The sequence below is a fragment of the Pholcus phalangioides genome, unplaced genomic scaffold, assembly GCF_987345545.1.
Source record: "Pholcus phalangioides strain wild (caught in Gottingen) unplaced genomic scaffold, Ppha-v1.0 ptg000002l_1, whole genome shotgun sequence".
Classification (NCBI taxonomy): Eukaryota; Metazoa; Arthropoda; class Arachnida; order Araneae; family Pholcidae; genus Pholcus; species Pholcus phalangioides.
Genome location: NW_028301595.1, coordinates 833893 through 978071, shown reverse-complemented (window position 1 = coordinate 978071; position 144179 = coordinate 833893). Strand labels below are relative to the sequence as shown.

The 144179-nt window shown below is 37.5% G+C and overlaps 4 protein-coding genes across 5 annotated transcripts; 3 read left to right on the top strand and 1 right to left on the bottom strand.

The window, feature by feature from the left end:
* The first annotated feature begins 24350 nt into the window (after positions 1-24350).
* Positions 24351-51860, top strand: LOC149089033 (DGAT1/2-independent enzyme synthesizing storage lipids-like). Of its 2 annotated transcripts, XM_089236752.1 has the most exons (9): positions 24351-24613; positions 24745-25016; positions 27767-27938; positions 29485-29658; positions 33916-34109; positions 35959-36022; positions 46663-46738; positions 47696-47759; positions 51567-51860. In XM_089236752.1, the coding sequence occupies exons 2-9, from the start codon at positions 24846-24848 to the stop codon at positions 51675-51677; spliced, it is 1026 nt and encodes a 341-aa protein (XP_089092878.1). In that variant the 5' UTR covers positions 24351-24613; positions 24745-24845; the 3' UTR covers positions 51678-51860. The 2 variants fall into 2 exon arrangements, with proteins under 2 accessions (XP_089092878.1, XP_089092885.1); XM_089236759.1 differs by lacking the exon at positions 24745-25016 and having other exon boundaries at positions 24431-24613.
* A 9860-nt stretch (positions 51861-61720) lies between these two features.
* LOC149089032 (putative ATP-dependent RNA helicase DDX10) lies at positions 61721-108853 on the top strand. The gene is made up of 19 exons (XM_089236747.1): positions 61721-61862; positions 61987-62047; positions 67883-68013; positions 69465-69623; positions 71214-71334; positions 71470-71584; positions 72207-72303; positions 75553-75657; positions 77289-77451; positions 77606-77690; positions 77888-77989; positions 82409-82496; positions 87440-87540; positions 88798-89020; positions 97255-97401; positions 103390-103557; positions 105008-105085; positions 108232-108446; positions 108663-108853. Exons 1-19 carry the CDS (start codon positions 61734-61736, stop codon positions 108793-108795), a joined length of 2421 nt encoding a protein of 806 aa, XP_089092873.1. The 5' UTR covers positions 61721-61733; the 3' UTR covers positions 108796-108853.
* Positions 108854-115837: 6984 nt separating this feature from the next.
* On the top strand, positions 115838-123934 carry Bin1 (histone deacetylase complex subunit SAP18). Its single transcript, XM_089236738.1, has 3 exons — positions 115838-116037; positions 121525-121631; positions 123540-123934. The coding sequence occupies exons 1-3, from the start codon at positions 115960-115962 to the stop codon at positions 123835-123837; spliced, it is 483 nt and encodes a 160-aa protein (XP_089092864.1). The 5' UTR covers positions 115838-115959; the 3' UTR covers positions 123838-123934.
* Positions 123935-126181: 2247 nt separating this feature from the next.
* LOC149089030 (parkin coregulated gene protein-like) lies at positions 126182-134508 on the bottom strand. The gene is made up of 5 exons (XM_089239915.1): positions 134419-134508; positions 129798-129932; positions 129515-129686; positions 128276-128425; positions 126182-126342 (listed from the first exon to the last, which is right to left on the bottom strand). Exons 1-5 carry the CDS (start codon positions 134506-134508, stop codon positions 126182-126184), a joined length of 708 nt encoding a protein of 235 aa, XP_089096041.1.
* Positions 134509-144179: the final 9671 nt, after the last annotated feature.

Below are 144179 nucleotides of genomic sequence, written 5' to 3'. Positions count from 1 at the left end.
TCAGGAAGGGGAAGTCATGTGTAACTAACCTCCTTTGCTTCTATGATTACGTGACTAAGGCTTTGGGTAAGAGCAAAAATGTCGACGTTGTTTACCTTGATTTCCAGAAGGCATTCGATCGGGTCCAACATGGCAAACTCTTGAAGCGTTTACACGAGATTGGAATAGGGGGCAACTTGCTGAATTGGATAGAATCGTGGTTAAGAGACAGGTCGCAACGAGTTATGGTGAACGGGGAATTCTCTGGTTGGACAGACGTCACAAGTGGAGTTCCTCAGGGAAGTGTCCTTGGCCCCATACTTTTTTCACTTTTTATCGATAAACTCGATCAGGGTATCGATGGAATTACTAGCAAATTCGCAGATGATGTGAAGCTAATGAGGGTAATCGGGAATGAAAGCGATAGGGAGTTGCTCCAGACCAACTTAAACAAGATTGCAGCATGGGCAAATGAATGGAGCATGACGTTTAGCGTAGATAAGTGCATGGTCGCTCATTTTGGTTCGAACAACCCACGGTTCTCTTACGAGTTGAATGGTGTCACTATCCCGGATGCAACTAGAGTCACCGATTTGGGAATTCTCATTGACGAGCGACTTAAGTTTTCTGAACACTGTTCAGCGGTTGTCAAAAAATCGAATAGAATGCTTGGTCTAATTTTCAAAAAGGTCTCTTCGCGTTCTCCTAAAGTCATTCTTCCTCTTTTTCGAGGCTTAGTTCGTCCTGGACTGGAGTATGCTGTAAGGTTTTGGAGACCATACCTACAGAGGGACATAGACTTGGTTGAAGGGGTGCAGAGAAGAGCTACGCGTGTCCTTATTGGCACACAGGGCTTGAGTTATGAAGAAAGACTTCATTTTTTGAATATGTTTACATTGGATGAACGCAGGTGTCGAGGAGATATGATCGAAGTGTTCAAAATTTTCAATGGGATGGATAGGATGGACCATGAACTTTTAGTACACCGCCAATCGACTGCTTTTACAAGGGGACACCAGTATCGATTGGTGAGGGACAATGCAAGGTTATGGTGTCGCAGGGAATTTTTCTCCAATAGGGTTGTTAATAAATGGAATAGCTTACCCCCGGAGGTAGTAAATTGTAACACAATTGACACGTTTAAAAAGAAATACGATAAACATGTTGGGGTAAATCGATAAGCTATCCATTCTTAGAATAAGACAACCATAAGTAATCTTTATGGGCATCGTATAATATTTTATCATGTGTATATATTGTTTGTAATTTGTGTTAATTGCATTTTTAATTGGGTTGCTGTATTTTTGAAACATATGACAACCATATTTTTATGGGCATCTTTTTATCAGCCACCTCGTTGGGCATTTTGCCTGTTGTGGCGTTGTATTTGTATTTGTATTTGTATTTGTATTTGTATTTGTATTTGTATGTTGCGAGGAGTTGTATAGTTATTGAAATAAAAATTTTAACTTTTTATACGGACACCCTGTGCTCAAGAACTTAGTTACAGAATTGCCGCCCTGTCTCTCCTGATGCCAAAAAAAAAAAAAAAATGCCGCGTTTCTTAGTATAATATTCGCTGAGATATTGGAATTCGAAAAACGGGGGAAAGTTTGGGGGGGGGGCGACGGACAGCGTGAAAAAAAACGGCTTATCCCTGTAATCAACGCTGTTTTTTTCCCAGCTTGACTCCCTTTTTCAAATTCGAATATCTCAGCGAATATTGCACTTGGAAACATTGAGTTTTTTGGAAATTAGAGCACAGGGTACCGTATAAAAATTTAGACTTTTTTATTTTATGACACACTGTGTTTTCATTCTCAGAAGTCGTGCAGAGTGAATCTTGAACACATTTTGAGCATTTTTTATATTGAAACCCTACTTTTACAACGAACGGCTGATGAGACCGCATTAGGACTTACAGGACACCCTGTATATTGTTGTATCGGCTGGAATTAATAAGTGTAAAACAATTCATTGAACCTTTTCCCGAAATCTTGAAAAATGTTAGATGATGAGCTACAAAAACACACTCTCGTGCAATAATTATACAACAAATAACAATACTGTACAAAGTTTCGAGTTAATTTACAACTTAAGCAACAACATTAGATAACGTCCAGATAATGGGCCTTTGGAAAATTCTGCGGATTCCAGAATACCACTTTGCTTGAGGCCGTGATGTTTAGATGGCCCAGCATAGATCCCCACAAGAAAACTCTCGCCTAAGGGTCCGGAGATCAACCTTATTTATAAAAAAAAAAAATCACTATAAATTTACATTCAATAAGAAGAAATGATCTCACTCCTGGAGGGGAGGAGGTGCACGAGATGAAATTATGATCCAAAGGGAGTCATGGCTGAAAAAAAAAAAATTAAGAAACACTGACTTGGATAGCGAACTTCTGATGTAGGCCTACCGATTGCATGGACCATGATTTGTCGTTTCGTCCCTATCATTCGCGAGCTCAGCAAGTCACACTAAAATAATCGCGGTCTGGAATAATTATGGGTGGTGCAGCCTCTCAAAATCAAAGACCCTGGAGTTCCGAGTTCATGAATATTTACCGTTTCACCGATAATACGGGGTGGACAAAAAGTCCGTAGAAACTTAAAAAATGAATAAAAACCGAAAAATAACCGAAATAAAAAACGGTCTGGGGGAAAAAATAATTAAAAAAACAGCCGACCGATAGGTACGAGCGACTTCGGTGGAAATATGCAAATGAGACGGTTATAAGAACTTGCGCTCCTATTCCACAACTAGTTCTTCGTTATAAACCGTGTATGTGGACCTGCTGCACTCTGCAGTTGCTGGATTCGTGACTCGCCTGCCCTGTGGTGGTGGTGGTCATGTGGAACACATGCTGCTGAATTAAAAGATTTGGAGGCATTCTGTTTTTTCGTTATTTGCGTATCTTTTCTTTGACTTGTGTACGTAAGCGCCACCTATCGGCTGTATTTTAGTTATTTTTTTCCTGTCTTAAAATATTCCCATAACCTAGCGGTGCTAACCATGCAAACTGTTTTTTATTTCGGCAAAAGTTTGCAACTTTACTTGACTGTTAAATTTTTTTGGCTCTAATCGACAATTTTACTAGTCATTTACAATTCTTTTTGGCTATAATTGATAATTAGCAACTTTACTTGCGTCTGACAATGTTTTTGGTGAGGGACAGTTTGCGATGTCTCATCTGGATCCCGATTTCCCGCATTTTTATCGATGAAACATGATTAGCCTAGCCCTGTAGGAATAGATCATTATTGCCCATCAATATTGACCATCTTCTACTTGCATTCCTTTCGCGGGCCGGAGGTTAGGCACCCCTGCTATAGAGTGAGTGTTACATAATGAAAGAAAACAGACACGGCATTAAGAACGACAATTTATTATTGGATACAGCAGATAGACAACCTTGAAATAAAACAAGATCTCACTTTTATTCAAAAGTTTTCCTCAAAACAATTGCAGGAAAATGGATGCGAAACAAACAAAGACATCCTTTAATTCAGCAAACACGGATAAAAATCCAAATGAGAAAGTACAGTATTATAATTTAATGTTGTAAAGATGCATTTAGTTTTGATGTAAAGTCATCTCGTGACACTGGTGATAACTGAAACATCGATGACGCACACGGGACATTGGGAAACAAACATTTACGACATTTTCTTGGAATACTGTTATTTCTTTTTAGCGATTTACGAAGAAATGTAAACTTTCTTCTGCATTTTGTGAAGATAATTGACATTCTCTTGATAAACTTTTTTTCAGAAAGAATGGGAAAATGTCAAAGGAGAGCCATTAGTTGAGGAACATTAACCTGCTAACGATTACGTAACACAATCGTGTTACAACTACTTCTATCACATCTCGATACCAATCAGGAAATGAGAAAACAAAACTAGTAAACACTATGGTAGTAAAGAAAATAACACGTCTGTTGATGATACATTCGACAGAAAGCGAGATCATAATGGTAAACAGGTGACACTGCGCGTGTGAATTTTCAACGAAATGCTCCGAAGCAGTACATCTATCAGGCTTTCTCTTCAACTTATATATTCTGTGTCAGAGATTATTTTTCAATAGATATTTCAAATTTTGCCTTGGTTACCTATTTATATTTTCAATAAACCTTTTAAAATTCGTTATGGAGTTTGAGAATGTGAAAATTTCTTATTTTATACAAAAATTGCCACGTTTTTAAGACAAATAAATTACACTGGTCGAATGGTCGACGCGTTTCGGCTCTTCAATGGAGAGCCGTCATCAGGACCTCGTGGTCAGAACTCACACGAATGAAGAGTGATGTTTACGTCTGGTCGTCCGAAGAGTTCGCCTTTGTATTTGCTGCGTCCGAGTGGTCTTTGGATGCGAATTGGGGAGCCATCTGTTGTAAAGTGTTGAAAGTTTTTTCACGACTGAGGTTAATAAAGCCTGTCCAAGCTGACGAAATAGGTGGTGTGTTTCTTCCATCATTAACGAGGAAATTCTGGCATGTTCTGATGAAGTATCCCTCGAGAAAATTCAATTCCGAATTGTGTGTTGCTTTTTTAAAAACAAATGCTTTGTCAAAATCAAAATGATGTGAATGTTGCCAGCAGTGTTGGGCAATAGCCGAATTATCCGTCCGTCCCTTCTCAACATGCTTTCGGTGTTCGAGAACTCGAATATTTAGATTTCTTCTAGTTTGGCCAATATATCCATTTTCACAATTCTTGCATGGGATGAAGTAGATACCAGATTCTTTGGAGGGTGAGATAGGATCTTTCAGATGGGAAAAGGTGAGTATATTTGTTGGCTGGAATATTGTATGGAAGTCAAATTTCTTGAAGATAGAAGAGATCATGAAACTTGAAGAAACGAATGGAAGAACAACGGTATTAGAAAACTGTTTTGAGTCAGCTGGGAGCAGGTTCGTGGTGCATGTCTGGGTAATTTTTCTGAGGACCTTGTCGATGATAAAAGGTGAAAAACCCCGATTAGAAGCGATGTCACGAAGGATATTGAGTTCATTCTGGAGGGAGGCTGAATCACTGCAAAGTTTTAGTGCTCGATGAACAAAAGAAGAAAATGCCGAAAGTTTCTGATTGGGAGGATGAAAGGATTTTGCATGAGGTGGCATGGAGATAGCGAATGGCTGTACACAGATGTATGAAATTCAGTGTCTGTCTTTTTAATGAGCACGTCGAGAAAAGGCAGTATATTATTTTTTTCCATTTCATAGGTGAATTCAATATGTGGGTCAATAGAATTCATAAAATTGAATAACTCAGTGACATTGACATCAGTCTCATCAACTAAAGTGAATGTGTCATCAACATACCTGATCCAAAGTTTGAAGTGGTGGGTTTCCAAAAGTTTTGTTTCGAAAAAATCCATATATATGTCACAGGGGATAGGCGAGAGTGGGTTGCCCATGGCAAGACCTTCTGTTTGGCGGTAAAACTTTCCAAACACTGAAAAATAATTGTGCGATACACAAAGTTGGGTGAGTTGACATATTTCTTCGATTTCAATCGAGGAGAAGTGGAATTCTTGCAGACGTTGTTTCAGGAAAGAAATTGCACCGCTGATGGGAATGTTAGTAAACATGGATTTGATATCGAAGGAAATCATTGTAGCGTTATCATTGTTCGTTTCCATCATCCGCAGCATTCAACCAGATAACGCTACAATGATTTCCTTCGATATCAAATCTTCATTCCCATCAGCGGTGCAATTTCTTTCCTGAAACAACGTCTGCAAGAATTCCACTTCTCCTCGATTGAAATCGAAGAAATATGTCAACTCACCCAACTTTGTGTATCGCACAATTATTTTTCAGTGTTTGGAAAGTTTTACCGCCAAACAGAAGGTCTTGCCATGGGCAACCCACTCTCGCCTATCCCCTGTGACATATATATGGATTTTTTCGAAACAAAACTTTTGGAAACCCACCACTTCAAACTTTGGATCAGGTATGTTGATGACACATTCACTTTAGTTGATGAGACTGATGTCAATGTCACTGAGTTATTCAATTTTATGAATTCTATTGACCCACATATTGAATTCACCTATGAAATGGAAAAAAATAATATACTGCCTTTTCTCGACGTGCTCATTAAAAAGACAGACACTGAATTTCATACATCTGTGTACAGCCATTCGCTATCTCCATGCCACCTCATGCAAAATCCTTTCATCCTCCCAATCAGAAACTTTCGGCATTTTCTTCTTTTGTTCATCGAGCACTAAAACTTTGCAGTGATTCAGCCTCCCTCCAGAATGAACTCAATATCCTTCGTGACATCGCTTCTAATCGGGGTTTTTCACCTTTTATCATCGACAAGGTCCTCAGAAAAATGACCCAGACATGCACCACGAACCTGCTCCCAGCTGACTCAAAACAGTTTTCTAATACCGTTGTTCTTCCATTCGTTTCTTCAAGTTTCATGATCTCTTCTATCTTCAAGAAATTTGACTTCCATACAATATTCCAGCCAACAAATATACTCACCTTTTCCCATCTGAAAGATCCTGTCTCACCCTCCAAAGAATCTGGTATCTACTTCATCCCATGCAAGAATTGTGAAAATGGATATATTGGCCAAACTAGAAGAAATCTAAATATTCGAGTTCTCGAACACCGAAAGCATGTTGAGAAGGGATGGACGGATAATTCGGCTATTGCCCAACACTGCTGGCAACATTCACATCATTTTGATTTTGACAAAGCATTTGTTTTTAAAAAAGCAACACACAATTCGGAATTGAATTTTCTCGAGGGATACTTCATCAGAACATGCCAGAATTTCCTCGTTAATGATGGAAGAAACACACCACCTATTTCGTCAGCTTGGACAGGCTTTATTAACCTCAGTCGTGAAAAAACTTTCAACACTTTACAACAGATGGCTCCCCAATTCGCATCCAAAGACCACTCGGACGCAGCAAATACAAAGGCGAACTCTTCGGACGACCAGACGTAAACATCACTCTTCATTCGTGTGAGTTCTGACCACGAGGTCCTGATGACGGCTCTCCATTGAAGAGCCGAAACGCGTCGACCATTCGACCAGTGTAATTTATTTGTCTTAAAAACGTGGCAATTTTTGTATAAATTAAAACCAGGCAAAGTTACTCATTTTTTTGTGATAAAATTTCTTATGTTTATTTATTCTAAGGTCTGATAATTTTTTTCCGAATTTGTTACAAATGGTTGGTCCTAGGTAATTTATACTTTTTTGAACAACGTATTTATTTGTTTTTGGAGTTGAATACAAGAAGTTGTATCTATTTGAGGTTCTATCGTTATTAGTTTTGAGAAATAAATTATGGTTTTTTAGTCATAAAAATTATCATTTTATACACATAAATTTGCCTTAGATCAAGTATTAAAATTTCTGATTTCAGTAGATCTGGATTATTAAATGCCATTACCTTACGTTTTATGCGATTATAAATATTATTCAAGTTCTTGATGTTATCGTGACAGAAAGCGAGATCATAATGGTAAAATAGCTTACCCCACACTGTAATAGCGTAAGTTACTCTTGATTGGATCCAAGCATAGAAAATTGTTTTAAAGAGTTCCGGACTTACACAATGTTTCTTAATCTATATACAGCTACAATTTGTTTTCTTATCGTAATACAGACATTGTTAGAATGGCTATTCCATTTTAGGTCGTCTTGTATAACTACACCCCTAAATAACTATATTCTCTTACTCTTTCTATGTGACTGCAAGAACAGATTTGGGAGGGGTATTTACAAACGTGCAATCTTAGTGATATTGGAGTTTCTGTTTTAATATCTGTAATTTTTAGACAGATGAATTTTGTTTTTTCTACGTTTGGAAGTAATTTATTTTTTGCTAGCCATGTGTTAATCTGTCTAAGGTCATCTTCAACTTCAGTTATCAAATGAGAAATATTTTTACCTTGAACATATAATACGGTGTCATCCGCGAAAGACACTATTCTAACATGCAATTTTAGAAGGCATAATTCATTTATATATATCAGAAAAGGTGTGGGGCCAAGTACTGTTCACAGATGTATTCCTTTTTTTATTTCAAGGTAATCACTTTTTTCATTTTCTATATGGACTGCCTGTATTCGTCCATAACAGTACATCTCGAACCACCGCAATAATTCACCACGAATTCCAGCTCTCTCTCCATCTTATGTAATAACAGAGTTGGATCTACATTATCAAAAGCTCTTTTTAAGTCCATAAAAACTAATATTGAATAATTTTTGTTGTTGAAACTCTGGTTTAGGTATTCATTCACTTTTGCGATTGCCATTTCAGTGCTTTTTCCTGTTTGAAAACCGTATTGATTCTTAGCGAAGAAGTTTATACGTTTCAAGTAACTAATTAATTTTGTTTTCATACTTTTCTCAACTATTTTTGAAAAAACCGCGAGTGCTGAAATAGGTCTATAATTTGCTAAAAGGTTTTTATCACCTTTTTAAAAAATTGGGTACACGATAGAAACTTTGAGTTCGGGATAGAAAATTCCTTCGATTAGTGAAGTATTAATTAGGTATAGTAACAAGTCATTATGACATTTGGCTATGATTTTGACCATTTTTACTGTTATACCATCTTATCCCGTCGCTTTATGTTCATTTAGTTCAGATATTATCTCGTGTAAATCATTGTTTGCAATGCCAGATATAATCATTGAAGATATCGATGCATTGTTATCACAGTTTGAAGAAGCACCTATATTAGAATCCTCACTATCTAAGTTTCGATTTATAAAATCTGCATTAAAGTTTTCAGCCAATTGTTTGCGGTTTGTTGTATCTGGCAGGGTAATTTTCCTATTTTTACTCGTTATAGTTTGGTTTATAAATTGCCATTGTTTACGAATATCATTGTTACGATTTAAAAACTTTTTTCTGTAGTATTCGTTTTTCACTACCTTGATCTCCTATTTCAGAGCTTTTTCGAAATTTTTATGTTTCTTCATAATACTTAACATGGGGGTATTTTTTGTGTTTTTTGTAGAGTTTTTCTTTGATATTAATTTTATTTATTAAATGTTTGTTGATCCAATTTTTATTATTTTTCGTTTTATTGGTTTTTTTTTGTTTCCCATATGTTTTAATTCAACGTAATATCATGGAATCGTTTGTATTTATTACAAATATCATTATCTTCATATACGTTGTTAAGATTTATATTTACCACAAATTTTCCACAAATTTTTTGTAATTTATTATTGATTTATTTATTTTTTGGGTAGTTTTTATCTAATTTTTCTTAGAAATGTATCCCAAGATATTGGAAAGTGATCAGTTATTTTAGTATTATACACAATAAATGTTTGATAGGTATTCATTTTTGTTCTATAATAAACGTGATCTATAAAAGTGCCCCCATCTCTCGATTCTCTGGTAATTTGATTTATTAATGGGTTAAATCCGTTTATGCACATTGTATCTTTGTAGTAATTGAAATCGGTGTTATGAGCAAGAATATTTATATTACAGTATCCAATGATTAACATGTTACTTTTTTTTGTGAGGAAGGTATTCAATTCTCAGTTGAACTCGCTTATGGTGAACGGATGTGATCTATAGATCAACAAAATGTTCGTTTTATATTATCAATATACACATTTATGACTTCAGCCGTTTTGAATTTCACTAATTTTTCGATAGCACCAAGTTCATGTCTAACAAACATAATAACACCTCCAGATCTATTATAATCTCTAAATTTAACAAAATAATCATACAAAGCAAACATAATCATTTATATCATATGTGGATATTTCATCTTCCTGAGCCCATATCTCAGTGAGACAGATTACATCAATTTGTACTTCAAGCGATTTTAAAAATACCAGAAATCCATCAAAGTTTTTTCGGATGCTTCGAATATTTAAATTTAAAAATGTAATAACATCATCACCATTTCCCTCGTATTTCAATATTTGGAAAAATTTATAACTGTTTGCGGATCTATAAGTCGAATCAACAAATTTTATATTTTATTGTCTATTAGCACACAACTAAGACTTTCTCCATATACTCGGATCGCTGAAGAAGTGATAAACCATTGCAAAGAGATAAACACGCTGAGAAACATATTTTTGGGAACCATACTAAAAAAAACCATTCAAAAAGTCATTTTTGAAGCCAAGAAGCTCTTGCTGCTTCAGTTGGACAGTTTTGCTGGACAGTTTTCTTCTCTACAGTCAACCGTCGGTTTACGAACTTGAACCGTTCCTGAATTTCATTGGCAAACCGAAGCAATTCCCCTCCCATAGGAATCAATGTAAAATGAATTAATCCGTTCCTTGGACCCTAAAAATTTGTAGTGCAAATTTTTACAATAGCTCCTGTGCACAACAGTATAGGCGATTTACTACCTAGTGAGCTGTACCGGAAGTGTAACTGCGTGTGTACCTAACAAGTCTGAGTGCTGTTTGATTTTTCAGTGCTGCCATCTATATTTCAGAAGTGAAGTGAATGATGTGGTATGATTGAATTGCATTTTACTGTTTGTAGGTCTGATGCTCTCTGTGGCGAGACTTTTTAAAGGGAAGATCGGCTCGCACTCCCTCCTTAAAGTTGGGAATCACAGAAAACCAACTTCAGCCGACCAACACTACGGCGACGTTGGGGTTCGAACCCGGGTCCTCGCGATGCGAGTCCGTCACTATGACCATTCGACCACCATAACCGTATAATCTAACCGCGGAACTTTCCCAGATTACCTAAGTGATCCGTGACATAATTACACTTGAGCGATGCGTTGCATAGTTCTAGAGCATTTTAAGGATCCGTGAAACATTTAGAGATCACTAAAGTGACTCAGTAGGGGACTTATCAACGGGGAAAATGTTAGTTCAGGTGCCCAATAACTATCGAAAGGTTTTGCCCGCTTTTGGCGTGCCGAATAAGATGTCATTAAGAATGTTTCATATCTTCATAAAGGGTGGTTGATGACGTAAGCATCATCCAAACCCCCTCCCCCCACGGTCAGCAAATCGGAAACTCCCCCCATCGATTCCGACGTAATACTTGAATGACCCCTTACTTTGGAACGAGGTAAATATGTTCCTAGAAATGAAAAATTAAAATATTTCATTTTTTAATGAACACGGGTCCTTTTTTTTAAGACGGTTGTGTTAACTGGCATTCTTAATTGCCATTGCAGGACATTTGAATGAATTAAATAACAAACTTCAAAGGAACGATAAGCTAATGGCACACATATGCATGATGCATTGACAAGTTTTAGGTGTAAACTGGATTTGCTAAAAAGCCATTTAGAAGAGAATATTTTCAATTATTTTCCCCAATGCGTCAGCAGGTTGATCAATTGAAATCTTGGTCGTCACACAGGCAGGTAGAGTTAAATTAATTATCTGGTTTAAAGGAAGATAGACTAAATAGAAGACCTTTTTTTCTATTTTATACAAATACAAATACAAATACAACGCCACAACAGGCAAAATGCCCAACGAGGTGGCTGATAAAAAGATGCCCATAATTTTCACATTATATACAGTAAAACCTCGTTAAGTCGTCGTTTTTCTTCAGGCCTGTCCAGCTTTCATAGACAACAATGTTATTAAACCCTCGTTTACTCGTCGCTAATTTCTGTTAACTCGTCACCATGAAAAAGTTTGAGATAAAGGAACAGATAATTTCTATGTGCAGGGGGGAAGGGGGGGTGTTGCCCTCCCTTGCCCCTCCCCCTAAATGACGGGCCTGCCTCTTCTGCGTAAGCGTTTGAGTCCTATATATACGGGACAACCAGCAAGAGATAGAACACTAGAAAAAGACAGAGATCAGTAGTGATTTTTGCTTACAAATACAAATACAAATACAACGCCACAACAGGCAAAATGCCCAACGAGGCGGCTGATAAAAAGATGCCCATAAAAATATGGTTGTCATATGTTTCAAAAATACAGCAACCCAATTAAAAATGCAATTAACACAAATTACAAACAATATATACACATGATAAAATATTATACAATGCCCATAAAGAATACTTATGGTTGTCTTATTCTAAGAATGGATAGCTTCTCGATTTACCCCAACATGTTTATCGTATTTCTTTTTAAACGTGTCAATTGTGTTACAATTTACTACCTCCGGGGGTAAGCTATTCCATTTATTAACAACCCTATTGGAGAAAAATTCCCTGCGACACCATAACCTTGCATTGTCCCTCACCAATCGATACTGGTGTCCCCTTGTAAAAGCAGTCGATTGGCGGTGTACTAAAAGTTCATGGTCCATCCTATCCATCCCATTGAAAATTTTGAACACTTCGATCATATCTCCTCGACACCTGCGTTCATCCAATGTAAACATATTCAAAAAATGAAGTCTTTCTTCATAACTCAAGCCCTGTGTGCCAATAAGGACACGCGTAGCTCTTCTCTGCACCCCTTCAACCAAGTCTATGTCCCTCTGTAGGTATGGTCTCCAAAACCTTACAGCATACTCCAGTCCAGGACGAACTAAGCCTCGAAAAAGCGGAAGAATGACTTTAGGAGAACGCGAAGAGACCTTTTTGAAAATTAGACCAAGCATTCTATTCGATTTTTTGACAACCGCTGAACAGTGTTCAGAAAACTTAAGTCGCTCGTCAATGAGAATTCCCAAATCGGTGACTCTAGTTGCATCCGGGATAGTGACACCATTCAACTCGTAAGAGAACCGTGGGTTGTTCGAACCAAAATGAGCGACCATGCACTTATCTACGCTAAACGTCATGCTCCATTCATTTGCCCATGCTGCAATCTTGTTTAAGTTGGTCTGGAGCAACTCCCTATCGCTTTCATTCCCGATTACCCTCATTAGCTTCACATCATCTGCGAATTTGCTAGTAATTCCATCGATACCCTGATCGAGTTTATCGATAAAAAGTGAAAAAAGTATGGGGCCAAGGACACTTCCCTGAGGAACTCCACTTGTGACGTCTGTCCAACCAGAGAATTCCCCGTTCACCATAACTCGTTGCGACCTGTCTCTTAACCACGATTCTATCCAATTCAGCAAGTTGCCCCCTATTCCAATCTCGTGTAAACGCTTCAAGAGTTTGCCATGTTGGACCCGATCGAATGCCTTCTGGAAATCAAGGTAAACAACGTCGACATTTTTGCTCTTACCCAAAGCCTTAGTCACGTAATCATAGAAGCAAAGGAGGTTAGTTACACATGACTTCCCCTTCCTGAACCCATGCTGATTATCCGACAATACATTATTCTCGTCTATCCACTTCACAAACTGCCTTTTGATGATAATTTCCAAAATTTTCGAGAGGGAGCTCGTCAAACTCACTGGACGATAATTAGACACCACTTCTCTACTACCCTTCTTAAATATCGGAACAACGTTAGCCAGTTTCCAATCTCTCGGGACGATACCCTCAGCAACACTACTCCTGTATATCTGTGCGACTGGCCCCAACAATTCATTAGCACCTTCCCTGAGAACCCTGGGATAGATATCATCTGGTCCTGGTGCTTTGCTTGCACATACATTTCTTAGAAGATTTAGGACCTCCACGTCTTCCACTTGAATATCGTTGAGCGTTTTATTACCCCATGCAACACCCGTATATCGAATATCATTATCTCCATTAAAAACCGACGCGAAAAAGTCATTGAAAGCACTACACATGCCTACATTGCTCTCTACTTTTGAGCCTCCTATCGAGAGGGGGCCAACTGTCCCCTTACATCCATTATTGACGTATCGAAAAAATGATTTTGGGTCAGAGCCAATGTTATCTGCCAACCTAGATTCAACTTGCTTTTTACTATCCCTTATCGCTTTCTTCAACAGTCTTCTTTTATCAGTAAACAATGATAGGTCACCTCGTCCACTTTTATACTCTCTGAATGCTCTTTTCTTTTCAAGATAAAGGTTCCGCACGCTATCCGTGAACCATAGAGGGTGTGATGTACAAACACGCTTTTTTCGAACAAAGGGTATGACGTCGTGCAAAACAGAGGACAGCTTCGTACTAAATTCTTCCCATTGACTTACCACCCCTACTGATTCCAACCGGTCTTTGAAAACTTCCGCTAACCTTCTTCGCAAAACATCAAAGTTAGTTCTCCGAAAACAAGGAACTAATCGTTTGTTATCAACCTTACCCGAGGAAAAGTTACAGTGAAATCTGACGATACGATGATCACTGGAAGAAAACTCTTCCCCCACCGAAACATGTTCAACTAGATCCTCAGAACTAGTAAGAACTAAATCCAAAATAGCAGTACCCCTAGTGGCTTCTGATACATGCTGATACAAAAAATTTTCGAGCACCAACTTAAGAAAGTCTCTTTCATACTGATTTCCAGATGAAAGGTTCTCCCAATCAATACCCGGGTAATTGAAATCCCCTAGTATGAGAACCCTCTTTCGCTTACACATGTAGGAAATTTCATCATGCATTTTGGCGATATAGTTTTGATCCCTATTCGGTGGATTGTAACAAACCCCAACAATAAGCTTATGACGTCTTTTGTTCTCAAGTTCAACCCATATGGTTTCAATATCACTTCTCTGCACGTTACACTCTCTAGCCTTCAAACATGATTTCACGTATATCAACACTCCACCCCCTTTCCTATCAGATCTATTTCTCAAAAAAGTATCGTATCCGGAGATGTGTAAGAAAGATTCATCCCCATCGCTTGCCCAAGATTCTGTAATGGCTATAAGATCCAAGTCCTCCACAACTATCATAGTTTCTAAAAAATCTTTCTTGTTACCCAAGCTCCTGGCATTTATTAACACACATTTTAATTTGCCCGGTGGTTTGTTGTCAATCGAGAAGCCATCCAAGTCAGAGGTGGGTAATTCCCCGTCAGTACTGTTGTGATTATCATTAACTAACCCGCATTCCCGACTACGTGGTCTTGGAGTAAAAAACCTGACCTAAGACTATCGTAAACCTCCCAGACCCCTCTCTTATTTAGATGGATCCCATCCGAACGAAGCCACCTATCGGTAAATGCGGGAAGCTCCAAGAACGTGACCCCAAGTGAGGAGCAAATGTCCTTCAGGCCTATATTGAATTGGTGGATCCTACTCCTATATCCCCTACTACCCCTTGGCAGCACTGGAATCACTGCCACATCTGAACCCCCCTCCCTAGCGGATAATAGTAAATCCCGGTATTCTGACAGAGACTCACTAATATTCGCTCCTACCTGATTTGTTCCCACCCACAGAATCACCCGCAAGGGCAACTTTCGGCGATGAAAAACGTCTCGAACGTTGCCAATCTTCCCCCCAGGAAGACAACAGCGCTCGAAACCCCGAAAATCCCTACACACTCGGTTCCCAAGTTCCCTAACCATAGAATCGCCGATGATTAAACCCCTATCACTATCCCCCTCTACCTCATCCACGACCACCCATTCGCCCTCTAAAATGTCGTTGTTCTTGGAGATTGCTTCTTCATCAACAGGTGGCTTGACGACCAGAGGGTCCGTTATAACCGGACCCTCTAGCACCCTAACTTTTTCCCGTAAAGCTTCGACCTCGTGTTCCAGCCTTTTTCTATCCAAGCACCCTTTACAATTGAAACTATCAGCTACTATACCCCTAGACCAGGGAAACCTCCCGTCGCAAGCTCTACACAACACTAGTCGAGGTCGAGGCATACTAACACTATTGCTAAAGCTAGATAATAATAATAATACTTAACAATACGAAAATGAGAAACGTTAACTGGAAATTAAAATAATGTAAAATACATTACTATGCAAAATATACGTAAGAGATTATACGAAAAAGTTACGTAAAGTAGAATGCTCAGCACTAAATCACGAAGAATAAAATAAATATGTATATAAAGAATACAACACCCTCTAAAAAAAGTATTAAGCTACGAAGTACAATTTATACTTATTAGAATTAGCTACCTATCTCAAAACACTAACACTACAACAATAGGCCCAAATGGAAGGAAAACAACGTTATTGAGAGTACCCGGGAAAAGTATACACTGTTTGCTAACACTAACGTCCAAAACCTACGAACTTATATCAAAGAAGCGAGCGAACCTGGCGAAAAAACAACGAAAATGAAATGCGAACGAGAAAAATAAATATAAGTCGATCGAAAATACACAACGAAAATTTAAAAAAAAATGAGAGCAATATAAAAAAAAAAAAAAAAACCACTTATCTCACAATCCAACGTGCGCTAAAAAAAAAAGAAAATCACCGCAGAATATGACCCAACAATAAACAACACGCTAAGTAAAACTCACGAGAACGAAGAAAAACACAAAGAAAGACACAAAATGGCGCACTGGCGTGTCGGTGAGCGGAGCGCGATAATAGCACGTCCGTTCCCAACGACGGCGAAGACGATTGCTTACAATGCTTAATCACGAAAATCTTTACGAGATCTTTATGGGCGTCTTTTTTCAGCCAACTTGTTGAACATTTTGTCCGCTATGGCCTTTATATTTGTATCTCATCATCATTTGCCGCTGTGGTGGTCGAGTGGTTATAGTGCCGGACTCGTGATGCGAGGATCCGGGTTCGAACCCCACAGTGGTGGTCGGCTGAAGTTGGTTTTCTGTGGTTCCCAACTTCAAGGCGCAAATGCGAGCCGATCTCCCCGTTAAAAAGTCTCGCCACAGAGAGCAACAGTCCTACAACGGTAAATCATTCAACCATAACACTTCACTCATAGTTTGTAAAAACTGGGGGCAGATGACAGCACTACACATAACAAGCATTACACAGAAACAAACTTTACGTCAGGTTGCACTACACGTACACGCACATTCCCGCATGTACCGATTCGTTGGGGGGGGGGGTTACGCGGGGGGGGGGGGTGCATGTGTGGTGTAGCAGTAGTAGGTAGGGGCTCGGGGATCCATGATGTTCTTAAGTCAGCCGCCTCGTTGGGCAATTTGCCTGTTGTGGCGTTGTATTTGTATTTGTATGAGCATCTTCCCCCCCCCCCCCCGGGCCATGCCGGGTTGGCTTGGGCATTATGAGACGTGAATAAAAATTTCATCAATAATTTTTTCCAATAATTCAAATGGTGTGAAAAACTTTGTTCACAATTTATTTTGATAAATTTTCTACGAAGAAAAATATTAGCTTGAGTCCCGTGTGTACGGGACGACCAGCAACTTTCAGCCCCCCCCCCCCAATGTTTTCTTCATGGCGTCAACTAAAAACATTCAAAAGTTTCTTTAAATACACTTTTTTTCTTAGCCTAAACCTTTCATATGGAATCACAGTAAAACCTATCCATAACGATACTGTAAGGACCTAGAAAAGATATTGTTATAGACAGTAAGAGGTAGGCTGTATCTGGTAGCCCTATGCTAAAGCGGACATAAAATAATCGGTTTCGAGTGAAAGTAATTCTGATGTGATGATTGTGTGAAAATTTAGCTCACAACATGGCTGTGTTCTAACATTCCACTCACAGCTGTGGCGTGCGTCTGAAAAAAAGCTGAATGCCATTGCGCATCACCGACTAGACACCTTACTTATCAACTCCACTAGCTGTACCACGGCCGTAGTGAGAGGAAAGGATCTGAAGATGCGCTCCCTTCACGAAATATGAGAAAATGACTGAATGACACGGTCGCTTCTATTGTTCTACTACTTTGGTTCCCTCTCCTGAAAGAGAGTTCTGGCTGGCCACGGCCATGAGCTGTACTTTGTTGTGACCCTTAAACTTTCACATTAAAACCAGCACTTTTAACATCGATTTCAGTGAGGATCATTTTTTGGGTTACAATACGTCCCGTATTTTTAGGAATTTCCTCGTGATTTTTCCCTCGTCGGGGCCTCCTCCCGACTTTATCGTATAAAAATGTCCCGTTTTCTCACGTATTTTCAACGAAACGAACTGCTCAAGACAAGGAGCTCCCCAACCTAAAAACAGACAGAATAAAAAATGCATTTATGCCCTAAAACAGTGTTTCTCAAAATGCACGTCGCGGCTCCTAGGGGCGTCGTTAACCTTTGTCAGCAGCGTCGCGGTGAGCTGAAGATATTGATTTGTATGCCTATTTTATGCCTTGAAGTGGTTATTCTCAGTGCCGTCTTAACGCATGGGCCTACCCGGGCACCTCAGGAGAAGAGGGCCTCACAAAAATGAGATACGGTTGAAATTTTCTAGAGTAGGGCCTCAGAAAAACCATTTGGCCCGGGGGGGGGGGGCATGAAACTCTTAAGACGGCCCTGGTTATTCTACATGGGAAAATGTCTACCAAACTATTCTGGGGAGCCGTCGGTGATAAAAGATTGAGAACCACTGCCCTAGAAAAACTGAAAATGTGTCGTAATAACCTATAGGTTGAGCATATTTTCCTCGAGAAAAAAGCGGGTAATTACAGGAAATCGAACATCATTGTCAAAAATGATGCCGAAGGTACGCAAATAAAATTTCTAATACTTGTTGATACCACCGAACAATTTTGCCAATCATTGCCGAAACGATGTCTAAGGTAAGTAAAATTTGCAAGTTATTGATAAAATCGCCAATTGCGGGAAATGAAGCTAAGGGGAAAAAAATCCATCTTAATTTTCATGCTGAAATATCAAAAATAATGCTCCAAAATATGAAAATATGCCTGGAATTCTGGAGATCGTGGAAAATGCCCTAAAATTATTGAAAATCGTGAAAAAATCCTCTACTGCGTAAAAATAGCGAAATATGAAAAGTCATAGAAATCCTAGCGCTAATAATTAGCGATCATAAAAAAAAGAATATTCATCTCATATACAGCCTAACTCGACTATAATGAACACGGATACTACTTATCAGGGCCGCAACTTTGTCACCAGGGGCAGGCACGCATTTCGGCTTCCCCGTGATCCCGGGATTTTCGCGTTGCTTATCTATGCTATTTTGATTGCTTATAACGAACACCGATTTCAGCAAAGTACGCCTATAACGAATTTTCAAACATGGAATTGTCACGAATGTCTATTGTAATTTTATGTAAATCTTCTTATCTGTAAATTTACCTTTCTGTAAATGATAATGTTCGTTTTTTACTTGGGAGTAGGGCTGTTTTCGGTGCTGTAAAATCCAATTTTACTTGTTTTTTTTTACTTTTCTATTTTGTGTGCAGAAAATCTCATAAGGAAGAAAGGAATCGAAGTTATTTATTTCCCACAATCTAACCTCCAAACCCATTTGCCATTATCAAGCTGACGTCCGACAGCTGCGATGGGTTCATCATATATGAAGGCGTCTTAATCGTGTGCAAATAAATTTGGGGAAGTGCAAAAAAAAAAAAAAAACGCTACTCATTGCTTCAAAAATTGTAGTTCTATAATACTTCTGTTGGTTGAAAGCCAAAAAATGGTGGGGGAAGGAGAAGTGTGTTAGAGAGGAATAAAAAAAATTCCGGGTCACTTGAAGTTTGAAACTTTCTCCTCTCGAATGGTTCGAAAAAATTTCCCGTGTCCGTGCGACACAAGAAAAGCATGATGCTGATTTGGCAAAAATGATTTAAGCGCAAGCAAAACGATCAAAGCCCGCAAAAAATATCAAGTAAAAAATAAGAAGCAATGACGTTGATGCATATTTTTGTTGATGTTGTTGTTATGAGATTTTAAATGAATTTTTTTAATCTTTATTAAAAAATCATTTTAATCTTTTTCATTCTGAGATAGCTCAGATTACGGAAAAATGCGTATCGTGCATGTAAAATGTTTTATTTTGCCAAAGCATCATTTTTCGGTACGGATACAACGGCGTTCGCGTATAACGAAGAGTTTCGCTGTTTCTTCCGACTTCGTTATAAGCGGGTCCGACTGTATTTGCCATGTTTTCTTGGACGTTTCATTTTATGGAATTTAATTTTAATCCGCAGCAATTTTGCAATAACGCTTGATTTCCCGCGATTTTTCAGTAGTTTATGTTGTAGTTGGCAACTTTGCTCACCCCTTTACAGCATCATTTATGGCAGTGGTTTTCAACCTTTTTTTGTCCATGGCCCCCTTTGAACCATTTCTCATTCCTGTGGCCCCCTAGCGAACATGAATAATTTTCTACTCCCCCTTCCTTCTCCGCCCCCCCCCCCCCCCCGTTTTCTCATTAGAAGATAGTTATTCAAAAATTGTCTGAAGTATAAATATTTTTGAATTTAATTTTATTAATTTTTAATTTATGAAAATAAAGAAAAAGCAAAATAAACATAATAGAATACAGTAAAAATAGAATAAATCCCTTGGGGTCACAAAGGTTCTGTATCATCGTAATGTTACTTTTTGTGAAGTTTATTGTTTTGTGTTTTTCTCAGTTTTATTTGTATGTTTTATGTGTTGTGTCAGTCCAATTAAAAAAAAAATATTTTTAATCAATGTAAACTCTGCGCTTGAAGACCGCACAATATCATCAAGTTACTGTACTGGATGAAATTTGTATTATTTCCAAATTAGTTTTTTTTTTTTTGTGTAAAAGATTATGGTTTCATGGAGAAATGTCAGTTGTAGCTTCCAAAATACGCATTCTTATAATGATAAAAATCGCAAAAAATGGTAGCAAGCACAGTTCTGTTAATTTTATTCTCTTCGTGCGGATAAAAGTAGTAATGAAGGAGTAGCCACACAAATGAATCACAATTCAAAAGTTCAACCTTCCACATCGTTTTCAACAATAATACATGTATCAAGGATGTTGTAGCCCTATACTATGAACTTAAAAAAAAAAAAACTAAAATGCGTGTGAAAATTTTTTTAAATATTTGTTTGAACCATTCATTCCAGAGAAATCATGTACGCAGTGACAAAACTGTTCGTGTGAACATAATAATGATTCATTATCAGGATTTCAAGCCCATCGGAAAATATACAGTAAATAATCAGATTTTCAAATACGAAAATGATCAGTTTGGTGACTTCAATTTCGATACGGTGAAAATCTGATATTTCATTGGATGACAAGCTACCTTCAAGTGGCTTTTTGGTTCATAATGTGACCGCTCTCTCGCAGGCGAACGAAGCAACGTGCGTGTTGGCTTAAACACAACACAATATTTCACATAACAGTCCGTACTATATTTCATATACAGGGCGCATAGGTAACGGGGCATATGGCATTTTACTGGCGAACCATTGGTCCTAGAGGCATACTTCCAGTTGGAAAAAGTACCAGAATAATGTGTAGTACTCAGATATTTGATTCATGTTGCCAGGGGTTACAGAGTTATTAAAATAAAAATGTTCACTTTTTATGCGGACACCATGTGCCCCAAAACCCAATTGGAAAGCTGTTTCCTGGTCTCTGACAAAAAATTTCAACGTCTCTAAGTTCAAATTTTCACTGAGATATTCCAAGAAAGTTGGGAAAAAAACAGCATTAAATGAGGGGAAACCATTTTACCCGCATTGAATGCTGTTTTTTCCCAAATTTCTTCAAGTTTTTGAATTCGCATATCTCGGTGAATATTGCACTTAGAAACGTGAAATTATTTTAGTTGGCATCCGGAAAGACAGAGCAACAACTTCTTAATTGGGTTCTTTGGCACACGGGGACGGTATAAAGAGTTGGTTTTTTTTTTATTTTAGGGCTATACAATCCGGCTTTACAACATGAATGACATATCGGAGTTGGACACGTGATTTGGATACTTTTTCTAGTTGGGTATGTCTCTAAGATTAATGGCTCACCAGTAAAGTGCCATACGCCGTGTTACCCATGCAGCCTCCAAATACACGTAAAAAAATAGCTTGAGACGAAATACAGTCAACTCTCATTGTAACAAATACCATTACAACGGGAAAAATATCGTTTTAACGAAAACTTTTCTAATCCCTCGCATAGGTTTACATAGGAACAATATAAAAATCTGGAATTCCTTTGTAACGAAATTTCGTTATTACGAAGTGATTTCTCATGGAGTTCCGGTCTAATGGGGTTTGACCAAAGCGTATTAATAAAGGGTCTTTAATACGCTTTGGGTTTGACTGTATTTCCCCCAAAAAAATCTGACAGTAAAAATCTTTGCAGTAAAGTAATTGAACTTCGGCAATTTGATCTGAAAACAGCCCTTTTAATAATGATTATCCTTTTTACTTTTATAAATTTAGGAAGGAAACAAAAGGAAGAAAGGGTGGGGAGAAAAAGAAAAATGCCCAAGATGGGGTCGGTTGTGTGTAAGTGCCTTGAAATTCCACTTGTGCGCAAGGGGATTCGTGCCTCACTCTCAGTTTTATGACAAAATTTCACATGTATGAGATGTATGACTACGGGCACGAGATTAATCTCTATATACAGTATATAGCTTTCAATATTAAAATATTTCATTTATACGAAGAACAATTTCAATTATTTGACATTTTCATTTTGATTCGAACTCCAAATCTTTGGCATTTAGACATCATTTCCAACTATCAAATCCAAGCAGTTTTTGCAGATTGTGAAAACGCGTCGCTGAATTGGTTTTGCATGCGTATTATCAACACTAAAAACCATAAATTTTAGGTTGACAGATGCAAAGAGACGCATTGAGAGGGTTATGGACATTTCAAAGTGAAGACTTACGTGAGAATTTATTGCACTTTTTTTATAAATCAGCAGATGCAGTGAGTCTCTAATAAACTGATTTAAATTGCTTTAAATGTAGTCATACGCCTTTTCAGAATTTTTTTTCTAATGTCCACAACATTGTTCTTGCAGAATAGGAAAATTGCATTGAAATTATTTAGGATGCTGCAGGCCAGTAGTAGGGCAGTTAAAAGGAAGCATTACAGTATCGATTAAAAAAACTTTAAAGATGTGGTGTCAATCTTGGAGGAAGTCCCAATACAATACATGGCCCTTGTAATAGAGTACAGGGGTGGTGCTTGACCACGCGACCCATTGCCAATAAACCACTTGATCAATAAACACGGGGCACCGCTTGCTAAATCCGGGGTGAATGGGTAAAAAAATTCAATTTGCCAAAAAAAACCAAACTGTCGGCTCTGGAGAGGCGCAAAATCGGAAATGAAGGGCCGAAAAAATGTTTTGTCAGGAATTGTTTGGATAAATTGTGAGGGAGGGGCATGACCTTCCAAGGGTAGGGCTGACAGAGCTCCAGCTTGAGGCCCGGGACAAAATCCTTATAACTTTTCTTTTTTCACTCTATAAATTAACTGTAGAAGGGGCCCCGTGGAAAATCGGGCATGGGCCCTACGAAAGATTCCCTGACGCAGGAGGTAGGGGCTATGGAGGGAGCAATAGGTAGGAGGTGCAAAAAATAAGTCCCACACGGGTACAGATTTTGTCTCGAGCTGCCCAAATAGATTTCCATTCTTGTTTCTGGTATTACGATCAGAGGCCTTGTCTATTTTCTCATCGTTTCCGTTGTCGAGGTATAGTAGGACTCAAAAGCGTGATGTCGTGAATTTTTACTGTGTTAAATTTTGTTGTCTTAAGTAGTGTCTACGCTGCCGCCCGGGTGCGCCGCACCCCTTGCACCCTCGCTTAAGCCGCCCCTGTCCCAATACATTATCACAGCAATGTAGTTTTAAAAAAATTTAAATTTCGCGGGTATTTTTCCCCATGTATGATTTGATCTCTTGGAGTTCGTTGTAACTGAATTCGACTTTATTTCTTTTCAGCAGATTCAATGGATTGGCACCCCCTTTCAGAATTCATAAAAAAATACCCCAGAGCAATCATTCTCTATTCGATTTTTATAAATATATTCCCCATCAGACCACTCAGTGCTGGCTGAAGATAGCTTTGTGCTAAACTAGATGGCTATCCGTCTGTAATTGCATGAAGCAATTGTAAATGTAATTTTACAAGCTTTCATTTTTCACCCATCTACTTCTTGGATTGCATTTACTACCAGCACTCAAAAGAATATCAATGAATGGTCAACAAATCTTTGTCTGTTTTCTTTATGACAGCCCTCTTTGAATGAAAAGTCTGGACACACACAATTTTCTGTCTTTACAGTTATTCCATTTTGCTTAAACCTATTCTATAGTTTGTGTCAGGGCCTACTATCACCCCCAAGTCGTAAAACCACCGAGATTACATGAACCACTTTTTTTTTTATTTCCTTCTTCCTCATGTTAATGTTACTTGAATGGGGGAAAATTATGAAAAAGACATTCTATGCATTTTGTTTGAAATTAAATTTTTTTAGTCACTGAATAAAAAATTTAATGTCACAAATTTCTTCGTGGCCCCCGTATCAGTAGCCGGGGCTCCCCTTTTGCAAGAATTTCCTCCGTGGCCCCCCCTGGAATATCCTAGGGCCCCCGGTTGAGAACCACTGATTTATGGTGATAATTGACAATGTTCCGTATTTTACCGGTCCTAATGTCAGAAAATATGGTCAGCACAGAATCATCCCCTGCGGTATGTTATTTTTTTTACCAATGCAGCGCCACCTGCTGTACTGATAGTATGTGCAAGCAGTCTTAGTTATTTTTTGTATTTACATTGACTCGTCAAGGCCGTCAAGAGTCGGTTCAGATGAGTTTTTTTTTCTTCTTCTTGTGTTTACAAGCAAAAGTATAATGGATGTATTCGTGAGTGTAATAAGTAACCGCCTCGATTATGATGAATGTTAGAATACCGCAAGAAGAGGGAAAGGACATGTCACACAAGCAATTATCCGCCGAAGTATGAAAGAAAAGAAGAAACTTCTCATAATAACCGTAAGTTGCGAGGTTAAGATTCACTTTTTCCCTCCCCACTGCTTTTCTTCTCTTGCATGAACGCCATTCGATATTTTTCCCCGTTGTTCAGCCGGAAAACAATTGCGCTTTTTGTCCCTTTTCTTGACCAGGCGTTGCGAAAAGATGTTTGTTTCGGCCACGTGATGGGACAATATCGATGAGTCGTCCGTGAAGGTCTCTTTTTTGCGAAGGATGTCGTTGAAGAATATAGATGAGCGTCAGTGATAACAGTCATCATCATCCCACAATTATGGACTATTTATACCGATTCGCCGAGACCATCGGCAACTACACGTACGAGACATTAGGATTGGAGAACTTCGAGGAGTACGTCGACATTGAATATGTGTCGTGGTTGCTCAGGATTTTCATGCCTATATTTGTGAGTCCCTTTGTAACTTATACGAATTTAAAAATTATTTTTGTTTGTGTACGTGCGGCCGGATTTCGGCGGGCGCGATCGCACCGGACGGACCGCAAAACAGGATTTTAATATATATATATGTTACATATTACATCTTGACTGCTTAGTAAAATCGTAACTTGAAATTTTACAGATTCATAGATGCATCATAGGAAAAATATGTACCTTACACCTCATTGAACGACACACATGTAAACACAAACTCATGGCTAGAGGTGCGTCCTTGATTTTGATAGGACCCCCAACTAAAATTTTTAGGGGGGGGGGGTCTTTACAATATACGGACCCATCCTGGGGGAAAGGTTTTCTGTGCCCCCTACCAACAGACTTAAAATGCCAACCATCTCAATTTAGGGACTTACATGATGCATTGGAAATTTTCGTCTGGTACTTTGGAATCATTCAAGTATTACGTCAGCATCGATGGGTGATTTCCAATTTGCTGACTTTTGATGACAAGGGGAGGAGGGGGTTGGATGATGTTTACGTCATCAATCACTCTTTATGAAGATATGAAATATTCTTAATCGCATCTTATTCGGTGTGCCAAAAACTAAAAAAAAACCTTTCGATAGTTATTGGGCATCTGAATTAACATTCTACCTATTGATAAGTCTCCTACAGAGCCACTTTAATTATCTCTAAATGTTTCACGGACTCTTCAAGTGCTCTGAAAATGTTTTTGGGCCGCTTAAGTGCTCTAGAACTGTGCCACACGTCACTCAAGTGATCCGTAATTATGCCACGGATCACTTAAGTGATCTGGGAATGTTCCACGGGTAACTTGAATGATGTGGGATCGCTTAAGTACTCTAAAACTGTGCCACATGTCACTCAAGGAATCTCTAAATGTGCCAACAGATCGTTTAAGCATTCTGTAACTGTGTTGCGGCTTACTTAGGTGATCTTTGAATATGAAAGTGATCTTTGAGGCCTACTTCAGTGATTTGAAAATGTGCCACGGGCCAGTTAAATGCTCTGGAATTGTGCCACGGGTCATTTCAACAATTTGTAAATGTGCAGCCAAGTTCATTTTTACAAAATTAGGTTTGAGGGGTGCAAGCCACTTCAAATTAGGTTTGAGGGGCATTCAGGACCACATTTGGTCTGCGGGTCAAGGGTTTACCATGTATGGCTTAAAGGGTGGGTCGCAATGAATTTTTTAAAGAGAAATTTTGAGTTCTTACCCTTTAAATAGCATTGAAATTAACAGAAATCGATTATAATAACAAGGTATTTTCTTTCAAAATTATAATTTTTTTTTTTTAATGTTTTTTTTGCATTAAAAAAATAATTTTTCTTCCATCTGGAGGGGAAGCGCACGAGTTCCCTATGCCTCCTCCTGCATACGTTTCTGATCCCACCATTGTGCATTAGGAGGTAAGGGGCAGTTATGACAAAATTTTGCTGACGGGGGAGGGGGTCAAAAGTGGCTAAAAATTTGCTTGCGTAATACTTGATCTTCCCCTTAGTTTTATTGGCACTACCATGGGTCCCTTCTCCACAAGGATGGGGCTCAATATTCTTTTTTTTTTTGTTTTTCACACTATAAATTCACTATGTTGGGTGACAAAGATCCCAGCCTAAGGGTCTGGATGCAGGATGTTAGGGCCATGGATGCAGACCCCCCCCCCCACCCATGCATTTGTTCTACCTGATAGGCTCAGGCATTAAAACAGCCCTGCAAGCAGCCCCCCAATGCAGAAGTTTTTGCATTGTTCCACAACGAGCCCTTGACTGAGTCAATGTTCTGGGGTAAAAGTTCCCATAATAGAGTTTTCTATACTTGACTTAAAATTCTTCCAGATTTTGCTGCAACGTAAGTCACAGATTCCAACGTTCTGCTTTGGGGCATGCAGGATCCCCTCTCAGACAGGATTTTTGACAAACCTTCAAGCCAAAACTCCTAGAGCACCATCATGAACTAACTAACTTACAGTAGATCAGCGGTTCTTAGCCGGTGCTCCGCAGAGCCCCTGGGGCTCCGTGGCAACTCAAGGAAAATAAAATAAATAAGTAAATTTGATAGATAAAATGGAAAAAAAAGGCCTACAGGGTTCCGCCATAAAAATTATATACAAAAAGGGCTCCTTGAGTCAAACAGGGCTCCGATATAAAAATTATGTACTGAAAAGGGCTCAGCGAGTCAAAAAGGTTAAGAACTGCTACTGTAGATGAACAAAACAAAAATAAAAAGTTAACCCGGGGTCTATGGGCTAGACTAGTGGTCTTTAACCTTTCTAGAGTTTCAAGCACTGATTTTTGGTCAGTATCAGAAAAAGAGCGTCTTTTGGTAACTCTTGGCACATGCTTAAACTTAGACCAACATAATGCAGCTTGGATGGGACTGACTAATTAAGTTGTTAATCGAAGAGCTCACGAGAACTCTTGGGTGCTTTAGTGAGCAGCTCGCGAGAAACAGGTTGAAGATTTGACACTACTTGATGATGCCAACTGCTGGTGTTGGGAAAATATTGAGTGGATTGAACTCGTACTGACAACAGCCTTTTGCCCTGAAAACGTCTCTTCCAATACTAATCAGCTCACAAAATATTTATTTTGCAGTTCATCAATATTGATGGTACTAGCATTTGTAGCCGCATTTTGCACAATAATATATTCCATTCTTTGACTGTGAAATACTGTATTGACTGGTACTATTAAATGTTATTCTTCATTGGTTTTTATTTATTTTTTCTCGCCAACAGATAACGTTCTTGATACCCGCCGTGCTTATTATATTTTTCTTCTTTTCTGCATTGTTTGTCCGAGGATATCGCTACCGGTACAGGATCAGGGAAGCTTATCATCGTGATGTTTGGGATGGTGCTCGCCACACTTTGGCCACTGCATGGGATGCACTCGGCTGGCTTTGGCATGGTTTGTAGTTGAAGCATTTAATGAACGGTTCATTATCGTAACTAGCTATGCATAGATTAAGCAGATATTAGAATTTTCTGATTGCTCATAATTTTATTGTAACGATTAATGCAATCCTAATGGCTTTTTAGTTTGAAATATGGTGATGGAGACTTTTAAAGGAAAAAAATTCATTATATATATAGTGATATTTTTTGTTAGCTTCCAGGAATGGCTGCGGCTTCAAGCAATGTATTCTGTTGCTTTGTATGATAAGAAAACAAACTTTATTGCAACTTAATACATTCAAATGCGCAATCTCTATGCATGCTACTTTCCTACTCAATTCCTCAATCAATACTGCTCCTCTGTTACTATTCAAATCAAAGTTCTCAAACAGTCGCTCATTACTCATGCACAGTCACGATATGCCTCTCCCTTTTCAGCAGCTGCTCAACAGATTCCTACACTCTGAAATAACAATTTTCAAAGGACTGGCAAAAAAATATAAAAAAATTATATGGTTATAGATATGAAATCGAGTAAGCTACATTATTGCTATGTAGACCGAATTTGTATAGTAAAAATTGTATTGTGAATCTAGACCAGAGGTTGACAAATCGAAGAATATTTAGGTGCCAGTCCCTAATTTCTTGGAAGCCAAGCATGGTATTTTCCTCAAGAAAAATGGTCCTAAATATGTTTTCTTTTCCTTTTCCCATGTTAAAAGACAGCAAAATGAAATTGAAAAATTTTGTCACCCTTATATATAGGCTCAAATTTAACAACCACATTTAGAAAATTATAGGGACCAATATATCAATTTTCTAGTCGCCATGACAACTTAGCACCTGGAATTTGTCCAGCCCTGATCTAGACCAAACACACTATAACCCTGTTAAATCTGAACAAATCAACAGTGTATGGAAAGGAATAGAAGTAGTAACTTTTTTGCCCCACACATGTGCCTAGGGCTAATTTCATCATCATGAAATGGAAATCCCCCCCCCCCCCCCGTTCCGGCTGACCCAGTGGTTTGGCCATACAGAGGGAGTAAAAGCTTGGTACTCTGTAGATCAGACGCTCCTAATCCTGTCATTAGTAACTGACTAGGCAAATATGACTCAGTGAGTGCCTGGTGGGTATCCCCGTTACTTCCCCCCGTCTGCTCTTGAGTATTACATAGATTATATGCCATGAGGCAACACCAAACAGTAAATTTTAGAGCTAAAAATTGAAAGAAATTATTTTTACTTCAAATTTGTTCCTCCTGGCAAAAAATAGTTATTGGCCTTCCTTTGAGTATCATGAAAGTATAACAAAAGTATTTGCCTTTATGTAGTTCCATAAAAAAATTTCCTGATTGCATAAATACATTTATTGGCTCTGCATTCGATGAGGTTAAACTGAGTCTTGTCTTGTGGTGTTAGTGTTATAATTTCTGACCCTTTCTTCTCACTAGCTGTAACCTGCTGTCCATCAGAAGACTGGGATTGGTTTCCGTATTATCATTCGAACAAAAAATATATATATTAAAAGTATAATTTATTTTTTTATCTTTGCACAGGCTATGAGATGGTTGGCATCGAAAACATTCCTGATCCAAAGAAAGGAGGAGCTTTGTTAGTGTTTTATCATGGTGCAATTCCTATTGATTATTATTATATATTAGCCAAGACTATTCTAGTGAAGCGCCGATGTATACGTTCTGTTGGCGATCATTTTCTTTTTAAGATTCCAGGTAAGAGAAACAGATTTCATATTAACTCTTAAATGTTCAGCTATGAGATCTGTGAGATAGACTTACTCAAATATTAATTACTTTAAAACAGGGTACACCACACCAATTTAAATCAGCTTGATTTAAATATGGGGCCATTCAAGTATTACGTAAGCAGATTTTCAGTTATTTTTGACCCCCCCCCCCCCCCCCCCCCGTCAGCAAAATTTCGTCAGCAGCTTAGAATATTTCATATCTTCAAAAAGGGGTGGTTGATGACGTAAGCAACCTTCAAACTCCCCTCGTCATCAAAAGTCAGCAAATCTGAAACCGCTGCCCCACCTCGATTCTGACGTAATACTTGAATGACCCCTATCACTTGATTTTATAAACAAAATCATTGATGTAAATTGCAAAATTTAAATTTTGTTTTTCTTTTACATAACTTTAATGATGCAACTAGGGTCACCGATTTGGGAATTCTCATTGACGAGTGGCTTAGGTTTTGTGAACATTGTTCAGCGGTGGTCAAAAAAGCGAATAGAATGCTTGGTTTGATTTTCAAAAAGGTTTCTTCACGTTCTCCTAAAGTCATTTTTCGCTTTTTCAAGGCTTAGTTCGCCCTGGACTGGAGTATGCTGTAAGGTTTTGGAGACCATGCCTACAGAGTGACATAGACTTGGTTGAAGGGGTGTAAAGAGCTACGTGTGTCCTTATTGGCACACAGGCCTTGAGTTATGAAGAGACTTCATTTTTTGAATATGTTTATATTGGATAAATGCATGTGTCGAGGAGATATGATCAAAGTGTTCAAAATTTTCAGTGGGATGGACCATGAACTTTTAGTACACCGCCAATCGACTGCTTTTACAAGGGGACACCAGTATCGATTGGTGAGGGACAATGCAAGGTTATGGTGTCGCAGGGAATTTTTTTCTAATAGGATTGTTAATAAATGGAATAGCTTACCCCCGGAGGTAGTAAATTGTAATACAATTGACACGTTTAAAAAAGAAATAGAATAAACATGTTCGGGTAAATCGAGAACCTATCCATACTTAGAATAAGACAACCATAATATTCTTTATGGGCACTGTATCATGTGTATATATTGTTTATAATTTTTGTGGTTGTGTTTTTAATCGGGTTGCTGTATTTTTGAAATATATGACATCCATATTTGTTATGGGCATCATTTTCTCAGCTGCCTCGTTGGGCATTTTGCCTGTTGTGGCATTGTATTTGTGTATTGAAGTTGAAATAACTTTGTATGGTATGCATGTTATTGATATATGGTTAACTTCGTGGTTAAAAAAAGTATAGAAGATCTTTGTGGGTATAAATACAGACTTGAACTTAATCCCTAGATACAGTGCAGGAAAAAAGCTGTTCTATTTCTAGATTTTGTGCATGGGAAAAAAATTTGACAAAACTATAAGAAGTTAAACTTCAATAACTGCACCAAGTATTTTCTATGCATTACGATATGGCACTAGGGTTCCCCTGCTTTAAAAAAATAGAGGAACAACTTTATGCTTGAATTCTATGCCCTAATTACTGTTTCAAAATAATAATAGAGATGTTATACCAACATAAATATCATTGGGCTTTAGACATTTTACTTTTCATATTAAAATTTCGAGTTTATTTCTTTTACCAAAACTCATTAATCTGTGAAAGAATAAAAATGTGTAAACTATATTAAGCAACATCATTCAAGTCAGAAACACATCACAATAAATACATCTATCAATGGTGCAAGAAACAATCATGTAAATGGAATGCTTTTCATTTAGTTGATGCTGAATCACTCCATTGAGTGAATGGAGAAACCTGCACCATATTTGATACTAAGTGGCCACCACGCATTCACTTTGAAGGAGGGGGAGCCTTCACGAATAAAAGCACTTTTCTTTGTGCAACGTCCCTTATGGGAGTTGGTTGCCCGGTTCAAAATATCCAGTAATTGTAGTGGCAAACGACAAGTGGAAAATTATTACAAATAAACTTTCGCATGAAAATATTATTTATTAGGTTCGAATGTATAAGTTAGACAATTTTAACAATAGATTAATTCAACATAGAACCCTCTATTCGACATTGACAGAAAGATACGGTCTCACCGGTTTATGGTCATCAATAGTCAATCTTCTATGCTGATCGGACATCCGACGTTGATAGTCACTTCGGCGTAGTGTATCCCCGTAAGTATCAGTGGAGGTCTCTCGATTGAGAGCCGGATCGCTTCGATCAGCTCCAGGGGGTCTCTCGGTTGAGGGCCGGATCTATTCCAACAGTGGCCTCTCGGTTGAGGGCCGGACCACCTCGATCAGCTCCAGGGAGCTTCTCGTTTGAGGGCCGGATCTTCAAGATGTTACTTACTGCACGTAGCCTTGACAAGGCCAGCTGCTACGTTACTTTCCGTCTATCATCAGCGATGAAGTATTTCGACTATGAAGATAAATTAATGCTTTCGATTCCGGACCTGCCGGGAAACAAATTCAGATACTATAAACTATTTCATTTTAAATAACTATTAGCTTATTTTCCCAGCCTAAGACCAAATGATACGGTAGCAAGACAGAGAACCGTCCAACTAGAGGGCTTCAGTTGAATGAACAAAACAAAGGATGAGCGCAGAGTCAGACCTGTTACAACGTACGGCCGGTATTTAAAGGAAAAACTTCAGACCGCACGTGTCTAAACAAGCCAATCGGCTTCAAGGTCACCTTGCATGTGATTGTAGGTGGACATCATCGCGATCTGCCTTGATCGTCGCCATATGATCACCACTGCCGATGAATAGTAACAATATTTATGACAACAACAGATTTACGTGACGGCAACTACAGACTTTTATGCCAGGGGACCATCGGCACGTTACATTTGCAAGTTAATCTGTGTAGTTAATAAGGGCTCAGTGACCTTTCATGTGACATAAACACAGAGTTTTACTGTTCGTGTTTCATTAATGCTGAATTAAATTTGAGAGATTAGGTGAAAAAAGCAAGTAGGGGTGAGAAAATATGCATTTTTGATTAACAAAATTTGTTTCAATTAATAAGCAGTCAATCAAAAAAATCTGATTTAAATAAAAAAAATCATATTAAAAAAATATTTTCATACCTTGCTTTAAAGCTAGTTTCCCCAAACTTTTTGTTTTATCTCCTTCAATTTTTTTCATTAACCTTCTTTCTCAAGTCCACCCATATGATCCTATACTGAATCCATAGCTTCTACTGTCTCTTCCCCCAGACCACTTCATTGCCTCCTTGAGAAATACTGCTTTAAAGCATAGACATATCCAACCTGTTCTTGGGCATGTGAAGATGTTTAGTTTTTTCTCCTTGATTTTTTTTTCACAAGAGCCTCAAAGCATACTTATATGCTTTAAGTGATCAGCTGTCTTTAGCTGATCTGTTCGTTAACCATCTAAGCAACATTGACGACATATCTTGCCTCCTTAGAAATCTCTTATTTTAGCATTGGCAAGCCTAGATATATTGTGAAGGTGATTTTTTTTTTCAATGGAACATTTCTCCCTGTACCCACTTACTTTGAATCTGCTATAAATAAAAATTGATTGTACTTTATTGAAAAATATGACATTTTACAGGGAATTTAGTGATTTCTACTATGCCACTGAAAAGGGTTGAAAGATTAAATTTCATGTGGGTGAAAGAAGAGGAACTTGTATGTTTCTGTTACAATAAATTTAGTTTTGTGTATAATAAGCAGACCTGAATTTAGCCCGGCAATGCCGGTTTTGGCAATGTTTACAGGGCTTCCAGATAATGAATTCATATTGCCTGGTTGTATGTAAAAAAATGTTTAACATAATGATACATTTATTGTTATGTTAAACATTTTTTTTTTCGTGAAATCATTGTAATTAACACCAAGATTTAAAGAACCCCCCCCCCCCCCAATTTCCCTCTTGTCAGCGATTTTTTGCAATAAATTAGGAATTTTGCATAACAAACTATCAGAAGTTCCAGGAAGCATATTTGAAAAAAAAAAAAAGAGACTTTTGCTCTAGAATAGTCAAACAGCAAATGATGTCCCACAAAATATGGATAATATGGTCACCTTATGTATTACTTCTTATGTTAGTTCTTATTTTGGCCATAAAAAAATTGGCACTCAAAAGTATTTTTGCCGGATTTTTAAGAGGATTGAAGGATTCATTTGTAAGGATTTACAGGATTACAGGATTTTTACCCTCTGAAAATATACAGGTATGAATATGAATTGACTCGTTTTTAATTTGGTTTTTAGGATGGAACCTTCTCATGGATGTTTGTCATGTCTTCTCCGGTCAATTTCATTTGTGTGTGCAATATCTGAAAGAAGGTCATCTAGTTGCTGTGGCACCCGGTGGCGTATTGGAAGCGCAGTTTGGAGATGAATATTACAAGCTACTTTGGGGGAAAAGAATAGGATTCGCAAAAGTCGCCCATGAAGCGCAAGTAGTGAGTACTTCATAATATTTTCTTGCAACACCCCTGGTCAGAACTTTTTCTTTGAGATAGATTGATTTCCCATGCCTTGTTTGTATTTTTCATCAGGCCATGCTGTTCATAATAGAAAATATATTACAGTATGCCCTTGTAATCACATGGGTTACGTTCCAGGAGTCATAGTGAATACAGAAAATCTGCAAGTAACCGAAACCATAAGGATTTTTTTGTAGATCTCGCTTATTAAACATGATGAGAAGAGCAGAGTGAGACAGAGGTAGAAGGGAATGTAAAAACGGGTGCAGCGACTGTTGATGTTTTTTTAAAGAACATTATGATTTCTGTTTGCCGTTTTTTCTACATATGTTGGAGTGTGTTGACAAGGCTTCCTCTACAAATTATTCTACAAAGGGGCTGAATGATAGACGTTATGTTATGAAGCATGCATAGGACTTCCACACCATCAGCTTTGAACTCGACATCTGGGTGTCCAGTACCATTATCCAGTAGCAAAATAACTTTGAATGGCATGTCTTCACTATCAAGGTATCTCCTGACTTCCATAACAAAACACTGTTTAAACCAATCCAGGAAAAGTGTTTTTGTAGTCCAAGCCTTTTTATTCATTAAAAATGCTGGGAGCTTTGACTTATCCTTTCCATGCTCGTGGATTCAAAGATTTGAAAATAACGGATTTTATCATGTACCCATACACATTTGCACAAGACAATGTACTAAGACTATTTTTACTTGCCTTAAAACCAGGGCTCACTTTTTTTCTTTGGTGATAAATATTCTTTGCGGCATTTTATCCAAAGTAGCGCAGTTTCATCAGCGTTAAATACCTGAGGTGCACAACCCTTCTCTTCAATAAATTTTCTGCGAAGTCCTTGAAAATTTTCTAGCTACTTCTTGGTTGGCAGTCTTGATTGCGAGGGATTTTTACATTGGGTAATCTGAATCATTTCTTAAAACTATGAAACCAACCTTTAGTTGCATAAAATTCTACTGAAATAGATGTTTCACCGGCTCTTTTCTTTATGGAAGAATAAATCTTTGCATTTTCCGTCATAATCTTAGAATCAGATGGAATATGTTTTTTTTGTAGCAGTTCTACATCCACACAAGAAACCCCAGCATTTTTTGTTCACATTGTTCCAGACTCTTCCATGAAGCTGGGCTGGAAGAGATCTCGACAACGGGATAAGTCCAGTGGAAAAGTTCTGGCGTCCATTCATTCATGTACCAAAAACACGTGGATCCCGTAGGTAATGTAAAGTTTTTGCTGCCACAGATGCAGCTACAACCACAGCTGTTGGAATTTCAGATTCTTTTTTTCTTGATATATCTCGCAACAGATTTGTTGATTCTGTAATGGCAGGCCATAGCAGCGATTGACTTACTTTCGCCAAGCATAGTAAATATCTAATTTTTTTCTTATAAGGTTTTCACTTTTTTTTATCTTTTCGGCGGATTATCAGTAGAGCTAGAAAAAATGAGCCATCATGAACACACAATTCAAATTCTGTAAAGAAACCATGTGAATGTTGATTGCTGAGTGTTGCCAAAAGTGTTTTCCAATAAAGGAAAAAGGATTACAAGTACGAAAACCGTGTGAATACAAAGAGCCGACAGTATACTGTCTTTTTTTCACTCTGTGCCATACTTGTCAGAAAAGATTCTTATCCTTGTAGTTATAGTTCCAAGAATAGAAAAAATAATGAAGTTGAGATGTATATGCCAATTTAGCTGGGTCTGAATGCGCAAGTTTTTATGTTATCTGTTTGATAAATTATGAGATTGTCTGTCTTTTTTATGTGATCGCTCATGATTACTAGCTATAGTTTTAATTCTTTTTTAGCCGATCATTCCTATTTTCACACAAAACCTAAGAGAAGCTTTCCGGTCCATGCAACTTGGAAGAAGTAAATATAATTTCTGTTAAAAAATTTTTTATTGATGACTGCTGCTTATAAAACGCTGGGAAATCTTTTGCTATCGCACAAAGTTTTTCATCTGTGTTCAAATGTTTCGAGTTGTTGCTGTAAAATCCTTTGTTCAAGATTTCTGTTGGTCATAATCACTGCTTTAATAACGCATAAAATCATTAATCTCTGCTTAATAACACATAACTGTATCATCTCGACCTATTTCAGATGACTCAGTTGTGCTATTTTCTAAGAAGATCGTTTTTTTTGCCGCCTGAGGCAAATAATTTTTTGCCACCCTTTGCAAAGAGTTCTTTGTAAAGAGTTTTCTTTCTTTAAGTCTATTAACATAATGTTAACATTATATAGTGATTCCCTTAAAGGTGGGTTGCACTGATAATTTAGGACTTTAGTTCTCATACTTGTGCCACCCGTGGCTCTCTTGCCATGACGTTTATCTGCAGCTCCCCAAAAACCACTCAGAAGCACTAAATAATCAAACATCAATGTTAACAGCTCTCTGCAACGTCCTTAATTAAATTTGGTAACGTCCCTAGGGGCATATTTTGAGAAACAACACTGGTCTAATCCCATAGAAAAGACACAGACAATAACTAAACCAAAAGTTTAAGGTGTTCCTTGTTGGAGAGAAACTTGGCACTAATATAGTATTGTTGTTTCTGATGATATTTTCAGCTGTCAAATCACAATGGTGAAAACAAGCAAAATATAATATTTTTGAAGTATTGTGAAGACTGCAGCAGAAAATATGGCATAAAGCTAGTGGTTTTTTATGGCACCTTGCAAGAAGAGGGTGTCGCGACAGTTCAGTGTGAGACAATTTAATGAAACAACAATTCAGCACAGTGATTGTGTTTCGTAAATAAAAATTCCCTTCCCACTTTTTCCAAACTTAGAAATGGAAAAAGTATCCTCACATTGTAGAAACTCTTGTTTCATTGCAGATAGAGATGCACGTTCGAAATCTGTCAAAATGCTGAGGGGCTTGAATCCTGATTTCAGCTCCTTTTAAAGCTTGGTACACTTGGTACAGTGTAACAATCGGCTGTTCTATTTGCCATGAGGACATACACAAGTAGAAAAACTTGTCAGCATTTCACTGCATGAATGGTATACAGCTGTTGAAATAATTTTGGTGCAGATTTAAATGTCCCATCAGAAAACCAGTGTTTGCTATCTTTCAGAATATCCAATTTTTTCTCAGTTGAAAAAAAAAAATAAAAAAGCTACAATCTCTGCTATCATGAAGGAGAAACAGTTGCCTACAAGGGTGGTAGTGTAACTGTTTTCGATGAGAAGATCATCAAGAGTTTTGGATTTTTGTGAATTGCTGCAGCTATTCTTAAAAGTTTCTTTATTCTATAAAAGTTTTCTCTTAAAGTTCTTTTATTAAATTTGAAAATTCCAATCATTACGATTATCAGTTGCATTTGCTCGAATGTAACCTATGAGCTTTATTGGCTGGATTTTTCAAGTTTTATAAAAGGAATTGTGTATCAAACTTTTATAGTGTAATCCTGGCCTAACTCTGAACAGCTCTTTTACAGGAATTAATTTTTGGAAGTTGTGAATATGCTCCAACGGAGTTGATAATATTTCTGCAACTATGCCATGAGTAGATTGATGTGCTACACCGCTTTTTCTTTAAGCATATTCATAGCTTTCTTGCAGCCAATCATTTTAACAGTGAACATGAATGTGCTCCTTTACATGAATAACTTTGTCATTTATTGTATATGCTGTTCCAGGATATTTGTTCTGATGATGTATTGCACATTTCCAAATAACTTTTTCTCCACTGTCTTGTTCTTTTCTATAAACAAAATCATAATGAGTTAGCATTTTACATCCCTTTTCACTAATTAAAAATTCCGACGGCATTGTCACGAAACAAAGAACATCGAAGGTATGGCACAGGAAACTGGAGAAAAATGACAACATCCTACATTTGACTTGATGCACTAGAACAACCATGCAAATTAGACTAGTGCAGTGAACCAATAAGAAACCAGTTGGAGTTTCCTGTTGACTTTAGAACCTGCACTGCCATCTATTAGAACATTTAAAGATAATAAATGAGGTTTATAAATTATATTAATCTTTTTCCCCATGTGCTGGATTGTTGCTGCATTAAATTTTCTTGCGCTGAACTGTTGTAGATCCCAATAAGAATCTGTCAGATGATAAAGGTAGGCTGATCTGTAGTATGGGCTTGGCCAAAAGGGGCATTTGTCGTAAGATGGACAAAGAATCAAACTTGCTGAGGTATTCGGCCAAAAGGAAAGTCAACTGGTAAAATGTTTATAAAGAGTGAAAAGATTTTTTATAAAGAAGAGAAGGACCTAATTTCAGAAACCAGCTTCTGTAGAGATCTGAACCTAAAGAACCATATGCACTAAGGTTCCCCTCACATGCAATTCCAAACCTTCCTAAGGGATGGGTGCAACAGCAAAAGTCCGACCTATCTCTGGCGGCACTTTTTGGAAGTGAGGGAAAAGAAGTGTATTGAGATAAAATTGGGCATTGGAAAGGAAAGTGTTGAATAGCATTTCAAAAGTACGGAATATATTTGTGCTTATTTGCTCACTCTTGCTTTCCCCCCTCAATGATTTCAATGTGTAAAAATCTGCAAAAGTGAAAACACTGCCATTGCAAATCTAATTGTAAAAAAAAGTTGTGCCTCTGCGAACATGCCGCCAGGTTGCCTCATGCCTGGCATGGCCCTGGTTAGCATGATAGTTTTCAGAGTATTACAACTATAAGTATGACTCTTCAAAACCTGTTACAAGTTAGAGCCCAAAGAGCTTTGTGGTGTTTCTTTTTTTTGGCGTTCCAAGTTTGGGTTGTAACAATTATTCTGGAATTGTATAAAGATAATTGAAAATTTTTTTTAAATCTAAAATAGTTGCAAGCTGCCTAGATCACAGCTGAATTGGAATAAGTTCATGGGGACTCTGCACCATCATTAAAGGCCGTTTATTTTTGAATCAACGAATTCAAACAAGTTGCACATTCACCAAAAAAGAACATCCTGAGCTTCCTGTTTTAACCATTACCGTGGTAATCATTGATAAAGTCCATGGTATTGTCATTGAAGATCACAGATTAAAGTTGTTCAAGATAGTTGATACAAAAAGCATTTCAAAAGAAAATTAGTCTATTGGCTCATAACTCTGTGGTGATGCTAGTGCTGGTGGATGTGTCTGGTTGTTATTTCGGAAACATACAGTCATGACTCCTTTCTTTTTTAGTTATTTAATAGAAGAGAGAGAGATTTTTTACGACATGTTCGGTCGACAATTGGAGCCAGACTGAACTCCAATACAAGAACACACTAGATAATGCCTAGCTAGTGAGTGGCATAAAAAAATATAATAAAAATATAAAAATTGTACAAGACAAGTAGCGCCACAGTACTCCCCCACGAGTCTGAAGGACGGCATATGGCACAATGTACAAAATATGATAATATAGTTACGACGATATGACAATATAGTTACGACGATTTGACAATATAGTTACGGCAACTAATATGGCATGGACATGTGCAAAAAAAAATTTGTTCGAAAAATTGCAAAAAATACGCAATATGAAAATGTTTTCAAAAAGTAATGAAATATTCATATGCACAATTAATAGTCAAGCAAAAAATAAATTACAAATGATAAAAAAATTATTAAATGTATGTATATGCAAAAATGATTACTAGAATAGATAGACGTATATACATATAAGAAAAATGAAAATTTTGCAAAACATAATATTAATTCTCAAAAAATGTTGCAAAAAAACAATAATATTATTAATTTAAAAAAATATGCAAATAAGAATAATATCAAGGAATTCTTATACGAACCGTACGCCCTGATCGAGTTACATAAGGCTGTTTCGGTTCAGTGAACGGTGATTGCTCATTAAAAGTGCAATCAAGCAAAAATGCTGGTTTCAATCTGTCTATTGAGATTTTCGTTAGTTTGCCTTTCATGTTCACTGTATATACTTTTGGAGATCGTTCGATCACTTCATATGGCCCCAAATATGGTTGTTGAAGGGGCTTTCGTACGGTGTCCAGCCGCACGAACACATGGGAAGAAATAGCAAGTTCTTTATGAACGAAAACGTTGTGAGTCCCATGCCGTGAAGTTTGGATCGGACGTAAAGTGTTTATGTGATCTTGTAGAGCATGTAGAAATTCCGGCTGTGTTGGCTGAGGGTTGGAACTACGGAAGAATTCACCAGGTAGGCGCAATGGTGATCCGTAAACCATCTCGGCAGTAGAAGTGTTGATGTCCGGTTTGATGCTGGCTCGGATGGACAGAAGTATGGTAGGTAACACTTCAGTCCAACGTTCCGTGGCATGGCAGCATATGGCACCTTTGAGCTGCCGGTGGAACCTTTCAACGATGCCATTGGAGGACGGATGATACGCTGTCGTGCGTGTTTTCTGAGTTCCAAGAAAACGAACGAATGCGCGAAACAAATCACTTTTGAATTGTCTCCCTTGATCGGTGGTAACCGATTCTGGAACTCCGAATCTGCTGATCCAACCAGAGTAGAATGTCTCTACAACAGTTTCGGCTTTTTGGTTTTCCATCGGGAAAGCCTCTACCCACCTGGTGTATCGATCCACACAGGTAAGGCAGTAGGTGAAACCCAGAGAAGGAGGAAGAGGACCAACAATGTCGATGTTAATGTGTGAGAATCTGCATTGAGGCAAAGGGTATGCACCGATGGAAGATCGAGTGTGGCGATGCACTTTTGAGTGTTGGCACTCAATGCACGCCCTGGTCCATCGTGTGACATCCTTGCGTATTGAACTCCACACAAATCGTTGACGAATAAGGTCCACAGTTGATTTAACGCCTGGATGGGCGAGGTTATGAAGGACCGTGAACACGTGATATCAGTGGTACGTAGGGACGGATAATTCCAGTGCATAATTCACAAAAAAGTTCTGTACCCTGAGGACCGAATTTGATAGGCTTTATATCAAGTACCCCACCTGGTTGTCGGAGGGCCTGTAATTCAGCGTCTGTACTCTGTGAAGTAGCAATAGCTGCGTAATCAATCGAGTCAGGTAAATTAATTTCGGATAATTTGGAAAAAGCATCCGCTACAACATTTCGCTCACCCTGAATGTAACGAATGTCCATAGAAAATTGAGATACATATTCTAAATGACGACATTGTCTGGGAAAGCTGTTATCATTAACTTTGTGAAAAACATATGTTAGAGGCCTATGATCACTGTAGATCGTAAATGGTCTGCCTTCTAACATGTGTCTGAAATGTTTAATAGAACTATAAACAGCAAGCAACTCGCGATCATAAGTACTACAGTTCTTTTCAGTTGTTGTTAACTTTCGAGAAAAAAAATGAGAGTGGTTCGACGACACCATCGGAAGCTTGTTGTAAAACAGCTCCGAGAGCAAAATCTGATGCGTCGACTGTCAACGAAAGATGAGTATCTTGTTTAGGATGAGCCAAAAGCGTAGCGTTGGTAGTAGCATGTTTACACGTTTCGAAAGCAGCAATAGTTTCCCCCGACCAGGCGATGAGAGATTTATCTTTTTTCTTCTTTCCTTTGCATAAATCGTGTAAGGGAGCCTGGTCAGATGCTGCGTTTTTTAAGGAACAGTGGTAAAAGTTGAGAATTGCTAGAAATCTTTCATCAACCGTTTTGGTTGCGGATAATTACGAAGAATGTCAACTTTTTCTGGCAAAGGAGAAATGCTGTTGCTGTTAACCAAAAATCCTAAGAACTCTATCTCAGATTTCCCAAATATGCATTTATCAGGATTAAGAATTATACCAAAACTGTTTAAACGTTCAAAAACTAATTCTAGATCTTTAAGATGTTCTTCTTCTGTTGCTGATGCAACTAGTACGTCATCTAAATATGCATAACAGTTCAAGTCTCTTAAGACAATATCTATGAACCGTTGAAATGATTGTGCCGCATTAGACAATCCAAAACACATATATAAGTACTCATAAAGTCCGAATGGGGTAATAATAGCAGTTTTTTCAACAGACTCGGGATCTAAAGGTATCTGATGATAAGCCTTAACCAAGTCCAATTTTAAAAAAAATGTTTTTTTCCTGCAGACGGTATAGGATATCTGTCTGGACATGTTATAGAATTAAGTTTTCTGTAATCCCCACATAAACGGTATTCTCAATTTCGTTTAGGAACAATGTGTATCGGGCTTGCCCATGGACTTTTTGAAGGTCTGAGTATGCCCTGATCCATTAGCGTTTCAACTTCACGCTTTGCAATAGCAAGTTTTTCTGGAGAAAGTCTGCAGGCTTTGGTAAAGACAGGAGAACCTTTAGTGGTAATGCAATGTGTAATGCAGTGTTTTTTAGAAGTAGCCCCAAGCATAGAAGGATTCGTTAGATTAGGAAATTTAGATAAAATTTTCAAGTAGGGCGAATCTCCACTAATGGTCTTTAAGCCTAACATAGTGCAACTGGCATTGCTACATTTGATTGAAAGTGAAGTCAAACTTTCAATCAATAGACCATAATGTTCTAAAAAATCAGCACCTAATATCGGGCGATTAACATCAGCTATAACGAAGGACCATCTAAACAGTCTGCGTAACCCTAAATCCACTGATAAAAATTTGTATACCAATCTTTATCAGTGTATATTACTATACCATACGTAGACATTTTAGTATCATTAGCTGCGTATAGCGAAAAGTTTGTATCTGCGGCTTTATGTACCTGTGTATCTCGTGGGAAAACCGAAATGCTAGCGCCTGTGTCCACTAAAAAACCAGTACCGGATTTTCGATCATGAACAAAAAGGCGAACTAAACGCCGGCCATCACCTGCTTTCGCCAAAACAGATGGGCCAGTTAGTTTTCCGACCAATCACAGGGTTTAATGCATTTTGATGCTTTTCGACCGAATTTGAAATGGTACCAACAATAAGGTTTACGTTTGGGTGTACCATCACTACTAGACCTCTCTTTAGACCGAGAATTTGAACTAGCTCTTCCCTTCTTGATAACATTTTTCTCTCTATAACGGGATAAGCGGTCAACAGCAACGGTCAGAGTCGAAATTTGACTTTGAAGTGATTGTAAGCTGATGGTTTTGTTACGACTGACCTCAAAAATAGTCGGTGTGTGCCCAGTGACTTCGGTAATTTTATCTGCCATTTCTGCTAAATCCGGCAATGTATCCTTACTAACAGAAAGTATCTGCTGTGTATGGATAGGCAAACGTTGTAACCAAAGGGTTTTAAGCACTTCATCTGAAATTTTCTTGTCAGCTAATGTATGCATCTCATGCAACAACTGAGAAGGTCGCTTATCCCCAAGAGTGAGCTCTTGGAGTAGAACTCGTAAGCGGGAAGTTTCTGACAGTGAAAACTGTTGACAAATGTGTGTTTTTAACTGGTTGTAAGAATCATCTGTAACAGGAGCGCTGATCAAATCGCTAACATATGACAACACTTCGACATCTAGAGCTGTCACAACACAGTGAAATTGAGTTTTAGGATCAGCAATTCCGGCAATTTTAAAGTTCGATTTAATCTGAAGGAACCAAAGATCGACATCGGATTTCCAAATCGAAGGCTCGCGAAAAGAAACACGCAAAAGTTCTAATTCGGAAGACATACCTGTTTCTTCGGTAGCGTTCGGCATATCCAAAAAAAAAAGTTCAGCACAATCCAGGAAGAGAACTGAGGAGATGCCCCCTCAATCAGTCAGCAAACGCACCACACACAGGGCAAAAAATGCAGCAAGTCACATATTATGAAACGAGAAAGAGTAGTTTCGTCTGCGTGTTCGTGGCTGTCACACATCTGCTTTACGCGGGTCACCAATTCTGTGGTGACGCTAGTGCTGGTGGATGTGTCTGGTTGTTATTTCAGAAACATACAGTCATGACTCCTTTCTTTTTTAGTTATTTAATAGAAGAGAGAGAGATTTTTACGGCATGTTCGGTCGACAGTTGGAGCCAGACTGAACTCCAATACAAGAACACACTAGATAATGCCTAGCTAGTGAGTGGCATAAAAAATATAATAAAAATATAAAAATTGTACAAGACAAGTAGCGCCACAACTCTAAAGATTTAACGCTGAGGCTGAAACATGGATTCAGCACTATACACCAGAATCTAAGCCAGTGGGTCTTCAGCCTCTTGGACATTGTGACAAAATTTTCCAACAAAGCCTGCAGTCAACCGTGTTATTCTCAATTATTAAACAGAAGTTCCTCAAATTTATTGAACTTTTAATTATTCTAAATTTTTATTTCTTCGTTAAATTTGAGTTTTTATTTATTTTTGATAACTTCCTTTCATTAATTAGTTAATTATTTATTTTATTAAATGTGAAATTATTCCCAATAAATTTAAATTTTCATTAATTGAGAAATTCTTTTTTTCAAAAACTTTCAATTTCTTGAATTATTACCATTAGCAATTCTAAAATAATTTCTATCAGTAGTTCTGCAATTATTTCTTTCAGTAATTATGTAACTATTTTTTATTAATTATAAATTATCACCAATTAAGGAAATTATTTTAATAATTCTGAAATTTCTTTCATGAAAGTTTTTTCAGTATTTTTGTAAATTCTGTAATTATGATACCTTTTGGTTGTTGAATTTGGCCACCACATTCACTACACTGGCTTTTTTAATGAATCAAATGCATAGCATTTTACCATTGAATCTAGAACGTAGCTCACACTTATCACCTAAGTACAACGGGACAGATCTCAGTGGCACAGACCTCTTTAATCTTTTTTTTTAAAATTTATTTATAAGGTATCTATTTTCTAAAAATGGTCAGCAGGGCACAGCAAAAAGCTCAGAGGACCACGTTTGCTCCACGGCCATGGGTTGAAGACCCCTGGTCTAAGTAGTGAATGGAGCATGGTGAAATTGCATCAAACCGATTAAAGGCTGTTTTGTCTGCTGCAAATAGATGGCCACAATTTTTTAAGGGTTTTCAAGGCAACGCCTACGTAGACTACTTCCAGAAGAGTCAGACAATAATAAGAGAACATTATGCCATACATCTGGGAAATTTTAAAGAACAACTGCAAGGATGAAACGGCCGATATTGCTGCATAAATAAAGCCCCATTTCACTAGGACAATGCTCCATCTCACAGATCCGCCATTCAATGGTCAAATTATGTTTATTAGGCTTTGCACAAATCTCTCATCCACTGAATTCTACAGATTTAGTGCCATGTGACTTTTTCCTATTTTTAAACTTGAAAGTTTGACATGGCAGAGTTTTTTTTTTCACTACGTGAAGAGACAATCACAGCTATAACTACTTTGATGGGTTAGAGAAAATTTAGTTTTCTGATGAGATAAAGAAATTTGAAAATCATTGGAGAAAGTGTGTGGAGCTCGAAGGAGACAATGTTGAAAAATAAAACAGAATTTGTCAAAAAACAAATTGTCTAAAAATCACCAATCATCTTGGTAGTTTGATAAATTTCACTGCATTTATAACTTTTACCTGTGATTATGCATAATTCCCCAAATAAAATTGGTAATTTTGATAACTATGAGAAATCATCTCTCCCATACATGATATGTACGAAACATAATTGCCTAACAAAATTAAGACAATGAAAATACGTTTGAGAAAGATAAAACCTATGTGTCATTATCAGTCTTGTAATGTTTACTTTTTTCACTTGTATCAACATAAACTACCATATCAAGCATTACCTATCATATGTAACATCATAGAGAGAAGTTTATGCACAATTCCGTTAAATTTGAGTAATTTTATTGGCGATTTATCATACTTATCAATATGCCCTATTATTCATAATCACTAGTTAATGAGATAAATTGGTAATTTGCGAGCAAAATTTATCAAATGTACCAAAATGGTCAGTGATTATGCATGACAACTGGTGCATTGATGTACGCAAAGAAGAGGGGTTTAGGGTTCTAACCCCCACTCTCAAGCTGAGATTATAGTGTTATTTTGTCCGCCCGCCCCCCCTTCAGAAAATTCTGCGTATGCCTATGAACTGGTGTAATACATAATCATCGGATTTATCATATTTACCATAACATATATCACCATTTAGAAGCATGAATGTGAATATTTTCACTTTTTTTAATCAGCTGGTTGAATACCTTATTTTGCTATCAAAGTTTGCCTGAAATGTGAATATTTATCCCTATTGAAAACATATTACGAAACATTTAAGAAAATAACTTCCCATAGTGTAAACATTCAAACGTCCAGCATTCTTCTCCAAAGATATTGCATATTCATGCTTCTAGCATGGGGGAGGGGTGATATGTATTACAATCCTGGTAATAGGTTATGATATTATTCAGTCGAATTCTGAATTTTTAGGAAGGAAAATGCTGTTTACAACCAGGGATATTCATTATATGAAGTATGAAGCAGTTGTTTTGATTCCCCCCTACACTATTTGCATGAGTTTATAACTGATGTTTAAAACTTTGATAATTAATTTTGTGATGAATACATACCCTCATTTGATGAAATACTCATGATCTAAAAAACTGTTTCACTATCATACATTGTAGTCATGAAATACCAATTTCAATTAAACTATTTTTTTCTACAATGTGTTCTACTATTCAGGTTGGTTGCGAGAAATTTATGAAAGAACTAGGTGGCCTGTTGTTCCAATATATGGAGGATTTCCAGTGAAACTCAGGTATTGAATACTTTGTTTACCTTATATTTATGGATAACATCTTCACAATTGTACATGTTTGTTGAAAAAAATTGGGACTTGCTGGAGTAGTTCACGAAATGCTCAAGTTAAGAAGCCTAAGTTTCAATATGCTGAATCCTCTCTAGGATAGACCTTTGACTTTGTGTGTTTTTTCTTTTTTGTGGGGGGGGGGAGTGTTGTCACTTCTTACTAACTGGCTTGTAAACATGCTATGTGCAGTGTATTTTTTGGTGATAAAACGTCTCTTGTTATTGTCAAAATGTATCATGTCAAATGTGTGTATCATTGATTTTCACTACCCTTGATGCAATACAATCAATTGCATGCTGCTTTACTTGCTGGCGAATAAAATAGAAAACTTGTTCAGTGTAATTGAGCCCAAGGCTGGGTGCCCATTGGTTAGACTTAGAAAGGAGACACTTTCAGGCAAGGCACCCTCAGTTATATGATAGTAACATACATGAATTAGTCCCATCAGTTATGAGCAAAACGTCAAACAGCTAAGTTTCTATGGGTGAACTTGTGATTTGGGAGTTGGTGCGTAAGCAAGAGATAGGAAATAGTTTATTTTTGGTCCATCCAATGTAATAGAAAGCAGGAATAACAAAAAATAGGCTACAAAATTTGATTTTTGAGCTTAGAGTTAATCAAGAAAAGTATTGTATAATCACTGCTGGAAACATTTCAATAGATTTTACAAGGTAGAATAGCCAAAAAAAATTATAGAAGATGCTTATCTACTGCAGTGCAACTGTTTATCATTTTTCATCACTCACCATAGAATCTAAACATTTGATTGCTGTCAAACAGCTGTATTAAATGTATGATTTTTGCTTCTATTATTATTAACTCTCATGGCATTTCAATAAGAGTAATTTTTCTATACATGTTGATATTTTGTTTATTTATGTGAGGGAAATTTTGTAATATTTACAGAACTTATGTTGGAGAGCCCATTCCATATGATCCTGAGTTAACTCCAGAGCTTCTGGCTGATAAGGTGGGAAAATAAATCTGTTTCATTGTGTTCAGAATATTTGTTTCAGAGATTACTCATATACTTTCATGTTTTAACCATTGTCAGTCCAGTTAAAATTTAGATTCATTTTCCCGGACTCTTCACAAAGCAAAAATTAATGAAAGCAGCATAAATTTGGCATTTCATTTCTTTTGTGATTAATAAAATATGAACTAGCTTGTATTGCTTTCCATAAACTTAATTACTTTTCACAAAATTAATGACTATTTTCATAAAAATAATGAAAATGTTCACTAATACAGAGCCTTACAAAAAGTCTGGACAGGAAGTTATCTGAATGCTTTTGGTGCTTAAACTGTGGAAATAGTTGGAAATATACCTTTTTCTATGTGTTGGAAAATTGTTTTCTTATATCACAGAGCATTGAAAAGTAATTCGGCAGCATACCAAGTATGAGATGAGAGAGTTACGTCTTGTTGGACAATTTCATTTATTTCTTTTAGGCGAAGTGATAGCGCATCAAGAATTGTTTATGGAAATTTCGCCCTCAAGATTTCGTCCCTGATATGCCACCGGCCCTGATTGTGTGAGTGATGAAGTGAGTGAGTGACCAAGTGCATAATCATATGAGGAACCAAGTGAATGACCATATGTGACCAAGTGTGTGATTATATGAGTGATCAAGTTAGTGACCATATGAGTGATCAATTGCATGACTATGATTGAGTAAAATCATAATATAACAATATTATATAGATTATAATATACGATATAACTATTTTATACAGTCACTTACACAATCACTTACTCACTGTCACTCATAAATGCCAAAGGCAAAAGGTCTGGGGTGAGATTTCTGGGGACGAAATGTACCAGAGATGAAACTCCAGAGGCAAAATTCCTGGATCCCATCGAGAATCACTCCTTAGCGACTGAGCTTTCACATTTTGCTTCTCCTTCTGGAAGAGAATGGAATCGTCTAACATGATGTAGTAGTAGGAGGTGGAGGAGGTTGTGGTAGGAGGAAAATATACTCATCTATTCACTATGGGAGCAGGTTAAGGGTTACAGGAAATACTTATTGATTTTCCCGTCTCCACTCAACGAGAGCCCAATCACCCATAGAATGAAAAACGTTGAGGAAAAAGAAGTTATTTTTAGGCTATATCTTTGAATAACATTTGAGTAACTGCTTCATAATTGCAGCAGAGGAACCAGAAATCAGCCTTGTACCAGGAACCAGAAATGAATTTTTTAAATAATATAAGCGTCAGTTTGTTTTTTATATTATAATGGGAAACTAAAGTGCATTTTTGAATAATATTGTTATACAAAGATATGTTCTTTTCCTCAACTCAGCAGGAAAGGGATTTTTTGGATATTATGCTGAGCCAAACTTTTAAAAGTGAAGTTTGTAGTCTCCGCTCCGCAGAGAAAACCTCAGCCGTCTTGTAATCTGAGCAAGCACTCTAACCAATTCACCATAGACACAACTCTCTTTGCGTGATGCACAAGAGAGACATTGCAGCCTTCCCTTAACCTCAGCAATGGCTGACAGTACAGAGAGTGATTTTTCTCAGTCCACAACATATTTAAGGAAAAGACTCTTTAGAAATTATGCTCAGGCAAACTTCTCTTTGAAATTTTCTAAGTGTTTCAAAGGGTTTTTCTTGGTGTATTAGTTAGTGTGCTTACCCAGAATGCAAGAGGACTTGGTTTAATTTCCAGAGGAGACAACAGTTTTCTCCCTAAAAAGTTTGCCTCTGCATAGTATACAAAAGTCTAGAGATGAATGATTTTTTTTGTCAGCCCACGATATATCAAATAAAGAATTTTAATGCATATTATGGTTAGGTGAACTTAGTAAGAAAAGTTTGTTGTCTCCAATGGGTGAAAGCCAGGAATTCCAGGAGTGACTGACCTGGGTTAAAGCCCACACAGACATATTTGGCAATGAAATGGCAGACAAACTTGCCAAGGAGACCACAAAACTTCAGACTCAAAAGGATCACCTTTAGTCAAAGAGTTTGGTTCATTGGGTGCTTAGAGAGGACATGTTTCAGGTGTGGCAGACCAACCTGGTCCAGAATGCTGCCTTGGAAGATAAGAATTCTAGACAGCTCTCTGAAATTTTGACATTTGCAGAAGTTGATTTAATTCTTGGACCGTATTCTACATCTACTCCACAGTAAGACGTGAGCAGGCAAGACCTGTAGGAACAAGTGGTCGACATTCACGCTCAGAGGATTCATTTTATGAGCCAACAAGAGAGGTAGTACGGATACCTATTAAAAAGTATAACATATGGCCAAGATGACAAGCATCAGCTGTTTCATCCACTTCTGGCGAGTGTGAATGAAATAGAGGTGCAGACCATATAGATGGCAATTTATATCATTCCAGCATGATTGCTCATACTGGAAATCAATGAGGTTTGTATATTCTATAGGTTGGATAAATTCAATTCCAGATTCTATCATATATCAGACAAGATTATTGTGTGATTATCTGCATAAGGATAGTGGTATGATTACGGACTGGTTAACTGTGGATGATATTAATATTATTAATAATAATAATTATTATTATTATATTATATTAATTATATTAATTGATGATAATATTATGATATGATCATAACTTTTATTCCAGATTCCTTATTGTATATATGAAATGTTATTGTTATTTTCACATAAATTAATAAATTTCCAGATACACTCATCCTCTGGGAAAGCTTCAATATCTCTCTGAGAAGGGAAGCAGGGTGTGTCTGGTCAAATAGTTTAGAATGGTGAAATTTCACTAATTTTCCTAAAAATACTTCAACGGTATGTTGTCCTACTATCATAAATTTAAAACAAAAAATCAGCCGAGATATGTTTAGTTATATTTAGAAGGACCATCACTAGTCAAATTGACAGTTTCACAGCCATGCGCAGCAAATACTTTGTCCAATCATGGCATCAAATTTATACTAATATGGATATGCTCAATTCAACTAATCGAAAGCATCATTAATCAACTAATTAGAAAATAAAAAATACTAATATGGCCAAAAATGTAGTGATGCAGCCCGTTGGATCTTATCTGAAGGCTAGTAGAAATTGAGCTGGTGATGATTGTTTTTCTTCAATACCTGCTAAAATATTGAAGCAAAATAATACCTTGATAGGTATAATAATGAAATATATCAAAAAAAAAGTTCATGTGAAATTCATCAGGGACCTCATTTCATGAAACTGGTTTAGCATGTATACACATTAACTCGTTACATTTTGTGTTTTTTGGGTAAGAAAAGGAATATATATTCTTCTGTTACGTTCAGTGCATTGAAATGTTGAAATACATATTAATGCAATGAAGAACTTTTATAGGTAAGTATTATCCTCTTCAAACCTCAGCCAAAACTGACCATTAAATATTTTTTTGATTGATTTGTGTACATTGTACGTCAAAATGGTCTTTAGAAAAGAAAAATTTAAAAATAATTAATTAGATATGTGTAAGGGTACCTAAAGTCTTAACTTGAAAAAAGAAGAATTAAAAACCATTGTGTGAAAAATAAAGTACACATATGTCTGACTGGAGCAAAGAGGTTAAAAATAAAATTCAATTACTAAAGATCTTGGGTTCATTTCCCAGTGGAGACAACAGGCTTTTCTTCAGATGGAATGAACAAACTTGCCGAGGTGAACCCGCTGCATAATATCCAGAAAGTAACTTGATTTGGTACAAAAGTCTCTTTCCTAGATGATTTGCATTGTAGTTATATGAAACTTGTGTGATAAAATGGATCCTGAGGCTGATATATATATATTTTTTTTCTAGACTGCTAAAGCGATAGAAGCTATGATCATGAAATATCAGAAGATTCCCGGAAGTATTACAAGAGCTATGTTGGACAGAGTTTACGAGAAACCAAAACAGAAGGATGTATGAACCTTTTGTGGGCATTCTTTCTGAAATTAATGCAAGGCTGTGGCAAAGAAAAGTGGGAGCTTGTTTTCGATCAAGAAGCTTGCATTTTACCCAGGTGTGATATGTATATGTACGTATGTATATAAAATTTTTAATGCACGAAATAAGTTTGTCCATCATTAAAAATGATCGTTCCATTCTTGACCTCTTGTGCAAATTGCTTTGTTGTTGTGGTGTGGTATTATGTGTGTATGCAATATTTTTGTTTTTGATGTGGGGACGGGGGGGACTGGTCACATGCTTTTCCTTTTTAAGCTGGTGTTATTTCATTTTCTACTGGGGCTAAGTAGGGGGAAAAGAAGGCAAGTATAAGTTGGGGGACTTGAACTTTAAGACACCCTCCTTGCATATACCAATGGACAATAGATCACCGTTGTATTGGAGATTATATGTATATTTTCTTTTTCTATCCTGTACATCAATAAAAGGGGTCACTTCCATCTCAACTTGCTTACTTCACTTCCATCTCAATTTGCAAGTGAATCCCAGATCGACTGAGTAGTTTGACTGGTTCGACTCTCTTGCTATATATCATCTTTGCCAGCTGCTGTTTTTCATGGCTGCCATTAAAGGCTATCTGATACTCACTGGAAAAGGCCACTCAAAGTTGTCCTTGATCTCATCACCTTACCAAAACCCGCAGATCCTAATCCTACCAGGATGATTCCACCGATCTCCATATTGGATGCCGCTTCCTCCTCAGCACTTTGAAATATTCTATCCTTCATGTATGACTTCATTGGTTTCCGTCCGGATGCTTTTACTACCTGGACATGCCATAGCATCTTCAGATTGATCTTCTAAATGATTGGTTTCAAAGACGTGTTGGACTTCATCAAGATTGTGGTCCTGGGTAACTTTCACTGACTGATAAATATATTTTTGAAATTACCGATTGTTCATAGAAAAACTTTCTTTAACTAATCAGTTGTTTAATGGGTGATTAACATTTATTTAGTGTTGTAATAAATAGTGTGTTCGAAACTGTTTTTGTTTCCATTGGCAATCAACAACATACATTACAAAGTTTGATGGATAATATTCTCTCTCCAAGTAGTGAAATTTTCATCTGTGGATTATAAGCAAAAAGATACGGTAGCAGAATATGTTTTCATAGCATGTATATGTTTAGAGTCAAATCTGGGGGAAAAAGTTAATGGATTTTATACTCCAGGCACTTGGTTGGTAGGGGTGCCAAATTATATTAAACTGAAGAGCCAAAAAAACTGGTACAGGCATGCATATGCAAATAAAGAGATATGGAACCAATCAGAGTACAGCGCTGCGGTCGGCAACGCCCATATAACACAACAAGTGTCTGGCATAGTTGTTAGATCAGTTACTGCTGCTACAATGGCAGGTTATCGAGATTTAAGTGAGTTTGAACGTGGTGTTGTAGTCGCGCACGAGAGATGGGACATAGCATCTCCGAGGTAGCGATGAAATTTGGATTTTCACGTACGACCATTTCACGAGTGTACCATGAATATCGGGAATCCGGTAAAAAATTAAATCTACGACATCGCTGCTGCCAGAAAAAGATCATGCAAGTACGAGACCAACGACGACTGACGAGAATCATTAAACGTGACAGACGTGCAACCCTTCCGCAAATTGCTGCAGATTTCAATGCTGGGCCATCAACAAGTGTCAGCGTGCGAACCATTCAACGAAACATCATCGATATAGGCTTTCGGAGCCGAAGGCCCACTCGTGTATCCTTGATGACTGCATGACACAAAGCTTTACACCTTGCCTGGGCCCGACAACACCGACATTGGACTGGAAACACGTTGCCTGGTCTGACGAGTCTCGGTTCCAATTGCTTCGAGCTGATGGACGTGTATGGGTATGGAAACAACCTCATGAATCCATGGACCGTACATGTCAACAGGGGACTGTTCAAGCTGGTGGAGGCTCTGTGATGGTGTGGGGCGTGTGCAGTTGGCGTGATATGGGACCCCTGATACGTCTAGATAAGACTGACAGGTGACAGGTACGTAAGCATCCTGTCTGATCACCTGCACCCATTCATGTCCATTGTGCATTCCGACGGACTTGGACAATTTCAGCAGGACATTGCGACACCCCACACGTCCAGAATTGCTACAAAGTGGCTCCAGGAACACTCTTTTGACGTTAGACACTTTCGCTGGCCACCAAAATCCCCAGACATGAACATTATTGAACATATCTTGGATGCCTTGCAACGTGCTGTTCAGAAGAGATCTCCACCCACTCTTACTCTTACGGATTTATGGACAGCTCTGCAGGATTCATGGTGTCAATTACCTCCAGCACTACTTCAGACATTAGTCGAGTCCATGCCACGTCGTGTTGTGGCACTTCTGCGTGCTCGCGGGGGCCCTACACGATATTAGGCAGGTGTACCAGTTTTTTTGGCTCTTCAGTGTATATACAACAGGGCTGGACAAATTGTAAAGAAAAGTGCCAGAAACAATTTTTACTACCTGGAGAAAAAGGTCTAAAATCATGTTTCTTTTCATTTTCAGGGCATAGTGACCCTCTTTCTTGTTGGCAGATATGCTGCTGTGAATTCAAAACATTTTGTGCTGCTCTCATCCTGCAATTTAGTAACTAACTACACAAAGAAAATTTTAGTTACCATAGTGAAAAAAAGTTATCAAACCTATTTGCTCACCAGTAAGGTGTTAAGTGAGATGACTCGCTCCGATGGATATTTTATATTTCACAATAAGATTCTTTTTTTTTTGTATCCTGTGTATATAATATAAGTGTAAGATAACACATGAGATGGCATGGGCCCCCTCCAATTGCTTTTAAAATATACCTCTGTCCTAATATGTGTGCATTCATACGTCTCAACGAAACTTTTCTCCAACCCCATCTCGTCTGTAATCGCCAAAATATTTGTTAATCGTGACAGTACCCAATTGTCCGGGGGAAATATGCTGTAAAAATTTTGTATGTTATGTTTTTTTTTTTGACAGAAAATAAAGTGTTCCGGCCATGAAGCTGGACTGGAAGAGATCTTGGCAACGGGATAAGTCCAGTGGCAAAGTTCTGGCTTTCATTGAATCACCATGGTAACCTTGCACCTGGGATTTGCCCAGCCTTCGTATACAATATACAACTCTGCGTCCTGAACAGTGAGTAACCCCCGTCCCCAACACCATCTGTAGAAGGAGGCCTCCGCTTGAAGCTTGTGATGTCATTGAAGTTCATCTCACCTATAGCCATTGGATATAACAGGCCGACACATGCACCATCTTTACCCATTTTTGTAGCCAAGTGGTTTCTCTGAGGCCCCCTACCTGGTAAATTCTAGAAAACTTTTACCAGATCTCATTTTTGCGAGGCCCCTTTTTCTCTTGAAGCCCCTGGGCCATGCTCAGGTGGGCCCATGTGTTAAGACGGCACTGTGGGGTGTTAAAATGTCCTCTCACCCTGATTGACCTAGTATCTAGTTGCTGAGGTTCTCCCAAGTTATTAAACTAAATACACTAATCGCAAGGAGGAAAAAACTCAAAATTAATGGATAGTAATAAAATACAGACATACATTGTAGTATTTACATAACCCTAAGAACAACTTCTCAATTTATATAATAGTGAAAGAACTAAGTGAAATAAAAACAGTGGCGAGACAGCATGACCAGAGAAATAGATTGCTACAGCAGGGAGTCTCTCCACCAAGGGGTTATCGAACTAATCTCTTGGCGAGATATGCAAAAGAGGCAAAAGCATCAAGTGCTGCAGTTTGGATCCTAGTAATAAACTGCAGGTACTGGTCTAATTAGTCCTCGTTTGCATAAAATGACCATGGTGCAGCAAAAATGATCAAATGAAATAAAAACTCAGGACTTGACGAATCCCATGTTGCTATGGCAACTAGAAAATGCATATTGGCACCTAAACTTTTTCTGTATGTGATTGATAGGTTACAGTATATGGATGACAGAATTTTTTTGATTTCAATGTTGGTATGTATCCCAACACGGGAAAAAGCTTGTCCCATAAAAAGAACCGAGCACAACTCTGGTCTATGGCCATGGGCAATTTATTACTGATTGAGTTGTGCCAGAAGTATGTTTGGCGCACAGTCTCAAAACAAGAGTATGTCAGGGGTGGGAACTCAGCTCCAATTGCGCTGCTCTGCGCCAAAATTAACATCTTGCGCCATCCTGCTTCAATAGTGTATTTTGTTCTTATTTTTCTGCGCCAAATAGCCAAAATAACAAATTTTGCCTCAATATGCCCGGAATTTTGGAAAAGGACGCCAAAATTGTTTTTTCCTGCTTGCCGCGAAACGATTCTTTCCGAGAAGAGCGTGTTTTATTCCTCTGTACTTTTCAGCACCACATCCCCCTCCTCCCATTTTCCATAGTCGCGCTATCTCGTGACCTTGAATAAATAGGTGTCTCTGTTCGAGACTAGTTTGACTGCACTGCAAAGTCAACACCTAAAGCAGGTGGTGGTGGCAACTTAAGCAGCAGTCCCACGAGAGTGGGCTGGGGCACTCTTGGTGAGATAATTAAAGATAAAAGTCTTTGTTGAACATAACCGCAAAAACCACAGCCGGCGTGAAGCAATTCTAAAGGGCCCTACACACGTTCAGTTACGCCTGCACAGTTATACCTGTACAGGCATAACTGAACGGTTCGATGCATCGACACCATTCAGTTATACCTGTGCAGGCGAAGCTTTTGGAACCGTTTCTAGGCAATCTGTGGGGATATTTTCATTCTTCGATCTCTGTCTTCGCGGTCTTTTGATCACTTTGGATTTTTTCAGTCTATAAAGTTCGGAATTTTCTAGTATGATTTCCACAGATGATGCTTTGAGTGTAGTTGGATTGGTTATGGCACTGAAAGTTATTAACTCAAAAAAAAAGAAAAAAACGGGTAACGTGGTGCAAAGATTGGTTAAAAAAAAGGCAACAATATTCGCACGTTAAATTACAGGAATTGAGATTTGCACCAAAAGATTGGCATAATTTTCTCAGAATGGATCAAGATACCTACTCAAAGCTACTGACTTCGGTGACTCAATTAATAGTGTAATGAATATGCCATTATTCGAGCCATTTCTCCCCCCCCCCCCCAAAGGTGAGGCTGGGATCAGGATTTTGGTTTCAGAGCCCGAGACGATTCCCATCATTCTTTTTTTTTTACACGTTAAAAAATTCACTACAGTGGCGGCCCGGCAAAGAAAATAGCCTCTATGCCCTGCAGCGGGATGTGGGTGGGGAGGGGCACGGGGGAGACACCCAAGAGCCGCGACGCACACTTTGAGGGATACTGCTGTAATGGAAGATGTGTTGAATCTACATCATAAAGTACAATAATGTATTTTTTTCCTTCAAAATTTTGATGTTACTAAAACCTCTCATATTGACCGATCTTCATAACTTAAGTAAAAGGCACTACTGCCTAATGCTTATCAAGAATGCTATCCATATCTACAGTGATTATGACAATATAGGCGGTAAAAGATAAATTTTGGTATTACAGTCGACGCCCGATATAACGACCCTTCGTCCCGTCGAGAATGGACGTAGTGAGAGGGGGAGACTTGAGGGTGTGGTCGGGCTTCATTGGTGGGGTCGTTATATAAGTAAAACATATCATCGTAGTTCTAGGAAAACGTTTGGGACTTATCCTACCACTCGTTGTAATAGAATGATCGCTATAACATGAGGTTGTTGTAGAGAGCGTCGACTGTATCTGCAAAAACAAGCATCGTTTCTCCTCTGAATATACGGATAAGGGATACATGTTCCTTCAGCATCGTATGATAGCATTTTCTTCCCACGATAGCGTTGATTTAAAAAAAATAATTTTTTCAACTTGGAAAATTTTTATGGTAAAACTCACGTAGTGTTTTTCTTTGAAAGAAAACAATGCATTTTTCGCGTGACCTCTTAAGATTAATTCAAGTCAATTCGAAATTGACTTATGGTATGTATATTAATAGTATTACCTAATATATACATGATATAATTAGCCTATATTATCAATCGTATCTTTCTCAGAATTTTTCGATTGTTTTCTTACGTTTTTAACTAGCGTAATTTCATCTGAATTTTTTTCTTCCAACGTTTGAGCTGAAATTCGTTGCAATCTGGCGAGATGTGTTCAAAAAACAAATTCAATGAGATTTAAGAATTGCATGTAAAAGAAAATAATAAATTGCAGTGATTTTTGTCCTGTTGATGCTTTGCTTGTTTTCGGTCAAGAAAGGAGTGGGAATCCGGCGTTTGATATTGCAAACATTAATTGACTCGTATAAACACCTGTTTGATTTCTAAAGAGACTACATGTGAAAGAATACTAAAATAAACTGACGTTACCCTGGTCAACCTCCTCTTCTCTAAATAATCAATAAACAATTAATAGTCATAGCACATTATCTGAACACAGTTTGTGTGTTTCGGTGCATAATTTCGGCAAATTTATTGAAAAGAATGATTTCAGAAACAAAATTGCAAATTTTAACAATGGTCGAAATATTTCTAAAATTTTATTTCGATTTTTTTATTCGATATGAAATTGTAAGAAAATATCGTGAAAATTACACCATTAGAAAATTTTCTTCTAATTAAATGCAATCTTTCTCCAAAACAAGTTATTCAGTTATTATTGTTCTATTACATTATCAGTAAAAAAGAAGAGGGAAGAAAGTAGGGCGGTAGTAAAAAAGCGGGAAAAAATAACTGCGCAGTTATACCTGATGGCCCATACACACGGTCAGTTATACAGTACCTGCGCAGGCATAACTGTACATTTATACCGAATCGAAAAACCATTCCCTTCAGGTCGCCTGTGCAGTTCAACTGACGGCCCCTACACACACTCAGTTATGCCTGCACGGTTGGCCTGTACAGGCATAACTGCGCAGGTATAACTGAGCGTGTGTAGGGACCTTTACTTGTTCGGTTATTCACAAAGGAAGACGCTCGTTCCGCTGCCTTTGTAGTGAAAGCCATAAAAATTATTGCTGGCCCGAGACGACAGCGAATCCTGACAAAGACTTTTATTATCTCTAACTTTAATTATCTTACCAAGAGTGGCATTGAAGCTTTACGGTATTGGGAAAAAAGTTCGTGTGCTAAAAAACCGTGTGTGCTTTTCACTCTTTGCAAACACTACAGATATTTTTCGCATTTGAACGAAAATTTTCAGTCAAAAAATAATTTTTTATTTACCCTTCGCAACTCTACCCCAAGATAGATTTTATTTAAACCGCTACAAACATATCAAACCAATAATCCATCTGGTGTCTCGTTGAAAGAGTTGCCGGAAGATCGCGGATTTTTTTTCGAATCAATTTTTGAATTTTCCCGGCAAGTTCCTGCGCTCGACTTTGTTCCCGAAAATCGGATTGGGATAACTGCGACCCTTTATTTAAACTATCGGCAGGGCCGTATTTATATTTCTGTTGCCTGTGGGCTATACAAATTTTGCCGCCCCCTCCTATTTTAGTCTAACTTTTCATAATGCAGTCGGGTCTGGTGCCCCGGGTGCTGTACTAGAGGGGTCGCAAATTTCACTCTTTTAATCTCTCCTTCAACATTATGAGGGGGCGCCAAAATGCATGCTTGCCCCGGCTGACCAAGCATCTAGTTGCGGCCCTGCCTAGGCTGGAATCTTTCATAGGGCCCTTCTAGTTAATTTATAGAGTGAAAAAAGAAAAGTTATAAGGATTTAGTTCCGGGTCTTAAGTTGGAGCCCTGTCGCCCCTTCCCTTGGCAGGTCATGCCCTCATAATTTATCCAAGCAATTCGTAACAAAAAATTTGTTTCGTCCTTTCATTTCGGATTTAGCATCACTCTTGAGCGATGTGGCCGCAATGGGTCGCATGGCCAAGCGCCGCCCCTGTACTCTATTAAAAGGGGGCATGTATGCATTTTGGCTCCCTCACCCATGGCACCCACAAGAGCCCGGGGCAATTCTCATAATGTTTTGGCCTTTTCATGCTATCAATTAACTATAGAAGGGGCCGTGAAAAATTTGACTGGGGGGGGGGGCGCAAAAGATCCCAGCCTAAGGGGCCCACGCCCTCACTCAGAATGTATTCCACAATAGTGAAATGAAAGCAAAGGAAAAATTTGGCTTTTCACTTGTCCGGCCCCTGGAGTACTAGATACACCTTTGGAAAAAATTTCCTAATAAAAATTAGCCCGTTGGATATCATCTTTACAGGATAAGTGATAAGCTCACTAAGAGCATTTTCAAGAATTAAGTTATCTGGCATTATTAAAAATGATATAGTAATACCAGAACAAAAAAAAATTCTACTTCAAAAGCGGGACGTATGGTCACACATGTTTTTACCGGTAAACAATAATGTGCGGCTTTCTTCTGAAAAAGAAAAAAAATCAGGTTTATTTTTCTCCAGGTCTCCTTCACTGAAGCCCTATCAGCCTCCTGACAGGGTCGCCATTAGGGGTGGCACATGAGGCTTCGCACCCGGGTGGCAGGTAAGCTCGAGCCGCCAATAAAAGCACCTTTGTTTCAGAAGATTCTTTCTTATATGGCGGGCGTCGTTAAAATTAGAGGATATTTTTCCCCCTCGTATTCAGGAAACTTGCGTTGTAAAGTGTGTTCTGTCTTCACTTTCAAAGATCTGTCTTCACTTTCTGTTCTTTGTGGTCAGCTGGAAAACGCGGTGAGAATAACACTGTAAATAGGAAGGTTATACAATCATATTTTCTTACTTCTCAACGGCAGTCTGTGTGGAACAAACACAAAAAATAAAAACAAACAATATGGCTTAATAATTATATATTATTTACGATAAAAATTAAAAATGACACATGGCAATTCCACACGTTTACGAAACGTGAAGTAAAAAAAAAATGTTTTTCTCTCCTCTCTTTCTATACTTCAAAATTTGCCGCCCTGGGTTATAGTCCGCTCAGCCCCCCTGTAAATACACTACTGAATACTACGCCACAACAAGCAAAATGCCCAACGAGGTGGCTGAGAAAAAGGTGCCCATAACAGATATGGATGTCTATATTTCAAAAATACAGCAACCCAATTTTAAAAATGCAATTAAAAAAAATGTATAATATTTTATAATGTATATATAATGCCCATAAAGAATATACTTATGCTCGTCGTATTCGAAGTATGGATAGCTTTTCGATTTATCCCAACATGATAAGATTGCTAAGCAACATCACTGATCGAATCCATCATCCTAGACTGAAGTTAACTTTCCGGTAAATTTAAATAATTTATTGACGATTTATCATACTTACCAATACGAGCTGGTAATTACACATAATCACCGATAAATTTGAAAAATAAAATTTATTTAACTTATAAAAATGGTTGGTAACTAAGCATAATAGCCAGTTATTATGCAGTATAGCGGTTCTGTTTTAGTTGGGAAAAATTATTATAGTAGTGGGTTTTTTTTTGGCTGAAAAGTAGTCATCTGTTGCCCTCGCGGCCATCCTTCTTTCTCAGTTTCTAAATATAGTCAACATAGAAACAGCGTCAGGGTGTTTTGAGTATAGTGACGCCATCAGCTGTGAACAGAGGTAAATTAGTGGTTATAAGGTGGCACAAACGCGTGCCCTGATTTCCAAGTGTGATAACTAATAACCCCATCGAGCTTATATTACTCAAAGAAACTCGATGGATAACCCCGTTTATACGTATCAAAAGTGGTTATTTTCGTTGAGTAAAAATCAGTGGTATAGTGTCGCCATCTGTTGTATGAACGTCTAAGATCCGTTATTCAGGACTCGTGAACATGAGTCTTTATTTCACGGTTCCGGAATTTGGAACCAGTCGTTTTACAGAGTAAGAACTCAAAAAAGCTGCATCGAAAGTAATAAAAAACCCAAAATTTTTGTAAAAAGAGTTTCGTGACGTCAAAAATTACGAAAAAATCATTACATCCCAATGTCCAGCAATATACGAGTCATATGGCCACTCATCATTTGCTTTTTCACGTAAAGAAGTGACGTAAAGAAAAAATCTATCTACCTCATTAAAACTTTATGTTTACGAAAACAGGCATGGAGAAAATCGTGCGTCCCTCGATTTCCAGAAATAAAAATAAATCTGTGAAGATTTTCAAAGAAAAGAAAAAGAAGAGAGACATCTATATTCAACGAAGAGAAAAATTACGAGACCAGTATGACGAGGTAATAAAATAACCATATTTTTCCGTTTAATAATCAATAATTATAGCGGATATGAAAATAAAACAAATTTATAATCATTATGCAGCCTTGTATACTAATAATTGCCTTATTTTCCCTGGTGTAGATTGACACTTCAAAAATCGAGAAATTGGATCAATTTCCACTCACCGAAGAAACTGTCAAAGGTGAGAAATTGTTGATTTGAATTTAGTGTGTGTGTGCATGTTGGCTAAGATTCGTTAAGCGAGGTTGCCGCCAAATTGGCAATATCTGACTGAATTTTTTTTGTTCGCCAAACATCTTAAAAATTGTAAAAATTGGATATGGTCACCAAAAAGTAAAAAATAAATGCACAACATTCAAATATGCACTGTTGTATCACTGAACTTTGTGTCATTTCAATTTCATCTCCTGGGGTTGGGTTTTTAACAGGACATGGTAAAAACTAGGTATTTACCTTTAAATACCATCGTAAAAATGGTAAAAACCTGGTAAATACAATTTGCCCTTTGTTGATTTTTTAATTGATGATAATTAATATGTAGAGTAAGTGTTTTTAATTTACTAATAAAGATTAACATTTTTTTACCCTTAATAGGTCGTGGTGTCATTTTGACCCAAGCAAGTATTAATTGGGATTTTTACAGGACTTCATTCATCTATCAATTAATTCACTAAGTAATTTTTCAAATTTCTCTAATTATTTTCCCAAAACTGGTCTTTTATTAAGACACATTCAAAAGAAATGAAGGGATACGTGAATTTTGAAATGCTTTCAAAAATTACATATCAAGTTTTTTGAATGCAATTTTCATGATTAAAAAATGAACAGATATGAGATTGAAATATACTCACGGCTGTATTCACAGAGTTTAAACTACAATTGCAGGTTAAAGGATTAGAGATAGACACAGATTGGTAAAAGTTCTGAATTTAACCAATTCGTGTCAATCTCCAATCTTTTCACCTGTGATTGTAGTTTAAACTGTGTCAGTGAATACAGTCTTCAGAAAATAAAACTTACAAATTATAATAATATTTACTATATTTTCACAAGCACTAAAATTAGTCTTATTCTAAGTCAGAAACACAGTGCTTTCAAACAACACCATCACATTTGATCTGACAGATCCTGCGTATAGTTCACTAACAACATAAATTATATGTAATACTGATAACTTTTTTAAAAAATATTTCTGCTCCATTTCCATGTATCAGTACAAAAAAAAGATGGATAAAACCACTGGAATTATTACTGTTAGTCTGAAATTTTCAATGGGAATGGAAACAATGCTTTGAAGTTTTTTTTTCTTGCCAACCTGTTCAGTTACAAAATTGTGTAGAAAGCTTCATTATAATTAGTTTTTTACAGGAAAAATTTGATTGGTTAAAACCACCACCACACTATTCATACATCAATAGGGCAGGGCTTGACAAATCAAAAAAATCCGAGCCACAAACAAATATTTTAGGAACCAATGTAATTAATATTTTGTTTCAATTGTTGTAATGAATTAATGTTTATAAATAAAACATTGTAGTATACAAAAAAAGTAAGTTTTTCATCATGTTATTGTGCTCAAAACATTATCCAAAAGCATTCATATATGTTTTTGACGGTTTAAACCAGTTTTTAATACAAATACAACGCCACAACAGGCAAAATGCCTAACGAGGTGGCTGAGAAAAGATGCCCATAAAAATATGGATGTCATATTTTTCAAAAATACAGCAACCCAATTTAAAATGCAATTAACAAAAATGATTAACAATATATACACATGATAAAATATTATACAATGCCCATAAAGAATACTTATGGTTGTCTTATTCTAAGTATGGATAGCTTCTTGATTTACCCCAACATGTTTATCGTATTTCTTCTTGAACGTGTCAATTGTGTTACAATTTACTACCTCCGGGGGTAAGCTATTCCATTTATTAACAACCCTATTAGAGAAAAATTCCCTGCGACACCATAACCTTGCATTGTCCCTCACCAATCGATACTGGTGTCCCCTTGTAAAAGCAGTTGATTGGCGGTGTACTAAAAGTTCATGGTCCATCCTATCCATCCCATTGAAAATTTTGAACACTTCCATCATATCTCCTCGACACCTGCATTCATCCAATGTAAACATATACAAAAAATGAAGTCTCTCTTCATAACTCAAGCCCTGTGTGCCAATAAGGACACGCGTAGCTCTTCTCTGCACCCCTTCCACCAAGTCAATGTCCCTCTTTTGGTATGGTCTCCAAAACATTACAGCATACTCCAGTCCAGGACAAACTAAGCCTTGAAAAAGCAGAAGAATCACTTTAGGAGAACGCGAAGAGACCTTTTTGAAAATGAAACCGAGTATCCTATGCGCTTTTTTGACCACCGCTGAACAATGTTCAGAAAACCTAAGCCTTTCATCAATGAGAATTCCCAAATCGGTGACCCTAGTTGCATCCGGAATAGTGACACTATTCAACTTGTAAGAAAACCGTGGGTTGTTTGAACCAAAATGAGTGACCATGCATATCAACGCTAAACATCATGCTCCATTCATTTGCTTATTCTGCAATCCTGTTTAAGTTGGTCTGGAGCAACTCTGTATCTCATTGATTCCCAATTACCCCCCATTAGCTTCACATCATCTGCGAATTTGCTAGTAATCCCATCAATACCCTGATCGAGTTTATTGATAAAAAGTGAAAAAAGTATGGGACCAAGGACACTTCCTTGAGGAACTCCACTTGTGACGCCTGTCCATCCAGCCAGAGAATTCTCCGGTCACCATAACTCGTTGTGACCTATCTCTTAACCATGATTCTATCCAATTAATCAAGTTGCCTCCAATTCCAATCTCGTGTAAATGCTTCAAGAGTTGGACCATGTTGGACCCGATCGAATGCCTTCTGGAAATCAAGGTAAACAAAAAACTCTTAGCCAAAGCCTTAGTCACGTGATCATAGAAGACCTGATACGTGACATGACACCTGTCATGTCAAAAACAAGTTTAAAACTTAAAACAATTTTTGATGACAAAAACCCAACCCAATCTAATTTTAAAATAATTTTTTAAGGTTTTAATCTCAAAGTTTCTAAAATCTTCATAACCAAACTTTTAAAACCTCTCATCATGACCAAGAGAATATTCTCGAACTAAAAGTTGCCATTGGGGGGGGGGGGGGGGGAGGTGATTATGCCAAAAATTGCTTTGCTTTAAATGTTTTGGGTAATGAAAAAACATATTTATATTTCATAATGTAAACAAAATTAGTAAAAAAAAATTTCATTATTTAAAGAAAAATGAATATTCTTGATTATTCTCCAGTTTTTTTATCCAGGAGAATAATTACTCCAAGAATATTCTCTGGAGAATCAACACATCTGTAGGTGTATGATACCTCTGTTGACAGCACTGAGGAACTTGTTGCCTGCATTGCAGTGACGTCCTAGACATGCCCAGTATGTTCCATAGTGTTCGAAAGTCAATGGCCTCTGAGATATGAGACTTGCACTATAGCCTGTGAATGGCACTTTGAACACCTTTGACCTCAGTTTTTTCTCAATGCACATTTATTGTTGAAACGCTTGTTCACTTAGCGATGTCCTTTCACTTCCACTGGTGTTTTCTGTGTACCCTACTATCCCAGGAAAGCATTTCCTACCATGCATTGCTGTGTGATTCTGAGTCATTGAGGCGTATCCTACCCCCATCCTAGAAGTTTGTAAACCTGGTGCTGAGACTTTCTGTATTGGTACTTTAATAGGCATGCTAGTAAGAATATAATTTTAGTTTTCTGTGTTTGCACAACAGTGGCTTAAAATTATGCATTTTATTCAGAAGAATGAATGAGTAGATAAAATCTTTAAATAATGGCAGAGACTGGTATTTTTCTCTGAGGGTGGGTAAAAACCATCAATGGTAAATACCTTGTCAACCCTGTCATCATGTGGTGGTGGTGTTGCATATCCTTTGAAAACCAAACACACCCCGCTTCCCATCTCATTGAGATATCGAAGTTGTTTCATATTCTGCTCATTCGTGTTTCAGCACCTGTTTCCCCCCCCCCCTTTTTTTTACGATATTAAATTGCTTCTGTCTGGCCAAGACTTCACAACAACTTTAATCCCAGTGGAATTGGATTTTCATGGCACATTTTGTTTCACATTTTTGTGATTGTTTTTAAAATTAAGTTGTACCATTCGTTTAATTCTGGAGATATAAAGCATGTGTGGATGCCTGTTGGATTATTCCAAACTATAACCCGGATTATTCCTGCAGTGGAGAAAGGCGGATGAAAATAAAATAAAAAATAGGTGAGCAGTAAAATGCTCCTGTGTTATGTGTCGGGTTGCCACAAGAGTTGCAACCTGAGGTCTTGGCACCCATAAGGATAACTAAGCTGTTTTCACCCTGCTAATAAAAAGAAAAGGCACTAAAAAGATGAGGATAGCACGGTGGCTGGTGACACATTCTGGTCACTAACGAAAAACTTTCAAAGTGCCAAGGAAAACTAGTGATGGAAAAAAAAAACTTGAAAGTTTGACTGGCAAGTAGTGACTTTTGGTCATGATTGAACAGTCCTTTATTCGTTCTTGGTCACTCTTTTAGTCTTTCCCTGACCTAGTTTCTCTCTCTCTCTCTCTCTAGGTCACTCCAATGCTTACACACTCTTTTGGTCTCTTCCCATGCCAACACTATCTAAAGCAGAAGGCCTCTGAGTGAAGCTTGTGTTGGCACTGAAGGAGGTCATCTCACCTATGGATATACTACTAAGAAGAGTAAACATACATGAGTTGGCCTGCTATATCCAATGGGTATAGGTGAGATGTCCTTCGTTAGCGACGTCATGAGCTTTGCACAGAAGTGTTCTGCTGTAGATGGTGTTGCCTGTGCTCACACACTTTCTAGGTCATTCTTTTGGTTGCTCACTGATCTGATCATAGTCCATTTGGTTATTCACATACTTGCACACTTTTTTTGGGCACTCACATTGTTAAACACGCTCTAGGTCACTCATATGCATTTCCGGGGGGGGGGGGAAATATGGTTCAAAGGGGGCCACGGGCAAAAAATATGGTTCAAAGGGGGCCACGGGCAAAAAAAGGTTAAGAAACACTGCTCTAGGTCACTCTTTCCATCCCTCACATGCTTGAGCACTTTCTTGGTCATACTTTTGATCATTTGCTTTCTTGGTCATACTTTTTATCATTAACTAACTTGATTTCTTGCTCTTAGTGTCACTCCTATGATTGCATACTATCCAAGCCAACTTTTGATCACTCACCGATCTGGTCCCCCTTGCTGTCCAGGTAACTCACATGCCTGCACACGCTCTAGATCACTCTCCATGTTGCTTATCGAGCTTGTATCTTCCTCTCTAAGTCCATCTTTAGGTCACTCACATGCTTTCGCACAGATTTTTGTTGCTCAAAAACACACTGCTTGCACACACTCTAGGTCATTCACATGTTTTACACACTTTCGTGGTCACTTTTTTGCCACTTAGTTACTCGCTCTCTAGGCAGAGACAGATTTATGGTTTTACCGCCTGTGACCTATAACAGTTTTGTCACCCTTCTCCCATTCTACTAATTTTCTTGACCACCTATTCCTCAAATTTGCTGCAATGGGCTATAGTCCGCTAAGCCCCCCTAGTAAATACACCTCTGGGTAAGTGCATTGGGACTAGAGAATAATATCATTATTTAGGTAATCATAATATACGAGATTTTCACTGTATAACCATATGGACAAAAAATTGCTGTTTTTGTGTATAGGTAATTAGAAACTTAGTGTGCAAAAAAGGTAATCGTGTATGCCAGAGCCTTAAGTCCTTGACACAGCGCAGGCCACATTTGGAATTTTGATGAGGTCTGTGGGTTACAGTAGCACACTACTTAACAAATATTCGGACCTACAATGATGCTCAGAAGGGATCCTGTTTGTAAGTCAAGAGTAACTGTGTAGTGGAAAAAAAGTATTTTATGAGCCTCCGTGTAATGATCTGTATATATTTTTCAGGTTTACAAAAGTGTGGTTATGAAATCCCTACCGAGATACAGCTGGAAACTATAGGGCTTGCGTTGAAAGGTCATGATATCTTAGGTGCTGCTAAAACTGGTTCTGGAAAAACTTTGGCTTTTGTTGTGCCTGTAAGAAATCTTTGTATTTATGTTTTAATTAAAAATTTTTATGTTAGTATATAACTCACACTTTCTCCCTGCAAAATCAAACCTGTTTGTCTGGGTGCACATGGGAATCGATGTGCCCTGACAAGAACCAGAGAGTTAATGCCCTTGACAGCTGATCACTACCAGACTCCACACACTGCTAATCAGAGCTTGAGATTTCCAGTGAAACGAGATGGATCTCTCGAAACAGAGATGAGCTGTTACTGATGTGTGTGTGTGAACTCAGCTTTTAAATCTCTATCTAGAGCCCTCGCTCCAAAATGAGGGACCCTGAAAATATATCTTGAATCTGTCACTGAAGTAAGAATGAGAGGAAAACTTAACGTTTCTTTTGGATTGAAATTTTCAGTCTGGTCTTTTAATAAAAAGTATATTAACGTGTATCGTGCAGTGTAATTTTTTTTTTCTCTTCTTGGATGGCTGCATTTAATATACAAGAAAATATTGTAATTCATGGGTGTAAAAACTTGTGTAATTTGATCATTTCGAGAATTGTACCCAGTGGTCACCTTATTACAATGATTCCACTCATTTTTCTAATTCACATTTGGGCCCCTTATAAATAGTTAAACTCTTATATGGCCTGTGTCAGCTATCTTAGGTGATATAGATGGGTTGAAGTTGCAGTGGTGTAAGTCAATAATCCTCATTTTGAAAATAAAACCTTTTAGTAGCTACTTTACTTGTTAATACGGAATTCCTCGAAAGATAGGTTATATTTTGGAGATGATAATTATATACATGGAAGAAAATTCATCCCTGCCTCTACAGGGACTCAACCCCTGATCTTTCATTTGCTGGACTAGTGCTCTACTACCCCTAAGCTATGGAAAAAGAATATTTCTCCTTTGAGGCATATATATATGTTTAAAGGCTCTGTACATGGATGGCGGCAGCAATCAACTAATAGCGCGTGAATGACATGGGCCACCCGTTGGTGACATGCATGTAGAAATGTTCTCTCCACTTGTTAATACAAGATTCCTCGAAATACTGGTTATATTTTGGAGATGATGATAACAAGGAAGTAGTACGAGTCCCCATGGAGGCAGAGATGAATTTTCTTCCTGGTAATCATCTCCAATATATACCTGTCCATATATGGCCAGCAAGCAGAAAAGTTAGTTCAACTGTTGATGCAATCAAATTTTATTTTATCCAATAATATTTCAAATCTTTTATTTTGATCGGACAAGATACACGTTTTATGTAAATTCTGCATGCTGCTTAAAAAAAGTTTTGACTGTATAGTAGAGCATTGATCATTTGATCAAATTCAGACCAATGGTGGTTAAAAAAAAATTAGTATATTCACTAATTTATAATTCTGCTTGTATTTCAAAATCTAAATCATGAATGACTATCTTTTAAGTTAATTTCTAAATGTCTTTTATTCTACTGCATTCAACTAGATACTGGAACGTTTATTTTGCGAAGGCTGGTGCAAATCTGATGGACTTGGTGTGCTTGTGATTACACCTACCAGAGAGCTAGCTCTTCAAATATTTGAGGTCTGCCGGAATGTAGGTTCTTTTCACGACTTCACCATGGGATTGGTCATAGGTGGGAAGGTTGGTTGAGTTCTTTTCTAATGTGAAATAATAACGATTTATTTCAGTGTATTAAATAGAATTGTATTGTCCCACCCAAATAGTGTATCATGAGAACCGAGCACCCTAAAAACCATATCGGAAGATTACAGTGTAAATCTTTTTATCTTCCAAGTAATCATGTTTGCAGTAGTGGCTCGTGTATGAAAATTTGAAAAACAGTGTGCAAAAGAAACTGTTGCAGATGAGTCATTTTGAAGTGCTGCAAATTATTTTATTAGTCGGAATTTTGCTGGTGAAATTATATTTACAGTATGCTGGCATAACTTGAGAAAAATCATACTCAATATTATAACAATGTCCCAAGAATAATTAGTGCAGTAAATATAAGCACCAAAAAATTGTTGTTTTTCCAAAGTTGAAAAATGAAGTTCAAATCTCATGGTTATTACAATTTAAAAAAATCAACATTATATTAGTCACTTCTGATAGCAGCAAGACAACAGCAAATTAAAAAAGAAAAAGAAAAACCATTGCTGCGTGTGAATGACTATTCTTTTGGTCAGAATAGAAAAATTATAATAAATATTAACTCTACACTGATAGCAGATTTTATTTCAGTACGTTTCTTTTGTGATGTGACCTTAAAATTCATTGAGTTATTGTTAGTTTAATTGCATCAAATTATTAATTAGTCTCACTTGTGACATTAAACTACTGACCTAAAATTCTTTAGAGGCACACATGCTTTCAAGCTATTATAAGAAATTGTCCCTTCCCCATATTTCTGCCACTCGTGCTGCAAAGCAATAAATCATAAGTGAGGCTACATTTGCTAGTCGAAGTAACCTTAGCGTCTGATTTTGTCAGACATGCGCTATTGTCTATCCACTGAGCAACCTGTGGAGAAGCATCATGCTAGTCCTGATGAAGATCCCAGATCGGTGAGATCTTATAGGTAATTGCTAACTTTTCCTTTTTTCCACCAAGGACAGTGTCCGTTTTATGTCGGAATGTGCGCAAGGATTTATATATATATATATAAACTTTTATTCTAAACTCATACTGTCTATAATACCCGGCATTGCCCGGGTTTTCCTCATGCACTGGCAGACTGTACAGAAGTGGCAAACCATTATAAAGGCATATACATGTTTGAAATGCATTGTTAGGGAACCAGGTAATCAAAGAAAATATTCCAAAAGTCATTGTTGAGTCCCAGGAACCATTGTTGTCCAGCTCTGATGAAGTTTTAAAGTAGCCCATCATTCAAGTCGAACCCTGTTTAGTAAATATGTAAAATTTGTTGATGATCGGCTCAAAATTGTAGATTTGTATAGAGAAAATACACATACACAAAATCAATTTCGTATACAGTGAAACCACGCTACAACGATACTTGATATAACAATAAATCTCCCTATAACAATATTTTTTCAAGTCTTGTTTGTATATGGTTATACTTTAATATTAAACTCCTACCTCTTGATATAACGATCCCTCTACAGCAATATTTTTCTTAGTCTACAGAGTATCATTGTATCAAAGTTTCACTGTATATAGTTTTTTGTTGTTTATAGATTTTAGAACATAGTGGGTTTTAAATTTCAGAGCTTGAGAGAGGAAAGAAAAATTCTAAATCTGTATAATGTAGTCATCTGTACTCCAGGCCGTCTCCTTCAGCACATGGATGAGAACCCGCTTTTTGATGCCATGAATTTGCAAATGTTGGGTTTGTATCAGTTTTTAAATTTGATTTTGCGAAACAAATTCTGACAAATAGTATTCATATAAACAAGGCTTACACATGTTTTTTTTATTAGAAAAGCACTTTTACATGTCAAATAAATCTTTTCTTTTGCTGTAGTTCTAGATGAAGCTGACAGGATATTAGATTTAGGATTTCAGAAAGACATGAACTGCATCATCGAGAATTTGCCACTGGAAAGACAAACCTTATTGTTTTCTGCTACTCAGACAAAGTGAGTTATGTTTTTTTCTCTTGTAATTATGATCATCTAGTACATGGTCTCCCAAACTTTTTGTTCCGTCACCCCCTTCTTCAGAAATTTTTTCCTCTCATCGCCCCCCAACTTAAGTAAGCCCATAGGATCCTATGTTGAATAAGTAGGTTCTATCGCCCCCTTGGACCATTTCATCACCCACCAGGGGGCAATATTGCCCACTTTGGGAAACACTGATCTAGTATATGAATTAATTTCATTCACCTTTTAACGTCCAATGCTCCCAGTGTGAAAAAAGCATGTAGATTGATTAAAACTTATATATAATTTTTTATGTAACTAAAAAAATATAATTAAGAATTTTTTTTTTCATAAATTTCTCAGTTAATATCTCTAAACTGATAAATGAGAGGGAAATAAAAGGAAAAATAATGAAAATCTATCTGAATCTGCATTTAGTGTGTAAAAGATTTGAAATGATTTTTATTTTCCATAAAGTTCTATACTATTGCTGATAATTACAATTGCATTTCGTTGAATTTATCATTATTTTCTATGTTTTGTTGTTTGATTTCTTTAGTTTTTATTCTGCTCTTTGAGTGAAACTTATACATATATATTCAATTGTTTAACATTAAAGGTCTGTCAAAGATTTAGCGAGACTTAGTTTGAAAGATCCCATGTATGTATCTGTTCATGAACATGCTAAACATGCTACCCCTGAGTCACTGCAACAGGTATGATTTATAGGAGAAATAATATATTTACATGCTTTTCAAATATTTCATGTATATTCAAGATGTACTTTTTTGATTTCAACATTTTTGGTTGTAAATTGTAGAAAAACAGATTACGTGATGACAAATTGAGCATTTTCTTGAATTGACCGGGTCAGTTTAGGAGTGAAATGACATTTTAGTTATGATGTAGCATTGTGTATTGCAACAATCATTGCATCCCCAGTTTGTTTAATATCGCTAATAAGAATCACTTGCAGATGACATAAGGAAATACCAGAAATCTTTACTAGATCAATTTTTATTCCAACAATGAAATTCATAGAACATTTAAAATTTTCCATTTAAATTTCTTCCAGATTCAATATTTTAAAGCCTTTAGTGATAGTCTTAGAAAAATATCATAATTCTAAAATATCGCACCAACCAATGACAGTTCTTTCAGGAGTTTGAAAAGTAGCTCTCCTTCCTGCATTGACAGTTATGCTATGTCGGGGAAGTCAACGTTTAGTATTTAGCACTTCACTTTTTCATGCTGAATGGCACTTATGCTTTTCTGAGAATCTGCATTGAAATAATCCCATTAGAAGATACACACAACACAGTGTTGAAGTTAGATTATCCACATAATCGAAATCCTTTTCCATGTGTCTAATGACACATAGACCATGCAATCGGCACCAAGGTATGATGCAGAATTCACTCTGGAATTTGCCATCTCCACGGAGTGATCATCTCATACCAGATCTGTAGGGGGGTCTGATCTATGGATCTTCACAATTAAACCACCTGACATCAGGATGAATGAATAGCAAACTATTTTTGAGATTAGAGCATCATGAAATTGGGATACATCTGGTTTTAACTGGGAATAGATGCCCTAAGGCACTTTGGTTAACTGTGAATGAAAACTAAAAACAAGAGAGGTTTACAGCAGACCAGCAGTATAAACGAACAAAGTCCTGCTCCCATTGAACTGCCAGAGCCAATCATGGTAGAACAAGAAAATTTACGTAATTTTTCATTAGAATAAGCATTCAATGAAAACTAGAATTTTAAATTGAATTTTAGCAACAGATCAACCGCAATTGCCAACAAAGGAAACAATAAATGTTTATTATTTTAGAAATATTTTGAAATATGTTGACAAATTTCATTTAGAAACCATTATTTGGACCTTTTCTCCCAGTAGGTCTATGGGTAAATTACAATATCATCAGGGCCACAACTAAGAACAAAAACACACTGTCGCCTGGGACATAAATCCATTTCATTGCCTCCCTTCCCATAATTTCTACTGGAAAAGTGTAAACTCTGCACCCTTCCCAGTCCAGTGCCTGGGATACTTGCCTTTCTTAGTTACAGCCCTTATTAACATGCAATGAAATATATTTGATTCAGATTTTGCAGTTATCATCGACTAGTCAATTTATTTATTTGAATTAATAGTAAATTTATTGGAAATTAGACAAGCTTAAAAAAGAAATCCATGAAATCATTCCTGAGAAGAATGTTTTAGTTATGGGTAATATGTAGAAATGTCTATTTTCATTCTACCCTGTTGGGAAGAATGGAGCATGTAGTAATGGTTTTCATAATTTGCCTGTTCTGCTCCACTTTCCACTACCATATACAGTGAAAGTCTGTCATAAAAAAGTATGACTTATACAAATACAAGGCCTAACGAGGTGGCTGAAAAAAAGCTACCCATAACAAATATGGATGCCATATATTTCTAAAATACAGCAACCCAATTAAATGTGCAATGAAAAAAACTAAACACTATACAGGGTGTTCTGTTAATGGACAGACAAACTCAAAGGGTTGTTAGTAGGCATCAAGAGGAACAAAAATTGCAATGAAATATGGTGTCGCAAACCATGTTAAGAGGGTGAAAATTGTGAAAACGCACACAGGCTGTGAGTCCATAGGAGACGAAAGGTGGATGTCAGTTGATCACTGAATGTGTTCATGGGTTCGCTCACCATATATTGTATGATGCAGGCAGTGTCGCAAAACACGTGCACTGGGTAGGATCACACACTGCGGAGGATCTGAATTAGCACTATTGCAGTAGTAAGCATGTGTAGAAGTTAGTTGTCTGTTTCAATGAGTATCGTGATAGCTGACTACACGAACGAGGAATATGCTGATGTGCATCTGACTTACAGTCGAGCAGATGGCAATGGGTACTTAGCACAGTGGATGTACCAACAGCAATATCCGATGAGGCATTGTCCGCACCATACTACATTTGCCACAATCGATCGACTACTACGGGGGACCTTCCACCCAGCACGACGTGATGCATGAATACAACACAGTGTACATACTCCTCAAATGGAAGAAACCATGCTGCTACGGGTTTTTGGATTCCCCATCAACAAGTACACGAGCGGTTGCATCTGGACTCAGAGCCTGCATGAGTTTTTTTGCAATTTTCACCCTCTCAACATGGTTTGCGACACCATGTTCCATTGCAATTTTTGTTCCTTTTGATGTCTATTAACAACCCTCTGAGTTTGTCGTTCCATTAACAGAACACCCCATATATACATGATAAAATATAATACGCTGCCCATAAAAAATATATTTATGGTTAATGACAATCTCAATATAACAAGTGATTTTCAGGTGATTGTGAAAGCTAATGCTACAAAAAAAATCCACTTGTAAAAAGGAGTCATTATAATGAAAATTTTTCCTATGATCATGAGCTGTTGTTATAACAGACTTCTACTGTAATATATCATCATAGATTGTGTCTACAGGCGTGAAAGTTGCCTTAATGGATCTGGTTCTGTGAAGTTTTCAAAATTTCTGTTTCCAAAAAATTCCATTGTTCGCTTTGCTTCATTCTACATAAAATGACTCGTAAGTTTTCTAGAAGAGAAATAGAGGCATTTATGGAATGTGATTCTGAGGTGACATAAATCAATCAGGCTCTATAAAGACAGTAATGCCAGTGATTATGCAAAAATTCGGCTCACATTTCAGATTTGTTATGTTATTGAATGAATCCAGGCACTAAAACATTCGTTAGCCAAGGTAAACTATCGAAAAAAATCTTTGTTAGCTGAAAAATTCGTAAGCGAGGGTATCACTGTACTTATTTTCCAAAATGAATTTTGAATGTGTGTAACGAAAATCGCGCAGTTCATGGGAAATTTTGTAAAAAGCGTACTCATAAAATACCACCTTGAAAGGAAAAAATATATACATGAATTTTTTTGTTTCAATTACTTTTAGAGCTATTTGGTGTGTGAACTTCACAGAAAAATGGACTTTCTCTGGTCTTTCATCAAGAGCCACAAGAAACAGAAAATACTGATTTTCATGGCAAGTTGCAAGCAGGTAGAAAATCACAATCTTTTTAATGTGTATAAAAGTGACATCATTCAAAACTGTTTCACGTGGTCTAGATTTCTAAAAAATTAGTAATAAATCCCACATTTATATGAAGTTACGAAACTGAAAAGAAAACAAGTATAGATAGAGCATTGGAAAGGGAGGATAGCTTTTCCTTTCTTTTAATTTCTTACATACACTGTGTTTGTTAGAATCTAAATTATGTTCCCTTCAAAATCCACACTTGTTTATTTTGGCGTGCATTGAGATTAGTGAAAAAGATATGTATCACGAGTCTCTCAAATCAGGGCTTGACAAAAGGTGCAAAGTGCCATAGTGGCTAAAATTAAAAAAATTGACACTTAAATTATTCTGTATCTGATTATGAAATTGAAGTCTAATGACAGCAAATTTTATGCAGATGGAGAAGATAACTTCCTAGAATGTCCAGACCGTTCAGTTTAATGCTAAGAACCTCGCACCAAAAAACATGTGCACTAAAAACATCCAAGCACAGATTTTTTAAAACAAATTTTTTGCTTTGCTTCATTCTACATAAAATGACTCATAAGTTTTCTAGAAGAGAAATAGGGGCATTTGTGGAATGTGATTCTGTGGTGACGTAAATCAATCAGGCTGTATAAAGACAGTAATGTCAGTGATTATGCAAAAATCAGCTCTCATTGCAGATATATTATGTTATTGAATGAATCCAGTCACTAAAACATTCGTTAGCCAAGGTAAAAATATAAAAAAATCTTTGTTAGCTGAAAAATTCGTAAGCGAGGGTATCACTGTACTTGCTTTCTAAAATGAATTTTGAATGTGTGTAACAAAAATTTTCTTGCAGTTCATGGAAAATTTTGTTATCATCAATGATTGAGAAGTCAAAAAGAAATATTAAATACATCTTGCCTCATATGATATTGTTTTACTTAAAGAAAAACAGTGTTTTTTCCTTGAGTATTTACACGGGTATATTATTTATAGGATGAATTCCCAATTGCAGTATTATACAGTAAAATCTGAATTGCAAATGATTGCCTGACTACACATAGAGTGTGCATGCACTGTTCTATAATTTGATTTGCGGTGGTTGATTATCATAAAGAGTATTAGCATGTGCTTTTGTTATTTCAATAGATATTGTATTTCTTGGTTATTATTGACATTCTTGGTATTTTACTTGGTCACTAGCAACTTTTTTTTTATCAGTTGAAACACCACAGCTTTTGATCTTCATAATATTGTTTTTCTTTCTTTAAATATTGTCACCATAATTTGTTTAATGAAAATTCAATGCAACATCTTGCTGTATTTTTTCAAACACTTCTAATGATTCCCTCATTCATTTTGTAGAAAGTTGAAAAAATGAAAAGTTCTCACATGAAAAGTTGATGAGAGGCACCAAACTATATCAGTGCTGATAATTGTAAAAATTATTTTATACCAGTTTGTGGATCATAGTTCTGCTAATTGGCATGAAAATAATATTACACATTCTTTCTTAACTCGATTGTGTTAGTAGTTGTATTGTTTGATTAGTGTTAATTTTGATATTCCCATACAATGAATGGCATTTCACTGGATGTTTGCGACTGTTTGTTCTTTTCCTCCCCTTAAATTTTAAATGTTAGGTGAAGTATACTTTCGAGGCATTCTGTCGCATGAAACCAGGTGTGAGTCTCATGGCATTGTATGGTAGTTTGCATCAGTTAAGAAGGATGGAACGCTACAAAGACTTCTGCAATAAAAACTTCGTTGTGATGTTTGCCACAGACCTGGCAGCAAGAGGACTCGGTAAAATTTTTGATATTATTCTCATAATTATCCTGAAAAAGTAATTTATTTATATATAAAATTCATTTATATGTATTATTTATATAATGTTTTTTAAGCGATTTTCTATTTTGCGATCATGAAAATGTAATTCAGTTCATTAATTTCTGTGCAGATTTTCCAAATGTCAACTGGGTGGTCCAGCTGGATTGTCCCGAGGATACAAACACTTACATTCATAGAGCAGGAAGAACTGCAAGGTTTCAGAATTTTTACAGACTCACAAATATAATGTTGTTCATATTGTTGAATACTTTGATGCTGTTGTTATTTTTTTTAGTTAATGCCTCGTATGAGACATGGAGGGAAAATTAAATTCATTGATCCATGTTGATGAGATTTTTTTCTTTGATGAGATAGCACCTTGTAATCATGATTATGGTTATTTTTTTTGCAGATATCAGAAAGGAGGAGAATCTCTGCTTGTCCTCTTACCATCTGAGAAAGACTCAATGATAAGTCAGTTGGAAAAAAGAAAAATTCCTATCAATGAAATAAGGTATATGTTTATGATCTAATATATGATTGTGGTTCTTGTAAACTCTGCTAATGATAACAATGTTCTCTTCAAGGAAAAATTTTCTTATATGGAAATATCTATTACTAAACTAATCTATTACTAAATAATATGCCTGTCACCAAAAGAGAAAAGTGCATGGATTTGTTTCAAGAACGTAAAGAAAAACTTTCTATATGGTGTGAGAAATTCAAATCTGAAAATATAAATTTGTTATCAAGCATAGTTTTTAGTTATTTAACGATGTGTGTCTAATTTAATTGATATACAGTAGTTATATATAAGCTACTGCAGCCAGATACAAAAATTACTGAGTATGGGCATAGGAAACATATTTTTTCTTCCTCATTTTGGAAATGACATGATTATGTTCTGTAATGATGTTTAGGGCTTAATGAATGCTTTGAAATGCAAATAGGAGCCACATGAGTGGATACTTTTTATAGATTCCTCAAAGCATAGGGAGTTCATCGTATTGGGAATGTAATACCTTCTGTTCCGGTTATCTATGTGAATATGACCAAAGCGTCATACAATATTTTGAAATATACTCTCGAATTAGTAAAATACAATGAGAGCACAAATGGAAAATATGCTATGATTTGAAAATAGTTTCCATGGTATTAGGTATTCAACAAGACTACACCAAAATTTAGATGTTTTCTGCTTGGATGGGATAGCCGTGACAGAAATTCCCATTACAAAAGAAAGATTTGGCCTCAGCAGGAAGGAATGGAAAGTGGGAGAAAAAAATATACACAATGAGAAATTAGTAACCAGTGATGTCCTACCCCCTCTTCACATCAAGTTAGGTCTTATAAAACAGTTTCTCAAAGCTATAAATCCATCTAGAAATTGGTTTATGTGCCTTTAAAAAAGTTTTCTTGTATTTTGACTGCAAAAATAAAAGAAAGATTGTTTGTGGATCCTCCAAATTAGAGAACTTACAAAAGATACAGATTTTAAATAATATGCCTGTCACCAAAAGAGAAAAGTGCATGGATTTGTTTCAAGAACGTAAAGAAAAACTTTCTAGGATAGAAAGAAAGAAAAGAGCTAACACCTATGGAGAATTGATTCAACAGTTGATAAATGCCTGCAGGGATTTAAGATGCAACATGTCTCTAAAAGTGCATTTCCTGGATTCACATTTATATTTTTTTCCTGAGAACTGCATTGATGTTTCTGAAAAACATGGTGAAAAGCTTTATAATGATTATAGAAAAGCAGTAGAAAGGAAAATCAATGTTTGCAATGCTTGCTGACCATTGCTGGAACATCATTTAAGAGAGCAAAAGTGGTTACGAGAAAAAATAAGCCTTTTAAATTCTCAGAGAAAACATGAATTTGTTGATATTTTCTATCAGTAAATAAGTTTTTTCCCCCATAAAATAATATGGTAAAATTCATAGGCCTGTATTTACTTTTTGTTTTACTCTGTTGGGAATTTTCCGATACAATTTTAAAAGTGACTAGAATAGTAATTATTACACATTTTGTATATATAGATACACAGCGTTGGAAAAAAATCTAAAATTGCCTATAACTTGAAAAATATGCCTGATATAGATAAATGGCCAATTTCAAAGTGTGTACCACCCCAGGATGGTTTTTGTATATAAAAATGTAAAATTCATATTTGAAAAATAAATCAGTGACAAAAATGACAAGTGAAAGGACAGATCGTAATGATCTCTTGGGAATACGTGCTGATCACGTTATTTAAAAAAAAAAAAGACACTGATGTATTTCCTTGAAGTAGGCCTTGAAGTAGGCCCTGAAGTGAATTCCAGAAGTCACCTTAAATAAGAACAAAGCATATCAAGATCAGAAATGCATGGACTAAACAGAGTTATATAGCTCTGTCGCAGGAGTGGTACTTATAGTTTGCAGTAGATATTAAAAAAAGTTTGAAAATATGTCAGTAGAACTCCATGGCTTTTGTGAGCAGTGTTAGTATTTCTACATGCAAGGGCAGACAAACATGAATGTTTTGAGGCCTAGTTTTAAGAATGCCTTTGAAAAAATACTACACAATCACAAGAATATCAAGCAGGCTGGAACTGGCACTTATTGTCATTATTAGGGCTCTGTAAATATGCCCTATGAACTGTAAATATGCCCTATAAAACGAAAAATATGTCCTAAAAATTTTTCATTCCTATCTTAAATAACATTAGTTTTAGTAAAAGAATATGATGAGAAGTGTTAATGCATTCTAAATTATTTTGAATTATTACTTATTGTATGAACAAAAATTCTTTGTTTTACTAACTAATCTCATCCAGCCAAAATTTCCCTCAAATTTTCCTTTTCAGTAAGTTTTTCCTACAAATTCAGAATTAATGTGCTACCATCTATAGGTGAAAATACCTATCCAAGTATGGTATTTAGGTTTAGAGAATCATCACACAAAATTAAAGTAAATAAATAAATAATTCTTTTTATTTGATAAAACTCAAAATTTCCCACAAAATGCTAAAAAATTCCCCCATTTACCAATTTTAGCCTATTTTTCCGACGAGTTACCATCACCAACATCGATTCAGATAATTAATATATTTACACACCAGTGTCCTTGAAGGGCTAGTATTTTTTATGCTCTGAAAATTCAATGTCATTGCTGAGTGATTGAAAAACCTGAATTTAAAGATTTTTTACCCATCAGCACTGCAAAAACCAGTCTGAAGCAGGATTGGAATAGAGAGGAAAAAATGTACTTTTTACTGAAAATTATGAAATATGCAAAATATGCCTTGAAATTGTGAAAATATGCTCTATCACGTAAAAATAGCGAAATGTGCAAAAAATAAAAAAAATGCAAAGACAGAAATCCAAGCTCTAGTCATTATATCTGAGGTGTGTCGCAGCAATTGAGGTGGTTATAATAAGTTTGATTGTTGTAAACTCCTACATCTTTTTCAACTGTACTGATGTAGGCCAGTGATTTGAATAAAAGCTAGAGGTCATCAATCAAAATAATATTTGCCAAGTGACTCACTCAGAACTTTAATAAGTAAATTTGAATAATAATTTAAGAGAAGCAAAACATTTGAGTAAAAATTTATTTAAAAATTCCTTTTCACTCTAACATTTGTTCTCACTTCTGCTGCATTCGTAATTTTTTTAGGTTATTTCTTGTGGCAGCCTGTGCAATAATTTTTTTTCCTATGGCTTTAGAAAATCTGATTTGATGAGCAAAACTTTCTAACATTTCAGAATATCTTCCAGAATGTCAATGTATATATATAGTATGCATATAGAATGTCAATGAAGGGATCATGACATCCACCATACTTTTCATTGGCATCCAAGAAAGACCAACAAATTGCCACATAACAATTTAAATTTCATACTTTTCAGGTTTTTAGGCCTATATGGCAGAAAGTTTTATCTTTCAGCATTTCGTTTGCATGAAACATTCGCGAACATATTCAAGAAATCTTACATACTCGCGGGAAAAGGTTGATATTTAAGTCTTCTCCCTACTTGAGTCCCACTGCTTCATTGGGATTGGTCAGTTGAGGAAGATTTCCCCCATTGGCTGAAGTTGTTTTCAAGGGCTCTGGATAGCATGTGGGTATTATTTTCATTATCTTTAAGATGGGAAACCAAGCACTTTGATCTTCATTCTCTCTTCTTTTCTATTGAAGTAGTTCTTGTGTTTTCAAATCTCGATTGCTTCTCTAAAAATGTGTGGTAAATATTATATGTTGCTGAATAATTTTTGGGAAGAGAATTTTATGATCATTGGTCAGGACATGCTGGATCAGGGTTTATGGCTGACTTGGCAACACACCCAGTGTGCAATTTCATTTGTGCTTGATCAATCTGGCTGATATTGATCATCTTGTAATGTCATATATACTTCTCTACATGGGACCTAGCTTTTTGGTTGGCTTAAAGATGGTCTTGATTCCAAATATTCTCAGGTGCCATCCAATTCTGTCTATAATCATAAGATTTCTTGAAGATGTTCACCGGCCATGCAAACAAAACATTGAAAGACAAAAACTTTGTCACATCATGCTGAAAACTGAATTTTACATTACATGATAGCCACGAAAGCCTTGTTTGTTTCAACTGTAACAATGTCACAGTTATCAAAGCAGTCATATGTTTTCAGCAGTTTTATGTTTTTACAAGTTTAGGCCTAGTAGACATTCATGAGTTTTCCTATGCTCATTTAATAACTCTAGAATGGGCATAGCAGCCACATTTGAAAATTTAAGGTCCTTAAGGTCCTGATGATAAATTAATTGTTCTAAATTTGCTTCATAAAATGCAAAAAAAAGAGCTAATTGAAAACTGTGTTATTTTTTGGTGCATAAAAACATTTAATTGGAAGCAATTTCTGTACTAATCTGCATATTATATTTTAGAATATTTATATTTTTTTAGGGTACATCCCAGTAAAATGAAATCGATCCAAAGGAAAATGGAAGCTCTTTGTGCAAGAGATGTTAATCTCAAAGAATCTGCTCAGAGGGTTAGTGCTATATTTAATACAAAAACTTTTAGTTCTCGATTATAAGTGGTACACTGTTTTAATAATGAGTCTAAAAAAACATGGTTTAAAGTATTATTTAATATTTTTAAATAGTTTAAGTCAATATTTTTAATAGTTTTCTCTCTGGTTTTTATAGGTTAAATTTTCGTTTTTATCATAGTTACTACAATTCATAACCCTTTCAGACCCGAGCATTCATTTTTTGAATTTTTAAAATGTTTTTCCTCATTGATATTCAAAAAATGCAATAAAACCGTAAATTTTAGCAAACTTCTATTTTTTCAAATTTTATTGAAAATACAGAACTTGCACACAAATGTGTGGTCTGGGTTTTTTGTTGTGAAATGTGTGCCACATGGTGTGATATTGATAAGAACGGTTCTAAAATAAGCAGTAATAAAAGGCTCTTTGCTCAGACATGAATATATATCACATTTTTGGTGATGTTGATGCCATTTTCCTTCTCCTACAGTTTATTTGTCTATAACAGCCAGCAAATTTAAGATAATTTACAATAGGTCAGTGGCCAAATTGACTGTTCTCTTTCAGTACACTTTTATTCTGGGGTATTTCATACAGCCCATCACTATGTGTATTTCAAATAATGCAAATACAATGCCACAACAGGCAAAATGCCCAACGAGGTGGCTGAGGAAAAGATGCCCATAACAAATATGGATGTCATGTATTTCTCAAAAATACAGCAACCTAATTAAAAACACAATCACAAAAATTATAAACAATATATAAACATGATAAAATACTATACAATGCCCATAATGTATTTATGGTTGTCTTATTCTAAGTATGGATAGCTTCTCGATTTCCCCAACATTTTTATCGTATTTCTTTTTAAACATGTCAATTGTGTTACGATTAACAATTTTCAAACAATATATTTTTTTAAAAATTCCATTTGTATTGCATGAAGTTTTTATTGTTCAAGCATTATGAATCAAATGCTATCTATCTGGGAACTACAAAGAATTTAAACTGTTTTCAATCTTAGGCTGCAAAAAGTGTTTTTCAATTTGCAAAAATGTGTTTTTCAATTTGCAAAAATGTGTCACTTAGCATTGAAAACTGCTTTTAAAATGATCAGAAAGTTCAAAAATAGTTCAAACATGTTTGTCGTAAAAAACCATAATTTATTGCACTGTGCATGTCAAAGTTTTGAGCTTTATCAGTAAAGAAATAATTCATCTGATTCAAATTTTTTCAGCTAAGATGATGCAGGGTATATTTTTATTCAGGTACAATTTTTTTTCTCCAGAACTTTATTTTGCTTAATTCTATGTGATACATTACACTTAACCCAGAGGCACATTGTCCTAATAGCTATCTTGAGAAAACAGCAAGTTCAACTTAGAGTGCTCCCCTCTGATAGGAGCCCCCAAAGTTTATATATTCACCATGTTTCTAACTCAAGACACCCACAAGCACTCCAAGTCAGGACTTATAACTCCCTGAGGTTTAAAAAATATCTACAGTAGGAAAAAAGTAGCCCGCACATGTGTGTGTGCAGGGTCCGAAAGTGTTATAGCAGGCTAAATTTAAAAGAAGATTGAAAAAAGTTAAAATAAAATTACATTGACATGTAAAACCAGTCAGCTTAGACATCTTTTTCCTGGGTACTTCTCTACATCATATGGTTTTGCATCAGCTGGCCACAATCCAAGAAACAAAGTTTTCCACAATACCATAGGTGTCTCACTCATTCAGGTTTCACTTAACATTATACTGTGTGTGTGCACGCACTACAATGCTCAGATGACAAAGTTATAAATTACCAAATATTGCAGTATGAAGTATTGAAGAAGAAAAAAAAATTGTAGAATGTCACCAATCAGAATCGGCTACAACTATATTTGACAGCTTAATTAGCCCCACCGAACAGAAAAATGGCCATGTTGTGACAAAAGTGTTTGTTTTATTGCCATTCCGTTCATATAATTCTGTTTTCATACCATTATATGACCAGTAAAATGTAGAGATCTAGATTTTGTGTATTGTACATGAAGTTTACATAGTTTGAAGAAGGATATATGAGAGCATGTTTTTTTAAAAACTCATTCCGTACTTCTCAAAAATAGGACAATTTTATATAGCATCTGAACTTTTGAAACAGAGTGCAGCAGCATTTCACTAAAGTCAAATCTTGGCTGACAAAAACTTATTATCGTAACATAATATTATTATCTTATATTAACTTATTATTGTAAAACATAAAGCAAGTTATTGTTTCTTCTATCTATCAGAAATTCCAATTTCCAAGTGGGAAAAAGAAAGATTTATTAACATAATAGCACTATTTATGAATATTGCATCAGTAAAACATGCCTAACTATACTGGAGATTAAGAAATTTTAAAAGATAAGTTATTCTAATTTAACCATATTTAATTATTGAATGAGAACATTAAGAAATAAACTAGATGTACATACTGTATAATGGAAGCAGACGTGTACATAATGCTCACATAAATTAAAAAAATTGTAAATAAAGTGTATACAAGATTATTTTTTGTCAAAAGATGCAGTTATTTTTGACTGGCTCTCTCTTAGATTTTTTTTTTTGTGAGAAACTAATTCACTGTTTGCGAGCAGATAAACAAATCTTCTAAATTCTATTGCTAATTGCTGAATTCTATTGCTAATTGCTGAATTCTATTGCTAATTGCTGAATTCTATAGCTAAATGATAAATTCTATTGCTAAATCATGAAAAATTGTTAAATGTTATTTTTTTAAAAATTTCTCACATTCCCGAAAACTTTGAGTTAAGGGAAAATTTCTACACTAGAATACGGAAAAAGTTCTTGGGCTCAGTGAAACTCTTCAACTTAAACAGATATTTGAGTTATTGAGTTTATATTGAGTTTGATTTATTATGAATTGATTGCACATTGTCATATCATGCCGGGTTAAAACATTGTGCATATCTATTTATTTATTTATTTCTATTATGTGCAGTGAAATGATTGATGAGAAAGTGTTCGTTTGCTTGACCACCTTTAAAGTATACCAGGTGTACAAGTATAAAATGCAGATTTTTTTTCCAAAAAAAACACGTTAAATTCAGAAGAATGATAAAAAGTGCTTTATTCAAAGTATGCTCCATTGCTTGTTATACATTTTTCCCATCTTTCTGGCAATTTGTGAATATCACGCCAGTAAAAATCTTCCCCTTTTGCTGCAAACCATTCATTGAGCCATTTTTTCACATCTTCGTACGAACCAATGCGCTGCTCAGCAAGTGCGTGACCCATCGATGCAAACAAGTGGTAATCGGAAGGAGCCAAGTCTGGTGAGTAAGCCGCATGTGGTAGAACTTCCCAGCTGAGTGCTTCCAACGTGGCACGAACTGGTTTTGCCGTATGTGATGGAGCATTGTCATGAAGAGAAATGATTTTGTGTTGCCTCTTTTGGTATTCTGGCCTTTTTTCACGCAGCGAACGGTTCAAATCGGTCAATTGTTGTTGGTAACGTTTAGTGTTAACCGTTTCCCCAAGTTTTAACAGCTCATAATAGACCACGCCCCTCTGATCCCACCAAACACAGAGCATTTTCTTTCTGCCAAAGCGATTCGGTCTTGCGGTCGATGTGGATGGTGCGCCTAAGTCTACCCATGATTTTTTTGCGCTTGGGATTCTCAAAATAAATCCACTTTTCATCCCCTGTAACTATACAATGCAAAAAGACTTCCTTTTGTACCGTGCGATCAAAATTTCACATGTGTTTTTGCGCTTTTCCATTTGTCTGTTGTTCAACTCATGTGGTACCCATCTACCGATCTTCTGAATCTTTCCCATCTCTCGTAGGCGATTGGAAACAGCTTGTTGACTAACACCCAATTGCTCTGCAAGTTGTTTTTGTGTCTGCATATCATCTTCGTCCAACAATGCTTGCAATTTCACTTCTTTGTATTTTTTTAACGGTTTTCCATGTTCCTTGTCTGCAACATCGAATTCACCACTTTTGAAACGCCGAAACCATCGTTCACACATATCTTGCGATGGAGCATGTTCACCATAAGCTTCTCGAAGTAATCGGTATGATTCAGCAGCAGTTTTCTTCAAATGAAAACAAAAAATTAATGCTGTCCGCGAATGCTCTTTGTTCGGTATAAATTTTGATGTGTAACACAACAACACAACACTATGCACACACTTTTCCAATTTATCACTCGTGCGTGTCTGACACTTGTTGATGGCGCAACAAAATGGCGCAGTGTCAAATCTTTATAGCACATACTGCCTTGGTGTGCCATCTGTTTTCTGAAATCCGCATTTCATACTTGTACACCTGGTAATATCTCTTCAATGAAAATGCGGTAAAACTGCTATATAAAGATGTTCAAGGGACCGGCAAAAAGTATTATTATAGGTAGAATATACTCCATAACACTACGGGGAGCTTACTGGAATCAGAGAGATATATATTTTTATTCAGGAAATTATTGTTATAGAGGGTATAATCATTAAGAGTTTGGCTGTATATTCAACAAGAAAAATTGAGGAGGTATACCTAAACTAAAGAGGCTTCACTTCTAAATTAGAATACCAATGACCAGAAGAGATTGCTTTTCCACAGGTGCAGATGCAGTGTTGTGGGAATATAGAACAGTCTGCCATCAGAGTGTATGCGCCACCTATGCAAGATTTGCTTCCGCTATTTACGATTTTGACCTGGCTCCATATGCAAAGTGTTTTCCCTTCTGAATGATGTTTCTGATTATTTTTATTTTTTATTATCATTATTATTTTATTCATATTTATTACTTTTTCAGTGTAAGTACATTTCATGCCTTCTGAGGTTATTGTAAATAAATAAAAGAGAAACGCATAATTTTTGGTGAAATATATAGCTGATCTTGAAAACTTCTGGTAAAAAATCTTTTTTTTTTAAATTTATATATTTACAGGCATTCAAGTCATATTATAAGAGTATTTTCCTCATGAAAGACAAATCTGTTTTTGATATAAATTACCTCAATAAAAATGAAACCAGGGAACAATATGCCAAGTGAGATTCAAATTTTATGTGAAAATTTTGTAATGGATTTTTTTTTGTTCTTTAAATTCCAGTTCTCATGTTTTTAAATGTATTTCTAGGGGGGGGGGGAATTGTATCCACATGTAATAAATCATGCCATGGCTCAGTCACCAGACTTATCTTGTTGTTGAGATCTCTTCTAGCCCAGTCTCGTGGCAGAGTTCTGTAATTTCGGTGGCATCTTTAGTTTGCTAGCTTGACTACATTAGGACTTCATGTTGAATATGTTGCTAACCAAACTTTTGATTCAAAAATTCGAAATTTCGGGTTAGCACCATCATCACAGTTTTTTTATTACTGTGATGGAGGAGTATAACTCTAGTCCTTTGACCTAGACCTATTCCCCAAATTGCTGTGTTAAGCTTGAATAGTACATCACTTTATGATTCAAAATTTGCATTTTCACCTCCTTTTTTTAAAATAAGCTTGTAGAACTGCTTGTGAATCCTCCATATACTACTACTAAATGACACATGCATCCCATAAAAATTAATTTCAGCAGTTTCTAACATATTGGTGCATTCTGAGAAGGGTTTTATGCAGATATTTCCCTCTCTTGGCCATGAGTGCATGATATGAGTACTGTTGCCATTTCTAAACTGAATTAGCCCTTTGACTACTACCATAGGATAAAACCATAGTTTTTTTTGGCTAAGTTTTCTAATCACAGCATTGGCTCACACTTAAAAAGTGGTCTATGGAATGGGACAATGCACTAGTCAAGTTGCTGACTACCTATATCAAATGGAGAAATGCAATTTCTATATGGTATTATTTATGTACATTATATCTCAGTGTTATCCAAAAAAATAGTTTTGAAGAGTAATTTCACTTCTCTCCAAAATTTTAAGAGGTAATTTTGTGAAAGAAGGGTATTTCTTATCAAAAACAGAGAAATAACTCAATTAATAAATTATTTAAAATTTAAAGGAGTATGTTCACTCATTAACAAAATTTGGAGGAGTAAAATTATATTTTGATGCGTGAATCACACATCTCAACACGTATTGGTGAACACTGTATTATACATTATTATTTTTATATGTCAATCATTTTATCAATCATATTTGTTTCTATTGTATTAATGATTTTGAATTTTCATTTATTCTTAAATTTTAACAAAAACAATCTGGTAATTTCTCTTACCTTGCTTTCCTTAATTTTCCAGGACTTCAATACAAATGAAGTTTCATGCTTTCATGCTTTTTTTTCAATTATGAATTTTAGGTCCTTGGGATTAGCATTTGCACCAAGGATTCGTTTCATTGAGAAGCGTCTGAAAAGTAGCGTGACTCAAGGAGCTTCTACAGATCAAGAGACAAAAGAAAATACCGATTCTGATGGACAGGACAATTCAGAAAAGAAATTTAATTTCAATGATGAGGAGGATGATTCTGATGACGAATTTTTGAAACCGAAGGGCTCTGTGTCATTACCTTTGGATATTGAGGTAAAGAGAGATTCTGTCTGAGCAGCAGGAAGAGGTTCTCCCCTCTATTTTTCATATTAACAGTTTATTTTATATTCGCTTGATTTATTTTAAATGCAATACTCTTTGATATTAATGTCCGACTGGAATAGGGCCAATAGTTCTGGTCTGAATCTTTATTTCTGAACATGGAAATAAAACTTAACATTGTGGAGAGGAGGAAAGAGAGAAATAGCACAAAAAAAGACAGCATATTTTTGCTGCAGGAAGTCTCCAGCAATGTCAGAACTAGGAAAAATAGTCTCTGCCTTTTCTATGTTTGACCCTCACCCAGGTGCATTTAATCTGGGAGATGAAGCTATCCATTTACACTCATTGCCATAAAAATTTGCGCACCAAGAAATAATTGTGGGATCGAAACAAAAGTTGGCCTGAAGGTACATGTCGGGCAGATATTGTGACGATCTCCGATCCGAGATCGCACAACGATCCTAGATTGTACATTTCCCGGGGAGTGACGTCATCTTCCTCACGTAGATGTACGTTTTTCGGCCACGTCACTGCGCTAGTGCGGAGAGAATTTCTTCCTAGTATGCAAATAAGCCTAGATGGCGCTTGGAGCACTTTAACTTGTATAAGAAGGCGTAGCTCCTTCTTACTTGCTGCTTTTTTTGTGATTTGTTTGTGGGTGAGCACTGCTGCTGTGCTAAGAGTTCTCCATCTTTGGAAGCGATCTGCCAAATCATTGCTGAGGTCTCTGCAAAATAATGGATTGAACTTTCCCCTTAACTGAGGGTCACCTTCACCAGAAGTTACCTATGCCGAGTTGTCTAATACTCTTCTCAATCTGCTATGCTGGGCCAACCTACCGTTCTTGAACGCTCTTGCTTCGTCATCATCTGATGAACTAAATCCAGCACTGGAGTCTACGCACCCATCGCCACCGACTGGAACCTACGGACTCGTCGCCGCCGGTCGTTCACTGCCACCCACCAGTACCCACGGACTCGTCGTCGACCGGGATACTACGGACTCGTCGCCGAACGTTCATCTCTGCTGACCGGATTCTACGATCATTCGTCACTGCCTATCGGATCCTACGACCTCGTCGCCGAACGTTCTTCTCTGCTGACCGGATTCTATGATCGTTCGTCGCTGCCTATCGGACCTTACGACCTCGCCGCCGTTGACTGCTCGTCGCTGCTAATCGGGTTCTAAAGTTTCTTCGTTATTAACCGGTCCCTACGGACTCGCTACTACCTGTCAAGAGGACTAAATGTTTGTGGACTTATCTCGACCCCTTCGAATTCTCCGACTCGTGAAGGTGATTTAACTTTTCAGTTCAGTATTCTTTGTTAGAAAACCTAATAAATTATTTGTTCATTGTCAATGTGTCTTTGCCTGGTCACTTGCAGCGATGCATATAAAAACCCTTAATGCAAAGAATACGTTACAATATGCAAATGATTAGAAATGCAGCGTGATTGCGCATTGCGTAATGCCACTAGAGGGCGTTGAACTTCGTTCTCCTTGGAGTATAAAACAGGTAAGCAGAGCCTGCTGGAGTGTATTTAATTGTTTGCAAAGGAAATGCTGAGGTAGACATGCTGTTACGCCGCCGTCGAAGACCGTATGAGCAGTTGTCAGAGTTCGATAGGGGAAGAATCATCGGGATGATGGAAGCTGGGTGGTCAGCTCGGCGAGTAGCTCGTCAACTAGGCCGTTCTGATTTTACTGTGAGGAGGTGTTGGGACCAGTGGACAGTGTAACGTATCGGGATCCGATCCCTCTACGTTAATGGTGATCTTGTCGTTATGTGGGAAATTCCTTCTTATTTTAGACCCCAGGGACCTCTCAGTTACCGGAAACCACCCGAGGACCCACTGGCGAACCGGTAAGGGCCAGAGTGTTCGATTAGTTCGGCAGTCGGCGGATGGGGTCTTTCGGCTGTCGAACGAGAACGGGCCAGAGGTCGGGCTACTGATGTCCCACATAAATTAATTTCCCTCATGACGACGATGCCGCTATTTTCGTGGAGGGGTTTGATCCAATATATGTATAGTTGGGCGAGGCTTAGCCCAGTTTAAATTATTTTTATCAAAGAACCTCCCGGGGGAGTTATTGCAAGTCTCGTTGTGCGGATACGAAAATATAGTGTTGTACTCACTTATTTTCGGCGGGGGGCTGCAGACCTCCGTCGGAACAATTCATTTCATATTGTTATGTTGGTAATGTTTACATAATCGGGAGAGTCTGATCAGCTCTCCGGATTATGTCATGTTGCCAGATTCCAATGTAATTAAATTGTAATGTTTATAATAGTGACGCATGAATATGCAAATTCGATAATTTTGTTGAGGCGAAAAGGCCATGCGAGGACATGTGGTCCCAAACTTCTTGTAAAAGGGGAGTATAAATTCCTCCCTCTTTGTCTCTCACATTGCGTTCGTCTAATCTTGTTCTGTTCAACTGAAGCCCTCTAGTAGGATGGTTCACCGTCTTACTACCGTATCTATTGGCCTTAGGCTGAATTATTAAAATGCAATAATCTACATTATTTGAATCCGTTTTCCGGCAGGTCCGGAATCAAAATATAAAACAATCTTCACAGTCAAAGTTCTTCATTGCTGATCGAGGTGGTCCGGCCCTCAACCGAGAGGCCCCCTGGAGCTGATCAAGGTGGTTCGGCCCTCAACCGAGAGGCCCCCTGGAGCTGGTCAAGGTGGTTCGGCCCTCAACCGAGAGGCCCCCTGGAGCTGATCGAGGTGGTCCAGCCCTCAACCAAGAGGCCCCCCGGAGCTGAGCAAGGTGGTCCGGCCCTCAACCGAGAGGCCCCCAGGAACTGATCAAGGTGTTCCGGTTCTCAACTGAGAAAACTCCTCTGGTATTTACGGAAAAGCTAACAACATCGGATGTCCGATCGCTGCACAGGTTGACTGTTTTTGATCATCAATTGGTGAGCCAGTATCTTTACTGTTAACGTCAAATATAGGGCTCCAAGATATACTAATCCATTGTTAAAATTAACTAACCCATATAATTAATTTGAATAAATAATAATATTTCATGCGAAAGTTTGTTTCTAATCATTTTCCACTTGTCGTTTGCCACTTTATTGCTGGATATTTCGAACCGGGCAAGCAACTCCCTTAAGGGACGTTGCAACAGAAGAGACGTCATTTACACGGCGACCAGGTTCAGGACGCCCTCGATAGACTAGTCGTCGAGAAGACCGTCACATCATCCGAAACGCACGCGTAGAGCCAACTGCCTCATTGGCCGCTATCCAGACACAGGCAGCAGCTTCACTACGGGTCCCTGTGTCTTCCCGAACCATTGCCTGGCTGAAGGACATCTGGTATTGTGGCGCCCATTACGTGTGCTGCCAATGACACCCACCCACCAACGCCTCCGTTTGGAGTGGTGTCGAGCATGACGGGATTGGACTGCAACGGAATGGAACCAGGTCGTCTTCAGCGACAAATCGAGATTCAACTTGAGCAGTGATGACAATAGTGTTCGTGTGTGGAGGGCCCCGTGGTGAACGCTTCAATCCTGCCTTCGCTTTACAGCGACACACCGCTCCCACAGCTGGTGTCATGGTATGGGGTGCCATTGCTTACGATACACGGTCACCCCTAATATTGATCCATGGCACAATGACAGCCCAGCGGTACGTCCATAACATCCTTCAGCCACATGTGTTGCCACTCATGGCAGGGCTCCCAGAAGCCATTTTTCAACAAGACAATGCTAGGCCACACACGGCAAGGATGTCACAAGACTGCCTCCGCCACCTTACTACCCTTCCCTGGCCTGCTCTATCCCCATATTTGTCACCAATCGAGCATATCTGGGATCATTTGGGACGGCAAGTTGGACACCCTATGAGGTTGGTCGAACTAGAGGCTCATTTACAGCAACTGTGGAACGAGATGTCTCAGGACATCATACGGAACTTGTATGCCTCAATGCCCGCTCGTATCCCATCGTACGTTTGTGCTAGAAGGGGTCCAACAGAGTACTAAAACTTCTGTTCATCTGTACTTTTTTCTGCAATAAATGATCCTTTTTCTTGGATTTTCTAATCACTTACTTATATCAACGTAGTACTTACATGTGTAAAATTTCGTTTCATTTTGACGACTTCTTCTGGGTGCGCAAATTTTTATGGCAATGAGTGTATTTTCTTAAAGTTTTCCAGGAAATAAAAATAAGTTTACATTTACTTTGAACTTTCCTTTTCAATCATAGAAGATACTACCATACAAACAGGATTTAAGCTGGGTAAAAAATTCCTTTCACAAAAAAGCGAAAATTGGGGGAAAAGCTTTAGCAAAATGCTGCAATGCTAATGTAATTGCAGATTGATGGTTGGACGTCTAATCGTTGCGTACCTCCTGTACGCATTTTTGCGAAAGTTGTTGCAATCCTCGTATTTACAGAATTTTTTTTGTTTTTGTGGCTACAAAATTGTACCTGCGTAGTCTTTAGGCCTAAGTAAACAGCCTACAACTTTTTTGTTGAAATTACAACTTTAAAGGGTAGTGCTCCGTAAAGGGTTAAAACAATGTCAAGAGATTTCAACGATAGTAATACTTTAATATCCCTTTTTAATACACTTATAAGATCTAAACTGAAATATGCTTCAATTATCTGGAACCCATTTCACGCTTGCCATATTATGAGTTTTGAAATTATTCAAAACAATTTTCTAAGGTAATTTCTAAGGCAATTTTTCTAATGTTTCAAAAAACATTGTGTTTATAACAATATTCTATCTGCCACTCATCTATGAAACAGTTTTAACGTCATTAGTTTAGAAAAATGCAGAGATTACTTACTCGTTATTTTTGTCAAGAAACTGTTGGCTAACCAAATTGATTGCATACCCATTCTTTACGAAATCTGTTTTAATATTAAGTGCCACAATACAAGATCTAATTGCTTATTTGCCATCAAATCATTCAATACTAATATTGGTAATTACTGTGCTGTAAACTGATTTTCTGAATTTTATAATGAGCTTCTTCGACATCTGGATATTTTTCATTTGTCTGTTACTGACTCTAAAAGATTTTTGATGTGATTGCGTTGCATATGTCTTTGTGTAGAGTTTTTGTATTTTGCATAATTTTTATTACTTTTTATTTGTCTTTTGTGTACTTTATCATGTAGTCGTCATATTTTCTATTCTGTGCTAATTTTTATTTTTACTGGAAGATGTAATTGGGTTTAAACCTGTAGCTTCGTATTTTAAATAAATAAAAAATTTCAACTTTTCCCTGGGGGGAGATAAAGAACATATACTCAATGTATGTGTGTCATCATCATCAACCATTTTCAATCCACTGCTGGATGAAGGTCTCTAAATTTTTCTATTCTGCTCTGTCTGATGCTTTAACCATCCAGTTGACTCCTGGTCACTTTCCTGATCTCGTCAATCCATCTTGCATGGGGATGCCTTGTCGGACATTTAACACCACGGGGGTACCAATCTAGAATACTTGTGGCCCTGTCCTGTCTTTTTGCAATATGTCCAGCCCATTTCCATTTCAAACGTTTAATTTTTTCCATGATATCATATACCTTTGTGTGGTTCTTGTGGGAAAAAGACAAGGTTGTGTCTGGAAATGTCAGGTGGGTTTAAAGTGAAGATTAGATCAGTATGGACACATGACAAGTCTGAGCGAAAGAAATAATTTCAAACACCACGATTTAAAGAATTTTATTTCAGGAAAAAATAAATTTACACTGGTGTAAGAAATTAAGAGAATTTGCAGACTTTGTCGATTATCTCTAGAACTACTGTACCGATTTCAATAAAATTTGATATGTACATACATTGATACAATACAAAACAAATAACCATTCAATAATTGTAATACACACGCATGATCGTGCGTAACACTCATTGGAGTCGGAAGGTATGAAACAGCGGTTGCAGAATAAACAAAAAAATCGATTAATAGGGGGGTATGGCCCCCTCTTACAGATATACAGGTCTCGCAGCGTGATTTCATACTTAAAATAAGGCAGTTTATCATTTCCTGTGGCAATTGGTCCCACTCGTTCAGCAACACTGTTTTCATTCCCTGGATGGTTCCCAGAGGGGGGTTGCGAGTTGCAATTGCCCTCCCCAGAGCGTCCCAGACATGCTCTATAGGGTTAAGGTCTGGAGATCTGGCTGGTTAATCCATCCAGTGAATATTCTCACTCTCTAGAAAATCGTCGAGCAGAAGAGCTCTATGTGGCCTCGCGTTATCGTCCATTAAAATGAACTCAGGATCAACTGCACTCCTGAAAAGGCAAACATAGGGCTCCAAGACCTCATCCCTATACCTCACACCAGTCACAGTGCCTCTTTCAAAGCCATGGAGAGGTGTGCGGCCATCCAACATGATGCCTGCCCAGACCATTAAATCTCCTCCGCCATAACGGTCGATTTTGCGGACATTGGAGGGTAGGTAGCAGGTCCCTGGTTCTCTCCATATGAACGTACAGCAAGAATCAGTGCTTAGGCTGAACCGGGACTCATCAGTGAACAGCCCATTGATCCATACTCCAATCTCTATGCTCTCTGCACCATGATAAACGGATTCTCCTGTCCGTAGAAGTGAGCGGGACACAAACAGCAGGTCTTCTTGCAAACAACCCTCTCTCATGAAGTCTTTTGGAAACAGTCACCCTTGATACACTGGTTCCTGTGGCTGCATACAAGTCACGAGAGAGCTGAGAAGCTGTAGCACTCCTGTTACGCCTCGCTATAATCGACAAATGGCGATCTTCTCTGGCCGTCGTGGCTCTTGGACGACCTTGCCTAGGCTTTCTCTCGATGGTATCCTGGAACTGTTTTTATAAGTTACACACGACGCTGGGCATTAAATTGAACTCTCTACAAATCTGGACTTGAGATTGGCCTGCTTCTAGCCTCCCCACGATTCGCCACCTTATTCCATCATCTAAACGTTGGTGGTTACTCATTTTTACTGTTACAATTTGAAATTAACTGAGTGCTGCAAAATAACACCAAGAAATTCGCCGAGGTGTGCTAGCGAACGAAATGAGTCTTAACTTACGCGCGCTTATAAAGCCTGTTTCTCTACTGGCTTCGCCTACACACACGTGTACGCTTACGTATTTGATGTACAAGATTTGCTTTTTTGTCTAGAAGCAGTGGTTTTTACATTCAGTTCAGTTCTTTTCATGAAATTCGATAAATATGCAAATTCTCTTAATTTATTTCACCAGTGTATAATATTATTGAAGACAAATAAATGCAAAATAAACAACACCTGACACATTTTGACTATCTAATGTGTAAAACCAGGAAATAAAAATACCTAGGAAATAAGAATTTTACTTTGGAAAATGAAAACATTGAAATAGTGGACAAATTCAATTACTTAGGTGGTTACATAACAAATGATAGAAGAAGCACTATGGAAGTAGGGTTCATATATCACAATATATATATCAGATATTTACTTTCAAAATATCATATAATATTTTTGATATTTTCAGTCAAAAATCATTTGATATTTTCATTGTTGAATGAATTTGTTAATCATAAATTAGATCATATGTAAATAGATAAACAGATTTGTTCAAAAATAAAAATATGCAGTTAAAAATGGGCTGGTACCTTCAGTCAAGAATGAGCTTATATTTTCAGTTAAAAATGGATATTTTCAGTTGACACATAGGCACTTAAAAGTCTGGGGGGGGGGGCAAGGTTATTATTGCTGGAGAGCACGATGATGTCAATGCACATATATACATTAGATAAGTCGACTCCACCATCGACACTGCCCCCCCCCCCGTATCTCTGCCCATGGTTTGATATTTTCAGTCGAGAATTAGCTTTTACTCTCATGTTTTCAGTTTTAAGTGAGCTGATATTTTCAGCCAAGAATGGTTTGATTTTGATGTTTTCAATCAAGGATGAATGCCCCCCCCGTTTTTAAAAATACAATATAAATACAAAATATATATATACACACATACAATGCCATTATGCCTGAAAAGAAAAGTGTGTGCTACCAGCACTGACTTATGGAGCTGAAACATGGACACTCACAAGCAAAACGATACAAAGGCTACAGACAACACAAAGGAGCATGGAAAGATGTATGCTAGGCTTCTTCAATAAATAACATAAAATCAATTGTTGGTAGAGTTATTCTGATTTCATTCGATATCTTCTGAGTATTGAGTTTACTAATTCACTAATAAATAGCTTTATAAAATTATAGGAACCATCAGATGAGGAGGATGATTATGAACAACATATGGGAAGATCTGTGAAGAAAAACCCTTTGACAAAAGCGGCTGTCGCCAAGCGAATTCTCAAAAAGAAAATCAAACCGAATTTCAAATGTGTTTTTGATGAAGATGGTGAGGTAAGATTCAATTGCTTATTTGCTTCTCTGCTATTGTAATGGCATTGAAGTGAAAGAAAAAAAAAAATACAAGTCACAAATAAAAATTTAAAAAAAAAATGTTTTTGATGCTTTTTGCTTTTAATGATGCTTTTTTGCTAAAAATGTTTTTGCTTTTTTCTATAAAAATATATATTGATGAAAGTTTTTGTACTGTAAAATTTGTTCAAAGTGGAATTTTTCAAGGGACCAAATTAATGTTTCTCAGAGTGTGCTTCATGTCTCATAGGAGCGTCGTCAACCTTTGTTGAGAGCGTCAAAGCCAAATAATTCTATTAATGATTACCTATTCAGCTCTTTGTAGCTGTTCTTTTTTAGATTATTCTGGAGAGCCACAGATAAACATTGCCAAGACAAGGGAGCTGCGGGAAGCAAAAGTTTGAGAACCAGGGCTGAATAATAGGAATGTGTTTGGCAGTGATTCCAGTACTGCCAATGGGGTAGTAGGCAGGGTTTGGTTTTTGACATGACAAGCATCAAAAACTGGTTTAAACTGTCGAAAACCATCCAAAACCTAAATGAATGCCTTTTGATAATGTTTTGAACACAATAGGTATATAACATGATGAAAAACTTACTTTTTGTCACATTACAATGTTTTATTTTTAAACATTAATTTATTGCAATAATTAAAAAATACTAATTATAATTTGCAATTTTGAATTTTTCAACATAAAAGTCTAGAACATATAAAATATAATTTTATGGTTTATTTATCTAAGCTACTCATTACCTGTGTTCAATTTGCAAAGTGGAATAGCGCGGCTTATTCAAAATATATATGATAGGGCATCAGGGTTAGGTTTTTGACCCCAGAAACTAACTCTGTATTAAAACTATCAAAATCTTACTGTGAATGATGTGAAATAGTTTATGTTAACTTGATAGATATGTTAAATAACAAAACACTTCCTTTTATTCAGATTGAAGGGTTTTATATTCAGAATGATAATTACTGAGGAAAAATATCTATTTTGATATTTTAAATTTTATGATCCGCCCAAAATATTATTCCATATAAAAATTCTCACGCAGCATCTGTTAATGCACTAATTAAACTCATTTATTTTCACCTAAAAATTTCTTAGATCAGGGTGTATAAATTCACAGAGCTTTAAAGAGTATTTTCAACCAAACCAGAGCTGACAAGACTTGATACCCAAAGCATTTGTTTTGCACGTTTGAATACAGCTTCAATTGGAAAACCATTGCATTATAAATGCTAGTAAATGTACCATATCATAGTGCAAAAGTGAGAATAAACCAAGTTTGACATATACAGGCTGGCATTGCAAAATTAAATGACATTTTAGTCTTACAATTTAGTATCTTGATCGCTAGATATATTTCAATGTTATGCGCAACAAGAGTATCGTTTTAAGTATCAGTGGTTATCTAGATAATTTAATTACAGAAATCAACATTACATACATGATGTAAGAAACTTTTTTAAACACTTCTCTGTTGTAAAAAGAGTACAGCAGACGGTTTATATCAATGCAGACATATATAAGCAGTTGAAGAAATTTTGGAAGTTCAAGAATCATCTCGAGTCAAAGAACGTCATATAGTTCCATAGTTTTTCCTTCAATGTTCATGTTCATATTAAAATTTTATAAGAAAAAAAGCATATATATTGTCCAAAATAATTCTGTCGAGAGTAGAAAATTATTTTAGAATCATATTTTTTAAATATTTATTCTTTGTATAACATAGTCACTTTAAACATTACATGCAATTAACATGTGCATTTCCAATGGGAATTTTTATATCGAAAAGCAATATTTGAGGTTTTTGACGGAAGGGTTTTTGACGGAATGGGTTTTTGACGTGACATTTTAAGCCGTCAAAAACTGCCATGTGTCAAAAACCTGCCAACCCTGGTAGTAGGGGCATAGGAATAGGATCCACCAATTCAATATAGGCCTGAAAGACATTTGCTCCTCACTTGGGGTCACGTTCTTGGAGCTTCCCACATTTACCGATAGGTGGCTTCGTTCAGATGGGATCCATCTAAATAAGAGGGGGGGTCTGGGATGTTTACGATAGTTTTAGGTCAGGTTTTTTACTCCCAGACCACGTAGTCGGTAATGCGGGTTAGTTAATGGTAATCACAACAGTACTGACGGGGAATTACCCACCTCTGACTTGGATGGCTTCTCGATTAACACTAAACCACCGGGCAGATTAAAATGTGTGTTAATAAATGCCAGGAGCTTAGGTAATAAGAAAGATTTTTTAGAAACTATGATAGTTGTGGAGGGCTTGGATCTTATAGCCATTACAGAATCTTGGGCAAACGATGGGGATGAATCTTTCTTACACATCTCAGGATATGATACTTTTTTGGGAAATAGATCTGATAGGAAAAGGGGTGGAGTGTTGATATACATGAAATTATGTTGGAAGGCTAGAGAGTGTTACGTGCGGAGAAGTGATATTGAAATTATATGGGTTGAGCTTCAAAACAAAAGACACCATAAACTTATTATTGGGGTTTGTTACAGTCCCCCGAATTGGATCCAAACTACATTACCAAATTTCATGATGAAATTTCCTACATGTGTAAGCATAAGAGGGTTTTAATACTAGAGGGTTTTAATTACCCGATAATCGATTGGGAGAACCTTTCAGCTATATAGAGATCAATCAGTCACAGAGATTTACAGGACTAGTGTTACTGAGGGTATCATCCCAAGGGATTGGAAACTTGCTAATGTTGTTTCGATATTTAAGAAGGGTAGTAGAGAAGCTATGTCTATTTATCATCCTGTGAGTTTGATGAGCTCCCTCTTGAAGATTTCGGAAATTATTATCAAAAGGTAGTTGGTGAAGTGGATAACTGGTAATCAGCATGGGTTCGGGAAGGGAAAGTTATGTGCGACTAACCTTTGCTTCTATGATCATGTGACTAAGGCTTTGGGTAAGGGCAAAAGTATAGGTGTTGTGTACCTTGATTTCCAGAAGGCAAGCGATCAGGTCCAACGTGGTAAATTCTTGAAGCATTTACACAAGATTGGGATTGGGGGCAACTTGCTGAATTGGATAGAATCGTGGTTAAGAGATAGGTCAAAACGAGTTATGGTGAGCGGGAATTCTCTGATTGGACAAGTGTCACAAGTGGAGTTTCTCAAGGAAGTATCCTGTGCCCCATACTTTTTCTTTTTTTATCGATAAACTCGATCAGGGTATCAATGGGATTGCTAGTAAATTTGCAAATGCTATGAAGCTAAGGGGGGTAATGGAGAATTGAAGCGATAAGGAGTTGCTTCAGACCAACCAACAGGATTGCAGCATAGGCAAATGAATGGAGCATGACATTTAGGATTGACAAGTGCATGGTCACTCATTTTGGTTCGAACAACTCACAGTTCTATTATGAGTTGAATGGTGTCACTATCCCATATGTAACTAGGCTCACTGATTTAGGAATTCTCATTGACTGGCGGCTCAGGTTTTCTAAACATTGTTCGGTCGTGGTCAAAAAAAGGAATAGAATGCTCGGCTTCATTTTCAATAAGGTTTCTTTGCGTTCTTCTAAAGTCATTCTTCCGCTTTTCCAAAGCTTAGTTCGTTTTGGACTGGAGTATGCTGTAAGACTTTGGAGACCATACATAGACTTGGTTGAAGGGGTGCAAAGAAGAGCTACACATGTCCTTATTGGCACATAGGGCTTGAGTTATGAAGAGAGACTTCATTTTTTGAATATGTTTACATTGGATGAACACAGGTGTCAGGAAGATATGATCAAATTGTTCAAAATTGTCAACGGGATGGATAGGATGGACCATGAATTATTAGTACACTGTCAATCGACTACTTTTACAAGGGACACCAGTATCGATTGGTAAGGTACAATTCTAGATTATGGTGTCTCAGGGAATTTTTTTCTAATAGGGTTTCTAATAAATGGAATAGCTGACGCCCCGGAGGTAGTAAATTGTAACACAATTGACACATTTAAAAAGAAATATGATAAACAGGTTGGGGTAAATCGAGAAGCTATCCATACTTAGACTTAAACAACCATAAGTATTTTTTATGGGATTGTATAATATTTAAGCATGTATATATATTGTTTGTAATTGCATTTTTAATTGGGTTGCTGTATTTTTGAAATATATGACATCCATATTTGTTATGGGCATCTTTTTGTCAGCCACCTCGTTGGGCATTTTGCCTGTTGTGGTGTTGTATTTGTTTTAAGGAGGCCATTCTATTTCAATCTCTGCCCAACCAATTTATAGCATTTTCTACGTCTAATATAGATGCTTTGAAATAGGATTCTGAGGCAAATTAGCATCCACAATTATGTTGTGGAAGTTAATCTCTCCTTATCTAATCAGCTTACTTCTCTGAAATCCTTGAAGCTCTTAATTCTGGGGCATCATCATTAGTTGCCTCTAAATAGTCATGTGTCCGCAGACCAGTATCCTTGTTTTGCATATTATTGCGGTACGAAAAATATCAGAAATTGACCAACATGAATTCTTATACAAAGCAACAAAATCTAATACACTACATAGATTTGTATACAAAAAATATTTTTTCACTTTATACAAGTACATTTCATTCAAATAGTGCTTGCATTATGCATCCAAAATATCAATTTAAAAAAAACCACTAATACACTGAAATGTCTTTACGAGGTTTGTTCAAAAAGTATCCAACCATAATATTTCCATGTGTGAACCAATGAAGCTGTAGAGAAGTGGTTTGGTCACACGTATGTAGACAATCCTAGTGCACATGCTTGAATTTTTTTCATGCCTGCAGACTGCCAAGGAGGAAAGAAGTGTGAGAGCATCACATTTTCATTTTTGGCAAAATAGCAGGAAAAACTGGAATCAATGATCCTGTATCACCAGAACATTTACTTAGTCAATAATGATTACATTTCTAGATGTTGAGGGCCGACCAGTATGTTCACACTCCATTGATGTGCTGCCATCTTTAGAGCAGTTGCACCACTCCTTTAGTCCTGATATCTACTGGCAGTGACTTGAAGCAATAAACAAGTTGTCCGCATTTGTTTGTATTCATAAGAGTGATCCTATTGCACAGAAAGTACAAGAACGGCATCCACTGAAAATGGTCTTGAGCGAGTGACATTAGCAGGCTGGCGAGGAATCGTGATAGATATGCCAAGATTAGGATTTTCTCATCTTGTATTATATGTGCCTGCGCGGTACTGTTGTTTGCTTTTTTCATGCCATCGCTCTGTTTTTTTTTCCTTTGGCCTGTCTTTCTCCATTCAGACGAGTTTCCCTCCTTTTCCCCGCGTGTCATGAAAGCTGAAATTTTATAACTGCCATTCATGGATTGTGATGGTAAGTAGTGTGATAGATTAAATGATATTATTTATTTATTCACAACACGAGCATCTTTACCCAGTTTGTGTCAGATCTCCCATTATTTATAGACTTAATACGTACAGATGCTCTAAAAAAATTTCAGTTTTTCAATATGTTTTTAAGATTATTAACAAAGACACTCGTCTGCATAGAAAGCAGTCGTGAATTCAGTAGTGTGTAAAGGTTGCTTTCATTGGACGATGCCGAACACCCCTTGTTGTCTGACTCAATGTCAATTGCCCCTTGTTGTCTGACTTAATGTCAATTGGTGTAGATCATGTAGCCTCTCGCTTGTTGTAGCTTCCAGTGGATGAGAAATTATGGTCGGATACTTTTTGAACAAACCTCGTATAGTAATATTTAAAAGACTAAAGAAACATATTATTATATAGATAAAATATATTAAAAATTGTTGCTGTGTGCATCAGGACTACAGAATAATATTGTCAGGTGGTTATTATAATGTAGGGATTTTTGCTGTACTTGTTCTTTTGAAGATGGCTATAGATTTTGTCTCGTTAAGTCAGCAGTGAATTTCCATAAAACAGGTTTTGTCTTAGGCAAGCTTTACTGTATGAAATAATTTTACTTCAAGGTCATTGAAGACATTCCAAAGGCTGTGAAAGCTGAAACTGCTGCAGGCAAGTTGCTGAAAGAAATGGCTGAAGAAGGCTACAATGTGGAGAAGGCGAAACTGGTTATGGAAGAGGAAGATAAAGTTGATAGAGAAATATTCTTGAAAAAAGTCAAGGAAAAACACAGGGTATATCTATACTTTTATAGTGAAACCTCTTTAACTGGATGTAAAGAAATCCTGTTCTATATTTGATGTTGATCTGATTATGCTTCCACCCTATGTGGAGGGTAAAATAATTATTAGTATGTGATTTTTTTAATATTGGCTGTACGAAACATAATATTTATAATTATAATATTTATAAACATTATATTTATATTATAAACATAATGTTTATTTCAACCTAATATTTCAATAGTATTCATTAAATTCAATATCTCTGTATGAGTTACCTCACTGATTCAATATATGATATACAAACATTATTAATTTCACACTTGTTTGGATTTTCTCTTAACCAGCCAACTCTCTGTATCATTTAGCTGTTTAAAAACTACTACTAGAATGCTCTTTTCTGTTCATTATATGTTAAATGTGATAAATCTGCTGATTATGCATATCCACCAATCAGTTTTAAAAGTTTGATAATTATTGTGAATTTATCATATTTATTATGTAATATCCTGATCTAGAATTTGTAAATATGATAAATCATGAATGAAATTACTTGAATTTATCAGACATTATGCATAAACTTCAGTGTAGGATGATGAATTCCATTAGTTATATTTGTCATGTTTATGCTTGTGGATAAATATGGAGAAAGCCAAAAATACCAAGACCAGTGTTATCTGAAAACACAATTTTGAAAACTAATTTCATTCCTCTCAAAAATTTTTAGGAGTATTTTGGTAAAAAAATGGTTTTTGAATCAGTGAGAAATAACTACAAAAAATAAAAATTACCTAAAATTTTTGGAGTATTTTTTCACTCCTCAGCAAAATTTGGAGTGAAAACAGTTTGATGCGTATTGGTGAACACTAAACAAGACTGATAAAATATTTTAATAATATTTTATAAATTTTTTTGCCATACAATTATCATCATGTGTATATATTGTTTATAATTTGTGTTAATTGCATTTTTAATTGGGTTGCTGTATTTTTGAAATATATGACATCCATATTTTTATGGGCATCTTTTTATCAGCCACCTCGATGGGCATTTTGCCTGTTGTGGCGTTGTATTTGTATTTAATTTGTTTGGCAAAATATGTGTAGTGCACGCATTTACTTACAGTCGAAAATGATAAGTTGTTCCATTAATGTAATATTCCATTGTGATATATTGATATTTTCATTAATTTATAATTTCATTAATATTCCATTGGGATACAAGTGTTATTCCACTTGGGAATTATGCATAATTGCTGGTAAAAATGATAAAAAAATGCAATGAAATTTATTGAATTTACTGAGACAAATGGTGGTTATGAATAATAACTGGCAATTATGCATAGTGTTGCTGATTTATCACACTTACCGTAAAATATATGTTTTCTAGCTTCTTTTGGTAAAATAAGTGATTTTTGGGGTGTTCAAGTTTCAATGAATTAGAGCTCAATTTGATTCTTTAGGAAAGACGTTTGAAGTTGAAAAAGGAAAGGCGTGAGAACAATATAAGTGCTGCTGAATTGGTGACTGGTAACAGCGAGGTAGTACAAACTCCTTCCTCTCTTTATTTAATTGAACATTCACTGCTGAAATATATTCACTTTAAAACTAACCTATTTGTTTAAAAAATTTCAAATTTGGAGGTGAGATTGAAATGGTTTGAAATTTGTTTTTCCTTAGTGTTCTTAATATCCTGAATTAGATCATATTAAGCAGTGACATAATGCTTTAAAAAATGCACTTACTTACAAAATTAACAATATTATTTTAAAAAATTATCTTCATAATCATCTTGATATGATTTTTAAGCTCTCGAATCATCTTTGGTCTCTTGAGGTACCACAATGTGATTTTCGCATTACATACCCTCCCTATCCAGCTTTCACCATTTACGGATGCTAATTTGCTATTCAAGCCATGACTTTTATGTAGATTTATTACAAATTTTGCTTCCATTTTTCAAAGCTCACGTTTTTAAGCTGAATTTTATTAATTTTAGTAATTTGGTTGATTGAATCCAAAAGTGTAGTCAAAAATTAGTCGAGAAGGTTAGCCAAGTGTTAATGGATATGCATTCATTATTAGTCAATTTTGACGTTTTACCAAGTCGCTGAATCAAATATTGCATTGCAATTAGACATGGGGGTCCAGCAGTGAGATCTCTCTCTGGTTTGATGTTATATACATTAGATATTATTGTTCATCTATATACATATTGTATTAATTTAAAGATTTTAATACTTGAATTTCCAACAACACTGACCCCTTTGTTGGAGAATAATGTTTCAAAGTACATTTCTCACCTTCCTCTTAGAAATATAACCTCTTTATAACTGGACCAGTGGTTCCCAACCTTTTTCATGCCATGCCCTCACCAAAGCATCTCTGAAATCCTGATGTCCTTCCCCCCCCCCCCCCATCAGGGCTGTAACTAGGGTTTTCGTCAAAGAGGTGCCCCTTCTCCCACCTTGTGAACTTTCATGATTCCATTACAGAGATGATTTTTTTTAATGTAAAACCATCATTTTTTGCTTTTCATCCTTAAATTTTGTATCCCGGAAGCTTTGCTCCCCCCCCCCCCCGCCCCATTAACCCCAGTTCTTTTTCCTTGTAATTCTTGTTATTGAAAAAGTAAAGTAAACACCTATTCATGATGAGGGAGCCAAAAGGCCATCTAGTTAGTCAAAAGTCATAACCGAGGGGGGGGGGAAGTCATTGGAGATATTTCGTAGAAGAGGGGGGTTTCGTAAGCATGAAGGAGAAAACAATGTTTTCAATCTCTAAAAACTCACTGTTTTTACATTGTATATGTAGAGCCTTTATTTTTCTTAACTTTATTGGCACAGGTGGTCCATGGACTTCATCTTACTGGCACAAATTGTGTCTGTGGAACACAAAATGTTAAGAACCCCTAATCAAATCCCTTCCAAAGAAAACACTGCAAGAGAAAAGTAAAAGTAAAAACTCGTAAACAAATTTCTTAAAAATTATAAATTTAAACTTATATAAAAATGATGGGAGTTTTGAAAACTTTCAAGCCTTGATAGAAAAACTCATTTCTCAAATTGCTTCTCTTAAAAATCAAACTGTTCCCTAGTGGGAGGTCTGAACTGGAATCATCGAACTAGACCATTAAAAAATTTAGCTCCATATTGGCACAATAAAAAAGATTTTCTTTGTTTTTCTTTCGCTGTTAAGGGGTTCTATTGCGCAGCACATCCTAGATCCTATTTTAGAAATCCTCATTTGAACACATTCTTTTCATTTTGAGAAATATAATTTCCAAAGTATATCCTCCCAAAATAAATTTCCCAGTTAAGAATTTTTCCAGCTTAATTTGTTATTGTATGGTTCCAATGACAGCCTCTTAAGTGGGATCATTAGTATTTATTTTAATAATTCAGATATCATTAATGACTCAGTAATTCCATATCTGCTAAGTCTTCTAAATTTCTACTCTCTTTCTTTCTCTTGGACTCCCAAAAAATTCTTATACCTCCGGATTTTTGGCAGCGATTACAAAAAATCCTTACTTTTGAGCAAAGTAAATTATTTCCAATGAAATTCCATATCCGGGGAACATCCGGATATTATCCAGGAAAAAGTCTGTTGCTTGTGATAGCTTCCCAAAAAAAAATGTCACATACATAATTAAAATTGTCCCCATTGTACTATAAAGTAAAATTTACCTCCTGGAGTTCACCCTTTGACAGTCAAATCAGCAAGATGGCTCGTATCTGAGATGACTATTTATCCTGATCGTGGGTCCAATTTCGATTTCTTGATTGGTGTGATTTCATCTGAGTATAGTAATGACTGTAATTCAACGTGGTGATGGTTAGCACTATGTCACGTCTTTTAAGGAGAGAAAATTAGTTTGATTTTATTTGATTTATATATATGAAAAATCCCTCCTTTGTTTCCATTTTTTTTTTCTTTTACATGTGTTTGTGTACGGAATTCAGATCTGCGAGAAAATCTCCCTCATTCTTCAAAGTTGGAAGCTATGTAATTCAATGAGGTTATAAAAGACTTTTTTTGAGGTCACATGGCTATTAGAAAATGAAGATTCAGAAAAAATATGTCCGTCAAGGGGCAACATAAAAAAACCCTTAAAAATATCGTAAAGGTTTCCATACAGCATATTTCCATGTTATAAAAAAAAAAAGAGCAGAGTGTGAGTTGGCATTGATTGACATTGAACAGTAGCTAGATAGTCATGTTCAGAACTCAATTTTCCCATTTACAAGGAAGCATCCCATCTCTAAGGTTGTCATCCCCTTTATTTATTTATTTTAACCCATGTTGCCCTGTTTTTTGGCATTGTGCAGTATGACAATAAGCCACATATACCAATAATTTTACATGTGCCTAGGCGTTTTTGCCATGCATGGATATGCAAGTGTGTACACACTTTAGAGGTAACATTACTTTGAGGACTTTGTTAGTAATGAATAGTAAGGCTACTTCTACTCGCTTCTTATAACCTGGAATACAAGAGTTTGATACTCATTAGTTAGGGCCTTGTCAAAAAAATGCTGTCAAGTATCAAGGTACCGTGGTAAAATGTTATATATATATTCATATTTTGATAAAAAATTTTCAATTTAAGACGCTCTTTCACTGGCAGTAGTGTGCTAAACTGAGTGTTTATTTATGTATATGTAACTGAAATTATGTTTCAAAGGAAGATGAAAACAAGAAAAATGAAAATGGAGGGTCTTCTGGTAGTGATGTTGATCCAAATGACTTCATGAACTCTGACAGAGAAAGTGACGAAAATGAAAAAGATGAAATTTCTGATGTCTATGAAGAAGAACACAGTGAAGAAAATGATGAATCAAGTGAGGAGAATAATGGTAGCGATGACGAGGAAAATGAAAAAATTGAGGATAAAATGAGGTAAGTGTATTTTTATGTGATATTTAAAAAAAAAAAATTAATGCCCATTCTATTCAGACATTCAGAACACCATAAAAAGTCTGATGTAGAGATTTTCTGTCACCATCATGATGTAGTAGATTGCATTATTATTATTATTATTCAAAATTCATTAACATTGCATTTATTATTCAAAATGAAATTATAAATTTTTATTATCAATTTTCACATTAACAGGAAAAGGAAGCTCTTGAGTGTAGCAGATGGGAATGAAAGTGACTCTAGAAACAAGCGGAACAAAAAGATTCTGTCAAATGAACTGTCCGTAGATGACCAGGAGGCACTCGCACTTCACTTTTTAGCTAGTTGATGACTTTGGTGTAGGTTGTTAAATTAATTTGTTGTAAATAAACTTTCATCCGACTTTATACAGGTAGTTTATTGAACACAAGTAATTTTCTAAAATTCTCGAACTCAAATTAAAAATTTAATCTCCCATGTGATATAGAATTTCTGCTAAACTCAAAATAATATAAACATCTGGGAGCACTTTGAGGGAATCAAAGTTCAATTTTATTGATCTATTGTTGATGTATTTAATTTTTCCCACTTCATTTTCATTAAAAAAAACTGTATTAAGCAAAATTTTCACTAGATGAATTTGAAACCCAAAAAAAGTTAGGGTTTTGTCAGTATAATGCTACTTTACCACACACCAACTCCTGTCATATATCGCCGTATGGCAATTTCCAACCAGTAGAGCTGGGTGGGAAATGAAGGCTCCATCCATCGGTGGTTGCCCCAGGTTCGGTAGGTAAAGAACTCACTTCTGACATTCTATGCCTGGATTCGAACCCGTGGACCTGGACGGTAGCCTTGATAGTGGAAGACGAGCATCTTACCGCTGCGCCACTCGGGTGCTTGTCAGTATAATGCTAGTTTTGTTGTCTCTGCTATGCTATTTTCGTACATTGTATTTGTGACTACGTCTTCATTTTGCCAATTGGCTAATTACACCAAAAACTTATCTGTTATTAGTAATTGAACTGTTCTGTATTGATAAAAGAAGAAAAATAATAATCTTGTTCATTTTTATCATTAATGATCACATTTTAAATGCACTAATACTCCGAATAAGTGTTGCATGGGCATATACACCACAGGGTAAAAATACCAAAATGTTTTTTTAGTACAATGTAAACAGAGTATCCACCACACCTTTTGAGAATAAAATTTGACACAGAGTAACTGTTTGCCTGTATTCTATAAACAAATATTGATAGACAAAGTACAGATGACTGGATACCAACCAAAAATAATTGGAAAGAAAGGTCACATTCCTCTGTGGGGAATCGAATCCAACCTCGTACTTTCCAGGCGCCTGTTCTACCATTAAACCAGAGGACATTTTCTTTCCTAAGAACACTGTATTTCTTTGGGCTGAACGGGACTGTGCAGTAGACAGCCTCTTAACTCAGCAGAAGCTCGTAACAAAATTAGCCTCCTGATGGCAACATTGAATAAAACTATGAACCTCTCCGCTAATTGTACGAAATACAGATGACAGGATATCAAGCAAAGGTAATTGGAAAGAAAAGTCACATTCCTCTGTGGGGAATTAGTAGCCTGTTCTACCATTAAACCAGAGGACATTTTCTTTCCTAAGAACACTGTATTTCTTTGGGCTGAACGGGACTGTGCAGTAGACAGCCTCTTAACTCAGCAGCAGCTCGTAACGAAATTAGCCTCCTGATGGCAACATTGAATAAAACTATGAACCTCTCCGCTAATTGTACGAAATACAGATGACAGGATATCAAGCAAAGGTAATTGGAAAGAAAAGTCACATTCCTCTGTGGGGAATCGAACCACAAACCTCATTTTCCGGGCATGTGTTCTACCATTATACAACCACATTGGTATCCAGCCATCCGTTCTTCGTACAATTAGTGAAGAGGTTCATCATTTCGTTCTATGTTGGCATCTGGTGGCTAATTTTATCACCAGCTGCTGCTGAGTTAGGAGGCTGTCTATCGTGCAGTCCCATTCAGCCCAAAGGAACACAGTGTTCTTAGGAAAGAAAATGTCTGTCCTCTGTAGTTTAATAGTAAAACACTGGCCCGGAAAGTGTAAGGTTGGTGGTTTGATTCCCCACAGAGGAATGTGACTTTTCTTTCCAATTAGCTTTGCTTGATATCCATGTCATCTGTACTTCATACAATTACCGAAGAGGTTCGTAATTTTATTCATTGACAGAAAATGTTTGCTGAATGCTCACAATCGATTTTAAATAGTCAACATGTAATTTAATTTAGTTATGCAGGGTTGGATAATATCTACCGCCCAATACACACGCGATTCCTTATGAAAAACTAATATAGAAAAATGCTTTTAGTTTTTTGATTTAACCGATAATAAGGAGTTGTAATGCATTAAAAATTGATGACCCCACTTTTGAATTGTACCAAATTCACAAAATGTGCACAAAATATATAACTTGGTGTTTTTAAGCTGATAGCAATGCTACAATCCTGAGAGTAATCAAGAAAGCTAAAGCTGTGCAAACCAGTTTTTTTTCCTTGTCTTTTCCCTCAAAAAGTTTGACTTGACAGTGAAAGAAAAGATTTTGGCAAAACGATTTTTCAAATAGATCTTGTTTTGCTAACACTTTACAAATCTGATGATAAATTTGACAATATTGTGGGGCAAAGATAACACATAACAAGGTTAACATCACTGTTAATCACTGTCATCACACAAAGAGCAAAAAACATCAATCGTGAAAGAAAATAACTGAATTTGGCTTCCAAAAATGGGATTAAATATTTCAGTTTATTTTCAGTTAGTGGCAACCTGCTGCATAGGGAAGGTTTTCCTTTCGTTGGGTGTTTGGCATGTAACTGACTATTTGAAAACTGATGTGTCACAAAATTTCAAAACTCCCTCAATATTTGTCTGATCTTGAAATGGAAAACACTTTTCTATATTAGTTTATGCAAGGAATTGTGTGTAGTTATTGGGAAGTAGATAGTATCCACCCTGTACGTGAATGTTACATGATAATACTTATTTTCAGTCTTTTGAAGAGTGATTTTCAGACAAAAATAATTGACACATATGCTGCATCAGCATCACAAGCATTTGAAATTATGTGACTTTATTACAAAAAGTAGACTTCAAAAAGTCTACTTTTTGTTGCTTTTACTGGTAGAAAAAAAAAAAACAATACTCAAACCAAACTTGAAAACTATTTATTTTGAGAAAAATTATTTTTGACACTTGCATCATCAAACACTGTAATAGAAAAAGGGATTGTTCTATAGGTGCAAATTCCTAGGCTTGCAAAATCTATACTTTGTGACATGATCACAAATAAAAAGGAAAAATGTGGATTTTTTTTAGGAATTTGCGTAGGGTGATCATATAACCCATTCCCTCCCCCCCCCCCCGGGACATTCCTGTAATTTCTCTAATTGTGGCTGTCCCAATATTTTTTTTAAAGATGTCCTGGTTTTCTCATATTTTCAAGGAAACCCACTCAAATTTTTCTTTCTTCACTAACATCAAGGATTAAAAAATTTTGTAACTTTTAAATGTTATGCTAAATGGGTTTTCCCCCATAGAACTCATTGAAATCCACTGTGATTTGCCATGAGCTTTATTTCCCATCATTGTTGATTTCAGCAATAATTGACAACTTTGCTAGTTTTTGACATCACATTTAGCAATATATATATTACGATAAAAATACAAGAGAAATGAAGATAAAAATTAAGAGGTAGTGAAAAAATATCTTGAATGACAAAAGCGCTAGTGCTGCTCACTTGTTCTTTCAAAAATATATATATACAAAAAGAAAAAGGGGAAAAATTGAATTTTAAGAGAAATAGAACCTATGCAGTGGGTCTTCATCAAGAAGAACCCCATGCATAGCCACCCTTCCCTGGTATAAAACTTTACTTACAGAAATTTTTATTTTGTCTTTTAGATTTCCCTAATTCATTCATAAATTAGAAATTTTTCTATTTGATAAATTCCATTGGCAATTTTTGATGCAAATAGTGTTGAAAACAAATTTACATGTGATTTCTCCAATGCTATGAATTTTTTTTTTTTTACTTGAGATCACAATCGGTTCTCAAAGAAATTTGTTTTGTTATTTTAATAGCATTCATTAGTTTTTTAAGGCATTTTTCATTTTTCAAGGCTTTTTAGGTCAACAATATCTGGGCCTTGCTAATAAATGTTTCTATGGTCCACCTGTGAGTCGTGTGATGCAAAGGGGTTATAAAAACTAATTGGAGTGAACTAAACTAATTTTTTAGTGAAAACTTGTTACGCTATGAAGATAATTTTTGCAAGTCATAGTTTACACCAGTGTTTCCTAAAATGTGCAATATTCCCAGGATTTTATGGGTGAGCTTTAGCTAAGGGGCGATGAGAAGGGAAAAAAAATTGAAGAGTCTGGGGCGATGGAACAAAAAATTTTGTCACTGTTTGGCAAAATGTGCCAAAATTCTCAACATTTTTAATGTCCTTAAAGCTTCTTTCTCTTGTTTCTTGGTTCTGTGAAAATATGTTTCTGACCAATAGAAAGACCAATATAGCATTTTTACAAAACACTGAAACCCATGTGAAAGAAGCTTTTAGTGGCATTAAAAAAATTGAGAATTTTGACACGTGACATTTTTCATGAACACCAACAGTTTGGGAAACTACAGTTTACATGAAGGGTGATCAACCTTTTGGAGAGTGCAGGCCACCCCAGCAATCTGTAAATGTGCTGTGGACTGCTTAAGTGATCTGTAAATGTCCCACAAGCTGCTTGAGAGATCTGTAAATGTACCACATGTCTTTGAAGTGATCCTGAAATATGAAATAAGCTGGTTAGGTGATCTGTAAATGTATCGTTGGTCACTGTGAAGTGATCTGTAAACATGTTGCTGGCTTCTCTAGTGATCTTTAAATGTGACACAGACCACTGAAGTTAGAGCTGTAACAAGGATTTTTGTGAGGGGGAAACATGGTTTTGCCACATACACCACTGCAAAATTGATATATTTTCTCTCATTTGTTTTTAAAATCCCCCCATAATGTTTGTCCCCTGGGATGGTTACCCCTTTGCCCCCTCTAGTTCCGGCCCTGCTGAAATGATCTGAAAGTGTATTGCGGGCCACTTAAGTGATCTGAGAATTTGCGGCTTAGTTAATTTTTACAAAATAAGGTTTGAGGTCAAGGGCCATAGGTTGAGTATTTACAGTTTACACAAATGTAGAATCTAATCTATAAAAATTTAATTAACTATAAATAATAAACACAGGCTACTATTTTTCTGAACGTGAAGGGAAGAACGCAGCGAGTCCTCTGAAATAATGGGGGAAGCAGTTTAGTACTAGATTAGTCATATTAATGAAAAACTTGGCATTATGTTTTCTTCTGAGCTGGATGCTTAAGCTTATTTTTCGCTGCTTCTAGTTTAATATAACACTCTACAAAAGGATCAAGAAGTTTTTTCAGTCTTGTTTCAGGATAAGGAGATGTATCCTCTACGCTAAGCAAATTTTCCAGATCAGATGATTTGAATGGAAAATCCTCGCTCGCTATACCCTTTTCTCTACAGAGCTGCAATAAAGCTAAAAGCAAGCCTTTGCTCTGAAAACCATCTGGTAGGTTGTTCAGTGGTTTCATGTCAGATAATGACGTATGTTCCTGAAGCAAGTCCCTTCCCAAAGCTACGAAATGGATATCGTCATTTCCAAGTAAGTTTGCAATCTGAGACAAACCTACAGTCTTTGAGCTGAACAAGGAAAACAATGTATCCTGCTGTACAATATAGACCTGAGAGTCTGTGTAGAAACCAATGTTTGGTAACAATGACTTGTAACACCAGAAACCTTGAATTGGGCTATATTCGAGCAGTTCAAACATCTGAAGTGAATTTCCAGTTTTTAGATCATGAATTTGGAAATTCTCAAATGTGAAGAAACATAAGAAGTTGTGCAACACGTAACAATTTGAAGACGAGTCTATAGAGACATTGAACTTGGTTTTTTTACATATCTCGCCAGAAGGCATCACAGTGAGCAGGGTATCATCATGGAAAATATACCCGGCATTGGCATCAGAATCTAGGGCGGGGCATGCTTTTGTGGAACCACCAATACTCCACAGCCCAACAGCTTTCATGCAGAGAGTTATGAAATCAATGGCTTGATCAGCGATTACGCCTCGCCATAAACACTTCCCAGAAATGTCAAAGAGCCACAGATGACAACGCTGGGAAAGAATGAGGTACAAGTTGACATTATTTGGTAATTTAGGCAAGATGCACACGTTTTCTGCAATCTCAAAGATATCAAAATCGGAGCAGTTTTTCAATAGAAACTTTGTAGGGCCCACTGCACTCTGAGTGATTTCCCGAACACTACTCGATGGCAGCAACCTCTTTTGAAGTGTCAGACACATGTCCGAATGTCCAACTGTTTTCTCAGACCAGTATATGGCGCTCTGATTGAGAGACAGAAAAACTTTCTCAATGGGGTTTTGGTGGTGACTGACATTGTTCGGTGACACCACGTTGACATTGAAGTACCCAACCCTGGCCCATTCATACAGTAGTAGTTTGTACTCAAATATTTGCACGTCGCCGTTGCGGAAAGTTATGTACATTCGCGTTGCGTGGCTGACGGTCTCGAAAAAGACATCGGCGACATGCGATGACACCGAGACCAACTCCCCGGTGCTCGGCTCACTGGGCGAGAGAAGGTCCAGGGGTCGAGCGTCGCATGTGTAAACTTTATTCTCGGGAGTCGTGAAAATGACATGCCCAGGAATCATCCACAATCGAGAGCCATCTTGCGGCTTGAAATTTTCTTTGAAGCGTTTCATGAGCGCTTCGTTGAACACGCTGCTCGATTGGAAGCAATCTTTAAGCCTATACATCACTGTTTCTCTAGGACAACAATAAACAGGTGTACAATACAATAATAGTATAATAATTTTTACAGGGCTTTGGGCTTTCCGTTACTAAATAAATACATATGGAGACTGTAAACAAACGAAGCAGTCGGTCTTGACCATCACATATTTCATGTGTGGGGTACGTTATTTTTTTTTCTGTATAGTCAGCAGATCATGTGATCACGTTAACAATACGCCGTGACCATACGTCCCGTAAGAAACATTCAACGATGGATTATGCTACATTATGAATTAGCGATTGAAAATTTTGATTGATTCTTTCTGATTATTAAAAAATTAGTGTTTTCTTAAAACAATGAGATAGCCCAATACTAAAAAAATATATATATATTGTCCCTGGAAATATGAAAAGTATGGTCAAATGATAGTCATAGCAAAGTCATCGCACATTTCAGTGAGGATTTCTAATAAAATCGTAAGTTAGGCTTAACGCTAAACGAGGTTTGTGTTGTATGTGTGTGCCGTCGAATTACAGTTGTTTTTTCAAACGTAAATAAATATCGATTTATAATTCAGATAAATTTTCTAATTGTGTCTTCGATTCATCGCAGCCATGACCAACAATTCATCGGTCCTGGAATCTGTCGTCGAAGAGAAAATCGAAATAGAGAAACCGATTGATCGTGAGAAGGTAAATTAAGATTAAAAACAACAATCGCTCGATTTGGTAGGCTACATATTGTATTTACAATATAACGATTATAATATAATTGTTTTCACTTGTACAACGGAATTATGCGAAAACTCCCTTTCTATTTGATTGTCAAAACACGGGGGATGTTGGAAAAAATATTAAATTTGAATGAAAAGAAATACACCGGTTTGGCAATCCATGGTCGTGTTTAAGAGCACCATGGGTCCCTGACCAAAGTGATTTGCAGTAGCCACGGGAGAGATCCGGAAATCCCCCTCCCGGATGAAATGTACCGGGACATTTCGCGTGCCCTGACCGTATGAGTGACCGTTTTTGTCATCAAGTTAGTGACCACATTCACTTGGTGTCACATAGTCACTCGCCCCTTCAATTGGTCACTGATTCCTTCATGTGGTTATTCATATGCCCACTCACTTTGTCACTTTCATGGTCAGGGCATGCGAAATGTACTGGGCACGAAACACACCAAATTGCCCGTTTCGGGCGAAATTTCTCTAAACCAGCCGTGCCTCCCCGCATCCTAGATGCTGGCCCATCTCTAATCTGTAGTGAATATATAGTATAAAAAACAAAAGTAATGAGATTTACCCCAGTGTTTTCCCCCCTCCCCAGCTGGAGCCACGATGGTTAATTTTCCATAAGCATGGTCAGCGCCAACTTTTTGCATTGGCGACTTTTTTCACACCAAAATTGGCAACCTTGATGCCGATACAGTGTTTGTTAGTTTTGGTACCCTTTATCAAATCGCATTAATTAACCACATATATTTTGTTAATTCAATTTTTTGTGCATAGTTTCTTCATTGTTTACCACCGATTGATTATAACACATATTAGATTATCTACGTATTAGACTGATTTCATGTAGTAAATTGATTTTTGTGCAGTTGTATGTTCTTTGTCTCCCGTCTTGATATTTGATTGCCATAAAAAGTCGTCATGTTTGCAGTGACCACGCTTACGGAAAATTAACCGTCAGGGCATGTTTCTCATGAGTTTGGGCCCTGGGCAAATGAAAGTTTGGGGTTGCGTATACCAGGTGTACAAGTATGAAATGCGGATTTCTTTTTAAAAAAAAAACGCGTTAAATTCGGATGAATGATAAAAAGTGCTTTATTCAAAGTATGCTCTATTGCTTGTTATACATTTTTCCCATCTTTCTGGCAATTTGTGAATATCACGCCAGTAAAAATCTTCCCCTTTTGCTGCGAACCATTCATCAAGCTATTTTTTCACATCTTCGTACGAACCAAAGTGTTGCTCAGAAAGTGCGTGACCCATCAATGCAAACAAGTGGTAATCGGAAGGAGCCAAGTCTGGTGAGTAAGCCGCATAGGGTAGAACTTCCAGCTGAGTGCTTCCAACGTGCCGCGAACCGCTTTTGCTGTATGTGATGGAGCATTGCACATTGAACATTGTCAAGGAGCATTGCGATTGGAAACAGCTTGTTGACTAATGCCCAATTGCTCTGCGAGTTGTTTTTGTGTCTGTGTAGTATCATCTTCGTCCAACAATACTTGCAATTCCACATCTTTTTTTCTGGCGGTTTTCCATGTTCCTTGTCTGCAACATCGAAGTCGCCACTTTTGAAAAACCGAAACCATCATTCACACGTATCTTGCGATGGAGCATGTTCACCATAAGCTTCTCGAAGTAATTGGTATGATTCAGCAGCAGTTTTCTTCAAATGAAAACAAAAAATTAATGCTGTCCGTGAATGCTCTTTGTTCGGTATAAATTTCGATATATTGAACACAACAATACAACACTATGCACACACTTTTCCAATTTATCACTCCTGCGTGTCTGACACTTGTTGATGACGCAACAAAATGGCGCAGTGTCAAATCTTTATAGCACATACTGCCTTGGTGTGCCATCTGTTTTCTTAAATCCGCATTTCATACTTGTATACCTGGTAGGATAGTGTTCTATGAGACAGAGGAAGGGGGGAGGGGGGGACCCATACCTATACAGAAGGTACCCAAAGTACAGATGCAGTATAATCCAGATTGCTAAGGACACCATAAGTTGCCAAGGCCGGCATAATGGTGCTGGGTTGCCGAGTCTGGCTACCCAGATAGACTTATCTGTTTATCTGTTTATTATTTCAAAGAGTCTGAGTTTTATATACTCACATTATTTAATTATACTATTATTTATAATAATATTGTTGGTTTTCGCTTTCGTCATGTTTTCTATGCTGGTGGCTTTTTTTTTTTTGGTGTCCATAGTGAGTTACAACCTTGGCAACTTTTCATCTTGCTGTCAGACCTGTTTGGCACCAAAAAAAAAAAAAAATTGTCAAGGGGATCGGGATTATACTGCATCTGTTCCGGTAGGCTAATTTCAGTGCCTTGAAAATTTGTGGGCACATATCCTGTTTGTTCATGTGAAAAAAAATCCCTAATGTCAACCCTTTCATTCATGGGGGGTTGGCGTGGCCTCTACTTAACCCAGAGTGAGTGTCTACCATTTTACATGCTTTTCAAAATCATAGGACCACAAATTCCATTATCATGTGGTAGCGCCTTCATAATGCATGGGCCCACCCAGGGTTGCCTTATGAAAATAGGCAGAGGATATCTGTAGGCCATATGAAGTCAGACGTTTATTATGTTTACATTGGATGAACGCAGGTGTCGAGCAGATATGATGGAAGTGTTCAAAATTTTCAATGGGATGGATAGGATGGACCATGAACTTTTAGTACACCGCCAATCGACTGCTTTTACAAGAAGACACCAGTATTGGTGAGGGACAATGCAAGGTTATGGTGTCGCAGGGAATTTTTCTCTAATAGGGTTGTTAATAAATGAAATAGCTTACCCCCGGAGGTAATAAATTGTAACACAATTGACACGTTTAAAAAGAAATACGATAAACATGTTGTGGGAAATCGAGAAGCTATACATTCTTAGAATAAGACAACCATAAGTATTCTTTATGGTCGTTGTATAATATTTTATCATGTGTATATATATTGTTTATAATTTGTGTTAATTGCATTTTTAATTGGGCTGCTGTATTTTTGAAATATATGACATCCATATTTTTATGAGCATCTTTTTATCAGCCACCTCGTTGGGCATTTTGCCTGTTGTGGCATTGTATTCAGTGTATGGCAGAAGATTTGCAGTTACGTTAGGCTCCTTGACAGATCTTTCGGAGTCATGTGACACCAGACATTTATTTGATGTATGGCAAAATAGGATTTTATTGTACCAAAAACAGCCCTACAGACTAAAATGTTTTCCAAGTAAAGAACCGAGACATCAGTTGCAGAAAGGTAAATTTACAGATAACAAGATTTAGATAAGTTTACAAAGAAATTCGTGACAATTCCATGTGTGAAAATTGGTCGAAAATTTGTTATAGGCATACTTTGCTGAAATTGGTGTTGGTTTTTTTTTGTTTTTTTTTTTTTCCAAACCGAGCACAACTCAGGTCTATCGCCATAGGCAATTTACTACTACCTAGCGAGTTGTACCGGAATTGTAAGTGTGTGTACCTAACAGTCTGAGTGAGTATCTAGTGTTGTGTATGATTTTTCAGTGCTGCCATCTATATCTCAGAAGTCATCTATATCTACATATTGTAGGCGGTAATTGACTGTAATGTTTAGGACCCACAAAGTAATAAACTATTTTATAATGCATAAATTGAGAATATTTCTGACTTATTTTGGTGTATGTAGACTTGTGGTGGCGCTGTCAGCAAGAATGCATATATGTTGGCTCTGCTATTCTGCTATTATAGTATATTTGTCATCACATCTTTCTCACATGCATGCCTTTTGTTATATCTCTTCCGCTATTCAGGAGAAGGCATTTGTCTGTCGCAGAGTCAATTTGTCATTTCTATGTGTCTGTATATTAATTTTTAAGTGTAAAGCAGGCCTACATGTCTTACTTCAAGTTGATAAATGTTATATTTCGCTGATCTCTATAATTTAAATAATTACTAGGGTTGGAGTCGGTTTACCTTTAGACTTTTGTAATGATGTTTTAAATGAAAATATTTTATTTTTCTGTGTTTGAATTTCATTTATATACAGTGAGTGAAACCTCTCTTTTGTGAACACCGGCAGGACAAAAATATTTGTACATGCAAGAGGGGGTGATTGTTAATCAGGGATACATACATTTATTATACAAGGAGGAAAAATTATTATTTGGCCAAATATATGTATAAAAGGGGTGTCCATTAAGAGGGGTTTTACTATATTTCTTTCAGAAACATGACAGTGTAAGATGAGTATTATAGTAAAAAATTATAATTTTTTCAAATATTTTTAGTTTTTTTTTTTAAATGCAGTTTTGAAGGTACTGTACACTTTTGACATGTACACTTTTGTGACTGACTGCATTTCTACAACGGAAGATGAGAAGGGAAAAAAAACAGTCTCTCTCTCCTGTTAATCTAACTTTGAACAAAAGCTGACTTAACCCACTGGCAGTTGATTGACAGGAAGGAGGAGAAAATGTGCTATCGGACAAAGCTCTGTACAGAGCTAGTTGGGCTCTGGATTGCTGAAATGAGAGAGTTTTAAGACAAGATATCTTGGAATTGCTGCTTTAAGGGTTAATAATCTTCTGTGTACCAATTTCTTTTTACTTTTTAATGTAATCCTGGGCCGTTTTAAGAGCATCATGGGCCCCCGTGCCAAGTGATTGTTCCAAGGTTCTATGTAACAAATTCTTGAAAATTTCAACTGGTTCTCTCATTTTTGTGAGGCCATCCTTCACTTGAGGCCCCCGGGCCATGCGTTAAGATTACATTGATGTAACACATAAGATTTTAAATAGTTGATAAGGTTTTCGCGGCCATCATTTGATAAAAATTGTTTTTTCGGGTTCGAAGACCGTCGTCCGTTTGAGTTTGTTCTCAACGTTTCCCCAACACTAGTGGTTGGCATCATCAGGAGAATTGATAAACTGGATCAAAGTCAAGTTTTCCAGAGTCTCAGGTTGTATTTATGCACATAAGTGGCTTGAACTACACTATTGTTTTGCGATTGGTCAGTTGATTCTACGGCTGGCAGCGTATTGTAAACAGTTGTTATGCTGGTAGAACCTGATTGGCCGAGAGATGTGGAGTTATCTGATTGGCTGTTGTCATCATTCTGTTGCTGGACCTTGAAGGGGGAAGGTTCTTGTTCTTCTGAGGGCTGGTGTCCAGGATCTGCTCAATTTCAAAGTTTCGTCTCTTCTATTATAGCTGTTTTTGTGCTTGTATATTTCAATAGCCTCTCTGTAGATTCTTGACTTTGATCCAGTTTATCAATTCTCCTGATGATGCCAACCACTAGTGTTGGGGAAACGTTGAGAACAAACTCAAACGGACGACGGTCTTCGAACCTGAAAAAACAATTTTTATCAACATAAGATTTTGTTACTCGAAATTACGAATTTTAAAATTTCTTCTGCAATTTGATTTTTATCTGTGTATTTGTAAATTCCAGACTTGTCCATTGCTGCTGCGGGTCTTTCTGAGTAGCAATCGCCATCACGCTCTTGGAGAATATGCTCGAGGCAGCGTGCCGTCTAATGAGTTACAGATATACACTTGGTTTGTAGCCTTTTTGAATTCTTAAAATCTCATTAGAATATTGCATGAATTCAGTTGTTGCTCACATACAAACAAGGAAACTTATGGCTTCTTTGTGGATGGAATGAATACAGTAAAACTTTGATTATCTGAACCAATGTGTGGGACTGGGGGGGGGGTGTTCAGATAACTGATTTTTCGGATAACCTTTCATTCACGGGAAAAAAAATTACACCAATGTCATAGTAGCAATATGGAACAAAGAAACAGTGATATTAAACAGAAAACTATATATTTTGTATGTCATGTCTTGCAAATAACACAGAACTAACTAGCCTAGTTTGGCAAGTTCAAAATGGCCATTAAAATAGGCCTGTAGCATAGGCGCCAAAATGTAGGGACTGAGGCCATTTGAGCCCCCTCTCCCAATAAATTTTGTATGGGGGGGGGGGGGGCTGAGCCTCTCATAATTTCTGAAAATAATACAATGCACCTTCTCTCTCCTGCTTTCGTGCTTGAGTCCCATATATACAGGAGTTAAGTTGACCTGCCAAAAAAATTCAGCAGTTTAAAAAGAATTATATATACATATATATTTGGGTTTACCCACTCAACTTTGGAACAGCCTAATGGCTGCCATAACAGAAAAAAGATTTTATTACAGCATGTTGGATTGAACTGATAAAAGGAAGAATTTTAAATTTAAGTTTGTACATGAATAAAGGACTTTTTATTCAAATATACAATTAATGAAGCCTTTTAAAATGGATACTATATTAATATTATAGTTGATAAAATCCTCTAGTAAGTGCAGTAAATTATGATTGCATGACTATAAAATGAAAAGCAATTTTTTATAAATGAGTTTCTTCCATTTCATTTGCATTCAGTTCGGAAGAGACCTATTTCTTCCAGGTGTTTTTTAACAACTCGGCAGAAACTTCCTTCACTGGCAGTGCATACCTGATGAATTTTGTAGATATGTCGAAATGCTTTTAAGCACTCCTCCAAGTTTTGGAGGACTTGAAAGAATTTTCTCATCGTTTGCATTCATTCTTTATAAGCTGAGAAATCAGTTACAGCATGTAACTGCTAAAAAACTTTTGTTTTCCAGTATTGCATTGCAGTGAAAAAAATTAGGATTTTGATATTGTAAATTGTTATTATTTGTAATAATCAGTGTTTTCTAATGATGTTTAAAATAAGATTAAATTTTCTTTTTGCAATAGTACGGAAGAGATCAGTGCTGTTTAATAGACAAATAATGTCTAATTGTTTTGTGACTTGAAAAAGTCAAAAATAATTTTGTCAATCGAAATTAGATGGATTTTAAAACTTTCAATATGAAATTTTCTCCAGGTCTAATGATCTTCAGCTAGATAAGTGATCTTGACATAATTTTTGCATTATAAGTGTAAATGATGAAGGAAGACTAGTTTCTTCTGCTGGGAGGAAGCATAGTTGGTTTGTGACAGCACAGTCTCTTCCAAGCTGAAGAAACTGCAGTTATTAAAAGACTGATGCAGTTATTAATTTGCATACATAATTAAATTTACTCAATGTTATAAAAAATTTACATATTATTCTATATCTGAAGCATAAATTCTAACATGATAAATTATTGAAGGAAAACTAGTTTCTTCCGGCTGGTTTTTTCCGCTTCGGAAGAAACTGTCCATCCCTGGGTAGATGTGATAAATCAGAGATAATGCATAACAGCCAGATTTATCACATTTACCGTAACATATATTTTTCAATTTCTTTTTGAGTAATCCAATGACTATTTTGTTAACCTGAAAGGATATGATTCAGATTAGCAAGAACATATTGTACACACTTTCATGATTGTTTTTGCATTTTTGAATGAATGAATTCCCTTTACTTGTCATATTTCATTCAGTTTTCCCAAATCTACCGAATTCATTGTAGGATGGATGCAACATTGAAAGAACTGACCAGTCTTGTGAAGGAAGTCAACCCAGACGCAAGAAGGAAAGGGACGTGTTTCCATTTCTCCCTTGTGTATCCAGAACCTCGTGGACCAGGGTTCAGGATGCAAGACATAGGCAGTACATGCTGTGGGGAAAAGGGCCAAGATGACAGCAAGACCCTGGCCATGGCGAGGTTCAAGATTGGTGATTATTTGGACATCTCAATTTCGCCCCCTTCTCAACAGCGCGGGCCGCCTGGGCCTCGAAGAGGCGGAGGTCGTTCGAATATGTTTTGATGCATTTGTGTTTGTGGCGTGTTATTGTTTTCATTCATTCATGTGAGAATGGTGGTTTCATGTATTTTTGTATGTACATTAAAATTTTGAAGTCATAGCTATTGGTTTTTTTTGAGACAATATTCATCTCTTGAGAACTATTTCGGCATAAAAACAGTTTTCTGAATAAAATTTACTGCTGTAAAAATTCTTTACAATAATACCCTTAACGATAATGTAACGATAATTGTCTATATAGCAATACTATTGAATATTATTCTATGGTTTATATATCTCATGGTTCCCTCCGCAAGGGTAGGGCTGATAAGGCCCGGTACAATTACCATAATTTTTTCCCCCCATTATAGAAGAGCCCACCAAAAATCCCAGCCTAGAGGTCCTGTTCCAGGATTCTGGGCTGGCCCAATCGTTCACATTTCTCTGGTCACTTGAATATGTCTCGCCACAACGAGCAACAGGCCTGCAACGGTAAAATTCAATCATTACACTTTACTCATAGTTGGAAAAATTGATAGCACATGGCAACGCTATAGCAAGCATTACACAGAAACAAACTTCACGTTAGGTTCACAACACATGCACGCACATTTTCTAGCATGGTCCAGGTCTTCGACTACCTACTTTCTCTTCATCGAGACAGCGGTAAGCCGTGATCTGATTAGGAGGTCACTTGAGTATTGTTGCCATCTATATCTGAGAAGTAACACATTTGCAATTCCATGAGAAATTTAATCAAAAAAGCTGTTCCAGTGAAACTAGAGTTTTCATATTTGCGTGAAATATGCGGAATTCTTTGGCTTTGCTGCTGAAGTTTTCATGAGACGAAAAATGCTGTTTGCCTGCCGGATCTCGACTGTTTCATTAAAAAGAGTTATCGGCCTATCATGCCAGGCTCTTCAGGAAAGAAAACACCCACACGCTATAATCAATCAGAAATAAAGACACGTATTAATTTAATTCATAAACCCCCCCCCCCCATTCCTAAATTCACGGGATTCATTCATAAGTTTGATTATTAATTCATTTAGAACAGGGGTGTCCAACTTCTCTCTGTTCGAGGGCCGACATAATGGTCTGACGCAGTGTCGCGGGCCGCACCAGGGACAAAACTCCGGTATATAAGCCGCATGCACATTTTAACGGGATTTAACTAATCTCTTCATTTAATTAAATACTAATTATAAATTATTAATGAATTATATATTGTTAAAACTTTTTCATTCTTTTTTTCAGCAAATTATGAATGTTAATGCTCTAACTAAAGAATGGGAATGTTACTTCATATGTAAGACGTCTAAAATTTATAGAACAAAAAAAAAATTTGGTATTTTGAAATTGGTTATTCTGAATTTCATGCAATGTTTTTCTAGTTTGCTTTTTTTTTTCCTGCTAGATAAATACTTGACTAAATATTTTTACTAATAGACGGCAGAACATTAGCTTTGAATTTTTATGATAAACTTAAGAAAAGGAAAATTTTTGAGGGAAATTTTGCTCGTTGAGCTTACCATTACTGAACTCTGATGATTGCGCAAGAAAATCTGCTACTGCTACTCCCATAACTCCCACAGAAGGTTTCTGAAATCAATCCTGTGTGTTTAGGGGCCGTTCAAGTATTACGTAAGCAAAGTTTTAGCCGTTTTTGACTCCTCCCCTTGTCAGCAAAATTTCGTCATCAGCTCTGCCCCTCTGAATCCTAACTCATATTTTCATAAAGGGTGGTTGATGACGTAAGCATTATCCAAACCACCCCCCCCCCTTGTCATCAAAAGCCAGCAAATCGGAAACCCCCTCCCCCCATCGATGATGACGTAATATTTGAACGGCCCCTTAAGGATGTTTTGTGTTTGTGTGTTAAAAATATGTATATATACAGATTGTTTTTGTCGAATCAGAATTTTTTTCCACATTAACTTTCTGACACGGGGGTACAACAAAAACGACGACATGACCGCAGAAAAAATTGCTACCGCAGGGAGTCCCTCCATCGAGGGGTTAGCGCACCAACCTCTCATGAGTATAAAAAACAAGCAAATATCGGCTATAAATTGTAGGTCCCGGTCTAATTAGCCCTCGTGTGCAGAAAAATGACCGTGGCGTGACAAAAATGTTCAAATGAAAACCAACCCCCTCATCTTTCACGTGTTAAATTTAACTCACTTTACGCGATTTCGTCTTATGCGACTATCTTGCGGAACCAATTAGTCGCTTAAAACTAGGGATGCCTATACTGTATGTAGCCTATAAGCTAGATAAATGAGACAAAACATTTGATTGCTCCTACAATAATTTTTTTTTGTGTTTATTCTAAGCTATGCCTGTCTGTCTTCCTGCCTATGGCTCGTCAGTTGTACACGATGGACATGTAAGTCGGGATGTTGTACTTGATCTGGTAATAAGCCCCTTCGCCTCCGGTCATCTCGAGTACATTAAGAGTTTTGCGTATGGTGTCGGCACCGTCTGCGTCCTTGCGCTGTCCGTAATGAATGCCGTCTCCGAGATTGACTGCCGAAGAAAGAGAGAGAGAGGATATAGTACTCAACGTGCTAATATAATGTTTTTTTTTCGATTATCAGTTGAGTATTTATATATATAACACACAGGTCACAGGGCCGTCTTCAGAGCATCATAGGCCCCCGGGCCAAGTGATTTTTCTGAGGCCCTACCTAGCAAATTCTAGAAACATTCAACTACTCATTTTTCTGAGGCCCTTGGCCGTACCCGGGTGGGCTCATGCGTTAAGACGCCACTGTATAGACCTCTCTGATGTGTCATATCCAAGGCTGGACTTCAAGCAGGTGCGGAGGTGCTGTTGCACCGGGCCGCAAAACAGATTCAAAATAATACCGGATAAAAAGATATCTGTCCAAGGCAGAGAATTCTTAACACTCGGACCGGCCGCAACTGGGGAAGAGCTGACAGATCTATGCTGTGTTCGTTGGAATGGAGGGGGCTTCGAAATGCGTGCTTGCCCTGGCTTGCAAAATGTTTAGTTGTGGCCCTGATCCAGACATTGGCCTAGGGTTTTTACAGACCAACCTGCGCCCATAAGCCGTGTGTGGGGGAGGGGGTTCAGGTTGCCTATTGACTAGAGGGAGAGTGAAATTCTCCCTTCAACTACCTTCTCAAAATTACACAACGTTGGCGGCAAAATGCATACCTGCCACGGCAACCTGTATCTGTATCCAGTTGTATAGCCTTGGGTAGATAATCGGTCCTCCAGTCCTAACAACCCTTCACTGTGCTGCCCTGTATACAGACATTATATAGCAGTGGTCCTCAGCACTTAAAGTGCCTGGCGGCAATGCCGTCTTAACGCATGGGTCAACCACCGCCTCCTAGAGATAGACGGCCTCTGTACTGTTGCCATAAACATCAGTCAGACTACCTAGAAAATTTGCCACATTTTGAAACCCAGCATCCTATTTCGTTTCCTCTTATTTTGGCGAGGAATCTTTCTGATTGGCTCACAAATACCGCATAGTGATTGGATGTGGGGGCATAGAAATCGCCAATTCTGAGCCCAATCATTTCTTTTCCTCACAACGATGATAAGCAGGGAATTTTTTCCCTGAATATTCTGGGGGGAAATAGACTACTTACTGACGTCACAAGCAGACTGCAGAGGTCTTCTATCTCTAGGAGGTGCTGGGTCAACCCGGGGGCCTCTAGAGAGGAGGGGGATCTCACAAAAATGCGATCTGGTTCAAAATTTCGAAAATTTGCCAGGTAGGGCCTCAGAAAAACCACTTGGCCCATGATGCTCTTAAGACGGCCCTCCCTAGGGGCAGGAGCACACTTGCAGCTTCAGCGCTTTACACCGCGCATTACTGTTCAAATTTATTGCCGAATGGCTTTTTATTACCATGACATAATACAGTCGACGCTCGTTATAAAGCCTCCCATCGTACCATCAAAAACGGACTTTATATCGGATGATTGTTATACCGAAAGGGAAACATAAAGGATAGTGTTGGTATATGAAAACATTTAGGTCTTATCGTACCGGCCGTTGTAACAGAATGGACGCTATAACGCACGGTCTTATAACTAGCGTCGACTGTAAATCTGGTGTGTACCAGGGTGCTGCTGGACACTGTGCATCAGGAAAAGCTGTTTTCGCACCGGGCCGCAAAATGCTTAAGCCCGTTCCTTACCGGAACTGTGAATAGACCACCTCCCTACATGTGTGAATTCAAGGTGATGTGCTGCGAGGGGCGACAAATTATGTAGGTTCGAAAGATCATCCCATATTTTACGGGACCGACAGTTTTTTCCCACATAATCCTGTTCTTGTGAGGGTTGATCGTCCTCATTACCTCACCTCTCCCCGGATCCACAACTGCTCAGAGAAGGCCCAGTTTTTTAAAGAAAATTGGGAAATGACTATGATCAAATAGGAAGTCACTATGTTTAGGAAGTAGTGTTATAGTCTTACGGTCTTTGTTGATGAAGAGCCTCATGGTTGGCAGGAGATGGTCGTAGTACTTGACCAAGGCCAGTCCAACGAGTTGCGAATGCTTGGCCAGCTTCTGGATCAGTTTGCAGACGTTCACGATTATCTTCGGGTGTTTCGTGACCAGGGCCTCTGAAGATAGTGAAAAACAAATAATTCTCAGTCAATTATCGCGGTATGGCCGTAGACAGGACATAGACCCCCCCCCCCCCCCACAACTTCCAGAGGTGGATTTATGGTTGTGCCCACCGTTCTCCTATTCTGGTCTAATTTTCTTGACCCACTTATTCCACAAATTTTCCTCCTTGGGCTAGAGCAAGCTCAGTATCCCTCTGCGCCTCTAAGTTACTTTTTTTTCTTCACTCACAAGTTTGCACTGTCTTGGTCACTCATATGCTTGCACGTGCTCTAGGTCACTCTTTTTCCCCTCCTATGTCCACAAACTCTAGGGTTCTCTTCTGATCGTTAACTGACCTGTTCCCTCACGCTCTAGGTTACTCTATTGGTCGCTTGCTCACTAGGTCACTATTACGGTCTATCGCATGCTTGCTTCCGCTCTATGTCGCACTTTCACAGTCACTGAGAGAACTGCTAACTCAGTCTAAGGAAACATAATTCGTGGATATTATATGGAAAATTATTATGGAAATTATGAAAAATTATTATATTACCTGAAAAGAAAAGTTATATCGTCTCCGCCGGGACTCGAACCCAGGCCCTCGTGCAAAACTGAAGAAACATGCTACCATCTACACCAGTGTTTCTCAACCGCCGGGCCGCGGCCCGGTACTGGGCAGTGACATCATTCATACCGGGCCGCGACTAATCTGCCGTTTCCTTTTCCCCATTCATGTTCCGTTAATCATGTGTTTGACCGGGCTTTCCACTTACAAAAATGAATGAAACCGGGCCGCGGGCTTCCAAAGGTTGAGAACCACTGATCTACACCACTAGGGACACGACCCTGCGTCCCTTATTTCACACACTGTGGTGTGAGGTGCTGGAGTTGGTAGCTTTGCATTAGCGTCTCTTAACTTTGGAATGGGGGGGGGGCGTACGCAATAGAAGAAGGGGGTGCATTTCATTGTGAATGAAATAAATATTGAGAGGGGTGTGCCCCTCCCCCCCACAAAATTTTCTTAGGGGTTGTGGTGCCTTTGATGAGCATCAAGAAATGTGTCGATAAGTTTTTTGATTACTAGAATAATGGAGTCCTCTTACTTCTCATTTCATGGACGAGGATCGGCAGGGTCCTGAGGATGTCCCCGCCGGAGAAATCGATGAGATCGTATATGCCCTGGTAGACCAGCATTTCGTACGGATAAGTGATCTCGGTCAAGCCCCTGAAGAATATCGGCAGGTAGTATTCAAAGTCCAGCTTCGTGATATCGGCCTAGAAATACATGGCAAGTTTAAGCAGTAAAAATATACAAGAATAGGGAGAGAGATCACTTTCCTGGTTGTACTGACCAGCATGTTCCGATTGTGTGTGTGTCTGACTCACCAGCCAACGGATCCTGCGCTTATTGGTGTTGTAATCGACCGCCAACGGCAACAGCAGCGAGTCGTAATACATGCGGAATCTCGTCGGGTAGATCGGTTTTGGTCTGAAGATGCCGGTCTTCGGTGGTTCGCCAACCTTTTTGAGCAAGAAAACGACAATTCGATTTTTCAGTTTGAACAAAAATTCATGTTGCATTCATGTGCGCCATTAATTACAACAACAAAAATATAATTTTTTTTTTTCAGTTTTAATAACTGAATTTTTCATGTTATTTTCAGTGTTGATTCGAGCGACTTGAGTTAGCAATCTGGAGATGTGCTTCCAGTTGACCTGAAAATGTGCCGTGGGCCATTCAAGTAATTTGAAATTGCTCTTCGGGTCACTTACGATATGGAAATCAAATGTGCCAAGAGCCACTAATATGATTCATTTCATTGGTTTGAAAACATGGCGGGCCACTCAAGTGATCTAGAAATGTATCGCGCGCTACTTAAGTGATCTAGAAATGTATCGCGCGCTACTTAAGTGATCTGAAACTGTGCCGCGGGTCACTTAAGTGATCTGGAAATGTGCCGCGGAGTACTTAATTGAGGTGAAAATGTGTCACAGTTCACTCGAGTGATTTGTAAACGTGCCCCAGGTCACTTGAATGATTTGAACGTCCTGCTGGTCTTGGGAATGTGATGTGCCTCGGCTCACTTAAGTGATCTGTGAATGTGGCCCGGGTCACGCAAGTGATCTGCAATTTTTCCGTGGGTCAAGAGTGGACTGTATACGTGCCTCAGGTCATTTGAGTGATCTGCAAATGTCCCGTGGGTAACGAGTGGGCTGTAAACGTGCCTCAGGTCGCTTGAGTGATCTGCAAATGTGGAGTGGGTCACTTGAATAATCGTAAATGGGTTGCTGGTCACTTCCCGGATTTCGGAATGTGCCGCTCACAGTTCATTTTTACAAAATTAGATTTTTAGGTCACCGGCCAAATCAGATGACTTCGAGGGCTACATTTGGTCCGCGGGCCATGAGTTGAGCACGTACGGGTTAAAGAATGCTGGAGTTTTTTCCCGACTCTCCACTCTGTTGCGGCTTTTCCGAATTTTCTAAATGTGGACACTTTTCTCTTTTATTTCTATCAAAATAATTATTTAAAATTAAAAGTTAATTTTGCAGAAGAGTTTTCTAAAAATGAAAGGACCAGAAAAATGGCGCCTCCTTCCCAAGGAGATGCTTCCTAGACTTCGACAACCCCTGCCATAATGGAATTACAAATCTCAAAGCTATATCTACTAAAAAAATCCACATGAATATTCAAACATTTCATCAAAAAAAATGTCGATTATTATTTTCGTGTAAATACAGGGCTTGACTTTGGCACGAGGGCAGTGGCGTACTTACGGGGAGGGGAGGCTTAGTGTGCTATATAGCTCAAGCGGTAAGTTCAGAGGGGGAGACAAATGTGAAGAATGTAAGGCTAAGAAAATTAGTAGAATGCATAGGCGGAGATAGACTTGGAAGTTTGGGGGATGGCACGATTTTGATGATGTGTCAATTCATATATACATTTATACATTAGATCAATCGATTCCACCTTTGACGCTGCGCCCCCCCCCCACGCCTACCGTATCTCCGCCCATGGTAGAATGGGAGAAGGGCTGCAAAAAAATATTTCTTTTTCACAACCTTAAATAAATCCGCTTCTGCGAGACAGCAGGGGACAAAGTCAGTGAATTACCTAGAGCAGGGGTTTCCAACTCAAAAGCTTTCGTACAACCCTTGATGGGTATGAGCCTATTCCGCGGAACCCTTGGGCGTGTCAGTTCTACGGAACATTAAACAAATTTTCAATATTTGTCTAACATGCAGAGTGTCCTATAAGTTTTGTGGTTCAAGAAAATTCACTCCTAGTGAATTTTTATTTTTCAAAAAAAATCAATTGTTTTTATGCGACTTATAACGGAATAGCCAGCGCCTCCTACAGATAGAAGGCCTCCGCACGCTGCTCGTGACGTCAGCAAGTAGTCCATTTTCGAACTTGACAACCCGTGCGGAGGCCTTCCATCTCTAGTAGGTGCTGGAATAGCCCGTAAAATATAGTTTATATGGTCACCCCAATGATTTTCATATGAAACGGAAATAAATGTTAATGGAATCTTTTCTTTACCGTCTCTCTTTCTCTCTCTCGCGTGGAGCTGGACCGCTTCTCGTTTAAAAATACAATATACAAAAAAAAAAGAGTAAATTTTAACCTTAAACAAAAGAGTAGTTTGAAGAAAATATTGAACTGCAACATCTTTGTTTAATTCTTTCTGTGGTAAAAATGTTCGCAGTTTTTTGACCGACGAGGTCGAGAGAAAAAACTACTGCAGTTACCGTTCTTACCATTGTTTGTTTATCCAAATTGGTCTGAATTTGTTGAAATACGCGCGTATCGGGTTTTCGTCAAGATGCAAAATAAAGAACACCATCTATATAACGAGAATTTTTTTTTAATGTTTACAATCTCTGAGGATTCCAGAACTTTTTCGGGATTCGTGACAAACCCGACAAAAAGCTATCGTGGAACACCGATTGGAAATCTATGACCTAGAGAGCAGCGGTTCTCAACCTTTTTTGACTCGCGGAGCCCTTTTCAGTATATAATTTCTATGCCGGAGCCCTGTTTGACTCGAGGAGCCCTTTTCAGTATATAATTTCTATGGCGGAGCCCTGTTTGACTCGAGGAGCCCTTTTCAGTATATAATTTCTATGGCGGAGCCCTGTTTGACTCGAGGAGCCCTTTTCAGTATATAATTTCTATGGCGGAGCCCTGTTTGACTCGAGGAGCCCTTTTCAGTATATAATTTCTATGGCGGAGCCCTGTTTGACTCGAGGAGCCCTTTTCAGTATATAATTTCTATGGCGGAGCCCTGTTTGACTCGAGGAGCCCTTTTCAGTATATAATTTCTATGGCGGAGCCCTGTTTGACTCGAGGAGCCCTTTTCAGTATATAATTTCTATGGCGGAGCCCTGTTTGACTCGAGGAGCCCTTTTCAGTATATAATTTCTATGGCGGAGCCCTGTTTGACTCGAGGAGCCCTTTTCAGTATATAATTTCTATGGCGGAGCCCTTTTCAGTATATAATTTCTATGGCGGAGCCCTGTTTGACTCGAGGAGCCTTTTTCAGTATATAATTTCTATGGCGGAGCCCTTTTCAGTATATAATTTCTATGGCGGAGCCCTGTTTGACTCGAGGAGCCCTTTTCAGTATATAATTTCTATGGCGGAGCCCTGTTTGACTCGAGGAGCCCTTTTTTGTACATAATTTTTATGGCAGAACCTTGTAGGCCTCTCTTATTTACTTATCTATCAAATTTACTGATTCATTTTATTTTCCTCGAGTCGCCGCGGAGCCCCTGAGAGGTGCACACGGAGCACCAGTTAAGAACCGCTGACCTAGAGAGTTTGCGAGCACGCGAGTGAGCAAAAGAGTGACCTGCAGAGAGAGAGGGGACCAGGTTAGTGAATGAATTAGAGCGCGCTTAAACATGTGAATGACCCAAAAGAATGACACAGAGCGAGTGCCAACATAAGGGTCAGCTGCAGTGTCGCGGGCTGCACTAATGACAACACTCCGGTGTATAAGCCGCACCAGTAAAATGACCAAATAAACTCGTAGATTTTTCATATGTAACATGATGAAAAAGACGGACAGTTTTGTCTCTAAAATTTTGCCATGCTCTCCACTCCTTCATAAACTGATACCTATACATGTTTTTCTGATTCCCGGCTAGTAAATGCAATGCATTCAAAAATTACTGTTTCCTTTGCAATTACTCCATTCAATTATTTTCGTATTTTGAATGTTTTGACAAAACATTTTTCTGCAATTATTTTTAAAATTTTATACCCCTGATTCGGCAGCCGGTGGGGCCGCATGGGTCGAATAGAGCCGCACAAAATTACCTCACGGTACCCAGAGCATATGTAAACGTGTATATAATCAAAAGTGCTACCTATAAAGCAAGAAATTATGTCAGTGAGAGAACAAAAGCATGACCTAGAGAGGGTGTGCAAGTACAGTATGTGAGTTACCAAAACACTGTGCAAGCATGTAAGTGACCAAAACACTGTGCAAGCATGTAAGTGACCAAAACACTGTGCAAGCATGTAAGTGACCAAAACACTGTGCAAGCATATGAATGAGTAAAAGAGTGATTTAAAGAGTGTGTGTGAACATGAGAGTGACTTAGAGACACAGGTGTACTTGCGGGGGGAGGGAGAAGAAGGCCAAGCGAATTATAGCACAGGGTGGTGAATTCGAGGAAAGAGTAATCAAGAAAATTAGATTAGAATGGGATAAGGGTGGCGGAATTCGCGTAGCCCACGGGCGGCAAAACCCTAATTGTGTCTCCGCATGAGGGGTCCTTGGGCAAAATAGGAAGTGTGGGGGGCGCAATATTCGACCAGGGTCAAAGATGTTTAGTTAGTCATTGAATACATGGCGTTTGAATAAACGGGCCCTGTTGCCCATGCAGAAATCAGGCCCTGTATTTAATGCTAACCCTCAAAAGTTAAACACTTTTATGTAACACACTGTACATAGAAGATTAATTTAAATAATTTCATGCAACAATATGTTCTCACCTTGGTATGCTTCTGATAGGGCTGAATAGTAAACGCTGGAACGGTCCTAATGGGCTGACGCTGCTCTAACCTGAGAAAATTATGCTCCATGATTGAGATTGAACGCGGGGCTGCTTGCTAATACACTCCCTGAGAAAAACAAAAGCCTATGCAGGGCCTACACACAACTGCCTACCGTTAATTTTGAGAGCTCTCGCTAAACCTCAACTAACTGCAATATTATTGATGCTGACTAAGGCGTTAAGTTCGATTCTTTCTGTTGCAAATTGTCATTTGCTTTTCTCGTGGTAATTGTTGTTCGCTCTTTTTGATTTTTTGATGTCGAAACAATGGCTATAGAGCAAGGGTTCTCAACCTCTTTGAAGAATGCGGGCTACGTCATTGATTTGAGAACGTGCAGCGGGCCACTAAATTAAGCGACGTAGAAAAGCAGTGCAGGTTACTTAAGTGGTCTTTAAATATGCCGCGGACCACTTAAGTTATCTTGGAATGTGCCGCGGACCAGTTTAATCTTGGAATGTGTAGCGGAACACATCAGTGGCGCGGGACACTTAAGAGATCTGGAACTGTGTCGTGGGCCACTCAAGTCCTCTGGAATTGTGCCGCGGGACATTTGAGCGATCTGTAAATGTGCTTCGGGTCACTCAAGTGATTTGTGAACGATCCGTGGAACATTTAAGTGATCTGAAACTGTGTCGCGGGACACTCAAGTGATCTGGAACTGTTCCGTGAACTACTTAAGTGCTCTAGAGTTTGCCGCCGCTCACTCAAGTGATCTGTAAATATGCCGCGGGACATTCAAGTGATCTTGGAATGTGCCGCGAGCCTTTTGAGTGATCTGTAAATGTGCTGCGGGTCACTTGTGAGTGATCTGATAATATGTCATGGGTCACACTCTCTCAAGCGATGTGGAACGTCACCGCGGGCCATTTGAGTGATTTGGAAGTGCTACTCTGTTCATTAAAAAAAATTAGGTTTGAGGTCATGGGCCACATTTGGCCCGCAAGAAATGGGTTGTGCAAGTGTGGTATAGAGCACGGATATCCCACTGGTTTTCCACGGAACCCTGGGGTTCTGTGACTACTCTTTTTGGGGGTTCCGCATGATCAAACTGAACCCTTTAAAAATCCCAGAACCCGAAGAGAACTATCGAAGAAAAAACTTTCTTGTTACTAATACAGTAAAAACTGCCTTTTACGGAACCCGTATTAAGCGGAAACCTGTCTTTCGCGGAAAAAAAAGTGGTCTCGTGATTTTTCAATGCAAAAATACACATTAAAAAACCTGGATTAAACGGAAAATGTCTAACGCGGAAACGGAAAGGAGAATTTTACCTTTCAAAATGGAAAAATGCACACAAACACTTGGACTGTTTCGCGACCAGTTGACCAAAGGATCATACAAAATATAATTTCTTTTCTATCGTAATTTTTAATGCAATGACTGCTTGCCAATGCGAGTTCTACTTCACCCACCTTCAGATATGTAAAAAACCATTACCGTTCTGTAATGGTTACGTACATGTACGGTTACATTACCATTACCGATGCTGTGGTTTTTGAAATGCAACATGTGGTGAAACAGTTGCTTTCTGTGTGAAATTGCCATAAAATCTTTATGCAAAACAGGCTTTTCTAATACAGGCTTTGGGTAAAACGATTTTACTCGCATATTGAGTGCGTAAATAGTAAACAATATCGTTACACATTGGAACGAACCTCCGCTGTCATCTATGAAATATAAAAAAATACTAAACATCAGCCTGCGTAAAAAACCCTGCTGAGTTGAATAAAATTTTTTATTCCGGTGGCAACAGGATCCTTTTTTCCAGATATTGTTTGCCAATACGCAACTAATTTTACTCCAGATTTTGTGCTGAGGAGTGAAAGCACTCCTTCAAGTTTTGAGTAATTTTTTTTCAATGGAGTTACATTTCTTCTGTTTTTCATTAAAAAATACCCCTCTTTTTACAAAATTATCCCTAGAAATTTTGGAGAAAATCTTCTAGAAAGTAACTATATACAGTGCAGTGTGTATTATTTACAGTAACTGTAAAGTTACTGTCTAAGTAGGTCTAAAGGTCTACTGTAAAGTTATTTTCTAGAAGGCATATTTCTGTGGTGTTTGGTCAGATCATGATATCTCCAAAAAATGGCTTTTTGATCTAAAAGTAAGTCTTGCTAATTTTAACTAATTAGAAGTGAGATAAATGCAAAAATACATGTGTACGGCTAAAGAACATGCTGATGTATGATATTTCCGTTTGTATTTGTGTGTGTGATTTATCTTTGATTTTTAAATGACAATGAAAATGCGTATACCTCAAAAATGTGATTTTGGAATTATGATGTTCTGACCAAACACCCTGACAAAATTTTATTTTTACCCGTTTGTTGGACATGAACGAAAGTAACTAAATAAGACACCATTTTTTTCATAGTGAATAAAGTTTACAAAACACGAACGTTTAGAGTCTGAGAATGACTGAGAATCAGTGTTATCTGAAAAAATAATTTAAGAACAATATCACTCCTCTCTAAAATTTTAAGGGGTGATTTTGTTAAAAAGAGGGTGTATTTTTTTTATATATAAAAACAGAAATAACTCCATTAAAAAAATTACCTAATATTTGAAAGAGTAATTTCACTCTTCAGCAAAATTTAGAGGAGTAAAATTTAATTTGGATGCTTATTCGTGAACACTACTGGGAATGCTTCCGCGTACACAGAGTTTTTGCCGCCAAAAAAAAAATCCCCCCTTCCCCGTATTGTATAAAAGGTAGAAAGGATGTTATTTTTCATTCTGCACAGACATCGAAATTCTGTGCGAAGAAAAACAGCAGGTCTGTTCTGTTGAAATTGAAGACAATATGCCCACTATCGGGAGCATCCTCAGGTTTGATCCGGGCCCCCTAGGTCAGTGGTTCTCAACTTTAGGATACCTGCAGCCCGTTGATTGTTTTTTTTGTGAGTGGAAGGCCTAGTCATACACACGACTAATAGGAAATAAATGGGGGGAAAATGAAACAGCGAATTACTCACGGGCCGGTTTAACCACTGAACTATAAGGAATGAAGCGAAGCGCCTGCGTGTAAGTAAATTCTGTTAGCGTGATATTCTTATCCTCTGAAGACGAAACCGATAGCCAGGGACCAGTGCCGTCTTAAGGCATGGGCCCACCCGGGCATGGCCCGGGGGCCTCAAGTGCAGAGGGGCCTCATAAAAATTTTATCTGGTTGAAATTTTCGAGAATTCGTTCGGTAGGGCCTCAGAAAAATCAATTGGCCCGGGGGCCCATGATACTCTTAAGACGGCCCTGCCAGGGACGGCTCAAGCGAGGATGCAAGGGGTGCGGCGCACCCTTGTGGCAGATTGTAAGGGGCGGCAGCTTTAGTTCCTTTAGTTAAGACCCCAAAATTTAACACAGTAAAAGTTTACATGACATCACGCGTTTGAGTCATACCTCGACAACGGAAACGTTGAGAAAATAGAGAGGGCCTGTAGAAACAAGAATGTAAGCAATCAAAGATGCTCGAGATAAAATCTGTATCCGTGCGGGACCTATTTTTTGCGCCTCCTGCCTAATGCCTCCCGCCTCATCTTGTGTAATGTACAGTAACAGTCACTTTCGTGGAGCGGGGATTTGGGAGACACACACGCTCATACTTCCGGCGCAACTCAATCGGTAGTAAATTGCCTATGGCGATAGACCGCAGTTGTGTTCTGTTTGAATGAATGCCTATTGCCCCCCCCCCCCATAGCTCCTACATTGTGCGTCAGGGCTCTCAGGCTGGAATTTTTCGTTCATAACCCAAGATAGATTTTCCATCGGGGGGGGGGGGCCTTTTACAGTTAATTTATAGTGTGAAAAAAAAACATAAAAATTATAAACAAAAATTATAAGGATTTAGTCTCGGGCTCCCAAGCTTGGAGCCCTGTCAGCCCCACCGGTGGGGGGGGGGGGGGTTCATGTCCCTCCCTCGCGACTTATAAAAAAAATACTCCCTTTCATCTCGGATTTTGCGCCCCCCCCCCTCTTTAACGGCGCACCGTGTAGCCGCAATGGGTCGCATGGCCAAGCGCCGCACCTTCATTCTTATCACACTGGGGGCAAGTGTGCATTTTGGTTCCGTCACCCATGGCAAGGGCGGAACCGACAAGAGATCTAGCCCTTGGTCCGGGACAATTCTCATAATTTTTCGGCTTATTCACGCTATAAATTAACTATAGAAAGTCTCGTGAGAAGTCTGACCGAGGGGGCTCACAAAAGATCCCAGCCTGGGGGGGGGGGCTGCTCAAGGATGAAGGGGAAGGGGATGCCATGCCCTCGCCCGAATTTGTTCCAGAATAGTCAAATGAAAGCAAAGGAACAATTCGGCTTCTCACTTGGCCGGTCCCTGGAGTATCAAAAACACCTTTGAAAAAAATTTCTGAGTAAAAATAATCTCGTTACATGTCATCATAGGATAAGTGATGATGGCTCACAAAAATAAGTGCTGTTTCAAGGATTAAGTTATCTGGCATTATATTATAAGAATGGTAAAATAATTCTAAAATGAAACAAAAAACAAAAATCTACTTCAAAAGCGGGATGTATGGCACGAACATTTTGCATAGTAAACAATAAGATATGTGGCTTTCTTCTGGAAAAAAAATCAGGTTTATCTCGAGGTCCCCTTCACTGAATTCCTGTCAGCCTCCTGCCAGGGTCGCAATTAGGGGTGGCATATGAGGCTTCGCACCCGGGCTGCAGGTAAACTCGAGCCGCCCCTGCCCATAGCGTGTCGAAATGCATGAAATTTTTTTAGTATCTCCCGGTATTTGCCTTTTATTTGTTGTCTTATTAAAAAATTATTGGGGGGGGGGGAGCAAGCCGAACAAATTAAAAAATAGTTTAATGTTTCGATAAAAAAAAAATTATATACACCGAAACAAAATACTTTTTACACGCGATATTAAATTAACCAGTTTCTGCTAATTTTAATTTTTTTTGAAGGGTGGAAATTCAAAATTTCTCGGGAAGAAAAATTTTTTGCCCCTCCCAAGCCTTTTGATTCTGCGAACGCACCTGATTAAGAGGTGGGGACTAAGCCCTCTTTTATTTTTGTCCCGGGACTATGATGTGTTGAGTTTGCAATAACGCCGAGATTACACTATAAAAGCCGGATAAAAGCTCTTTCATAAAATATGAAAATCCAACCAATAAGGGTATCGGTTACATTCGAGAAAATGCAACTGATGATCTTATTGGTTGCATTTTTCAAGTTTTATAAAATAGCTTTTATCAAACTTTTATAGTGTAATCTCGGCCTAAGGGGTACGCTTTTTTTTAAATATTATTTTGGACTTTTTACCGTCAAGGATTCCGCGAGAAACTCTACGTTGGAAACTCCTGGTATAGCCTCTGTACTAATTCGGGTTCCGATTTAACTTTTTTTTGGAGCCCCTCTGTCTAACTTTTCATACGGACACCCCAGCGTTAGAATTAAAAAAATAAAAGTCACCGGTCATCAGTGAATACGAGAACCTACTGCTCCGCAGACGTCATGACTGGTCCGCTAAACAATCTGTTTTGAATAATGATGATTCATTTTCCTAAATATATTATTTAAAAGAGTGATGTACCACCAAGGGGTTGAAAAAGCCATAAAAAACAATTGGCACTGCAGTCAAACCTTATTTGACATTTTGAGAAAATATTCGGCAAAAGGTATTTGTGCTTTTCTAAGAAGATATATACTGAATGGTGTGCGAAGGTTCAAACGGCAACATTCTTTTCAAATACACACGTCGTTTTTATTTTTTAACATATTCAGCAAAAATTAGGGCAGTTTTAGTTATCAAAGCTTCCAAGACAAAAAAATTTCTAAAAAGTTTTCTAAATATTTTTTAGAGAAATATTACGCTTATCGTTCTACATTTAAATGACTGAAACAATTTAAAACGATTGACGATTCTCCCATAAGAGATTCTTCCGCTATCAATGTATCACCGGAGAGATGGGGATTTTAAACCATAATCATGAGTGGTCTGCTGGGGTCCCAATTGCTGCTGCAGTAGCAGCCCATACCCCCTTCATCTGGCATCGCCATCTCCTCAGCGAGTGTGGCGTGACATGCAGATTTGTTAAAGATATTTATGCTTTCCTTGCGAAAGTTAGTGTCCTTAAGGGCTTGGCAATAAAATGTTCATCGACGCTTTAAACCGTGACCTAGAGAAAAAATAACATCACTAAAAGAGGAAGTTTCATTCCGAAGAAGTTATCGTTTAGTTTCGATTTCGTTATTATCGAAGAACTAACTTTGATGTTGTGAGAGGAAGGATTAGCGGAAGTTTTCAAAGACGGGTTGGAATCAGTAGGGGTGGCAAGTCAATGGGAGGAATTTAGTACGAAACTGTCCTCTGTTTTGCACGACGTCATACCCTTTGTTCGAAAAAGGCGTGTTTGTACATCGCACCCTCTATGGTTCACAGATAATGTGTGGAACCTTTATCTTGAAAAGAAAAGAGCATTCAGAGAGTATAAAAGTGGACGAGGTGACCTATTATTGTTTACTGATAAAAGAAGACTGTGGAAGAAAGCGATAAGAGATAGTAAAAAGGAAGTTGAATCTAGGTTGGCAGATAACATTGGCTCTGACCCAAAATCATTTTTTCGATACGTCAATAATGGATGTAAGGGGACAGTTGGCCCCCTCTCGATAGGAGGCTGTAGGGTAGAGAGCAATGTAGGCATGTATAGTGCTTTCAATGACTTTTTCGCGTCGGTTTTCCTCTCGATAGGAGGCTGTAGGGTAGAGAGCAATGTAGGCATGTATAGTGCTTTCAATGACTTTTTCGCGTCGGTTTTTAATGGAGATAATAATATTCGATATACAGGTGTTGCATGGGGTAATAAAACCCTCAACGATATTCAAGTAGAAGACGTGGAGGTCCTAAATCTTCTAAGAAATGTATGTGCAAGCAAAGCACCAGGACCAGATGATATCTATCCCAGGGTCCTCAGGGAATGTGCTAATGAATTGTTGGGGCCAGTCGCGCAGATATACAGGAGCAGTGTTGCTGAGGATATCGTCCCAAGAGATTGGAAACTTGCTAACGTTGTTCCGATATTTAAGAAGGGTAGTAGAGAAGCTGTGTCCAATTATCGTCCAGTGAGTTTGACGAGCTCCCTCTCGAAGATTTTGGAAATTATCATCAAAAGGCAGTTTGTGAAGTGGATAGACGGGAATAATGTATTGTCGGATAATCAGCATGGGTTTAGGAAGTGGAAGTCATGCGTGACTAACCTCCTTTGCTTCTATGATCACGTGACTAAGGCTTTGGGTAAGAGCAAAAATGTAGATGTTGTTTACCTTGATTTCCAGAAGGCATTCGATCGCATCCAACATGGTAAACTCTTGAAGCGTTTACACGAGATTGGAATTGAGGGCAACTTGCTGAATTGGATAGAATCGTGGTTAAGAGATAGGTCGCAACGAGTTATGGTGAAGGAGGAATTCTCTGGTTGGACAGACGCCACAAGTGGAGTTCCTGAAGGAAGTGTCCTTGGCCCCATACTTTTTATCGATAAACTCGATCAGGGTATCGATGGGATCACTAGCAAATTCGCAGATGATGTGAAGCTAATGGGGGTAATCGGGAACCAAAGCGATAGGGAGTCGCTCCAGACCAGTCTAAACAGGATTGCAGCATGGGCAAATGAATGGAGCATGGATTTTAGCATTGATATGTGCATGGTCGCTCATTTTGGTTCGAACAACCCACGGTTCTCTTACGAGTTGAATGGTGTCACTATCCCGGATGAAACTAGGATCACCGATTTGGGTATTCTCATTGACGAGCGGCTTAGGTTTTCTGAACATTGTTCAGCGGTGGTCAAAAAAGCGAATAGAATGCTTGGTCTCATTTTCAAAAAGATCTCTTCGCGTTCTCCTAAAGTCATTCTTCCGCTTTTTCGAGGCTTAGTTCGTCCTGGACTGGAGTATGGTGTAAGGTTTTGGAGACCATACCTACAGAGGGACATAGACTTGGTTGAAGGGGTGCAGAGAAGAGCTAAGCGTGTCCTTATTGGCACACAGGGCTTGAGTTATGAAGAGAGACTTCATTTTTTGAATATATTTACATTAGATGAACGCAGGTGTCGAGGAGATATGATCGAAGTGTTCAAAATTTTCAATTGGATGGACCATGAACTTTTAGTACACCGCCAATCGACTGCTTTTACAAGGGGATACCAGTATCGATTGGTGAGGGACAATGCAAGGTTATGGTGTCGCAGGGAATTTTTCTCTAATAGGGTTGTTAATAAATGGAATAGCTTACCCCCGGAGGTAGTAAATTGTAACACAATTGACACGTTTAAAAAGAAATACGATGAACATGTTGGGGTGAATCGAGAAGCTATCCATACTTAGAATAAGACAACCATAAGTATTCTTTATGGGCATTGTATAATATTTTATCATGTGTATATGTTGTTTATAATTTTTGTTAATTGCATTTTTAATTGGGTTGCTGTATTTTCGAAATATATGACATCCATATTTGTTATGGGCATGTTTTTCTCAGCCACCTCGCTGGGCATTTTGCCTGTTGTGGTATTGTATTTGTATCATTGTTCCGAGCTCGATTTTAGTGAAGTTTTCGTATTGGGGGGGGGGGGGGCGTTCAGCTACTGGTTTCGCGGACCACCAGTTTTCTTTTTCGTGGTCCGATTGGTTAATCGATGGTCTCGGACCAACGAATCACCAATGATTTCGAACGCTGCACAATATGCTCAAAAATGAAATTAGAGAAAGTTGTTGCCTCGTTTCTCCTGATGCCAACTTTTAAACAAATTCCACGTTTGCAAGTACAATATTCACTGAGATATTCGAATTCGAAGAATGGAAGAAAGTTGAGGGGGAGAAAACAGCATTAAATGCGGATAAACCGTTTTACCCAGGATGTATGCTAACTCTGTGTAGGGCCGTAACTAGGACTTTTGCCGGCCCTACAACTTTAAAATTCGATAATTTTATAATGGTGTTCTTTGTTCCCACCTGAAATTGCCGCCCTCTAAATTTTGCCGCTCATGGCAGTTGCCCCCCCCCCCCCAGTTCCGGCCCTGACTGTGTGCATTCATATTAGGGTAACCATACGTCCCGTATTTTCCGGTGGCGTCTCTTTCAAACTAATTACTGAACGGCCGGGATTAAACTATAAAAGGTTAGAAAAGTTCTTTTATAAAAGTTTGAAAACGCAACCAATAATGCGTTTCGGTTTACATTCGAGCGAATGTATCCAATAGGTTTATTGGTTATTTTTTCAAGTTTTGTAAAAGATACTGTATTTTACAAAAATTTTATAGTGTAATCCTCCGGCCAAAGGGGGACCCGAATTCTTGTAATGTGAATCAATACCATACAACACATCTCTGATAATGACACAGCAAAGAAACACAGACGCACATGATGTAATATATAAAATATATAATTGACTAATAAAATATTTATTCTCTTTCTTTCGTCATTGATTGCCATTTTTTTTTCTAACATGAAATACTGTCAAAATATAAAACAAAATAAAAGCGGCCACTTATACTATACAATCGAAGCTAAAGCTGAAAACCACCAAATTTAAATAATACCTATTGAAATTAACTTAAGAATTCATTAAAAGTAACATCATTCACACAGATCTCACAATCCAGGTTTGAACTAAAATCTATTTTGAAGGCACTTTTTTAGTTCCATTTTCTCATTGTTAGGGTTGACAAAT

What these genes read in the sequence shown, in the direction of transcription:
- Bin1 (XM_089236738.1), top strand. Translation starts at nt 115,960, where the DNA reads ATGACCAACAATTCATCGGTCCTGGAATCTGTCGTCGAAGAGAAAATC. An exon ending in AACCGATTGATCGTGAGAAG is followed by an intron (nt 116,038 to 121,524) that starts GTAAATTAAGAT and finishes TGTAAATTCCAG; the next exon opens with ACTTGTCCATTGCTGCTGCG. An exon ending in GAGTTACAGATATACACTTG is followed by an intron (nt 121,632 to 123,539) that starts GTTTGTAGCCTT and finishes AATTCATTGTAG; the next exon opens with GATGGATGCAACATTGAAAG.
- LOC149089033 (XM_089236752.1), top strand. Translation starts at nt 24,846, where the DNA reads ATGAGCGTCAGTGATAACAGTCATCATCATCCCACAATTATGGACTAT. An exon ending in TCGCCCATGAAGCGCAAGTA is followed by an intron (nt 34,110 to 35,958) that starts GTGAGTACTTCA and finishes ATTCTTTTTTAG; the next exon opens with CCGATCATTCCTATTTTCAC. An exon ending in GTCCATGCAACTTGGAAGAA is followed by an intron (nt 36,023 to 46,662) that starts GTAAATATAATT and finishes TCTACTATTCAG; the next exon opens with GTTGGTTGCGAGAAATTTAT.
- LOC149089032 (XM_089236747.1), top strand. Translation starts at nt 61,734, where the DNA reads ATGGAGAAAATCGTGCGTCCCTCGATTTCCAGAAATAAAAATAAATCT. An exon ending in TTTTCTGCTACTCAGACAAA is followed by an intron (nt 71,585 to 72,206) that starts GTGAGTTATGTT and finishes TTAACATTAAAG; the next exon opens with GTCTGTCAAAGATTTAGCGA. An exon ending in CCCCTGAGTCACTGCAACAG is followed by an intron (nt 72,304 to 75,552) that starts GTATGATTTATA and finishes AATTACTTTTAG; the next exon opens with AGCTATTTGGTGTGTGAACT.
- LOC149089030 (XM_089239915.1), bottom strand. Translation starts at nt 134,508, where the DNA reads ATGGAGCATAATTTTCTCAGGTTAGAGCAGCGTCAGCCCATTAGGACC. An exon ending in CCTATCAGAAGCATACCAAG is followed by an intron (nt 129,933 to 134,418) that starts GTGAGAACATAT and finishes TTGCTCAAAAAG; the next exon opens with GTTGGCGAACCACCGAAGAC. An exon ending in CCTCGTCCATGAAATGAGAA is followed by an intron (nt 128,426 to 129,514) that starts GTAAGAGGACTC and finishes CACTATCTTCAG; the next exon opens with AGGCCCTGGTCACGAAACAC.